Genomic DNA, 122,923 nt, shown 5'->3' with positions numbered 1-122,923 from the left:
TTGTGAAATAGATCACATTGAACACATTTCCAATCATTCTCATTTCACAACCCCAAATCCTTTTTCAGAAGTGAAAGAATATCAAATTCTTGTTACTTATAGAATATGCTAGATTCTAACATTCTATGCAACTTATCCTTTCGTAATGTCACTGCACCAAAGTCACAAAGACTATTGCCAATGATATTACAAAGTCTTTTATCGGAAATTGTTACAAGACAATTCCTTAGATATGATGTCTCTCACTCAAAGTACATTCCTTTGAACATCCTTTTGCATAAAAGTTTCTAATCTAGACATGGATCTTCCATATTCAATTCCCAATATGGACACGCTTCCATATTTTCCATATGACAACTCATTCTTAATAGAATCTTATCTATTCGTAATAATTTCGATATGGTCCATGCAATATGGAAACATTTCCATATTTTCCAATACTATACTTCCAACTACTCACAAGCGACCAATCCTCGTCGAACTTTGGATTGTCCTTTGATAGTTGTTTAATTATTTTAGTCAAAACCGATTCTAGTCCTTTTCCCTCTAAATGCGCTAGACATTTGGAAAATTTTAGAATGGTCAAAAATTAAAGCATTTGCAATCGATCCTATACCCGAAGCGTATGGGACACGACGCATAATGTTTTATTTGCTATGTTCTCAAAATTCCAATTGTGAAGAGGAATGCCGTAATCATAATCGAAATTTTAAGAACACACTATGTACCCTTGACTAAATTTATTAACATTTCTCAACCTAAACTTTTAGATTTGAAATGAAGCATAATATTCTCTCCCTTAATTATAGCAAAACAACTTTACAAACCTTACGACTTTGCAAGGTGTAACTCTTGTTTTCTATAATTAATATTGTCAACTTGCAATACGTGCCTTAATAATCATACAATCATAATATTTATGCTCCCACTATCATGATGATTATTATAAAACATAACACTTATGCTCCCACTAGCTTCGACATGTATTCATAAACATCTTAACTTTCAGAAAAACAATGCTTATTGAATTTCTTAAGTTCATGTTTCTAATACTTAGTGCTTTGATAATCTTTTATCAAGGCTTCTTGAACTTATACACCTTTGCCTTCGATAGTTCATATGTGTGTCTAAACACTTAAGACTAATTGCCAAACCTCACAATTCAAATTATGGAAAGGGATACCGTAACCATAATCGAATTCGAGAATGCAATTTTACAATCACTATCTTCTTAAAATCTTTCTTAGTGAAATCATTTCCTCACAATCATTTTCATGAAGGAGGAAATCTTATGACACTTAGATTTAAACGGTGTATGTGTTCCTATCCATGTGAATTTGTTAAAACCAAGGTTGACGACAAATTCAAACTTATATGGATCGAACTTTCTTAATCTTGATTTCTTGCCTTATGGTAACACAGCTTCCCACCATGTCTTCCAAGTAGTTAAGCAGCTCACATTTTCTTATCAATGTACCTTTCATTGATTAAGGTGCTTTGCCTTTTATGCATTCAAAATGAGAACTCATAGAACTCACATGCATAATTAACTCGATTGGATTGGCACAGAAACAAAATAATGTCATCACGATAGGTTGTAAACCTCAACTCGTGTGCTAGTGATGATCGATAAGGTTTATTTGATTTGTTTTTGAACCTTTTCAAACCATTAAAACTCCCACTGACTCCTTGACATATAAGATTCTCTTGTCAAAACATTTCTTGACAACCAAATATTCAAGAGTTAGTGTAGCTTTTATCAAAACACTTCATAAATTGGTCCTAGTTGGTCTTTGTCTTATCCAAGACATCACAACTTTCCACATTTGATGAATGTTATAAACCTTTCTTAATACTTTTCACTCAATGTCGCAATCTTAACTTTAAGACTTGTTTTGGAACTAAGTATGACAGACTTATTGATTTAACCATTTCTTCAATTCTTGATTCCTCTTCTTAGACATACAATTGTACTAAGACTCACTTAGAGGATCAATTGAGATATGGTTCTTAATCATTAAGACCCATCATAAAGCATAAAAGGTACTCTCCCTTCTTCTTAGAATGGAGAAACTTTTATCTTTCTGCCTACTTGATTCTTTTTATTCGTTCTACTATTGATTTAAACCTTTTTCAATCAATCTAGAATTACACTTAATCTTGTAAGTATAATCACATTTACTAAACCTTTAGTAAATCATGACGAATATCATTGTTACTCTTATGGTGGACTTGATTAACACGCAACTTTGTGTGCTCGATCTCCTAGTCCTTCACTTGACACTTTGTCAATGAATTAGTCTAATTTCCAAAATATGAAATTTCTCATTCATCGTGCAACCAAGTTGCATGATTCCAAGTTTCTGTCCAATTGAAACTTGGGTGATGAGAAACTCTCCCTATTTGGTAAATTCTCGACTTTCCATAAATAACATAATAAGAACCAAATCCATTATAGAAACATTTTAACATCAATTTTTCATACACGCCATTGCAAGGATAAATAAATAAAATTTAAAATCAAAATTTATTTTATTGCGGAAAAAATTTGTCCTTACAATGCAATTCATTGAAAAACTATGCTAGTACATCTTTCTTAGTAATCTAATTCTAACTCTAAGTAGTAGCTCTAGAATCTAATCTTCTAGAAATGCGATCGAAATCCATTCCTTCACGGTTAGATTTTGCTCACTTCTTCCCTTAAGCTTCCTTTCTTTTCTTCGATCCTACAAAACATCAATCGTAATCTTATCACATTATGTATTAAGAATCTAGGATAGAAGCTTAAAAGAGTTAGTTAATGGATTTTACCTATATTAGAGCCATACGTTTCGACTCTCCCATCTCTTAGATCTCTTAGGTAAATGGGGCAACTTCGTCTCTAATGCCCCTTCTATTGGCAATAAAAGCAAATTGACTCTATTGGAACAGGACATGGAACTACTTCAGACATCGCCTTTCTCTTATGATCAAACTTTTCGATCATTGCATGTCTTTCGTTGCCATTGTCTACATCCATAGAACTCTCGAAGGCAGATTCACCAATCAACATTGTTTTTCTATTGCGCCAAACCATTGCTGATTCAGCAGCAATAAGCATATAGGTGAGATCTATAAGAGTCACGTCGCGGTTCATCATATAGTACTCTCTTACGAACTCACTATATGAGTTAGGAAGTGACTGAAGAACCCAATCAACAGCTATTTCCTCACAGACAACGGATCCCAACATTCTTAACCTATCAATGTGTGACTTCATCCCCAGGACGTGTGCACACACCGGCTTTCCTTCTTTATGTTTACTTGCCAAAAGGGCTTGAGTGATCTTGAACTTTTCAAGCCTTTGAACTTGTGGGTTAGGGAGAATAATTGGAGGAGAAGGAGGAAGTGAAGCATGATTTCTTGTTCCTCGATCGAATCGTGGAATATCATCTTTATGTGGAATGCTTGTTCCACGGGATTTGGGAAGACCATAGTTGTCGAACTTTGACATCTACAAAATGGGAGAAAACAAATTCAAGTTAGTTGATTGATTGAGTCCTTAGTAAATCACCCAAATGAGATACTAAGGCTAGGACCCAAAACAATATTCTACAACTCGGGAGAGGGATGTCGTAACCCAAATTGCAGAACATTTGAAGGTAAGTGAATGACGATTCACTAATTTCCACCACGAAAAACAAAAAAGAAATTTAAGTTTTAAATCTATGAAAACTCCTAGATCCTTTGAGATTCATTGAACATTTCAATGGCATGTTTAAATCTCGATATGTCCCTCTTATTTGTGACTGGGATGCCGAGGATCACAAAGCGGGTGTGAATAACCATGCAAACTTACATGGTGCCCTCACATGTTACAGGCACCTATTCGATGTGCTGGTAAACCACACACGCTCCACCGAACTATGACAAACATTGAGTCACCCTTTGCTACCTTTGCTTAGAACCATTTAGTGTGCCGGTAAACCACACACGCTCCACTAACATCTTCGCAAGGGCACAAAGTGTAATTTCATGGAGTTGCATCAATTCACTTTGCCTAAGTAACTAAGATTGGGAATTTTTAAAACATTTAGTTACTTTTGTACTTTATTATACTTATAATGAAAGGTTTTGTCTTATCCTACCCGTTCGGCTAACGACCCTCCACTAGTCAAAAGTGCGGTGGGTAAGAGTGGATACCCATTCAATCGCCATTTTATAGGCAATTTCCTTAACACCCCTTATAGACCAGCTTCGTGAATGAGGCCTACTAACGGTAAGACTGACTTTTACTCATACATATATATAATGTTAGACTTTTAATGTTATATATAGTATAGGGTGTATTTTATACTTTCAAAATACTAGGTGGTCTAATTTAACAATTATACTTTTAATTCAATTAAATTGTAAACCTAAACTTTTATGGATCTATTAAACCTCTTTTAATTATACACCTTAATTAATTAATAAAACCATAAGGGTGTGATTTGAACGTTTCAAAACAATACTAGAGTTTTAGAATTTAACATTCCTAATTAAACTTTTAATCAACTTTTAAATTCCAAAACTTGAGGGCAAGTTTTGAAACATTTCAAAACATTAGGGTTTAGAATTTAAATATGCATCAACATTAAACTATTAATCAAAATTTAAATTCCAAAACTTGAGGGCAAGTTTTGAAACCTTTTTCAAAACATTAGGGTTTTAACTATTTAAATTTCAAAACAACAAAACTATTGGGTTCAAATTTAAACTATAAAACCTAAAGGGGAAAATATGAAACATTTCATAACACAAGGATCAAATAACAAATAATATAAAATTAACATTTAATCACATAATTATCCATATTTGATTTATTTAATGATTTCTTGAAAAAAAATTTATCAATTTAATCAAAATAATTAATCAATTATCACATAAGGAAACAATTATCTTATTAATTGATAAAAATCTTCCATTAGATCAAGAATATACTCATATATATCAAAAAATCGGATTTATATTGATCTAATGTGATAAGGTAACAATCCATAAGCAAAAACAGCAAGAAATCCCGAACATTGCTCCATCTGACGCTCGAACTCGCCGAGTACCCCCATGGACTCGCCGAGTACCCCCATGGACTCGCCAAGTAGGGGCAACTCACCGAGTCCACAGTGGGACTCGCCGAGTCCATCAAGCAGAACACCAAAAAACAAATTTTTTAAACATATCAAGCATCAATACAATAGAAACCAAACCAGGCTCTGATACCACTGATGGGTTTTGGTCCTAAGAACATTCTATGTGCTCATACAAACCCTAATGCTTGGATCTAGGTTTCTCTATTGTACATGCAAGTTATCCAAGACTATAAACCCTAATTCTAGCATTCAAATAATCATATTAACATGAGAATAAGTTTATAATGTTACCTTGATTGTTATGTAGCAATAACAATCCCAAATCTCCTTGTATTGACTTTGGAAGGCTTAGAGTCACAAGTGTCACTCCTCTAATGGTTCACAAACACCATAAGAAAGAGGATGAAGAGGAGAGAGGATGAAGGCTACCAAAAATTGTGTGAAACCCTAGCAAGAAGCTTGTCCACGTTTTTGGTCCTTAAGGGATCTATATATAGTGAGGCAATTAGGGTTATCTAACAAGGAAACCCTAATTTGGTAGCTTAAGCCCTAAGCAACCCATGGAGTCCTTTAATCAAGCCCCTGGACGATTTCCTTATGGGTTTTCCATTAGAATTCGTCCACCCCTTGATTCAAGACAATCCATGGCTCAAATTGGAATTATCTTATAATTACAATTCCAGTCCCTTAAGTTTAATTAATCTCTTTTAGTCACAAAACTAATTACCAATTAATTATTGACTAATATTAATTAAACAATATGATTTCTCCTTTAATATATTATTCCCATAATATATTAATAAATCATATTTAATCCTTTCTCTCCATAATTCATCCTATCAAGTTGCTTTGGTGAAGGCAACCCAAAAGGACCATGCACCATCGGGTCAAGTACATACAAAAATAGTTATGGACTTAGACACTAATCCAACAGGAACAAGAGCTGTGGAATCTCACTGTCCAAAATTCCGACATTGACGCATACATATCAAGGTTTAGCGAACTGTCTCTGTTGTGCCCTGGCATGATCACTTCGGAGGGAAAGAAAATCGAACGATTCATCTGGGGACTAACCTCCCCAATCCAAGGAAATATGATAGATGCAAATCCCGAAACCTTCGACAGTGCCAAGAGATTGGCCAAGAAACTGTACGACCACAACAACAAGAAGGGTGAGAAGCGGGTGGAGGCTGAAGGTAAGAAGGAAAGTGACAACAAGAAAGGAAAGAACAACAAGAGGAAGGGACGTCAAGGCTCGAAATCGTCCAAGAAGCAACAAACAGTGACAGTCAATGTTGCAACCACCCAAGTTCCATCCACACCACATGCTCCAGCCTCAGCTGCTCCAAGTGCTCCTAGGCAGTATTCTGGAACTCTTCCAAAGTGCAACAAGTGCAGTCTCCATCATAATGGAGAATGCAGAGAGATGTATTGCACTAGCTGCAATCGGAAGGGTCACACGGCAAGGTATTGCAGAACCTATCCTCTCCAGAATCAGCAACAAGGAAACAACAACAACAGCAACAATAACCGCAATAACAACAACAACAACAACAACAACAACAACAACAACAACACCAACAACAACGACAACAATGCAGGACTGAGCCACACCTGCTATGGATGTGGAAGGACTGGAAATTTCCGTCAAAAATGCCCTAACAACAACAACCCCGAGAATGGAGGAACAGGAAGAGTGCTGACCATGGGTCAGGGAGAAGCGGTTCAGGATACTGATGTTGTCACCGGTACGTTTCTCCTAAACCACACTTATGCATGCATCCTATTTGATACTGGAGCAGAACAAAGGTTTGTGAGCAATAAATTCAAGCACTTGTTAAAACTAGGGTTGTGCACTATTCGGATAAAACTAAATTATCCAATTGGACAATTTGGATTGGATTATTTGGTTCGGATTTTTGGATTGGTTTTCAACGAAACCGAATTATTATTTTGGATTTCGGATTGGTTTTGGTTTATAAAGTAAGAACCGAATAGTCCAAAAAAACCGAATAAACATTTGTTATTTATCTATTTATAATATATATCTATAATTATTTATTAATTTTGTAATTTATTTTTCAAATAGGTTCAAAACGTTTCACCCGATAAAAAAAACATTAATATGCATTTTCTCTCAAAAGTTTTGTATCTATAAAATATTTATCTTTAATATATCTTCTTATTAGTTTTTTATACATTTCAAATCACAACTAAATTATTTGTTTTTGCTTCTTGTGTAAAGTTGGGTAATATTATAAGTATATGTCGTTTTAAAATGTTTCGGTTTTTGAAAACCGAATTATAAAAACGATCCAACCGAATTGTAATTGGATCGGATCGGATCGGATCGGATTTGAATTTAGTTTGGACAATTCGGATCCATGTTTTGAAAACCGAAATCAATTTGGATTTACTTGATTGGATCGGATCAAACCGGTCCATCTAAACGAACACCCCTAGTTAAAACAACAACCCCAGAAGCTCAATGAAACCTTTACGGTGGAAATGGCCTGTGGGACAACAAAATCCTCTGGGGAAATCTATATCAGATGTACCCTAGCCCTAAACCAACACGTCTTTCGAATAGAATTAATGCCTATTTCCATTAGGAGTTTTGATGTGATTATCGGCATGGATTGGTTAAGCCCCCACCATGCTGAGATTATGTGCCACGAGAAGGCCGTTCGCCTTCACCTTCCAAATCACGAAACCCTAGTTATTTACGGAGACAAACCCAGCACGAACCTTCATCTTATCTCGTGCATCAAGGCACAAAAGTATCTGCTAAAGAAGGACTTGATGTTTCTGGCTCATATAGTGGATAAGTCTAAGGAAAAGGTCAACATTCAAGACATTCCAGTAGCTTGTGAGTCCCCCGATGTCTTTCCTGAAGATCTTTCGGGGATACCCCCAGAAAGACAAGTCGAGTTTCGAATTGACCTTGTGCCAGGAGATACTCCCATCGCCTACAGACTGGCTCCTGCGGAGATGCAGGAATTGTCAAGCCAACTTAGTGAACTTTTGGACAAAGGATTCATCCGAACCAGTTTCTCACCATGGGGAGCTCCAGTTCTCTTTGTTAAGAAGAAAGATGGATCTTTTAGGATGTGCATTGATTACAAGGAACTAAATAAGCTCACTGTCAAAAATCGCTATCCACTTCCACGAATCGACGATCTATTTGACCAGCTCCAAGGAGCTAGTTACTTATCAAAGATAGATCTGCGATCTGGATACCATCAACTCAAGGTCCGAGAAGAGGATATCCCCAAAACCGCTTTCCGAACTCGTTATAGACATTATGAATTTGTCGTAATGCCCTTCGGTCTAACGAATTCCCCTGCCGTATTCATGGACCTAATGCATCGAATCTGTCAACCATTCCTCGATAACTTTGTCACCGTTTTCATTGACGACACTCTAGTTTACTCTCGAAGCGAAGAAGAGCATGGCCAACATCTTCGACAAATCCTGGAAACCCTGCGAACCGAGAAGCTATACGTAAAGCTCTCTAAGTGTGAGTTCTGGCTTCGTAGTGTGAACTTTTTGGGTCATGTTGTTAGTCAAGAAGGGATACACGTGGATCCTTCTAAGGTCAAAGCCATCGAAGGATGGGCAGTCCCAACAACACCCACAGAAATTCGCCAATTTCTAGGTATCGTAGGTTATTACAGGAGGTTCATCCAGAACTTCTCTAAGACAGCCAAGCCACTCACCATGCTTACACAAAAGGGCGTACCCTTCGAATGGACGGACAAGCAAGAAGCTGCATTCCGAACTCTAAAGCAAGCACTCTGCAGTGCGTCGGTGCTATCACTACCAAAAGGAACAAAAGACTTTGTAGTTTACTGTGATGCGTCGAATCAGGGTTTAGGCTGCGTACTCATGCAGCGTGGAAAGGTGATAGCTTACGCGTCCCGGCAACTAAAGACGCATGAGGTAAATTACACCACTCATGATCTGGAACTGGGAGCAGTGGTCTTTGCCCTGAAGATTTGGAGGCACTACCTTTACGGTAACAAATGCACCATCTTCACCGACCACAAGAGTCTCCAACACATCTTGAATCAAAAAGAGCTAAACATGAGGCAACGAAGATGGTTTGAGCTGCTAAACGATTATGAGTGTGAAATCAAGTACTACCCAGGCAAGGCTAACATGGTAGCTGATGCCTTGAGTCGGAAAGAATACTCAAATCGGCGTGTGAAAACTCTCTCGATAACCATCCAATCCCACCTGACCTCGCAAATCAGAACAACCCAATCAGATGCCATGAAGGCGGAAAACAGAACAAGCGATGCGTTACGTGGAATGGAAAAGAATCTCGAAGTGAAAGAGGACGGGGCATATTACTTCATGAACCGCATATGGGTCCTTAAACTTGGGGGATTCAGAGATGTAGTCATGAACGAAGCCCACAAGACGCGATACTCCATCCATCCAGGTTCAGAAAAAATATACTTGGATGTTAAGCAACATTATTGGTGGCCTAACATGAAGGCAGAGATTGCCACTTACGTGAGCAAGTGCCTCACATGTGCTAAGGTAAAGGTGGAATTTCAAAAGTCCTCGGGATTATTACAGCAACCAATAATTCCCGAGTAGAAATGGGAAAGGATTACTATGGACTTTGTGACCAAATTACCCAAGTCAACTGATGGATTGGACACCATATGGGTAATAGTCGACAGGTTGACGAAATCCGCTCATTTCCTGCCAATAAAAGAATCTTACAAGATGGAGAGGTTGACAAGGATATACATCAGGGAAATTGTGAGACTCCACGGAGTGCCAGTGTCTATCATCTCAGATAGAGATAGTAGATTCACAACTCGTTTTTGGCAATCACTTCAAAAAGCCCTAGGAACACATCTCGACATGAGCACTGCTTATCATCCACAAACGGATGGTCAAAGCGAACGAACCATTCAGACACTTGAATACATGCGTCGCGCATGTGTGATAGACTTTGGGAAGTCGTGAGATACCCACTTACCCTTAGTCGAATTCTCGTACAGCAACAGTTACCACACGAGCATCAAAGTTGCTCCTTTCGAGGCGTTGTATGGACGTAAATGTATATCACCGTTGTGCTGGGCTGAGGTAGGCGACACCCAGCTAGCGAAGGAACTAACATCAGACAAGACGTTAACGGGAACGGAGATCATACGTGAAACAACGGAAAAGATAATTCAAATCAGAGCTCGACTACAAGCATCACGCGACCGACAGAAGAGCTACGCTGATAAACGGCAAAAGCCCTTGGAGTTTCAAGTCAGAGATCGGGTGTTGTTAAAAGTCTCTCCTTAGAAAAGGGTTATTCGTTTTGGAAAACAGGGAAAATTGAATCCACGATACATTGGACCTTTCGAAATTCTTGCCCGAATTGGTCCGGTGGCATATAGACTACAACTACCCGCTGAGCTCAGCAGTGTACACCCCGTTTTCCATGTTTCCAATCTAAAGAAATGCTTATCCGACGAAACCCTCGTCATTCCTTTAGAAGAAATCGAAATCAACGAGAATCTCATGTTCGTCGAAGAACCAGTCGAAATCATGGACAGGGAGGTGAAGCGTACTAAGCAAAGTCGCATTCCGATTGTGAAGGTACGGTGGAACGCGAAGCGTGGGCCAAAATTCACATGGGAACGCGAAGACCAGATGAAGCAGAAGTACCCTCACCTATTCTTGCATTCTCAAATCTAGCTTTCAAAAGAATTTCGGGACGAAATTCCCACTAACGGGGGGGTGATGTTACAACTAGAAATTTGAATGTTTGTAACAACAACAATTATATCAAATGTGAACCAAAAATGTGAAAGCATGTATGATGCTTATTCAATAACAACAAAACTTCCATCAAACACTTTATACAAGCACATCAAATAGTCAACAAAGGATTAGAAACCCTAGAAATTCCGGTATAACTCCATTTTGGACTAGGATTTCCTTATTGGGCCTAATGGAGCAATAAGCTTCCAATTTGACTACTTTGGGCTTAGAACTCTTATATGGGCTCTAATTTGGACCCATATGCTTGAAAACTTAATATTTTGGGCTTTATAAGCAATGTACTTGATGTGAACAATTCCAGCTATATATATTTATGAATGGTGATGTTTATGTTATGATTCATGTATATTCATTGTGATGATATTCAATTTAAGTCACACGAGCCCTCGAACATTTCCGCCGTTTGGTACGGGGGTGTGATAGGTTGGTGTCAGAGCTCTGTTTATAGTGAACTAGCATATCTAACCGCACATTGATATGCAACTATAAACCAAAGAGGGACAAAACAACTCTGAACAAAACAAAACAAATAAAACACAACGATAAAACACTCCTACTCGTAAGACACGGGAAAATTAACATAATACCAAAACAAACAAGATAATGCTAGCATCTCGGTTAAGCCGGGACAGTTCATAATTGTATCGAGGAGTGAATGTAGCCTGATCAACTACATTTCCTTCGAGGTACAACTATCACATGTCCCGAGGAAATCGTGATGGTAGGTAAACCTAAAAACATACCCTTTTATCACCAAGAAGAGAACATCAATTCAATCTATACAATAATTAAAGCGTCTTAGGAATAATACTAGCATGTTTATACGCCCTCGCAGACAGCATGGCTGATTTCCATCACCCCGGAGATCCTTATTTCCCTAATCAGGGAAATAATGGATGGTTGGAAGAATCCGAAGAGGAACCTGAAGAGGACCCCGAGGAGGAGTCTGAAGAGGAACCCGAGGAGGAATCCAAAGGGGAACCTGAGGCGGAAGCCGAAGGCGGACCTGCCGAGCCAGTGGTGGACCAGGAAGAAGAGGAAGTCGAAGGAGGTCTCGAGGAGGAACCCAGCAAAGAAGAAGATGGTGATTCGGACGCAGAGTCCGAACTCATCAAACCCCCTTATCCGGTTAGGGTGCCCGCTTATCGGGTGGGTCCCACCGGCGCTACACCCCCCCTGGGGTATCGACCTTTGGAGGTGGAGCAGGCAGCAGGGACAGCGACCCCCGTTAGGCATGTCATGCGAGTTGTATGACTTGAGGGAAGGAGGACTGGCTGATCGCGCGCTCCCGGTCATGGTGAGACGATTGCGGAACACTGGCGACCTAGCTCGGAGCACCGCCGATCATATGCACCAGATGCGGACTAGGGTCGAGCGTGCAGAGATGGAAATGCGAGAGGATATCCGAGAGTTCCACATGAGGCAGGCGAGGTGGGAGGATCGACTCTGAGATGCGGAACGACAGGTGGCTCGTGTTCAGGGAGCGTCCACTTCCTTAGCACCACCCGCTGGTGCATCCCACCATGACTAGGACTAGTCGTATCCGTCTTTAGTATTATGTTACTAGGATCTATGCTATGTACCACCGACTCTATGTTTAAGTAATTACACTACTCATAGAGTCGTTATGCTGCCGAACTTGCACCATTTATGTATGCTCTTTCGAGCAAATTTTCATGTATCAAAGTGCGAATAATATTAATGGAAATTTTTATGCGTTCTACTATGATGTTGTAATCTGCTATGTGTTATATATCCATGATTGTATGCTAATTTGTGAAATTGCTTAAGTTCGTGCCACACACCTAGTTTATAGGATCACAATCTCACAAAAATCATAGGCACTCAACATCTTTCCGTTCCATGACAGAAAGATGCCTCAACGACCAACTCGCGGAAACCCTGGGCCAACCCCACCTGAAGTCAACTCATCTGCATTCCAAGCGGATGTATTTGTTGCAGTCACCGCAGCAATGACACAAATTCACCAAGGGAACAATGGGGGAGTCAACGGACAAGGGGCTGGAAGTTCAAACAACGGGATAAATCAAGGACCTACCAAGACGTGCCCCTACAAAGATTTCACCAATGCCAAGCCATGAACCTTTAACGGCACTGGGGGAATGTTAACCCTGAAAAGATGGATTGAGAAGGTGGAATCGATGTTCAAGATATGCGAATGCCCTGAGGAGATGAAGGTGAAGTTTGCCGCATGCACTTTCGTTGACCAAGCTCTCACTTGGTTGAACGGACATGTAGAACCCATGACTCTTCCCGTATCCAACTCTATGCCATGGGCAGAGATGAAAGAAATGTTGATGGCCGAGTACTGCCCGCAAGGCAAAATCCAGAAGATGGAACAAGAGTTGTGGAATCTCACTGTCCAAAATTCCGACATTGACGCATACATATCAAGGTTTAGCGAATTATCTCTGTTGTGCCCTGGCATGATCACTTCGGAGGGAAAGAAAATCGAACGATTCATCTAGGGACTAACCTCCCTAATCCAAGGAAATATGATAGATGCAAATCCCGAAACCTTCGACAGTGCCAAGAGATTGGCCAAGAAACTGTACGACCACAACAACAAGAAGGGTGAGAAGCGGGTGGAGGCTGAAGGTAAAAAGGAAAGTGACAACAAGAAAGGAAAGAACAACAAGAGGAAGGGACGTCAAGGCTCGAAATCATCCAAGAAGCAACAAACAGTGACAGTCAATGTTGCAACCACCCAAGTTCCATCCACACCACATGCTCCAGCCTCAGCTGCTCCAAGTGCTCCTAGGCAGTATTCTGGAACTCTTCCAAAGTGCAACAAGTGCAGTCTCCATCATAATGGAGAATGCAGAGAGATGTATTGCACTAGCTGCAATCGGAAGGGTCACACGGCAAGGTATTGCAGAACCTATCCTCTCCAGAATCAGCAACAAGGAAACAACAACAACAGCAACAATAACCGCAATAACAACAACAACCACAACACCAACAACAACGACAACAATGCAGGACTGAGCCACACCTGCTATGGATGTGGAAGGACTGGGAATTTCCGTCAAAAATGCCCTAACAACAACAACCCCGAGAATGGAGGAACAGGAAGAGTGCTGACCATGGGTCAGGGAGAAGCGGTTCAGGATACTGATGTTGTCACCGGTACGTTTCTCCTAAACCACACTTATGCATGCATCCTATTTGATACTGGAGCAGAACAAAGGTTTGTGAGCAATAAATTCAAGCACTTGTTAAAACTAGGGTTGTGCACTATTCGGATAAAACTAAATTATCCAATTGGACAATTTGGATTGGATTATTTGGTTCGGATTTTTAGATTGGTTTTCAACGAAACCGAATTATTATTTTGGATTTCGGATTGGTTTTGGTTTATAAAGTAAGAACCGAATAGTCCAAAAAAACCGAATAAACATTTGTTATTTATCTATTTATAATATATATCTATAATTATTTATTAATTTTGTAATTTATTTTTCAAATAGGTTCAAAACGTTTCACCCGATAAAAAAAACATTAATATGCATTTTCTCTCAAAAGTTTTGTATCTATAAAATATTTATCTTTAATATATCTTCTTATTAGTTTTTTATACATTTCAAATCACAACTAAATTATTTGTTTTTGCTTCTTGTGTAAAGTTGGGTAATATTATAAGTATATGTCGTTTTAAAATGTTTCGGTTTTTGAAAACCGAATTATAAAAACGATCCAACCGAATTGTAATTGGATCGGATCGGATCGGATCGGATTTGAATTTAGTTTGGACAATTCGGATCCATGTTTTGAAAACTGAAATCAATTTGGATTTACTTGATTGGATCGGATCAAACCGGTCCATCTAAACGAACACCCCTAGTTAAAACAACAACCCCAGAAGCTCAATGAAACCTTTACGGTGGAAATGGCCTGTGGGACAACAAAATCCTCTGGGGAAATCTATATCAGATGTACCCTAGCCCTAAACCAACACGTCTTTCGAATAGAATTAATGCCTATTTCCATTAGGAGTTTTGATGTGATTATCGGCATGGATTGGTTAAGCCCCCACCATGCTGAGATTATGTGCCACGAGAAGGCCGTTCGCCTTCACCTTCCAAATCACGAAACCCTAGTTATTTACGGAGACAAACCCAGCACGAACCTTCATCTTATCTCGTGCATCAAGGCACAAAAGTATCTGCTAAAGAAGGACTTGATGTTTCTGGCTCATATAGTGGATAAGTCTAAGGAAAAGGTCAACATTCAAGACATTCCAGTAGCTTGTGAGTCCCCCGATGTCTTTCCTGAAGATCTTTCGGGGATACCCCCAGAAAGACAAGTCGAGTTTCGAATTGACCTTGTGCCAGGAGATACTCCCATCGCCTACAGACTGGCTCCTGCGGAGATGCAGGAATTGTCAAGCCAACTTAGTGAACTTTTGGACAAAGGATTCATCCGAACCAGTTTCTCACCATGGGGAGCTCCAGTTCTCTTTGTTAAGAAGAAAGATGGATCTTTTAGGATGTGCATTGATTACAAGGAACTAAATAAGCTCACTGTCAAAAATCGCTATCCACTTCCACGAATCGACGATCTATTTGACCAGCTCCAAGGAGCTAGTTACTTATCAAAGATAGATCTGCGATCTGGATACCATCAACTCAAGGTCCGAGAAGAGGATATCCCCAAAACCGCTTTCCGAACTCGTTATAGACATTATGAATTTGTCGTAATGCCCTTCGGTCTAACGAATTCCCCTGCCGTATTCATGGACCTAATGCATCGAATCTGTCAACCATTCCTCGATAACTTTGTCACCGTTTTCATTGACGACACTCTAGTTTACTCTCGAAGCGAAGAAGAGCATGGCCAACATCTTCGACAAATCCTGGAAACCCTGCGAACCGAGAAGCTATACGTAAAGCTCTCTAAGTGTGAGTTCTGGCTTCGTAGTGTGAACTTTTTGGGTCATGTTGTTAGTCAAGAAGGGATACACGTGGATCCTTCTAAGGTCAAAGCCATCGAAGGATGGGCAGTCCCAACAACACCCACAGAAATTCGCCAATTTCTAGGTATCGTAGGTTATTACAGGAGGTTCATCCAGAACTTCTCTAAGACAGCCAAGCCACTCACCATGCTTACACAAAACGGCGTACCCTTCGAATGGACGGACAAGCAAGAAGCTGCATTCCGAACTCTAAAGCAAGCACTCTGCAGTGCGTCGGTGCTATCACTACCAAAAGGAACAAAAGACTTTGTAGTTTACTGTGATGCGTCGAATCAGGGTTTAGGCTGCGTACTCATGCAGCGTGGAAAGGTGATAGCTTACGCGTCCCGGCAACTAAAGACGCATGAGGTAAATTACACCACTCATGATCTGGAACTGGGAGCAGTGGTCTTTGCCCTGAAGATTTGGAGGCACTACCTTTACGGTAACAAATGCACCATCTTCACCGACCACAAGAGTCTCCAACACATCTTGAATCAAAAAGAGCTAAACATGAGGCAACGAAGATGGTTTGAGCTGCTAAACGATTATGAGTGTGAAATCAAGTACTACCCAGGCAAGGCTAACATGGTAGCTGATGCCTTGAGTCGGAAAGAATACTCAAATCGGCGTGTGAAAACTCTCTCGATAACCATCCAATCCCACCTGACCTCGCAAATCAGAACAACCCAATCAGATGCCATGAAGGCGGAAAACAGAACAAGCGATGCGTTACGTGGAATGGAAAAGAATCTCGAAGTGAAAGAGGACGGGGCATATTACTTCATGAACCGCATATGGGTCCTTAAACTTGGGGGATTCAGAGATGTAGTCATGAACGAAGCCCACAAGACGCGATACTCCATCCATCCAGGTTCAGAAAAAATGTACTTGGATGTTAAGCAACATTATTGGTGGCCTAACATGAAGGCAGAGATTGCCACTTACGTGAGCAAGTGCCTCACATGTGCTAAGGTAAAGGTGGAATATCAGAAGTCCTCGGGATTATTACAGCAACCAGTAATTCCCGAGTAGAAATGGGAAAGGATTACTATGGACTTTGTGACCAAATTACCCAAGTCAACTGATGGATTGGACACCATATGGGTAATAGTCGACAGGTTGACGAAATCCGCTCATTTCCTGCCAATAAAAGAATCTTACAAGATGGAGAGGTTGACAAGGATATACATCAGGGAAATTGTGAGACTCCACGGAGTGCCAGTGTCTATCATCTCAGATAGAGATAGTAGATTCACAACTCGTTTTTGGCAATCACTTCAAAAAGCCCTAGGAACACATCTCGACATGAGCACTGCTTATCATCCACAAACGGATGGTCAAAGCGAACGAACCATTCAGACACTTGAATACATACATCGCGCATGTGTGATAGACTTTGGGAAGTCGTGGGATACCCACTTACCCTTAGTCGAATTCTCGTACAGCAACAGTTACCACACGAGCATCAAAGTTGCTCCTTTCGAGGCGTTGTATGGACGTAAATGTATATCACCGTTGTGCTGGGCTGAGGTAGGCGACACCCAGCTAGCGAAGGAACTAACATCAGACAAGACATTAACGGGAACGGAGATCATACGTGAAACAACGGAAAAGATAGTTCAAATCAGAGCTCGACTACAAGCATCACGCGACCGACAGAAGAGCTACGCTGATAAACGGCAAAAGCCCTTGGAGTTTCAAGTCAGAGATCGGGTGTTGTTAAAAGTCTCTCCTTAGAAAAGGGTTATTCGTTTTGGAAAACAGGGAAAATTGAATCCACGATACATTGGACCTTTCGAAATTCTTGCCCGAATTGGTCCGGTGGCATATAGACTACAACTACCCGCTGAGCTCAGCAGTGTACACCCCGTTTTCCATGTTTCCAATCTAAAGAAATGCTTATCCGACGAAACCCTCGTCATTCCTTTAGAAGAAATCGAAATCAACGAGAATCTCATGTTCGTCGAAGAACCAGTCGAAATCATGGACAGGGAGGTGAAGCGTACTAAGCAAAGTCGCATTCCGATTGTGAAGGTACGGTGGAACGCGAAGCGTGGGCCAAAATTCACATGGGAACGCGAAGACCAGATGAAGCAGAAGTACCCTCACCTATTCTTGCATTCTCAAATCTAGCTTTCAAAAGAATTTCGGGACGAAATTCCCACTAACGGGGGGGTGATGTTACAACTAGAAATTTGAATGTTTGTAACAACAACAATTATATCAAATGTGAACCAAAAATGTGAAAGCATGTATGATGCTTATTCAATAACAACAAAACTTCCATCAAACACTTTATACAAGCACATCAAATAGTCAACAAAGGATTAGAAACCCTAGAAATTCCGGTATAACTCCATTTTGGACTAGGATTTCCTTATTGGGCCTAATGGAGCAATAAGCTTCCAATTTGACTACTTTGGGCTTAGAACTCTTATATGGGCTCTAATTTGGACCCATATGCTTGAAAACTTAATATTTTGGGCTTTATAAGCAATGTACTTGATGTGAACAATTCCAGCTATATATATTTATGAATGGTGATGTTTATGTTATGATTCATGTATATTCATTGTGATGATATTCAATTTAAGTCACACGAGCCCTCGAACATTTCCGCCGTTTGGTACGGGGGTGTGATAGGTTGGTGTCAGAGCTCTGTTTATAGTGAACTAGCATATCTAACCGCACATTGATATGCAACTATAAACCAAAGAGGGACAAAACAACTCTGAACAAAACAAAACAAATAAAACACAACGATAAAACACTCCTACTCGTAAGACACGGGAAAATTAACATAATACCAAAACAAACAAGATAATGCTAGCATCTCGGTTAAGCCGGGACAGTTCATAATTGTATCGAGGAGTGAATGTAGCCTGATCAACTACATTTCCTTCGAGGTACAACTATCACATGTCCCGAGGAAATCGTGATGGTAGGTAAACCTAAAAACATACCCTTTTATCACCAAGAAGAGAACATCAATTCAATCTATACAATAATTAAAGCGTCTTAGGAATAATACTAGCATGTTTATACGCCCTCGCAGACAGCATGGCTGATTTCCATCACCCCGGAGATCCTTATTTCCCTAATCAGGGAAATAATGGATGGTTGGAAGAATCCGAAGAGGAACCTGAAGAGGACCCCGAGGAGGAGTCTGAAGAGGAACCCGAGGAGGAATCCAAAGGGGAACCTGAGGCGGAAGCCGAAGGCGGACCTGCCGAGCCAGTGGTGGACCAGGAAGAAGAGGAAGTCGAAGGAGGTCTCGAGGAGGAACCCAGCAAAGAAGAAGATGGTGATTCGGACGCAGAGTCCGAACTCATCAAACCCCCTTATCCGGTTAGGGTGCCCGCTTATCGGGTGGGTCCCACCGGCGCTACACCCCCCCTGGGGTATCGACCTTTGGAGGTGGAGCAGGCAGCAGGGACAGCGACCCCCGTTAGGCATGTCATGCGAGTTGTATGACTTGAGGAAAGGAGGACTGGCTGATCGCGCGCTCCCGGTCATGGTGAGACGATTGCGGAACACTGGCGACCTAGCTCGGAGCACCGCCGATCATATGCACCAGATGCGGACTAGGGTCGAGCGTGCAGAGCAGGAAATGCGAGAGGTTATCCGAGAGTTCCACATAAGGCAGGCGAGGTGGGAGGATCGACTCCGAGATGCAGAACGACAGGTGGCTCGTGTTCAGGGAGCGTCCACTTCCTTAGCACCACCCGCTGGTGCATCCCACCATGACTAGGACTAGTCGTATCCGTCTTTAGTATTATGTTACTAGGATCTATGCTATGTACCACCAACTCTATGTTTAAGTGATTACACTACTCATAGAGTCGTTATGCTGCCGAACTTGCACCATTTATGTATGCTCTTTCAAGCAAATTTTCATGTATCAAAGTGCGGATAATATTAATGGAAATTTTTATGCGTTCTACTATGATGTTGTAATCTGCTATGTGTTATATATCCATGATTGTATGCTAATTTGTGAAATTGCTTAAGTTCGTGCCACACACCTAGTTTATAGGATCACAATCTCACAAAAATCATAGGCACTCAACATCTTTCCGTTCCATGACAGAAAGATGCCTCAACGACCAACTCGCGGAAACCCTGGGCCAACCCCACCTGAAGTCAACTCATCTGCATTCCAAGCGGATGTATTTGTTGCGGTCACCGCAACAATGGCACAAATTCACCAAGGGAACAATGGGGGAGTCAACGGACAAGGGGCTGGAAGTTCAAACAACGGGATAAATCAAGGACCTACCAAGACGTGCCCCTACAAAGATTTCACCAATGCCAAGCCATGAACCTTTAACGGCACTGGGGGAATGTTAACCCTGAAAAGATGGATTGAGAAGGTGGAATCGGTGTTCAAGATATGCGAATGCCCTGAGGAGATGAAGGTGAAGTTTGCCGCATGCACTTTCGTTGACCAAGCTCTCACTTGGTTGAACGGACATGTAGAACCCATGACTCTTCCCGTATCCAACTCTATGCCATGGGCAGAGATGAAAGAAATGTTGATGGCCGAGTACTGCCCGCGAGGCAAAATCCAGAAGATGGAACAAGAATTGTGGAATCTCACTGTCCAAAATTCCGACATTGACGCATACATATCAAGGTTTAGCGAATTATCTCTGTTGTGCCCTGGCATGATCACTTCGGAGGGAAAGAAAATCGAATGATTCATCTGGGGACTAACCTCCCTAATCCAAGGAAATATGATAGATGCAAATCCCGAAACCTTCGACAGTGCCAAGAGATTGGCCAAGAAACTGTACGACCACAACAACAAGAAGGGTGAGAAGCGGGTGGAGGTTGAAGGTAAGAAGGAAAGTGACAACAAGAAAGGAAAGAACAACAAGAGGAAGGGACGTCAAGGCTCGAAATCGTCCAAGAAGCAACAAACAGTGACAGTCAATGTTGCAACCACCCAAGTTCCATCCACACCACATGCTCCAGCCTCAGCTGCTCCAAGTGCTCCTAGGCAGTATTCTGGAACTCTTCCAAAGTGCAACAAGTGCAGTCTCCATCATAATGGAGAATGCAGAGAGATGCATTGCACTAGCTGCAATCGGAAGGGTCACACGGCAAGGTATTGCAGAACCTATCCTCTCCAGAATCAGCAACAATAACCGCAATAACAACAACAACCACAACACCAACAACAACAACAACAATGCAGGACTGAGCCACACCTGCTATGGATGTGGAAGGACTGGGAATTTCCGTCTAAAATGCCCTAACAACAACAACCCCGAGAATGGAGGAACAGGAAGAGTGCTGACCATGGGTCAGGGAGAAGCGGTTCAGGATACTGATGTTGTCACCGGTACGTTTCTCCTAAACCACACTTATGCATGTATCCTATTTGATACTGGAGCAGAACAAAGGTGTATGAGCAATAAATTCAAGCACTTGTTAAAACTAGGGTTGTGCACTATTCGGATAAAACTAAATTATCCAATTGGACAATTTGGATTGGATTATTTGGTTCGGATTTTTGGATTGGTTTTCAACGAAACCGAATTATTATTTTGGATTTCGGATTGGTTTTGGTTTATAAAGTAAGAACCGAATAGTCCAAAAAAACCGAATAAACATTTGTTATTTATCTATTTATAATATATATATCTATAATTATTTTTTAATTTTGTAATTTATTTTTCAAATAGGTTCAAAACGTTTCACCCGATAAAAAAAACATTAATATGCATTTTCTCTCAAAAGTTTTGTATTTATAAAATATTTATCTTTAATATATCTTCTTATTAGTTTTTTATACATTTCAAATCACAACTAAATTATTTGTTTTTGCTTCTTGTGTAAAGTTGGGTAATATTATAAGTATATGTCGTTTTAAAATGTTTCGGTTTTTGAAAACTTTAGGAATTACATTAATCGTTCTATCACCCCGCCAATCAAATGTGTACATTCAGATGTACCGTACTTCTCTAGACGTACTGCTATTTTATCAGACGTATTCTAAAGGCAAGATACCTCTCTTATGATATCTTCCGATAGGTATCCTTCACTATCGTAAGCAATCTCATTTCCTCTATTTTCTCAGTCTATCTTGGTTCGCATCACTTTCTGAACTTCTGCCATTGTGATAGGTTCGGGTGCAGGCGCAACGACCGATGCATGACCCATCACATTCTTAGGCTCAGGTTGTCATCTTCCTCGGATATTTCCTAGTCTGTCTTCACCATGACGTTTTGTACACCCAAGCAGACATTCGGTGTACCGAGGCAAGAATTTTAAGATAGGAAAGATTTTATTTACGATAGACGTATATATCTCCTTGTCACACCGAAAAGTTATATGTCAGTTCTAATACCGTAATCATAAGTTTAGAAATCTAAACACATAAAATTTCCAGATCCGGTCGGCAACAGACCATAGATCCGAACAAATAATAGCATATAAGGCATCTTTATAACTATAACATAAAACATTTAGCACATAAAACATTTTAGGAATCTTTCCTAAAATAAACTAGTGATTGTGTCTAAAATATAGCAGACACTCATCTCACAATCATCGCTTAGCATTCTAAGTTTAAGTCTAGAAATTTCCTACAAATTCCTAGTTCGCTTAAACTAATGCTCTAATACCAACTGTGACATCCCCATTTTCACGGCCAGAAAAAGATCGATTTTGTTTATGCTTTATAAAAATCAGAGTATCTCTTTTAATCAAAATGTTGCAGAATTTGTTCCCAGTAAAACATGATAAATACGTTATCAAAGCATTTCCGAAGAAAAGTATTTTTATTCGTTTTAAAACATTTGGGATGTCATTGTCAATACATAAACATAAGCATAAACATAACTTACATTCATTATCACTAGTGATATATATCTCGTTAATCTTTCAGTGTAACGTGACTTCATATCAACACCTGTGATATAAATAAACTGAGTGGGTCAGGTTGGGAAACCTGGTGAGTACATAGGGTTTTCAACCCACAATAATATAATTATTATGTTTAAACAATCAAACAATCAACCCAATTACTCATCCCCATTATATTCCTTACTCTTAAGAGTCTACCCTAAGAGTCATCTATCCTGCATTCTTTCATTCTGAAGTCCTTCGCTTCCAGGGTTATAGGGCTGGCACTAAGTCTATAGTTGCCAATGCTCATTCGTAAAGCACTAATTCCATAGCTGCTAAAGTTCATTCATCAGGTACTAAATACATAGCTACCAGTGTCTAGGTACTAAGTCCATTGCTACCAACGTTTATCTATCAGGTACTAAGTCCATAGCTACCAACATTTATTCAATAGGCATTAAGTCCATAGCTGCCAATGATCATTCATATCATCTTTTATCTCTCATCATTCATCTACCCATGTTATACCCAACTTATTTGTAGATATAAAATACGTATATAGTTTAAATAATTTAAAACTTGTATAAAATCGTTCATCCAACATAGATAGCAAGTATACAGATAATATGCACACATAGCACGTAGTTTATATAAAATACTTCATATCTATGTGTAAGATGAAAGTAACTATGCACTCACCTGATAAGGTGATGACTTGGTACTTGGACAACACTTTGCTACTGTTAAAACAATTTCCCTCGGACAAAACCTAGTATTATTACCACTAGAGTTTAGTCTAACGTTAATCGCGACTAATTAATAGTCTAGATATTATTACTATTATATAATCGTTAAGAAACACTCTTATATAACTCATAATAATATCCAAAGTACTTATTATAAGTTCCTAATAACGTTACTATATTAAAACATAAGTTATACTAAAGATAGGGTAGGTATAGCTCACTTACAGCGGGTCTTTCTCAAAACCGGGATCCGCTGGAGCAACGTTCTCGAGCCGAAAGGCTCTTCTTCTTGGAGTCGTCGGGCGCTCCGGGGCTTCCGCCTCATGCTAGGGAGTTACCCTAGGCTTTGGGGGGGGGGGGGGGGGGGGGGGTTGGGGCTTAGAGAGATGTTCTAGAGAGAGAAAGAAGTGGGTAAAGATGTGAGGAAAAGAGGAAGCCTTGAGCCTCTATTTATAGGCTTCCAGGAGCGTCATCATGTCGTGGTGGCCCTCACCACGTCGTGGTGTTGCGTAGGCTCCAAGTTTTCACCTGGTGCTGACACGTGGCATCGCATACAGGGTGGAATTAGCCGATTTTCAAAAATTAATAACTTTTGCATACGAACTCCGTTTTCGACGTTATTTATATCCACGCGTAGGTAAAAATAATATCTACAACTCTCATTTAGACTCTTTCGGCTAATTCTTGACCGATCTTAAATTTAACAGTAGGAGGAGATTATATTGTTAAATGTCCGTGTAAAATTCATAACTTCTACATACGGACTCCGTTTTCGTCTATATTTTTACCGTTGAGTTCCTATTAATGAGATCTTCAACTCTCATTAAGGTTGCATAAGCCAAAAATCGCTCGAACTAAAATTCGAGTTTCGGGCTGTACACTGCTAAGTCGAATCTTAGAAAAATCATAACTTCCTCATACGAAGTCAGATTTGGGCGTTCTTTTTATGGATGTTCTCGGTTTAATTTATACTACAACTTTGGTTTAGATCACTAAGGCTAAAAAGTCCTCCATCGTAAATTCACTATTTACGTCTCCCGGTGTTGTGCCGGTTTTGCCGTAAAACTTTGACGGGCCATAACTTCTTTGTTATAAGTCGGATTTTGGCGTTCTTTATATGTACGGAACCCTTGAGAAATATTATACAACTTGGTTAAGATTATTTATTCTAAATAATCTTTTGTCGAAAAGTCATTTTTGACCCCTATTATCTCTAAATTAACTAGCCCGGATCTACGGACGTTACAATTTTGTTGTTGCTATATGTATTATGTGTTGTTTCTTTAGGGGAAAGCTTACTAAGAGTTGGCTTACAATTTTGGGTTATGTTTCAGGTACCTCTGATGATCGCGAGAAGGCGAAGGCGTGATCGTGCACATCCTCGTGTTTTGATTTATGATTTTGGGGAAAAACTTTGATATTAAACATGTTTTGAAAACTAAATTATAAACAATGATGAGTTGTTGATTGGTTTTAAAAGTTTAAATTTTTCATGAATTTTGTAGATGTTGCATGTGGGGTGGGTGGTATGAGAGGCCTCACATCAAATTTAGACTAAACTCATAAACAAATGCCAGAAAAGCAAAAATATAGGATATGTTTTATGGGTTTTTTAGGTTACAAAAAAAAAGCACAATGAATTTTACACATAAACTCTTATGGGTACATGCAACCTGGAACATACTATGACATTTTCACTATTATAACAACATACTTTATGAACCAACATTTAAGATACTAAATCCAAAAATTGCAAGGATTAGAATCATACCTTTAGCAAAATTCCAGAAGATGCACCAAGGAATGGAGATCAGTTTAAAACCTAGATCTACAAAAGATGAACCATAAATGTGAGAACTTTAAGACTTAAAAAAGTCCATAAGATGCACAAAGGAATGGATATGAGTTTGCTAGCTGATCATTGGCTTAACAAAGCCTTCCTTCAACCTTCAATTGACCAAAACACCATCAAAGAGCTTGAAGGACAAGAGAAGAGGCTAGGGTTCGAAATAGGAGAATGGATGCTGGAGAGGGTGCCCTAATCTTGGAGTTAATGTCTTTAAATATGGAAGAAACCCTAAAAATCGTGGGTTTGGGATGCAGCAGCCACCACGTCCTGGCCTCCCTCTTTCCACATCGTGGTGTTTACCAAAACACATGATCTATAAATGTAATGCAATGTCGTGGTCTTCCATACACCACGTCATGGCATAAGGTATTCCATAAAAACCTTATCCTTGACCCCTTTAAGTATTTAACTGATCCGTTATGGAAAACGGATGTTACACATCAGGTGGAGCCACTTTATTTAAATTGTTTTTTTAATTAAGAACAATACATAAATAATAACAAAAAACTTTAAAAAAATATAGATAAGGGCAATTTTCAAATCAAGAAAAAACTGAAAGCATAACAAAATCAAATCATAAAGATGGTCCGAGTGAAAAAATAAACGATTGTGAATAAACATGCAATTTTACTCTAATAAATTATTATAAATTGTAGTTATGTAATAGATAAATGACAAAACTACAAAAATGGCCCCTATAGTATACATTTTTTTCGAAGTTTAGTCCAAACCTCGACTTTTTTGGCTTCATGATCATTTTGAGGCAGTTTGTTTGTGGTTTTGGTCCCTCGGCAAACTGAAATGACTATAATACCCTTATGATTTTTTATGTTTTTTCTATTTAATTTAAGTGAAAAAGAAAGTAATTAATTAATTTGGGTCCACATCTCTCTCTCTCTCCTTTGCAAACTCACCAGCAATCCAAACATCGTTCATAATCCATTTCAATATCAGATTCTAACAACGTGGATTAACCTACAAAAAACTTAAAGATCTTCACCCACTTTCACTATGAACACCCATACACACACTAGATCAAGGTGAAGAAGACCCATTTCAATGACTATCAAGAAGTCCCTCTCCATTCCCTCTGCTGGTGACCCTCCTCCTTTTCCAAAATCAATTTCAGCACTTTAACTGAAAGGAAAAATTTAAAGCTGAATATCAAAACCCGATTTAAGAGTTTAGTTCCTAATATCCCCGACAGAAATCTCCTTTAAATAAAACTTTTCCAGGAAGGATTATTAGAAATGATTGGGCTAGCGGAGGACTTTTAGGGTGCGATGGATATGGAATGCGAGTAATGGTATTCTGGTTCAGTCTTCCAACAACAATCCTCATCAGTAATCCCTTATCTGTTGATTTAAATTCCAAGCCGCTATGAGGGCATCCAAGACTTTCTTCTCAACGTTCAAAGATCTGATTCCTCACCACCACCTCCAACAAACTGAAAAAGGTAAGGGTTTCTATCAAGATGGCTCTAGTTGGTTGCTTTCTATGTCCAATTTCACCTGGGTTTTCATTGATTTCATCTGGGTTACATTGAGTTTAGTGGTAGATGGGTTATATCAAGCTTTTTGATTTCGTGTGTATAGCGATAGAGGTGGGTGACGGTGGTGGTGGATGGTGTGATTTTTGGATATTGTGATTTTTGGATCAAAACAAACCAGGAACGAAGCATCACAAAAATTAAAGTAGTATAATCATCCATTGATTGAAACATCAATCGATCATCCTTCATCTTCTTTCTAATCTCATTCAGCCAAACCGAACTTCACCGATGGATTGATCATCACTAAGTTGAATCAGAGTTGAATCGGATGCAGATCCCCCTCCATCTCTGGTTGTATAAATGAAGGTGATGATGGAGGAGTGGGGAGGTGCTGAATGTTGCCGAATTTTTATGTGTAGGGGTTTCCGCCGAGATGAGGGATGAGAAGAACGTATTTCTGATTGGAGGCCAAATTTCTTTTGGATGTGGAGGTGGAAGATGAATTTAGAGAGAGAGAGAGAGGGGGGGGGGATGCGTTTTTTTAATTATTTTAATAGATAAAGAACGAAAGAAAAATTAAAAAAATAAATATATAAGGGTATTATAGTAATTTAAGTTTTCGAATGGACTAAAACCACAAATAAACATGGTCAAAAGGACCATAAAACCAAAAAAGTCAAAGTTTAGACTAAACCTCAGAAAAAATACATACCACAGGAACCTTTTTTGCAAATTTGTCTAGATAAATAGATATAAGTTAATATTTTTCGGTATTTAGCCCATTAACTCCATTGTCTGTCTAGGCCCATCAAATCATGAACGCAATCGATCCGTTTTAGCAAGGTCGCCATGGCCATGAATCATGATGCCTGATTACTCCATTAAAATTAAACCCAACTCTTTCATGCCTCCTCAGTCTGCTCCTCCTTCTCCCACTTCTCCTTGTCTCCAAGCTTACACCACGTTGAGTTAGAGGGTGTTTGGCTAAGCTTAAAAGGTAAGTTTTTAACTTATTACTATGGGTGTTTATGGGGTAGTTCGGTTTGAACTGTGAACACGGGGCGGATACCTCATGTGCACTAACCAAAACCGAACCAAATTGGCTAAAAAAAACCAAACCGAATCGAATCAAATCGTTTGAAGGCGGGTAACCACAGTTCGCTTCACGGATACCCACTAAATAAAAAAAAAATCAAATTCAATCAAAACTATCAATTCAATTTCGATAATTTCTCTAAATCAGTAAGTCACGGAGTCAAATATATATATATATATATATATATATATATATATATATATATATATATATATATATATATATATATATATATATATATATATATATATAACATGAAAACTAATAAATGTAAAATTTTGTTGGGGCAATGAAGATGTATCATGCCTATGGATCATTTCAAAACAATGCCGATGAATAATACTTTCGGTTTGAATATCTGCGGATACCTATATATACAAACCATAACCGACTCGTAGATAGTCGGTTTTTTCAGTTTTAGTTTTTTTGTTTCAGTTTAATTTGGTTTTGGTTTTTTCGGTTTCAAATTGGTTGGATGGGATCGGTTATTCGGTTTTGTGGTTTTTTTGAACACCCATATTTATTACAAATTTCATACCGATAAAAGTTAAAAAAAAACACGTGTATAAACATTTTTTTAAAAAACAAAATTATAATAAATGACTTTTATAAGTTAGATATCCATAAAATAAATAAATAAATAAATAAAATTTAAAAAAATAAATAATAAATAATAATAATAACTCCTTATTTCACCGTTTGAACCTAAGGTCATCTCCAATGGGAGGTTTAAAGGGGAGTTTAATCTCATTAAACCCAAAATCTCCATTGTAGAAAAATGACTAGGATTCAATGGAATGGGGAGTTCAATCCCCATTGAACTCTATATTCTCTCTCCTCTCTCTCTCTCTCTCTCAAACACACACACACACACACACACATATATATATATATATATATATATATTTTTATTTTTTATTTTAAATTAATGTTAATTTTAATTGTAGTTTTAAAATTTTAATTTCATGATAATTAATTTTTTTATTTAAATAACAATAAATAAAAAGAAAATGATAAATGATGTGACAATCCATTAAATTGTATAGAGTTTAATGGAGTGTAGAGTTTAATGAGTAAAATTATATAGTGAGTGGAATGTATATGTGTCAATCCATTGAACTCATATGAGTTCAATGCATTGGAGATGGTCTAATAACCTTGTACATACATACAAAATTACAAATCACAGACGTCTCCATCTGTCGATCATTTCTCCAAGCGAGACCTCACCTGTGAAGCCACCCGCCGGAGACCGTCGCATCCCCACAACATCAGTGGAGACCATCGACCCCACCCCTAGGTTCGTTTTTGTTCAAATTTTCCTGCTATCTTCGTTTTTTTCCTGCTGTCATTAGCATACTTTGTTGGTTCACTGAATCTATCAATTGATTCATAAGAATTGTAAACTAGAAACATCCACTCTATGTGGTTTTTTTTCTGCTGTCTGATGTGGATTTTTTTTCTTAGCTTTATTCTTCAATTCTATTAATAATCGATGCATAAGAGTTGTGACAGTTGTTTATCTTCCAATTATGTTATATGATCTGTTAAATCAAAATGTTAAACCATAAGAACAAGAAACAAGACTAATTACCAAACTGTTTGTCAATGTTAAATCTATAACCTATATGTTATATTCATAGGATGTTGATATGATAATAAGCTATAAGTTAATAAGTTAAAAGCTATTTTAATAAGCTTTGCCAAACAGGCTCAATAATGGCTTCGTCACGAGAACTATAAAAAGAGTTGGAGGGAAAAGCAAATGATCTCAGCAAAATCCAAAAGGGCAAGTCATGACTCTATCATCAACATAACATAACATCTATTACTATTACTATTACTATTATTATTATTTTTACTGAAATGAAATAAATCATAAATTAATATTTTGATTTTTGACATTGTACATACAGACATATCCAAGAACCACCAAGTTAGAAAGAAGTACACCATCCAACTTGGTGAAAATGAACTTGTCCTTAAGGTTTCCTTCTTTAATGTTTTCAAATTTGGGTTTCGTTTTTTCTTTTAGCAATTAATGCTTCTCTTTTTTGTTTACAGGAATTGGATTTGTTGAATGAGGATGCAAATGTGTACAAATTAATAGGACCAGTGCTTGTAAAGCAAGATCTAGCTGAGGCAAATGCAAATGTTCGCAAGAGAATTGAATATATTTCAACTGAGTTGTAAGTTTAAATTATCATATTTATGGGTGCATGTTTTCACAACTCATTATTCGTTTTTTGTGCACAAAATCTCTAATTTCTTTAATTTATATGTTTGTGATCTTATGGAACAATGTTATGTTAAAACAGATGTAGAGGGGACTTTGATTATGATGGATCCAAGTTTATTTTTTAATTTTTGGTTTGTTAATATTAGTTTTGTACAAGAGGAAACGTCTGGATTCAACTCTTCAGGATATGGAGGAAAAGCAAAATAGCAAGAAAGAAGCGGTTAGTGTCGCCTTTTCTCTCTCTTCATCATGAGTTTTTATAATCTAGATGATGCTCATAAATGATATGACAATAGTTATCTAAGAATTGACAAAAAAAAATTACTTTTTAAAGATTTATAAGTTACATCAAAGGATTCAATCTCTTCAAGCTGGAAAAGGCAAGGCTTAATTTGCATTATGACAAGTTCATGTAAAATTTGACAATGTTTGCATGTAGTTTGAGATTCATAGAGTTTTTGCATGATTATATTTTGGAATTGTGGTTTTCGCTACAATTTCCATTTTCTAACTGATTTTGTAATTTTGTTGTTTGGAAAATAATAGAATTATTTTCAGTTTAGAACTACATTTTAAAGACTAAAAAGTCTACAAAATGGTAATTCGGTGTATTTTTTCTGTATTTAATCATTTTCCAAAATCAGGTAACTAGGAATATTGGTTTTTGTGAAATGTGAAAGATTTATGAAGGTTTAAGTTATGTTTGGCAAGGTGAAAAGCTAACTGATTATTGAAAACTGTAATTTTTAGTTGAAAAACTAGTTCCTAGCGTGTACAAGCCAAAAAAAACTAGCAAATTGTTGAAAAAACTATATGTTATCTGAAAAACTTATAAACTAGTTGATAAAAATAACAAATAGCATTTGGTAAAACTAACTGAAAGATATAAAACGAAATAAGTTGACATTTAGAAGTATATGTTTTTTATAATTAATTAATGATATATGTGAGAAAAAAATTTAAAAAGAAATAAAACTTTTGAAAAACTAATCTAAATAGTTTTTTAAAAGGGGTAATTACAAATCTAGTCTTTTTTCTTAATTAGTTATAAAAAAATAGTCAAAAAATACCACTTAGCCAAAAATAGCCCATAAAATAATAGTCAACTTATGGTTGACTACAGTCAACGCCGTTGACTACTGTCTTAGGCCAAAAAGTACTCTTTCGTGCTAATGGTCTACTGTTTCACGGGCCCGTTTACTTTTTCGTGGCCCATTAGCCCATAATATATAATAAAAAAAATTTCAGATTAGTCATTTTTCCTATTATTTTCTTTGGTTTGACTACTTTTTTCTCTCAATGGAGCACCCGAAGAACAACCCGGTTTGTCTAATTTTCATCAAAATTTTACCGTGTGTTGTGATTATGAGTAGGTTTTATATATGAGGTTAAATTTTTTTTTTTGAATAAAATTATATATATATATATATATATATATATATATATATATATATATATATATATATATATATATATATATATATATATATATATATATATATAACCGTAGGTTTCATACGAAACCTACGGTGTACAAATGCCCAATGCACAGTTTGTGCAGTGTCGACTTGTACATCTTATAAAAAAAATTAAAAATTTTAAAAAAAAAAATTAAAACCGTAGGTTTTTTTCACAAAACAGTAGACGAAACCCCAAAAATAGTAGATTTAAATATTAAAAAAAAAAAAAAAAAAAAAAAAAAAAAAAACGTATTTTTCCCCCAAAACCGTAGGCTACGGTTTGGGATACCGTAGCTAAACCGAGAGGAAACCGTAGGTTTCCCAAAACCTACGGTTTTGTAGCTTACAAACGAAAAAAAAATTATACAAAACACGAAACAGTAGACGATTTTAGAAACCTACGGTTTAGTGGGCTATATTTGGACATTTACTAATTTTTGGCTAAAAACTGATAATCACTTCCTTAATTTAGCTAAATTAGTAATTACCCCTTTTTAAAAAGCTACTTTATAAACTACTAGGTGTAAGACTCATGTATTATATGAGTTCATTTTAAAGAAAAAATATGAAATTCTAAACATTTGAGAAGTTTGAATTTATAAGAAAAAATAGAAAAATATTGAATTATTAAAATTAAATTGTTTGTTTTTCTTTTAAATTAAACAAATAATTTATAAATAAACAAATGAAACTAATGAAACTTTAATTTATAAATTTTGAAATTAGAAGGAAGTCAATTAATGAAATTGATATGCATTTATTATTACATTTATTGCAATTATTATATTTAAATATTATGTGGAAATTAATAAAATGAAAAAAACCATAAAATGTCATGTAGAAAAAAATTAATTAAAAATAACCACAAAATGACATGTGGCCAAATCAATGAAAATGTAACATGTGGCAAAAAAATTTCTTTATTTATTAGGGAGGATTTTTTTGTATTGTAAAACATGACAACTATTTTTTGTATTGTAAAACATGACAACTTAAAAAAAATAAAAAAATAAAAAAAACTATTTTATCACATACCTATGGTAAAGTAAATCAATAAAATGATAAAAATACATCATACTTTTCTATAATTTTTCCAAAAATAAAACAACATTTTTAATGCAACATAAATTGAATAATCCATCTACACATTCTACTTAGATTTAATTGCACTTTTCTATAATTTTTCCAAAAATAAAACAACATTTTTAATGCAACATAAATTGAATAATCCATCTACACATTCTACTTAGATTTAATTGCATTCAGCAACCTTTACTTCCAACTATTGCAAAATATTCAACAGATGAGCTGATTAATTTTTTTTATAAATCAGCAGTGTAGACTTTTTGTTCCTCATATAACTTGGCATTTTCCACAATGTGTCTCAATGCAAAAGTAGTATGTTGCTAATGGACGAATATAAAAATTAATTTTTTTTTTTAATTTCTTTGTTTTCCAAGGCGGCATGAAAGCTCTTCAGCCAAGGCTTGAGCAGGTCCATCATCATCTGTAGCGAATATAATTCGAGATGCCTACAATAAAAACATAAAAGTTCTTGTTTTTTATTTTTTAGCAGCATTGACTTTGATTTGACTAACATAAATAAAAATAAATAAATTACACACCTTATCCTGATCCATACAGATGATTTAGTAACACACAATTTAATATATAACTAAGTGGTCGTTTTATATGCTTATAAAAAAAATTGGGTTAAATCCAATAAATAACAATATTCATATGTTTATTACAGCATCATACTTCATAACATACAGATCTTACAACTAATATAAATAAATAAAATAAAAAAGTAAAAATATCATCTCACATGTTTAATTTTTGACCAACTAGGTAAATAATAATATTCGTGTTCACCACCACACAAAATTAAATTTCACAAAGATATCTTAGAAAAAAATATTTTTAAAATTATAGCATTTTAATTTTCTAATAAGTTTTCATTCTAATTTTTTTTAACTTGTTAGCAATAATAAGTTTTTATTTATAATCTAATTTTTAAAGACATAACTGCAAAATTTGTCCCTGTGGTTATGCAAAAAGTGTGGATAGAATCCAAAAAGTTTCTGACTTGCATGGAATGTCCAAAATCAGGAATTTTCCGTGGTTTTGCTCCCTGGATGAATTGCAAGGACAATTTTGCCCTTTTAATTCCTTTTTTTCCATTTTCTTATATTGATTAATTAAGTTTTATAATTCACAAAATAAAATAAAATAAAAACGGGCCCACCTTACACCCATTATACCAGATAGTAACCTCTCCTTCTACTTTCGACTCTCTCTCACGTCCTCCTTCTAACCCACCTGTTATGAAAATCAAAGAAATGCAAGCACCATGTTGAGTTTACTCTATGATCAAACAAAAACAGGGATTCCAAGGTCTGATTTTAGAGTAGATGAATATGAAAGCAGGTCAGGTGGAACCCCCCTCTCGCAAATCCCTCTTTGATAGTCGATCAACCGCTAACCCACATATGTACTTCAACATTTTGCTCTCAACTCCCTGTCGGCCGCCACCTCTAGTTCTCCCTTATCTCAACCGGAAATTTTTGATGGTTTAGTTTTGTACAATCCATATGATCAATCTCAATTGCCATCGTCCTTCTGTTTCCTGTTAATCGGAGGGGAGGGTTCCATTTCTGTTTTGGGTAATATATGTCGGAGCTGTGGCAAATAAAAAGGGGTTTATGAAAATGAAACAGGTAGTGTCACCTCCTCAGTTGACGATTCCTTCATGATAATATATGGAAAAGAGGTTGCATTTTGTGAGGGAATAGCTGGTTATTGTGATAAATTTAATCATAGGTTTTAGGAATGTCAGTTCTGCTCTGGTAATCAGATTTCAATGATTGATGGAATGATACTAGTTTTCGATTTGAAGGTCTCCAACGGTTTCGATGGAGATGCTCTCAGAAAGTTTCGATCTTGAAAGATTTTGATCGTATTTGATTTCATGAAGTACATCCAACGATGGGGGTAATGATGGTTTAAGTTAATTGATTATCGATGTAATATTGCTTTTACCGGTTAACAAAATCAAATAAGAATCGGGGATATTTCAAAACTGTTGGTGATTTGTTATCATCGATGTTATTTAAGTGTAATAGGGATTACTTTGTTGACTAAAAATGATCTTGATAAACATTAAACAAGTAAGGAAGGTGTGGAGTACACACTTGTTTAAGTTTGATCAAGTATTAAAGTATACTGTCATTTAGGGGCGAAGCCCCTGAACGAACGGGGGTCCGGGGGCAGCGCCCCTAGGAGCGGGGTCCAAGGGGCCGCAGCCCCTGGCGGGGTCCAAGGGGCAGAGCCCCTGGCTGGGGTCGAGCTATTTGGGTTGTATTGCTGTATTAAAAATGCATCAGAAAATCCAAATTTTGAATATTTGACCCGGTTTTGACTTTGAATTAATCTTTATACAAAACCCGGATTTATGACAGTTTTTACTGTTGAGAAAACTGTTATATGATAGTTTTGACAGTTTTTCGGATAAGGCAGGTTTATAACCAATTTTAGTCACGTTTCTGGTACTCACGGAATTACACCATTTCAATCTCTCTTTCTTTTCTCTCTGATTTTATCTGAGTCTTATCCAATTGAGGATTTGGGAGTATCACCCAAATACTTCGATTTGAAAGTGATTATCACGATTCTCATATTTCCAAGTGCTACTAAACCATATTTCTAACAAAAACTTATGTCGACAACTGAGAAATATTTTACTGGGTGGGGAGGAGCCATAATCGACGAATTTGTCGGTGATGTTTCAGTTTGTGTTTGAGTTATATGTGTGCGTGTGTTTTTTCTGTTAAATTACAGTTGTGCGTGTGTGTGTTTGACTTACAGGGGAAGGGGAAAAAGACGATGGACGGGAAATGGGTTTTAAAGGTTTTTGTATGTGTGTGTGAGAGAGAGAGAAAGAGAGAGAGAGAGAGAGAGAGAGAGAGAGAGGGGGGGGGGGGAGGGTACCATTGTGGTGGGTGGGCCGTTATTTTGTTTTTCTTTTATTATTAAATGAGCAATTTATTAAAATAAATATAAAAATGCAAAAAAGAAACATAGAAGGACAAAATTGTCATTTCAACTTTACTAGGGACCAAAACCACGAAAAATACTTGATTTTGGACCTTTTATGCAAGTCAGAAACTTTTTGGACTCTATCAACAGTTTTTGCATAACCACAGGGACCAATTTTGCAGTTTTGTCATTTTTAAATCACTTTTTATTATGTTATTATTATATAATCACATATTTTTTTTATTAATGATACGAAATTAAACATTACAAAAGACAAATTTACCGGTAAGATTCTCAATTTTTTGTAGTGATAAACCGCATACATAATATTTGTTTTATTCAATAGGATGTAATTATAATGGTGGTGGTTATGTCATTAAAATTATAACTTTAATAAAGAAAAATATGTAAAAATTTAATAATAAAAAACTAAGAACTAAAGTGGTAAAGATATGTTGTGTTCTTTTATAATTTGTAAAAGCCAACTTTATGTTAAATAAAACAGAAAGTAATAAAACATTGACAAATTGCGCCTGTAGCTCAGTGGATAGAGCGTCTGTTTCCTAAGCAGAAAGTCGTAGGTTCGACCCCTACCTGGCGCGAATTCTTTTTTTTTGAGAAAAAAGCAATTATTATATTATTTTTGATCTTATCACTCCCAACCTATTTTATTACTACCGCTTTGTTCAATTTTCATCTTTATATTTTTTAAATGTTGAACCTTAACTTCAAATTTTATAAAATATCATTTTAAGATATGCGCGGTGGACGACCAGACCTGTGTCGTAAAGGAGTCTAATCTTTATATACAACTCATTATAGTATACTAATAATTCATGCTTGAAAACAAAATTGATTTATATGTATTATCGTGAACTATGATTCTCGTCAATCTAAGTCAGAACACGTTATATCACTCTTTCTCTTGAACATACTAGGTCATGAGGGTGTGTGTGTGTTTGATTATTGATTAATTGATTGTTTCAAAATCAATGAACCATCCGATTTAGAAATCAAAATTGTAAGTTTCAAAATCCAATAAGATCACTCAATTTCATAATCGCTTTTGGCATTCAATTTCATATTATTGATTAATTGATTGTTTTAATTTTAAAAATCAAAATCGAATTTTTGAGAAATCTAATGATCAGCTCTTGTTTCTCAATTTTAGAATTGATTGACTTCTATTGTGGCTTGTGTGCTTAATTGTTTCATTTTCAAACGATTACTTCTTTTAAATAAGATTTGAACAATACAATAACTATGAAAAGAATCTTGGTTTTTTTGCAAAAAATAGAGTTTGATGACAAATATCTTAAGTTGTGTTGTAGTCGTCTTGAAGTCACACTTAAGTACGATGAACGATCAGATATTGCGCCAATAAACTTTATTTGGAGTTAAATATGGTTGACAAGTTCTTACCAAATGAAACTACTTACTCTATCAATGTTTTAAAATACATGAAAAAATCGGTTGTTTTCCTAATGTATATAAAGTCTTGGTGATTATTCTAGTAACTGTTGCATTTGTAGAAACATTTTTCTCAAAATTGAAGTCATGAATGTCCTACATATAGTCCACAATGTCATAAGACAGTTATGACCCATCAACTTTGTAAAATGTCAAGTTGACTCATTCGGCTTTGAACTTTGTAAAATATCATTTTGACAATCTCAACTTTCTAAACTGCCATATGTTTCGTACTAATGAGTTAGGTCACATATAATATATTTTCATTCGACGGTATAAATTAGAGTTACTAAGGGATACCGACCTAATATATTTATCTATCAACAAATTCAATAGTGTTTAACTTTATCAATACAATCATCAAAATTAACTTAAATCTATTTTTTGCCTCGTACCTTTAACTAAAAAAAACTAAAACTTGAATAAATCTTAATTTACCTCACATAACAAAATATATATATATATATATATATATATATATATATATATATATATATATATATATATATATATATATATATATATATATATTCACAAACGAGTATTAAAAACACATACATAAATTACCAACATCACAATGTATAATGATGATAAAAATACAAAATAAATAGCATTAAACTTGTATAAAAATGAAATAATTTCAACTTCAAACGCTAAAAATAATAATCTAGTATCTATACGTAATTTCTAAGACTTTGACCAACATTTTAGAATAATATTAACTTCAAACTATTTTGTTTTTGTTTTTATAGCCAAAAGAACAACCTTCCAATCATTTTCGATTAAACGGAAATAACACTTTTCATTTCTAATTTACACAAGTAAACAAACCGACTGACATGAATCTTTAAAATTCGGTCGAACATAATCTTCGTGTTATTTTCAAATTAAATCAGCTTCTTTATTCTTAAATATTTATTCCAAATTTTGTAACAAATAAATAATCATAGATTAAAAAAAACTCAACTAACATGATCAACCAACCTCCTTTCCACATAAATTGTAACCACCACTCTATTTATACCAAAACTCTTCACTTCCTCACCACCACCACCACCATGGAACCCACCATCATAGTAACCTCCGATTTCATTAAAGCCTACTCCGATGGTACCATTGAGCGTTTCATACCGGAAACATCTCCGGCCTCTCTTGACTTGTACGATGGCTACAAGTGCAAAGATGTAACCATAGATCCATCAAAACCAATAACTGCAAGACTTTTCATCCCCACCGCCGCCGTCATGCCACCATCACTACCAATCGTGGTATACTTCCACGGCGGCGGTTTTGCAATCGGCTCCACCACATGGCTAGGCTACCATCACTTCCTAGGAGACCTTTCCGCCGCCACTAAATCAATCGTTCTTTCCGTCGACTACCGCCTCGCACCGGAAAATAGGCTTCCGATTGCATACGAAGACTCTTATGCATCCCTCGTTTGGTTATACAAACAAAAACCGTCCGATTCCTGGCTCCAAGACGCCGATCTTTCTAGAGTTTTCCTCTCGGGAGATAGTGCCGGAGGAAACATAGCTCACCAAGTAGCCATTAGAGCGATTCGGGATACGCAGTGTCCGGTTAGGGTTTCTGGAATACTCTCCATTCACCCGTACTTCGGTAGTGAGAAGCGAACCGAGTTAGAGACGAAAGTCGAGTCAGCTGATGATGTGAAGTCGAACGATATGTTTTGGAGCCTAAGTGTGCCTAAGGGCTCGAACCGTGACTATGACGGGTGCAACCTTGAAAAGATGGTGGTCTCGATGTCAGAATGGAATCGGTTTCCGGACGTTCTTGTTTTTGTGGCGGAATTTGATTTCTTGAAGGAACGGGGAGTGGAGTATGCCGAATTTTTGAAGGGAAAAGGCGTAAAAGTGGAACTAATTGAGACAAAAGACGAAAAACATGTTTTTCACGTTTTCCGGCCCGATTCCGAGGAGACTAAGTTGTTACAAAGTCAGATGAATGAGTTCATACATAGTTTTTGAACTCTTTGTACTCGTTAAAGAATAAAACACATAAAATTTGAATAATAAATATAAAATATAAGACTTATTTACATGATTTATGTTATGGTGGAGCATTTTGTATACCTACGGATGAATCTAATGATCAAATCCGCTCATGAAACCGCCTACAAAGCCGGCTCCATTACAACCTCCGCATAGCATTTCTTTCCTGCCTCTGCAAGAAGAAAGACATGAAAAATAGCATCAAATAAGTCATAAAATAACAACATACTTTTCAATTTGTCTCACTAGGATACTCTTCTTTTTTCCATACATACCAAGTCACTTTATTTATCAAAAAATCTCACTTAAGTCGGTTGGTAACTTGTTTCATGGTTGTTTACATGTATTCTATTTATGTTTTGTCATTCATATTTTGTTCATGTACGATGCATGACATTTTGGGTTGTTTTCATGTATTTTATTCATGTCATAATCATTACATCAATATTAAAACCAAATTTTATTAACACCCAACATTTTTTATTGTTTTCATGTATTCCTAATATAAGTAATGTGTCACCAAACTTAGTAAGTGATAAGTTGGACATTTTTTTAGAGCACATTGATTATGTACATGTTCAAAAAAAAGAAGTAAGGAAGTCATCAATGTATCAAATAAGTAAAAACAATTCTGAAAAAATGAGGAAGGAAAATAATTAGTACCCACAAAGCCAACACGAGTCCCCAGCTTTAAATTGCCCGTTAAAGAAATCTTCAGGGTTAATACCAACACCTTTGCATTGCGAACATTGAACTGCACCTTCAATTCTCATAAAATTTAGTGATGAAAGTGAAAATTTTTGCTACGTTTTTTTCCCATAAGTGTTATTCGTATAAACTGTTGTCTGGATAAATAATATTTAAGGAATATCTGACAAACTAACAACAAACTCGAGAAAATGGAAGAACAAAAAATGAAGGGTTGGATCAAATTAATAAGATTTGGATTATCAAGTAATATGGAGATAAGTGTAAAACAGTAAATTCCCCACACTATCCCTAGCTTTAAGTAATTTTGGGTATATTTGATTCTTAGCGTAATCCCTATCAAAACACACATTCAAACACCTCCTAAGTGGCAAACAAATACAAATTTCTATTATGTCAAGAAATACTAATAAGCATAAATTTTGAGTTTAAACAATCGAATTCATCAAATTTAGTAATATATGAAAGGGAGTTTTTCTACTTTTCTTGAAAAATACATATAAAAGCGATTTACTTACCATTTCCATCACAATCCGTACATATGACACTCTTTACTTTTGGCTTCGTTTCCTTGTCTCCTGTAGCCTGCATATTTGCCAATAGTACGCAATTCGTATATCAATAACTCATAGTCTCCATACCCGAAAAGCCCTAATTGTGAAAGTAAGATTGCGATAATAAAAAAGAAGTTTAGAACATTTGATTGAATGCAAGAAAAGAATGGACCTTAGGTTTCAAAGAGTCAAACTTGACTGTTCTATGAAGCTTTCGATTGCTTTGATTGGCGATAAGAACACCTATGATTGAAAACCCAGAAGCCAAATTGAAGCAGAATCTGGTAGAGTTAGATTAAACAGCATGAAAGTGTAGATTTTTGGTGGGTGGGTGTGAAAACTTGCAGTGGGAAGAAGACAATTTACCTGGGTTCTGAAGAGGTATGAATTGTATGGCTAAAAAACATGAAGATAAAGCCATTGTATTATTCGGAAGTAGGAAGTGAGTTGAGCGATTTTACTTATTTTCTGGTTCGTTAATGATGATATAGGCCACACTTCCCATCGTTCAGTTCTAGAAATCAAATCTGAATTGCCCACAAATATTTGTAACTACTTACGTATTTATGTAGCTGTTAAATTTTCATAAAAACTCAGTGCGTTTTTGTGGGATAAAATGAGAAAAATGTTTTTCGTTTCTTGAAAAAAAACAAAGGTTTTAAGTATAAATTTTAAAAGACGTATTTAGGTAAAAAAAAAAATTGAGTTTTATTATTATTATTATTATTGGAAAACTAGTTGTGAGACTCATGTATTATATGGGTTAATTAGAAAAAAAATAAAAAAATAACTTAAAAGGGTAAGAAATTTTCAAAAATGTACAAAAAAGACTATTATTCCCTTTTTAGTGTAAAAAATACATTTAAATTGAAAATTTTGTACTAAAAACACCAACAAAGTACAGATAGGGGCTTGTGGTAACCGGTTACATCAGGTAAAATAATGGTTTGGTTATTTAATGGATATTTACTCCTTCAATAACCAAATTAGGGTTCTTCATCTTCATCAACACCCCTCCCTCCTGCAACGGCTCCTATGACATCTTGATCTTCATCAACATTTCCCAAATCAAATTCACGCATTTCCAAGAGCACGAGTACAATTGATTATGCTAACCCTTGTCACTGTGAGAAGCCTTCCGTAATTTGGACCATAACTACAAGGGATAATTCGGGTAAAAAGTTTGTGTAACTCAATGGTAAATGAATCTCATATATTTGTCATCTACTTCTCTTACATTGTTGATTTCAGATGTAAATTTTATTATGTATGAGCTGCATGCTAGGACTGCCTAGTCCTCAGTAGGATGGCCTGGTTAGGTAATGCTTGATATGGTTACTCGATGCACAAATGTTGCTTGCTTTGTGCTATAGGGGTCATGGCTAACTTTAACTAACTAGTGAGCGGATATGTAACAGTATATGCAAGCTAGTTAGGGGAGGATGGTAGGGACTCCTGGTGCAGCTGATGGCGGAGAGTAGGTCGGAGAGTGCCCTAGGAAAGCCTATGATGAGAATAGTTGGAAAGGGATATTGGTTAAGGGACTTGGTGAAGTCGAAGCAATCCTTGAGGAACGTACAGATAGATGTGGAAGGTAGTATGGGCCCGTATTACTGAAAGCAGAGGATCCGTACTCGAGTCAAGGAGGGCCGAGATGGAACCAGGAATCTGGGATAATGTGTGAGACCTCTTGGGGTATGTTTGATTCTGACGTTTACGTGTTTATTTTCAGTATGGTGACCACACGACATGGAGCAGGAGGCTCAGGATCTGGGTCAGGATCGGGATCTTTTTTTTTTGGGTTTTTGGCCCTACTCGTCGAGTAGCAACGGGTTGGATCGCGAATTAAGTGGCCTACTCGGCGAGTCCTTTGTTGGACTCGGCGAGTAGGAGCTGGAGAGTGAAACCCTAAGTTCCAGGGTTTGCACCTCTATTTAAAGAAGCTCAAGCCTCTTTCAGTTCTTTTGCAGCCCCCTTTGCATCTCTAACTTGTGTGTGTGTGCCCTTTGTGTGTTGAAGTTGAGAGAGGATTTTTGGTGGAAAAGTTTGGTGAATCAAGTGATTTTGGCAAGGAGCTGGGAAGGGATCCGATTTCTTCTTCTGTGGACATCTCTTGGGAAGGTGGTGGAGTCGGTGACAAGTGATCCGATAGTTGGAGTTACCTTTCGAGTCGACATCTGCAAGGTGAGTTATCCTCACTATATCGATAGGGTCTACGGCACCAAGGCCGACCCTTTAGTTGTTATTGCTATGGTATGCTACATGTGATATGATCGGTTTGATCGGAATCAGGGTAGGTAGTATGTTATGCTTTTATGATCCGTAGGGATTGGTATGTCAGTGACCTGTTAAGTCAGCGCTCTAGTTACGAGAGAAGTCTATGATTGATGATCAGTGAGATAGATATGCTTGATGTTTGTATATGCTAGTATAAGATAGTATGCCCACATGGTTACTTGCTTGTTGGTTGGGTTGAGGCGGTCCTGCTTTGTGCTGAAGGCCAACATACCCTATGAGCGGTCCGGGGAGACTATAGGCCCACGTGGCGAACCAGTCATGCCGAAGGCTCAGGATAGATTCAGATAGACTGTAGGCCCAGAAGGGCGGACCAGTCAGGCCGATGGCCCAGTATGCATGTTGAATGATTGAATGTCATTGATATGATTTCTGTCTGTATGGTATTGGTATTTTGGGGGTAGCTCACTAAGCCCTCGGGCTTACAGTTTTCAGTTTATTGTTTCAGGTACTTCAGGTGATCGAGGGAAGGCGAAGGCGTGACCGTACCGCTCCTCATCCTTATGATCTATTTTGGGACACTCTTATGATAAATGAATTGGAAATGTTTTGTAAAAACAATTACTATTTGTTTCTTTTGTCAATGTTAAAAGTTTAAATTTGGCGTAAATTTTATGGATGTTACACCAAGTGAGGTAGAGTTGATGATCCAGGGCGAGAGGCCACAACGAGGACCAGCTTTATGTTCAGCAGCGAGAGCTAGGCGCTACCTTCAGCAGGGTTGCGCAGGATTTGTCGCCTATGTTACGGATACCCGGGAGGCGGGTAAGGCGACGGTGGGCGATGTGCCCGTGGTACGAGAGTTTGCGGATGTGTTCCCCGAGGAGTTGTCCGGGATACCTTCGGATAGGCAGGTGGAGTTCAGGATCGACCTCGTCCCTGGTGCGGCTCCGATAGCCAAGGCACCGTATCGATTGGCTCCTCCTGATATGTAGGAGTTGTCTACACAAGTGCATGATCTGTTAGACAAGGGATTCATCAGACTGAGCAGTTCACCCTGGGGAGCCCCGATTCTATTTGTGAAGAAGAATTACGGGTCGCATCGGATGTGTATAGATTATCGGGAGCTGAATAAGGTAACTGTGAAGAATCGTCACCCACTTCCGAGGATCGATGACCTCTTTGACCAACTACAGGGAGTATCTTGGTTCTCCAAGATTGATTTACGTTCAGGGTATCATCACATGAGGGTCAGAGATGAAGATGTGCAGAAGACTGCTTTTCGGACGCGTTATGGCCACTATGAGTTCGTGGTGATGCCCTTCGGGCTCACCAATGCTCCTGCCGCGTTCATGGATCTCATGAACCGCATGTGCAGACCGATGTTGGATCAGTCTGTGATAGTTTTCATTGATGACATCTTGGTTTATTCCAAGACGCGAGAGCAGTATGAGGAGCATTTGCGGGAGGTTTTGGATACTTTGGGGATGGAGAACTTGTATGCTAAGTTCTCCAAGTGTGAGTTCTGGTTGCGCGAGGTGCAGTTTCTTGGGCACCTTGTTAATCAGGATGGGATTTTGGTGGATCCAGCCAAGGTAGAGGCCGTGATGAGGTGGGAGGTTCTGAGGTCTCCATATGAGATTCGGAGTTTCCCGGGGCTGGTTGGCTACTATCGGAGATTCATTCAGGACTTCTCCAAAATAGTCGTACCTCTGACCAGGCTGAAAAGGAAAGTCGTGGTCTTTCGCTGGGGGCCTGAACAACAGGCTGCATTTGAGACATTGAGACAGAGATTGTGTGAGGCGCCAATTTTAGCCCTGCCGGAGGGCATGGAGGATTTTATGGTGTACTGCGATGCGTCCATCTCGGGTTTGGGCGCGGTATTGATGCAGCGAGGGCATGTTATTGCTTACGCTTCGAGGCAATTGAAACCTCATGAGGCGAATTATCCGGCACATGATTTGGAGCTGGGGGTTGTTGTTTTTGCCCTCAAGATTTGGCGACATTACCTCTATGGGGTTCGTTGTACCATTTACACAGACCACAAGAGCCTGAGGTATCTCATGGACCAGCCGAATCTGAACATGAGGCAGCGTTGGTGGTTAAATGTGGTGAAGGATTATGAATGTGAGATCCTTTACCACCCGGGAAAGGCCAATGTGGTGGCCAATGCGCTTAGCTGCAAGGCAGCGTCGATCAAAGATATCTGCATGCGGATGACCATGGTGACTCCGCTGTTGGAGCAGATTCGAGAGGCCCAATAGGAGGCTATGAAGGAGGAACATCAGAAGAGAGAGCGTATTGTGGGTCAGGTTTCCTCCTTCGACTATGATAGACGAGGGTTGTTGACCCTCCACCGTAGGTGTGGGTTCCCTATCATGGAGGTGTGCGTCAGACATTGATGGAGGAGGCGCACAAATCCATGTTTTCTATCCATCTCGGGGCGACAAAGATGTATAGGGATCATTGTCATGCCTATTGGTGGCCCTGCATGAAGCGAGATGTAGCATGGTATGTGGAGCGGTGCTTGACCTGCTGGAAGGTCAAGGCCGAGCATCAGAGGCCTCATGGAAAGATGCAGTTGTTGGATATTCCCATGTGGAAGTGGGAAGATATTACCATGGACTTCATCACCAAACTTCCCAGGATCGCGCGGGTAGTGGATTACATATGGGTCATCGTGGATCGGTTGACCAAGAGTGCCCATTTTATACCGATCCAGGAGAGTATATCGGCCGAGGAGCTGGCCGACATCTACATTCGAGAGGTGGTGGCGCGGCACGGGGTGCCAATGTCAGTGATTTCAGACAGGGATGTGCGGTTTACCTCCAGGTTCTGGAAGAATTTCCACGATGAGTTGGGTACTCGTCTCCGCTTTAGCACCGCTTTTCATCTGCAAATGGATGGTCAGAGCAAGCGGACCATCCAGACTCTGGAGGATATACTGCGGGCATGTGTGCTAGACTTCGGTGGTAGCTAGGATACTTACCTCCCATTGGCTGAATTCTCCTATAACAACAGCTACCACACGAGTATCGATCATCCTCCCTTTGAGATGTTGTACGGGAGGAAGTGTAGGACCCCGATATGTTAGGGTGAGGTTGCCCAGAGGGTCATGGGGAGCACCGAAGTGATGCTCAAGATGACAGAGAGGATTCAGCAGGACAGGAGTAGGCTCCAGACTACACAGAGTCGGCAGAAAAGCTATGCCGACAAGCGTCGTTCAGACCTGGAATTCCATGTCGGGGATATGGTTCTCCTGAAGGTGTCGCCTTGGAAAGGTTGTTGGATTAGTGTCTAAGGCTGTAACTATGTTTGGTAAGTACTTGACCCGATTGTGCATGGTCCTTTTGGGTTGCCTTCACCATAGCAACTTGACAGGATGATTTATATAGAGAGTAGAGATATTATTATTGTTAATGTATTATAAGAGTAATATGTTAAAGGAATAATAATATTATTTTATTAATATAAGTCATAAATTAATTGGAAATTAATTTGGTTACTTAAAGAGATTAATTGAATAAAGGGGCATAAACTGTCAAATGTGTGATAGTTGTATTTTGGGCTAAGAATCCTTATGGATATAGGGGTGGACGATTTTAGGGATAAGGATATCCTAGAAATCATCCAAGGCCTTATCTAGAAGGATTATTGGATTGCTTTGAGGCTAAGTTATCCAATTAGGGTTTAAGGCGAAACCTTAGCAGCTCACAGTATAAATAGGCCCTTAGGGTTGGAGAAATCGGCCACTTGTTGTTGGAGGAAACCCTAGAGCCGATTTCTCTCCTCCTTCCCTCTTTCAAATCATTTTCTTGCTAGTAGGTGTTTGTAAGCCATTAGAGGAGTGACAATTGTGACTCTAAGCTCCAAGAAGAAGAAGTTTTCAAGCAATTAACTCAAGGTATTCTTCTAGGTCTGGTTTTATATGTTTTGATTGTTTGCTTACATTAGATCTAGCCATGAAAGTCTTGGATATATTGCATGTTCAATTAGAGAAACCTAGATCCAAGCTTTAGGGTTTGCGTGTGCACATAGGAAAGTTCTTATGGCTCAAACCCTTCAAGGTTATTGCATGGGTGGGCAAGGTGGCATATCGGCTGGATTTGCCAATCGAACTCAGTCAGATCCACAACACCTTCCACGTCTCCTAATTGCGAAAGTGTCTGGTGGATGACTTGGCGGTGGTGCCCCTAGAGGATATTTAGGTTGATGACAGCCTAAACTACATTGAGCGACATGTGGCGATCCTCGATCGGAAGTCGAAGGATTTGAGGAACAAGAAGGTCGAGCTAGTGAAGGTGTAATGGTAGCACCGGAGGGGCTCGGAGTGGACGTGGGAGCCGGTGTACAAGATGATGGAGCATTATCCAGAGCTTTTCCAGGGTCGAGCAGCAGACTTCGAGGACGAAGTCTAAGATAAGTGGGGGAGATTTGTAGCACCCGGTTCCTGGTATGTATTTCATTCAAATATTTTTCGCAACTTGGTTTGGGACTCGGCGAGTTGATGGCCCAACTCATCGAGTAGTAGTGACCTGGACCCGAAGAATAAGTGGCGGACTCGTCGAGTCGGCAACAAGTCTCAACGAGTAGACCTTGTTTGGACAAAACCCTAATAAAAGGGTTTTCACCCTATTTAACCTTATACAGCCTCCATCGCCCCTTTACACTCCTAGAGTACTCCATACATAACCCTAATCATGTTGTGAAGATCTAAAGGCCTTTTGGTGATTCTTAGTGGTTTGTGGTGGCAAGAAGGAAGGAAAAGCTTGAGGAACCAAGAGGAGACCAGAGGAGTCAAGCTTGTGCATCATCTACAGTTCTTAGAAGGTATAAAGTCTAAACCTTGCTCCTTCTTGTATTAGATCCCTTTTTGGGGAGATTTAGGGCTTGTATAAGCCATTCTTGGTGACTAACCGTGATTGCAAGCATGGTTGGGGGTTAAGGTTTCAAATCCAGACTCGTTAAGGGGTTAGAAGGCAGAAAGAGACCGCCTTAGCACCAATAGAAAGTCCCATGCAACTTAAGAGCTTCTTTTAGGGTCTTTTTAGCTTATTATCCCATGCATACACGTAAAGTTTGTAACTTTACATGCTAGATCGAGAAATGAGACTTGGACAACCTCGACTCGGCGAGTCTGAGGCTTGAATCCCCTTTTCTGTTGGGGTTCAAATGTAACGCCTTGTTCCGAATTGACTTCTAGTCTAAGGACGTGGCCTGAAGATCGGTCATCATAAGGATTACGAATTTTGAAAAGGTAGGATCTAGGCCACTTGGGTGCGGGTGATGTATTATAAGTGATTCGGGTGTCCGATTCGTGTTTTGGAGCCGCTGGTATATCGGTAAAGTGGCAGTTCAAGCTCTTTATGAAATTTGGATTTTTTGTTCAGAAGGTTTTGAGGTGAGGATAAGTTTATGGATGCGCACCTTTTCGTGGATATAGAGTTCGTTAGAAACGGACTTAGAACGAAGAAGTTATAGTACTTTGAAGATATTGTAGTTATTGGTCCCTTAATGGAAAAGTTGGCAAATTAGGACCATGCATGCAAAGAAAGGGACGCGTGGGTACGCCCAGCGTGAGCTGGGTTACGCCCAACGTATAAAGGGAAAGGATCACGGGTGCTTGGAGGCGTACGCCCAGCGTACGAGGAGTACGCCCAACGTACACTCAACATTCTAAAACCCTAATTTTTTAGGGTGAGCCTCTATATAAAGAACATAACACCCTGGTTACCAGCCTCCCTCTCATCTTCACTCAGCCACCACGAAACCCTAAACCCTCTAGAGTGTTCTTGGAGATTGTAAGGCCATTTTGAGTGCATTTTGGTGTTCTTGGAGTGAAGTGACCATCTTGAAGTCTCATTGATCAAGGAAGAGCCTTTGGATCCAAGTTCTATAACTCATTTGCAAGCCCCTGAAGGTATAAAGTTTCTAACTTTCCTCATAGAAGCTTAGATCTATATTTAGGGAGCTTTGGGATCTTTTTAGGTCGAAAGATTGGACATTTATGATGTAACTTCGTCTTTAAGCTTGGGATTGCCACCCTTAGAGCTAAAAGTGCCCCATATGTAGTAAAGTCTCGATATTTATGGTCCCAATGAGCTCATGCATGAGATCTAGCCCTTGTCATGGAAGTGTATTGTCACATTTTGAGTTTGGGTGTATTTGGTGGATTGCAAGTCACCAAGTTAGTGACTTTATGGATTAAGACATCAGTAAGGACCTAGATCTGAGTTGGTGGTCTCTGGAGTGGAGTATTAAGCACTTAATGGAAAAATGTCTTAATAGGAGGATTAAGTCGAGCGTACGTACAAGTACGCCCAACATACTTATTAGCAGGCCAGTATGCTTAGCGTACATTGGAGTACGCCCAACGTACTCAGCAGAGTTGGGCTTTGCGTATATTGAGCCTCGGTGTGGGTTGTGTTTTGGATTTTGGGCCTTTGGGCCATAGTGGGCCATCAGGTGTCAGTTAATATGGGCCAAGGAATATATAATTGGGCTTAGGGTAGGGCCCATTAAGGGATTGGGCCCAATGTAGCAAATTGGGCCATTAGTGGGCTTGGGAAGCTTACCTAGTATTGGACCTTAAATATGTATCAAGTTGGAATAGGAGGGGTAGAATGGTCATTCTAACCTATGAAGGATTATTGTTTTGGGCTAAGTATTATTCTGGTATTGATAGTTCGGGGAGCTAGAGGAGCGACAATGCGGGGATTGTTAGATAGCAGCCAGAAGCGTACCAGTAGGGCTTCAACAGTGTGAGGTGAGTTACCTTCCAGTAGTGGTGGGTCTACGGCCACAATGCCGGTCCACCAATAGGAGTTGTATGTTAGATGATTGTCTTTTTGATATTCATCTAGGTTTGCTACTACCTAATATGTTATATGTTGGCATGATATGTTATATGTGATAGAGGTAGTAGGGGGAGAATAGTCCCTAAGTTCGGTTGTTAGGACCGAAGGGTAGTTCGGACACCCCAGATATGTCTGAAAGTATGATATGATATGTTTATATGTTGACATGATATGTTATATGTGATAGTGGTAGTAGGAGGGGAATAGTCCCAAAGTTCGGTTGTTAGGACTGAAGGGTAGGTCGGACACCCCAAATATGTCTGATAGTATGTTTGAATATGTTTATATGCTGGCACAATATGTTATATGTGATAGTGGTAGTATGAGGGGAATAGTCCCCAAGTTCGGTTGTTAGGACCGAAGGGTAGTTCGGACACCCCAGATATGTCTGATAGTATGTTTTTGTTATGATATATGTGATAGTAGCAGTAGGGGTGGAATAATCCTCGGGGGTTGGTTGTTAGGACCGACAAGTAGGTCAGCACCCCATAATGGCTTGACACAGGTAGGTCAGCACCCCATAATGGCTTGACACGGGTAGGTCAGCACTCTATAATGGTCATACGGGTAGGTCGGCACCCCAGAATGGTCGTAACGGGTAGGTCGGGCACCCCAGAATTGCCCGACAGTATGTATGCTATGTGATTGTATGGTATGTGTTATGATGGGGGAACTCACTAAGCTTTGTGCTTACGGTTTTCAGTTTTGGTTTCAGGTACTTTGTTTTCAAAGGAAAGGAGCCAACTCGATCGCAGCGCATCACACTATGTTTTCCGCACATGATATCTTTGGGGATTACGCTCTGATATGGTTTTATGATACTATGTTTGGATTACTGTCACTTAGGTTTTGACATCAGACTTTATTATGAATGTTTTTATACTTATGGTTTTATGTAATAACATAATTAAAATGAAATTTTTGGCCTGTATTTTTGGGATGTTACATCAAAGGAACCCAGTGAGTGTTAGAATGGTCTTAGAAGGGTCCGGGGGAGTGACTCAACGCATTGGACTTAGCCATAGATCTGGAAATCATAGGACTCGGCGAGTGCATGAGCAGACTCGGCGTGTCCAAGGCAATCTCCCAACTTTTGAAGATGAACTCGATGAGTTGTTCATACAACTCGACAAGTCAAGGACATGATTTGTTTGAAGGACGAGGATGAACTCGACGAGTTGTTCATACAACTCGGCGAGTCGGATGAAGGTTCATTCGAGGATGTTTTAGAAAGAGAACTCGTTGAGTCGTTGCTAAACTCGACGAGTAGAAGCATGAAGAAGGACAGATGAAATGATAGGGACTCGACGAGTTGGCGGCCCAACTCGGCGAGTCAGGTCAACTGGAAGTTGGATTTGACTTTGACTTTGATTTGGTCAGGGGTAAAATAGTCACTTTACCCTAAGAGTAGTTATCAGTGTCTGACTAAGTGTTTTATGGGAATTATAGCCGGAGGATCACCGGAACAGCAGTCAGACATCTGCCAATCAAGTTTTCAGCAGTCAGCCTTGCAAGGTGAGTTACCTTCCAGTAGGGGTGGGTCTAAGGCACCAATGCTGTCCCACCAGTAGGTGATTATGGTTGAGATGGTTATCTTTGTGGCAATTGTCTGGTTGCTATATCTGTGCTGAGTATGTGCTAGTAGTAGTAGTAGGGCGCACTAGCCCCTGGTTACCGGTTGAAAGATACCGAAGACGATTACTGGTTGAAAGATACCGAAGGGGTGGACAAAACCCACGCATGCATAGTAGTATGATTGTATGTGACTCAGTATGCTTATGTTATGTTAGTATGAAACTAATATGTTTATGATATGCAATATGTGATAGGGGTAGGGGTGAAATAGTCCCCAGATATCGGTTGAAAAATACCGAAGGGGATGTTAGTTCCCGGATACCGATTGAAAGATACCGAAGGGGAGAGTAGCTCCTGGTTACCGGTTGAAAGATACCGCAGGAGAGGATAGTTCCCGGTTATCGGTTGAAATATACCAAAGGGGAGGATAATTCCCAGTTACCGGTTGAAAGATACCGAAAGGGGAGGGTAGCTCCCGGTTATCGGTTGAAAGACACCGATGATTATGTGTTATGGGTATGATGGGGGAACTCACTAAGCTTCGTGCTTACAGTTTCAGTTTTGGTTTCAGGTGCCTCTTGTCTAAGGGGAAGGAGTCGGCGGTGTAGCAGCGCATCACACACACATGTTTTCCGCATGGAGTTTCTTGGGGATGTACTCTGATTTATTTTACTTTTGACAATATGGTTATCAGACACATTGTTATGTTTCTTTTACAAATGATATGACATGGGAAATGATTTAGTAAATTTTGTTGTGATTTACTTAATTAAAAATGAAATTTTTGGCCTCGGAAATTGGGATGTTACATCGTCTCTCTCTCTCTCTCTCTCTCTCTCTCTCATTTTTCTCTTTTCTTGGCCAAACACCACATACACATACACTATGATTAAATTTGGGTTAAGACTTAATTAGTTGAGTTTTAGCGGCTAGGAAGGGTCAATTAATGCCCGTACATGGGTTCGGACATAAGGGGAAAAATCTGTAGAATCCTGATGCATAAAATCCAAAAATTACATAAAAGGTGCCTACATTTCCTCGCAATTAATTAGTTAGACCTTCTATTAAAAGTCTTACATTCTAAGTTTTTTTAGTCCCTCCAAACTATTATCTTTTCATCATATGTTTTTGTTTTGACAAATTTCAACCCCTCGTCTTTATTTTAAATAAAACACAGGAATTAAAATAATTAAATTTGAAAATATTAATATAGAGAAACACGAGATGTTATAGAAAATGAAGACCCTAATGTATTATAAAATAAAAATATAAAATTACAAATATAAATTATGAAATGAAATTAAATGAGGATACATACAATAACAACAATCAATCTGAATACCATCATTTTGTATAAATGGAATAAAAAAAAGATAAAATAATCAACGCTCTTTAAAATATGATAAAAAGATAAAATACAAATAATTAAAATACATACACACCGAAATGATACGTGCATAATAATATCCATGTTGACATGAAGTAAATACAACTTTATTATATAGTTGTAAAGTTGTAATGTAACGACCAGTTTGAAAAATATTTTTGAATTGGTAGTCAATTTACTATAAAACTAGTGTTGGAGGGTTGAAATAAAAATATATGTATCCACTTGCCAAACCCTATCTCCCCCGTTCCTCAAATAGGTCGCCCTACCTCCTCTATCGGTGCTTCTTGCTCATTTTCCGAATTTTGCTAACATTTTTCTCTGCAGACGATTCAAACCCTAAACCCTACCTCCATCACAGATCCAAGGTCAGAACAACCCTACTGCTTGAAATTATTTCTTTGTTGTTGTATATGTAATTGTATCTGATTTGGTTTGCTTCAATTGTGAAACCCTAATATTTGAATTATCTCGATCTGTTTGAAATTCCAATAGAAATGGGCGAAACAGAGATGAAGGATACTGACGCTTACGAGGAGGAGCTTCTCGACTACGAAGAGGAGGACGAGAAGGCCCCTGATTCAGCCGGTGTTAAAGTCAACGGCGAAGCCGTTAAGAAGTAAGTTCCGTTAGGATATTATGCTTGTAGTATAATTTTATGATAAAATCCGACATAATTATAATTAATAATTCGTGGATCTGCTATATGTTTAAGCTGTGGAGCTCTTTTTGTGAAGTGTTTGGGAGGATAGAAGTTAATATTTGGGCTTTGAGTGTTTTTTCTTGATTGGTTTGAAAGTTGAACTTATTATATCTCCAGTTTCGATTCTTAACCATGTTTTTGGAGTTTAAATCACACCCTGGGTGGTTGGATTGCTTGAAGTTTTGGTTTTTTACTATTTCATCAACTGTTTTTGTTCCTCACTTCAGACATCTGTAAAAAAGAATATATTTGTGTATGGATGAGGAGAAGATACTAATTTTAAGATAATCTATTGACATGGAGTTGAAACTTTTTGTAGAGGTTTATTTGGAGTAGGGATCTGAGCTATCTTGGTTACAAACTATTTCCCTGATTAGTACAAGATAACAATTTAACTCTAGATATTGTTACAGTTAAACAAACTAAGTTCTCTTTAACTTACACAAAAGTGAATAAATTTTTGATGAACAATATGTAAATTTCCACATGAATATATGGTTATATTCATATCAGAACGAAAAAAGACTATTGTCAAACATTTACTTGGTAGTAGCTCAACTGGTTTACTCTTTCAGAGGGTTGATTTGTCATGTGGTGCTTATTGAATTTCAAGAGCATATTTGAACAAGTAATTTCATGTTACATTAGGGATTGATTGCAGCCATACATGCATAATCAAACCTTTTTATTGCGACTGATCCATTTTTTTTCAATTAATTTTAATTTCAGGGGCTATGTAGGAATTCACAGTTCCGGATTTAGAGATTTTCTTTTGAAGCCAGAGCTACTTCGTGCTATTGTGGATTCAGGATTTGAACATCCTTCCGAAGGCAAGCTTTTTTCAAAACCATTTAAAAGACACTTCACATATACACTTTCATCTTTCTTTAAATGGGAAACTACTTGCTTTTTTTCGAGAATCTTTAATGACATTTGGTGTCTGTTTGCAGGTAAATAACAACTATCACCCCTATCATTTGGAGAAGTGGTCAGATTTGGTAAATTTTTTTTAATTGAGGATTCAATTTCTTTGGTCTTCATCAGTGCAACACGAATGCATCCCTCAAGCTATTTTGGGCATGGATGTCATTTGCCAAGCAAAATCTGGTATGGGAAAAACTGCTGTTTTTGTCCTTTCAACCCTGCAACAAATTGAGCCTGTAGCTGGTCAAGTAGCTGCCCTTGTTTTATGTCACACAAGAGAATTAGCTTATCAGGCATGTGTATTATATATTTATTTATATCCACAGCTTCTACAACTATTTCTCTCCAATTAATTACTGTTTACCTCACAGATCTGCCATGAGTTTGAAAGATTCAGCACTTATTTAACTGATATCAAGGTAGCTGTCTTTTATGGTGGTGTCAACATCAAGATTCACAAGGAGCTTCTCAAAAATGAATGCCCTCATATTGTTGTTGGGACACCTGGAAGGATTCTTGCACTTGCTAGGGACAAAGATCTTGCTTTGAAGAGTGTGAGGCATTTTATACTTGATGAATGTGACAAGATGCTTGAGTCACTCGGTATGCTTTCATATACTTATTCATTTCAATTTCAATTATTGTTTCAAGATTTGAACTTTGTGTTTGTTTATACTTAATATTGATCTGTTGATAGACATGAGGAGAGATGTGCAAGAAATTTTCAAGATGACACCACATGACAAACAAGTAATGATGTTTTCAGCAACTTTAAGCAAGGAGATTCGACCAGTCTGCAAAAAGTTCATGCAAGATGTAATGTCCCATGGCCAGCTCCTCTACTTCAACCTTTTCATAATGTCAACATCTTTTCACATATTAATTGAGGGATTGGAGAGAGGGTGTGAAAGTAGTGTTTTTTTTTTTTTTTTGGGGTGGGGGGTGTTTGTTAAATATGTTTGATAGTAGATTTAGCATAATGGTGATGGAGTCTCTGATTGAAAAGCATCTGGAAAAGGACCAATGGGGATCTTGATTCAGAGGATGTTGATGGTTGTTTTGGTTAGCTTCTGAAGGGTTTCTCTCTCCTAATACGCTTTTACTATGATATTTGTTCCTTTCAGCCAATGGAAATTTATGTGGATGATGAAGCCAAGTTGACTCTTCATGGTCTTGTACAGGTAATCAATCAATCCTTCTTTCCAATTCCAATGGAATTAACCATTCCATTCCATTCCTTTTCTTGATTCCACTAACTATTGCTGCAGCACTACATCAAATTGAGTGAGCTGGAGAAGAATCGAAAGCTGAATGATCTGCTGGATGCGTTAGATTTCAATCAGGTTGTGATATTTGTGAAAAGTGTAAGCAGAGCAGCTGAGCTCAACAAGTTGCTTGTGGAATGTAACTTTCCATCAATCTGCATCCACTCTGGCATGTCTCAGGAAGAAAGGTAGCTTCATCTTTCTTTTTCTTTTTCTTTTTAAAATTTTGTATTGATAATATTAATTTGGTCAAACTTTTGAAGGTTGACTCGTTACAAGGGCTTCAAGGAAGGACACAAGAGAATCTTGGTGGCAACTGATTTAGTTGGAAGGGGTATTGATATTGAACGTGTAAACATTGTCATAAACTATGACATGCCAGATTCTGCTGACACTTATCTCCACCGTGTATGTTCTCTCTCTTCAATTCATTTTCATCTCTTTTTTTTTTTTTAAAAAAAAACCTGAGGGAGGGGTATTTTGGTCGTTTGACAGGTGGGTAGAGCTGGAAGGTTCGGAACAAAAGGTCTTGCCATCACTTTTGTGTCATCTGCAGCCGACTCTGATGTTCTTAACCAGGTCTGTATCTGCTTGTATAACCAGAATAATTCACAATACCAATTATTAGTTGCTGATGATTATTTCTTGATTTTTTGTGGGTTTAGGTTCAGGAGAGATTTGAGGTTGATATCAAAGAGCTTCCTGAGCAGATTGATACGTCAACATATAGTAAGATCCTTTTTTTTTTTAGAATTTGTAAAATGTCAGAAATGTAATCAGGGAGACATCATTTTTCTAATTTTATCTCGATAAGAAACACTTATTTATATTATCAATAGCAAAAGACGAAAACACCCTTGTAGATGGATGAGGGTATTTTCGTCTTTTGTAATGTGATGGTATTTATACTGACTTGCAATGATTTGGTTGCAGTGCCATCGTAGAGCAAAGAAGCAAACCATGGGATGGGATGGGATGGGATGATGTCAAGTGTGCTCAACAGTGATGATGACCATTTTGAAGAAGAAGATGAATGATGATATTGCTCCTTATGTCTTTATTATAAAACAATTAGAAACATTGTTGTTGGGAGTGTCAAGGGGATATCTTATATCACAAAGATTGTTGAGTTTTGTAACATCTATGAACTTGTTTTCCTAGTTCTTATGTAGCTTAAGTAGGGAGAGTTGTTTGTTGTTGACCTATTTTTATTTGCTGAATGGTGCAACTTATGATGCGTGAAGTACAAGTTGCTGTAGCATTAAAAATATTTTTCTTGTTTGATTAGTCGTAAAAAATTTCATGATTGTAAGTTATTTGGTCATATGATGAGATCATAAGAGAAACTTGGGTAAACTATGAGATAATGTTAGTGTTGGAAGCTAAATTATAAGAAAAAGGTGATGATTAGAGTTGCCACGACTATTATAAGAACAAATTATAAGTTGTTCATGCATGTGAGGTCGTGCACAAGGACAATTCACATTCTTAATACTCCTTGGAGAAATATAAACAAAAAAAGTATGGACTTTCTACACCAAAATGAGGGAAATAAAGAACTACAATTCATTTTAGAATCAAAAGGAATTGGTGATGCGACACTATTTATGAATTTCATACAACGTGATTTTTTTACCTAAGTATTCAACAATATTTTCCTTCTTTTACAAATTTATACAGCCATGTTTCATCTTTTTATCAACTTGTGTGCCCGGTCTTTCACTTTTTATTTACCAAATTATGCAAGGATGTTTCACCTAATGTACAAATTCATGCGCTAGTGTTTCATTTTTTTTTTTACCAATTGATGTAAATGATTTTTTTTTTTTTTTTTTTTTTTTTTTTTTTTTTTTTTTTTTTTTTTTCTGAATTTACACAATGTTTCATTTTTCTTGAGAACCACAAAAGATTAAGTATCGTAAGAACCCCATTTTATAAGTAAATATACACACAATATTTATTAAACATGTTAAAATCCGTTTTTTTTTGGTATTTTTGGTACGAAAAGAGTAAAAATTATAAGTTTTGCAGTCTAATATTTTAATTCATACATCGATTCATTTTGTTATATATATATATATATATATATATATATATATATATATATATATATATATATATATATATATATATATATATATATATATATATATATATATATATATATATATATATATATATATATATATTTCAAAACAACCATAACAAGTTCAATTGTCATCGTACAATGAGTGAGATGACAAATGGGCAACAAGCTGTGCCGCTAAACCTTTTTGAATGGAAAAACTAATTCTTTTAAAGACTACATCCGAAGATCTAGGGGGTATAACATTACTATGCATGATTCGTTGTACTCTTTTAAGAAGTTCTACCGCATCTGGTGCGAGGAAACCAAACGTATCAAATGCAAATGGTATGAACCCGTGTTGATTTTCCATGCACGATCTCTCATGTTTGGTGACTTTGCTTGTGGCTGCTTTTAAAGCAGCATGTCCCGCTGTGAAACCCCCAACCCTCAGGAGTCAGGCCCACGAGAGGGGATTCCCCTGTAAGATCGACACATGCGTGTTTCCCTCCGACCCATCCAAAAATCAAAATGTCAGCCGGTCTGAGGGTTGACCTTCCTTCTGTCGGATCAGTCAAAAAATTAACAGGTGCCTCTTTCTTAGCAGAAACCCTGGCACGCTTAAATATGTCAAACAAAACATCCCTAACCATATCGTGCCTGTATTTGAACCCCGAGAGTTCTTTACAGTGAACTGCATGCTCTCCAAAAGAGTCCAAACATGCCTTGCGACACACAGGACATATCTCGTCAGCTGGAAAAATGGGAATCATGAGTCGATATTTGAGAATAATACGATACTCCACGGGAGACATGTGTTGGCCAAGCCCATCTATAGGGATAGCCAGAAGAAAATCTTGAGCATGTGGTGCACGTAAGCACTGAAAAACTGCTTTCTGCCGAGCCGTCATGTCGAAATGCATTTCCATATCTTGGACAATTTTACAAAAAAGGGCACTCGCCAGTGTATTCTGGGATTTAGGGGGGGCGGTGTCTTTAGTAGTAAAATTGTTAAGGTCAAAATCTGGAAGCTTGTTGCGAAGGGATGCCAAGGCACAATCATAATCAGAATCCATACCATGTATACCGCTATCCCGTAAGATATGGTCTTGCAATACCCAAGATTGGGCCTGTGAGGCAACAAAAGCATAGGAGGTAGCCTCTACTGCCGAGTATAAACCCAAACCCCCAAACCTAATGGGTAAGGAAGCAATTCGCCATTGTATGTCACCAAAGAAAGGGCCCCCACAAACCACAATGTCCTCAATTGCCCCGCGCAATCCATTGTCAAAGAATATTGCCGCCTCTTCCATGTGAACGGGTTGACACGTCCTCAGCCCAAAGAAAAGCTTAGCAATACCCATACAAGACCGAAGAAGAAGGAGCTCACTCTGGGGGTCAGACAATTGTGGAAGAAGGCGCATCAAATTCACAGCGTTTTCGGCTCTCTTTATGGCTAGACTGCGAATGAAACTAGCATATCTACTAACAGCTCCCCCAAGAAGTTTCACCCCCAAAGGCGGCCTCCTAATGTCTGCCGGAAATAGCCCCTCCCGTAACTTCCTACCATCACACGAGGGCCAAAAGAGCTCGGTGTTCTTGATATTCAGCTGAAGGCCCAATTTTGGGCCAGTCACCATAATGGTGTCCAATGCTTTGGCCACCTCCTCCAAATCTCCGATAAGTGTGCCATCATCCAAGTACCAGGCATGGAGAAGAAGCTTGCAATTGTCTCTAATCTTATGCAAAAGCGGGTGCAACACAATGGCAAAGAGAAGTGGTCCCAAGGGGTCTCCTTGTTGAACCCCAGTAGAAGACCTGATATGTGTGTTGCCTAGACATAACCTTGCTGCTTGACCATATAGGAAGTCGACCCACAAAGAAATAGATGGACACCTCAATCTGACCTCATGAAGTAATGCGGATCTGTCTACCAGGTTAAAGGCATTAGAGAAGTCTATAGTAAGCATGGAGAGAGATTTGTCATCGTGGCGCTCATTCAACAACCTATTGGCGCTATGTAAAATGGCCTCAGCGCCACCCGACACCCCGACTCCGAACTGAAAATCATTGAGATATTTGGCCATTTCTTTACCAACCCCTTTCATGTCCAACTTGGAAACCAAACGTCTCCATATAGTACCTACTGCAATAGGTCGTATTCCCTTGTCAGGTTTTAAGAGCGGCGTGAGAGGAGCAGAGGCAACAAATTATGCCAAGCTCGAAGGGCATCTCCCTCCTAGCCATAGATTAACCACAGAAGTAATAGCACGCTGGAGGTCTTTGGCTATAGCTGAACCTTCTCCACAAAGGGCATCTAAAATGTGTTGAGCTCTTAACCTGTCCCTCCCACACGAGGTGCCTTTAGGGAAGGATTTAATTCCCCCAAGGACATTGTCAACATCCACTACCAGGGGAGGTTCTGAAAATATGGTGTTGGGCATGGAAGGCGGTTGCTTGTATGGATGCTTATCCTCCAATGCCTTCGTGGTATCACCCCCATATGGAGCAACTCCCGAAGAACATAAAACTTTCACTGCTGCTGTAAAATGTCCATCGGCAACCTTACGAAGACATTGTCTGACATTGGTGCTGCCCGATGTTCTTTTCTCCCGAATGTACTCTTCTTTTTTATCTTGTTGCTCCAGTCTTGCATTGTCAACTAAGTTTTTAACTAGCTTGGCGATACCGCCTTCAGTCCCCCAAGTAGCTAAAGCCCTCAAGATATTACGATGTTGCAAAATTTAATATAATTAATTCATAGTTTAGTATATAAAATTCACAATTTAATACAATCATAATATCACTAATTCACTAATTTAGGAAAGTCAAACCAAACCCTACCGCTACCAACTACCATATATCAACACTATCCATCTATGTCAACGTCGTAACCATCATTCCTTTCAAACCAAATCCGTATATAAAATCATACATTGTTAGCTTAATATTATATTCATAGTTTAATAAACATATTAATTCACTAATTTAGAGTTTAATGCAACAATTATAAAAACTTATACATTCCTATATATTTACTTCACAAAAAAACACTCACAAGAAAATTAATACAAATGTTTATATTTTAACATAAAATTCATAAAAAAATCACAATTTAATACAATCAATTCACAGCTTAATATATTAAATTTACAGTTTAATACATAAAAACTATATATTTACATCCATATTCTGTACTTAGTAGTTATATTTATACCTTCAGATAGGTGGGCTAGTTTTTCTTTCAAAATTTATATTTATATAATATTCACTGTAACAGCCCTGATTCCCAGGTATTGGTTATTTGTATTCTATTTGGTGTTTTGTGAGGAGACTCGGCGAGTTGGAGCCTAAACTCGCCGAGTAAGATCGCGGTTATGGACGCGGTTTCGCGTCCGGACTCGACGAGTCCATGCTGTTTAATGAAACCCTAATTTCCAGGGTTTGAGACCTATTTAAAGGGGCTTATGGCCGTCATTTGCGGCCACCAACCCCAAAGTGAACCCTAAAGAGTCCTTGAGCGTTTTGTGAGAGAGAAGAGGAAGATCATTGATTATTTGTGGGTGTTTTGCTCATAGAAGAGGACCAAGGCAAGAGGAGACCAAAGGAGGTGCTAATCCAATGACTTCTAAGCTCGGAGACTTCATTTGAGGTAACCATTCGTTCCTTCTCAGTCTTTGGTGTAAATCTTGGAGATAAGGGTTTCTTTGAGACCTTTTTGGAGTGATTCATGGAATAAGTGGCCTCCTCTCCTGTTGATGCTTTAGATCTGGACCCAAAGAGATCCAGAGACCCGTTTCCCTCAAGATTTATGAGTGTTAATGGAGGCCATGAGCTTAGAATAGCATTCTAGAGACCATATCTTCAATTAAGGCCTTTGAACCCTTGCATGAGCATCAAGATAGTAACTTTACGTGATAAATGAACTTGGAAGGACTGGATCTATGATTCTTTGGAACGGATCTGACCTCAGAAGCGAGTTTGAGTTGTTGCATGGCATGGACTCGCCGAGTCTGAAGAACAGACTCGGCGAGTAGCATGAAGATTGCCCAGAACCACTCAACGAGTGGTCTTGCCGAGTTAAGGGATTGACCCAGTGAGTCAGGGAGAGTTAGAGCGAGTTGACAGGTGGACTGAGTCAAGTTGGAACTCGCTGAGTTGTCCTTGAGACTCAGCGAGTTGAGTCGTGGTGGCCCCATAACTCATGCCAGGTGGAACTCGTCGAGTTAGGAGAGTACTCAACGTGTCGAGAGAGGATCCAAGGGAGTCCGTGGACACACATAGACTCGCCGAGTCACTCGAGTGCACTCGCCGAGTCCAGTCAAAGATTGACTGTTGACCATTGACCAGTGTTGACCTATGTTGACTTGATAGAGTTAGTCAACCTTAGTTGTGAAAGTGTTAATTAGAGATATATTGTGTTATAGGAGGACTATAGCTCGGGAGAGTGATTTCAGGGATTTGCGAATTACCGAGATACGCGAGGTGAGTCTTCTCACTATACTTTACCTTGAGTAGGTAACTAGAGTTATGTGCTAGAGTATTTGTATGCTATGTATGTTATGTGTTGCACTGCATTATTTCTATGTGATTTATGCTATGCATGTTATCAGAGTTAGAACCTGAGGGTTCACAGAGTTTGGGTGCACGGACCCACAGAGTTATAGCCTCGAGTGGCTACTATGTGTTATGTGTGTGGTATTTTGGGAAACTCACTAAGCTTTGTGCTTATAGTGTTTGGTGTTATTTGTTTCAGGTACTAGTGATGATCGTGGGAAGGCGCCGACTTGATCAGTACACACACAGGAGTTTTATGCTATGAGATCTTAGGATTATTATATGTCATGTATTTGAGTTTCAAACACTGATGATTTTATGAAAATTAAATGAATTATGCTTTTATGAATTGCGAAAAAAAAATTGTTTTGAAATTCACGGTGTTACAATTTGGTATCAGAGCCTTGGTTTGAGGGATTCGAGTACACCTTCGGGCATATTTGAACTCAAACTGAGGATTTGAGAAATATTTTCAAAAAGAAAAGGGTAAAAGATTTTTGAAAACACAGAGCAGAGTTGTGTGTACGATCAGCCAGCGCCCGAACGGTGATTTCCCAGAATACCCTCATGATAAGTGATTATCAGAAATGTTATGTTATGCTATATGATGAGTACGATATGCATGCTAGAGCAGACTAGGTATTCTCATTAGGATTAGGGTGGCCTGATATGTGATGCTTTAGTCTAGGGGTTTTGCTGCTAGGGATGCTAAAGAGTGTTAGGGATAGCAGTGAGATGCTTATGAGGGATTTGCTAGTGAGTAGCACATGATAGAGAGAGTAGAGTACTTGGGATTTGGGGCTCAAGGAGGAGGACTTGGAATGAATGCCGATGCGGTATTGACGGTAGTATTGGGCCCGTACTACTGGAGATACCGGATTGGTGTACGGACCAAGTAAGAATCCTTAGGGCACTAAGGAGTAAGTAGGGTGGAGTTATCGAGTATGGACATACTCGAGGAGGTCTCTAATGTATCGTATGTTGTTTTTCAGAGGGAGATCATGGTGAGGACACGCCAAGCGCCAGAGAGCAGTGGGACCAGTGATGAGGAGATCCGCTAGATCATCCATGAGGAGGTGGCTGCGGCCATCAGGGCAGAGATACCGGAGATGTTTGGGTCTATTAAGACCACGCTGATTGAGATTTTTGACGAGCGTTACGCCGCTCTTTCTGAGGCTGCTGTTGCAGCAGCCACCGCAGCTATTGCTGCCACAAGGCCGCAGGGTGGTGATTCGCTGTTGTTTAGGGAGTTCAGCAACACGAAGCCACCAGAGTTTGATGGGATGCAGGACCCGGTGGCGGCTATGAGATGGATTTCAGACATAGAGGAGTGTTTCTTCACTTGCTCATCTCCTGAGCATTTGAGAGTCCGGTTTGCGCTGAACCAGCTTCGCTTGGGAGCGAAGGACTGGTGGAAGTTTGTGACGGCGCACTTTACGCCTGCTGAGCTTGTGGCAGTGACCTGTGAGAGGTTCACTGCCATGTTCCGAGATGAGTATGTTCCCCAGGTGGAGAGGGAGCGTTTGGCCTAGGAGTTTCTGACCCTCAAGCAAGGTACTGAGTCTGTTACGGTGATTACCAGGATGTTCCACGAGAGGGCGATGTTCTGCCCTGAGCACGTATCTTCTGAGCAGGCACGTATGAGCCGATATTTGAGTATCTTGAGACGAGACATCCGGAGTTCGTGGCGAACTCCTCGTACCGGACATTTGCCGAGCTTCAGGAAAATGCTCGGAAGAGGGAGATTGAGCTAGAGACTCAGGCTAGGGAGGAGGCGGAGTCTCAGGGGAGGGGTCGGCGACTGACACAGTCTCAGCCGGCAGCCAAGTGGGCCAAGCCCGCTGATCCCAAATCAGGGAGCCAGAAGGGCCGCACTTGTGGGAAGTGCGACAAGGGTCATGATGGAGTTGTAGAGCGGGATCTTGCTACAAGTGTGGCAAGGAGGGGCATATGGCCAACGACTGCCCCAAGGGGTTTGCGGTGTGTTTCCACTACAACCAGACCGGACACTGGAAGGCAGAGTGTCCGAAATTGCGGGGATCATCTCAGGGAGCACCTAAAGGATCTGCCCTTGCCGCCATCAGAGCTACTGAGAGTCGGCCAGTGAAGGCCGAGGCGCCGAGAGCACGAGGGAGAGCCTTTCAGTTGACCGCGGAGGAGGTCCGCGCAGCGCCCGATGTCGTGGCTGGTATGTATTCTTTCGTGTATTTATTTTGATGTTGAGATATCATGCTTATATTATGTTATGTGTAGGTACTTTTCTTGTGAATTCTGTACCTACCTTGGTGTTATTTGACTCGGGTGCGAGTCAGTCTTTTGTGTCTTTAGCTTTTAGTCAGCATATCAGTCTTAGTCGTGAGGCGTTGAGTCGGCCTCTGAGAGTTTCCATAGCTGACGAGAGGGTGATATATGCCACGGAGGTAATCCGCGGGTGCGTATTCGAGATCTTCGGGGTCGAGTTCCCGATTGATCTGGTTCCTATCGCGATGGGCAACATTTGTGTCATTGTGGGCATGGACTGGTTGAGCAGATTTGGTGCGGTTATCGACTGCGAACGACAGCTGGTGACCATACGAGACCCTAGTGGGGGAGTTCTTACAGTGTACGGCGAGGGTACCCATTCTGGGTCAACATTTTGTTCGGCCGCTAGGGCGAGACAGTGTCTACAGCAGGGTTGTAAGGGCTTTGTGACGTATGTGATGGATTCGAGGGTTGATTCAGAGAGGCCGAGGTTAGTGGATGAGGTTCCGATAGTACATGAGTTTCCGGATGTATTCCCCGAGGAGTTGCCGGGTGTGCCTCCTGTGAGGCAAGTGGAGTTCAGTATCGATTTGGTTCTGGGAGCCGCGCCTATCGCCAAGGTGCCTTATCGCCTTGCACCTCCAGAGATGCAAGAGTTATCCTCGCAGTTTCAGGAGCTGTTGGGAAAGGGGTTTATTCGGCCGAGCAGCTCGCCATGGGGAGCGCCTATCCTTTTTGTCAAGAAGAAGGATGGTTCACACTGGATGTGCATTGATTACCGGGAGTTGAACAAGCTGACGGTCAAGAACCGTTACCCATTGCCAAGGATTAATGATATGTTCGATCAGTTGCAGGGAGCATCTTGGTTCTCCAAGATTGATTTGAGGTCAGGATATCATCAGGTGAGGGTTCGAGATGAGGACGTCCAGAAGACAGCTTTCAGGACGCGTTATGGGCATTATGAGTTTGTGGTGATGCCTTTCGGGCTCACCAATGCCCCTGCAGTGTTCATGGATCTCATGAACCAAGTGTGCAGGCCGATGTTGGATCGGTCGGTGATTATATTCATCGACGATATTTTGGTATATTCGAAATACTAAAGAGCAGCATAAGGAGCATTTGCGGGAGATCCTCGGAGTTCTGAGACCGGAGAGGCTTTATGCCAAATTCTCCAAGTGTGATTTCTGGTTGCGAGAGGTCCAGTTCCTAGGACATCTCGTTAACCAGAAAGGGATATTGGTCGACCCGGCCAAAGTCGAGGCAGTGATGAGTTGGGAAGTGCCGAGGTCACCTTCTGAAATCAGGAGTTTCTTAGGGTTGGCGGGTTATTATCGGAGGTTTATCATAGAGTTCTCCAAGATCGCGGTGCCACTCACCAGGTTGACCCAGAAGGGTGTCACTTTTTCATGGGGCCCCGAGCAGCAGGCCTCCTTTGAGACGCTTCGTCAAAGGTTATGTGAAGCCCCGGTGTTATCCCTCCCGGAAAGGATGGAGGACTTTGTTGTCTTCTGTGATGCATCGATTATGGGGTTGGGGGCGGTGCTAATGCAGAGAGGGCATGTGATAGCATATGCATCGAGGCAGTTGAAGCCTCATGAGACGAGATATCCCACCCATGATCTAGAGCTGGGAGCAGTGGTGTTCGCCTTCAAGATTTGGTGTCATTATCTGTATGGGGTTCGGTGTACGATATACACGGACCATAAGAGTTTGAAGTATTTGATGGATCAGCCCAACCTAAACATGCGCCAGAGGAGATTGTTGGATGTGGTCAAGGATTATGATTGTGAGATCCTGTACCACCCAGGCAAGGCTAATGTTGTTGCTGATGCACTGAGCCGCAGGGCGGAGAGCACCCCGCTGCGGGATGTATGTTTGAGATTGACCGTGATAGCTCCAGTGTTGGACGTCATTCGTGGGGCACAGGCCGAGGCTGTGCAGCCCGAGATGCAGAAGAAAGAGCAAGTTGTTGGACTTATTTCGGAGTTTGTTACTGATGGTCGGGGACTTATGACATTCCAGGGGCGTGTCTGGGTGCCATTTGTGGGAGGGACACGTACTATTTTGATGGAAGAGGCTCATCAGTCGAAATTCTCGATTCATCCTGGAGCCACTAAGTTGTATTTGGACCTGAGGAAAGAGTATTGGTGGCCCTGTATGAAGAGGGATGTTGCGTGGTTTGTTGAGAGGTGCTTGACCTGCCGTAGGGTTAAGGCCGAGCACCAGAGACCGCATGGTAAGTTGCAGCCGTTGGAGGTTCCCGAGTGGAAGTGGGAACAGATCACCATGGATTTTATCACCAAATTGCCAAGGACTGCCAGGGAAGTCGATGCAATTTGGGTGATTGTAGACCGATTGACGAAGAGCGCTCACTTCCTTGCTATCAGCGAGAGTTCTTCAGCAGAGAAATTGGCAGAGGTATATGTGAGGGAAATGGTGTCATGACACGGAGTGCCGATCTCGATCGTTTCAGACCGTGATGTGCGTTTCACTTCCAGATTCTGGAAGAAGTTTCACGAGGATTTGGGTACTAGACTGCATTTTAGTACCGCATATCACCCCCAGACAGACGAACAGAGTGAGCGGACGATTCAGACGCTCGAGGACATGCTTCGGGCATGTGTGTTGGATTTCGGGGGAAGTTGGGATACGTACTTGCCCTTGGCAGAGTTTTCCTACAACAACAGCCATCATTCGAGCATTGGTATGCCACCCTTTGAGTTGTTGTATGGGAGGAGGTGTCGGACCCCCATTTGCTGGGGAGAGGTTGGACAGCGTGTGATGGGCAGTACAAAGATCGTGCTTCAGACGACAGAGCAGATCCAGCAGGTCAGACAGAGGTTGTTGACCGCTCAGAGTCGTCAGAAGAGTTATGCAGACAGACGTCGGTCCGAGCTTGAGTTTCAGGTCGGCGACCTTGTGCTCCTGAAGGTCTCACCTTGGAAATGAGTGATTCGATTCAGGAAGAGGGGCAAGTTGTGGCCCCGATATATTGGTCCATTCGGGGTGGTCGCGAGGGTAGGCAGGGTAGCCTATCGTTTGGATTTGCCAGCAGAGTTGGGTCAGATTCACGACATTTTCCACGTGTCGCAATTGCGGAAGTGTATAGCCGATGAGTCGGCAGTGGTTCCATTAGAGGATATTCAGGTGGATGCGAGCCTGAATTATGCTGAGAGACCAGTGGCAATCAAAGATCGGAAGGTCAAGGTTTTGAGGAGCAAGGAGGTACCCTTGGTTTTGGTTCAGTGGCAACATCGGAAGGGGTCCGAGATGACTTGGGAACTGGAGCTTGAGATGCAAGAGCAGCATCCGGAGTTATTTGCAGAGCGAGACTTCGAGGGCGAAGTCTAGTTCTAGTGGGGGAGAATTGTAACAGCCCGGATTCCCAGGTATTGGTTATTTGTATTCTATTTGGTGTTTTGTGAGGAGACTCGGCGAGTTAGAGCCTAAAATCGCCGAGTAGGATCGCGGTTATGGACGCGGGTTCGCGTACGGACTCGACGAGTCCAAGAGTGGACTCTGCGAGTCCACGCTGTTTAATGAAACCCTAATTTCCAGGGTTTGAGACCTATTTAAAGGGGCTTATGGCCGTCATTTGCGGCCACCAACCCCAAAGTGAACCCTAAAGAGTCCTTGAGCGTTTTGTGAGAGAGAAGAGGAAGATCCTTGATTATTTGTGGGTGTTTTGCTAATAGAAGAGGACCAAGGCAAGAGGAGACCAAAGGAGGTGCTAATCTAGTGACTTCTAAGCTCAGAGACTTCATTTGAGGTAACCATTCGTTCCTTCTCAGTCTTTGGTGTAAATCTTGGAGATAAGGGTTTCTTTGAGACCTTTTTGGAGTGATTCATGGAATAAGTGGCCTCCTCTCCTGTTGATACTTTAGATCTGGACCCAAAGAGGTCCAGAGACCCGTTTCCCTCAAGCTTTATGAGTGTTAATGGAGGCCATGAGCTTAGAATAGCATTCTAGAGACCATATATTCAATTAAGGCCTTTGAACCCTTGCATGAGCATCAAGATAGTAACTTTACGTGATAAATGAACTTGGAAGGACTGGATCTATGATTCTTTGGAACAGATCTGACCTCAGAAGCGAGTTTGAGTTTTGCATGGCATGGACTCACCGAGTCTGAAGAACAAACTCGGCGAGTAGCATGAAGATTGCCCAGAACCACTCAACGAGTGGTCTTGCCGAGTTAAGGGATTGACCCAGTGAGTCAGGGAGAGTTAGAGCGGGTTGACAGGTGGACTGAGTCAAGTTGGAACTCGCTGAGTTGTCCTCGAGACTCGGCGAGTTGAGTCGTGGTGGCCCCACAACTCATGCCAGGTGGAACTCGTCGAGTTAGGAGAGTACTCGACGTGTCGAGAGAGGATCCAAGGGAGTCCGTGGACACGCATAGACTCGCCGAGTCACTCGAGTGCACTCGCCGAGTCCAGTCAAAGATTGACCGTTGACCATTGACCAATGTTGACCTATGTTGACTTGATAGAGTTAGTCAACCTTAGTTGTGAAAGTGTTAATTAGAGATATATTGTGTTATAGGAGGACTATAGCTCGGGAGAGTGATTTCAGGGATTTGCGAATTACCGAGATACGCGAGGTGAGTCTTCTCACTATACTTTACCTTGAGTAGGTAACTAGAGTTATGTGCTAGAGTATTTGTATGCTATGTATGTTATGTGTTGCACTGCATTATTTCTATGTGATTTGTGATATGTATGTTATCAGAGTTAGAACCTGAGGGTTCACAAAGTTTGGGTGCACGGACCCACAAAGTTATAGCCTCGAGTGGCTACTATGTGTTATGTGTGTGGTATTTTGGGAAACTCACTAAGCTTTGTGCTTACAGTGTTTGGTGTTATTTGTTTCAGGTACTAGTGATGACCGTGGGAAGGCGCCGGCTTGATCAATACACACACGAAATTTTTATGCTATGAGATCTTGAGATTATTATATGTCATGTATTTGAGTTTCAAACACTGATGCTTTTATGAAAATTAAATGAATTATGCTTTTATGAATTGCGAAAAAAAATTTGTTTTGAAATTCACGGTGTTACATTCACAACTTAGGGGCTGTTTGGCAGGATCTGAATTTTTAAGATCTGAATTTTTAAGAGGTCTGAATTTCTAAGAGGGTCTGAAATTTTAAGAGCTGAATGTTTAACATGCTGTTTGGTTGGGACCTCTGAATTGTTCTGCTGAATTATTAAAATGACCATTTTACCCTTCTGTTTTATTTTTTTAATTAAATTCATCTGTTTATTTAGAAAGTAACCTAATAAAAATTCTTAATTATGTATTAAAAAATATATAAACACCATATAAAATTCAAATTTAGCATAAATCAAAATTAAACACAAATCCAAATCAAACATAAATATTTTTAAATCCACAATATCATACTACAATCCAAATAAAATCCTACAAATCTAATTTCATCCCAATTGATTCGCAATCTGGTCACGTAAATTATCCATGTATTCATTTCCTTGTGAACCCCATTCCATATCGTGTACGTTTTCGACATCATTTTGTCCCCCTTGTGGTTGAGCATTGTTCTCCTCGAACGCCATAAATAACTCATCATGAATATCGCATTTCCTTATGAAATTGTGGACTGCAAAACAAGCAACGACTATATCTCTTTGCACTGAAAAAGGAAAAGGAGCCATTCGCTTTAGAATTGGGAATCTCGCCTTCAAAACACCGTAAGCACGTTCAATAACATTTCTGAGTTGCGCATGTGCATGATTGAATTTTTCTTCCTTAGTTAACGGACGTCGCCGTCGATAGTCGGCTAACCAATACCTCGTGTTGCGATAAGGAGTCATAAATCCACGAGTGTTGGTGTATGCAGCATCGCAAAGGTAATATTTATCTGTACACATCAGTAAAGGAAGTATTATATATAGAAATTTAATATCGTATTTTAGAATAATCTTAAAAAGAATTAAAAACCTGGAAGAGGGAACGGAAAGCCTGAAGTCGGGTTACATGCAACTTCTTTCAAAACTCGCGAATCATGTGTTATACCCTCCCAACCGGCCCATACGAATGTGAACATCATATCAAAATCACAAATTCCTAAAACATTTTGAAAGCATTCACCTTTTCCTCTTCCCCTATAGCGAGTTTGTTGATCAGCAGGCACGACTGCATGTACAAGAGTTCCATCTAGCGCACCTATTGCTCCAGGAAAGATTTCTTTTAGCTTACGATGCCTCTCTGAGGAATTCACAGTTGCATTAGAATTCGTTGGCACTATAACTTCTTTTGCAAAAACACCAAGTAATCCAAAACATCAAGTAATCCAAAACATCAAGTAATCCAAAACACCAAGTAATCCAAAACATCAAGTAATCCAAAACATCAAGTCATTAATGTCAAGTAATCCAAAAAAAACCATCTAGTTCAAACCAAACATCAAGTAATCCAAAAAAAAAAGCCATCTAGTTCAAACCAAACATCTAGTTATCCAAAAAAAACCATCAAAACATTCAAAAAATCTACTTAGCGAAACATTCCGTAATGTGCTCCAACAGTCTTGACCCAATTCTCACAAATAGCTGGATCAATGGTTAACCACACGTGCCTCTTATCCGCACTTTCACCAAAAAGAGCAACAGCAGTAGTGTATCTTGGATCAAATATTCCCCATCCTAACTTCTCCAATTTTTCCATACACGCATCCAAATTTGAAGAAGAATGCTTTTCCACAAATATTTTAGCAACTGTGGCAATATCTTCCCCGATTTCAAGCAATCTTGAATTGGATGCATCTTTACCCTTATCTTTGCCTTTATCTTTACTTTTATTTTGACTCTTTGTCGTATCCGTATTCTTTCTTTTTTTTGATTGAGCGGATGACTCGTCACTGAGACCTACAGTTTCTTGTTGAGTGCAATCAATGTCATCAAAGTCATGCAAACTATACTGACTTGACTCTTGAGTAGGACGGGGAAGGGTAGAAGTTGGCCCCCAACTATGAATGCCTGTCGCAGTCGCGCCTTCAAACAACTGTGTGCAAAGGTCGGGGTACGGTAGTGGCGTGCGTCTCAAAGAATCCACATGTTTGTTTGACTGTTTGGAACAAATATTTTATTATTTAAAGATGATAATATATTTTTTATAACTAAATAAAATACCTTCGATTCTAGTTCCCATTCTTCTTTGGAAAGATTGAACGTGTTGGTTGTTGAATTGTACACATTGCCGGTTTTGTTTTTTAACTTCAAAAAAGCACCAAATTTTGACTTTAGGTAGTCATAGCGGTTCTTCATTTGTTTTTGGTCGACAATGAAGTTATGTTCAATTTTTAATGTTTCAGCAACATTCCTCCAAGATAATGCTTTCAAACTACTCCCTTCCCTTCCATTAATCGTAACTTCACGTAAACAAGCTTCTAGAAACGTTTTTTCTACACCTTCAACCTTCCAACTAATCCTATCCTTCTTTTCTCCCATTGCTTTTATCAATTCAACAAAAAAAATGTATGTTTTAACAAGTTCAACATTGCAAATACACATTTTCAACAACAATTTAAACAATATAAAGGCACATTATCAATAATTACTTCAACAAAACGAATGCACAATAGCAAAAGTAATGGATATTTCATGAACATCAAAGAGAAGTAATAATTCAGCAACAAAATTTCAGCATAATTATCATGAAAACATTAAACATAACATCAAAATAACACTAAAATTCGGCTTATAACATCAAAACTCATCATATAACATCAAAATTCTGCATATAACATCTAAATTCAGCATATAACATCAAAATTCTGCATATAACATCTAAATTCAGCATCAACATTCAGCATCAACATTGAATCAAACATAACATCAAATTTCAGCATCAATATTTGATCATACTCATTGAACACATTCAAATTGAAACATATAACATCACTACCCAACATATAACAACATAATGAAGCATATAACATAATAATGGAGTAAACATCAAGTATTAATTTTGATTTAAGAAATCAGAAATATATAGCATAATAAATTCGATTTTTTACTTTCAATCTTGAAGGGAAAGAAGGAACAGTCGCAGGCGGAAGGAAGAAGGGAAGAATCGGTGTACCGCGGCGGAAGGAAGAAGGAGCAGTCGCTGGCGGCGTTGCTGGCTGCGTCTGTACCGTCGTCGCTGGCTTCGTCGGTCGGAGCAATCGGTGGGAGCGAGCGCAAGGCGTCGGAGCTGTAGGGAGACGGTATAGGAAGGAAAGAAAGAGGCGATGTCGCTGTGGCGCAGCTATCGGAGAAGACGCCGGAAACAGAGCTGGAGGCGGAGAGGACGTCGGCGACTACGTGCGGGGTGGAGGTTTGCTATGTGCGGCGATGAGAAAGAAAATTGGAGATGTGATTTTGAGAAGAAAGAAAAGAGCGAGACCTACGAGGGCAGCGTCCGTCTTTTTATTTTTTCAGATGTGGATTGAACTCTTAATTTTTAAGAGGCATTTATCAAATTCAGAGGGGTTTAATAAGAGGGCACCAAACAAGCCACATCTGAATTTTTAAGAGCTTACCTCTTAATTTTTCAATTAAGAGGTAAACAAACAGGGCCTTAATACATTTAGTTCACAGTTTAATAAAATATATTTACAACTTAAAAATAACATCTGATGATGTTTGGAGTTTGGAGGTTATATTAGATTATAGTCAACACATTCATCACAATTCACAACTTAAAAAACTTAAATTCACATTATTTGAGAAAACATTAATATAATAAAAACACGTTTAAATTTACATTAAAACTTATAAAAAATCATACATATACTGCTTAAACCTTAAAAAAAATTCATTTAATCGCAGCTGAAACTTACGAAAAAAAATCATACATTCACAAAGTAATACTTACAAAATATCATGTATTTACAACTTAAGACTTATAAAAAATTATGCATTGACACCTTAATTTTTTTTCCTAATTGATACAATCAAATATGTATAAAATCCATGCATTAACTTAATAATTATATAAAAAAAATGTTTGTTCATAGCTTAAGAAACTAGTTCAGAAACTTATTCATATTATTTAATGTTTAAAAACATACATTGTTTTTTGTGAAACATTTCATCAAACACGTTCAATGCATCTTATATCCAGGTCTGAGATTGTTCCTTTGCTTCAGATCCATGAACATTGATGGTAGGCAGCAACAACGGTGGTGCGGCGTCGGTTGTTGTAGAGGTGGAGTCACATTGACGATGGTAACATCAGATCTGAATGTCAGATCTGTTGGCAGTGATTTCCGTCAGATATATTGTTCCGGCGAAGCAAATCGGAGAACTTTTCTTGTATTCCATCAGATGTGGAGACGAACTAGATCTGGACTTCAGAGCAAAGTGCGACGTTTTTTGGTGTTCCAACGAAGCACAATAGCTGATGTTAGGTGGTGGTCGGTGGTGATAAGGTCGACTATCAGATCTAACCAAATTGCACCAGATCTAATATTTTTTGTGTTTTAGAGAGAGAAAGTGAAGCTGAAACAACTTCTTGACTTCAGATCTGAAACCAAATAGCGATCGACAGTGATGGAGGAAGGTGGTGGTTATCACCGCTCGCTGGTGTTCATAATCCGGAGGAGAAAATCGAAGATTTGAAGTCGAAAATAGTAGATCTGAAGACGAAAATTATAGATCTGAAGAGAAATCATAGATATAAAGCTGAAATTGTAGATCTCAAGAGGAAAATCGTAGATCTGAAGCTGAAATTGTAGATCTGGAGCAAACCGAAACTTGTGGATCTGATGGCGGTGGTTTGTCGGCGGTTCGCTGACGGTAGGAGGTGGTGGCAATCAATGGTGGTGGCTGGTGGCTAACCGGTGGTAATGTTTGTGTGTTCTTTAAATTTGAGATGAGAGCGAAAATAATCATGTAAGAATGTATTTAGTCTGTTTAGATCTGGTTATAAAATGGGGTTCTTATCGTTTTTAATTTTTAATGGCAAACCTCTATATATATATATATATATATATATATATATATATATATATATATATATATATATATATATATATATATATATATATATATATATATATATATATATATATATATATTACCAATTTAAGCAAGAATATTCTAAAAAAAATTCGCCATATGATTATGCAATACAATGTTTACCTTTTCACCATTTTATATAGCAATGTTTCACATTTTTACCGATTCACGAATAATGTTTCACCTTTTCGCATATTTATGCAAAATGTTTCATTTTTTTTTATTTATTTATTAATCTATGCAACAATATCCGTTTTTAGTATGTAATCCTTTTCTTGTTTTACCAATTGCAACAGTAATCCAAAAAATTTCGTCATATGATTTATGCAATAGTAAAAGAAATATAATTCAACCAACACTTGGTCTACTTTTAAATAATCCAATCAATAGGAGCACAATCAAATCTTTATTTTATTCAAGTTTTAGTTCAAAATTTATCTTTATAAACTATAGTTTGCCTACGTATAGAATTTATCTAAAACTTTTCCTTCATTAAAAAAAATACAACAGAAAACGATAATCCTATTTAATCATTGTTTTGTTAAGTAATAGTACCAAATCAGATTACATTCTTTAGTGTAAATTCCGAGCTAAAACATCTAATTACCAATTCAAACCCATTGTTCTTGATCACTATAAAACAAAAATATAACTAATCTATCAAATATTACAACCACACATTCAACAAAGCACAATCACAGTGTGTGCTACTCAGCCACCAAAGGGTATTTATGTCATTTCCTTCATGGAGAAAAAAAAATAACACAATTTATAAAGATTCTGGACTTGTGGAAGGTCTGATTCTCGATGGCATCCGCATTCTTTGATTATCTTGGTTTCCAAACATGAAGGTATTGTTTCGGGGCGTAATGGACATTTTACTCAAATTCATATCAAAATCATCATCATCATCATCATCTTCATAGCTCATGGGCCCTCTTCCATTAGAGACCCCATCATTGGCTTCATCATCATCACTAACACCTTCCTCATCATCATCATCATCTTCATCATCATAAGTTGTTCTCACCATTGACCAGTATATGAAATTTGGTCGGATGAAACTGTAGGTTTAATTTAAAATTATTATAAAATATTTCTATTCATCAAAAAAAAAAAAAAAAAAAAAACTAACCTGTCAGACTTTTTCAACAAATAAGGATCAAAAGGGAAGAACAAATCAAGCCTTTCAAATCCACCAAAAGCTCGAGATAATTCGGATTCAAGCAAATCATGAAAGACAAAAGTACCCTCAACATGAAACAAGCCAGCTGCTTTAGCTTGACTCAAGAACTCCTCTACTATAGATGGTAAGCACACCTACATATTTAAGAAAATTGATCAAGGGGTTGAATTTGTAGTTTGATGATAATTAAAGGGTTGAATTTGTAGTTTGATGATATTTTCTTTTACCTCTAACGGGTTCAATGCATGCTTCAAAATTCTCTCTAATGGCATGTTACAAAGCTGAGATTTTAGCCTTGGGAAAGCCAGAATTGATCTCATACGAAAGCAAAGCACATACATAATCGCCTGTGTATTATATAAAGATATTGCAATCACATTAACAAGAAATAGCAATGTACTTTCATTTCTTCCTTAAGAAGAAAAAAGAAATACATAAATATATATAAAAGTATGTTGCTATTTCTTGAATTTAGCCTATTATAATACCTGGCATCCAGCATAAAAAACTCGATGAACTTTTGGATTTATTTCACCACTGCTCAGGTTTTCACAATATTTAGAACACCAATCCACCATACTGAAACAACAAACAATATACAAAATTTGTTTGTTAATATACTTAATACAAAAAATATAAATGATAAAAGTTAAAAAAATAAAAATAAAATAAAATAACCTTTCCAATACGATTGTGACATAAGAAGCAGACAAGAACTTTGCACGCGACAGGTAACTTGCAAGATAAGCAACAGCACTCATTCTGCAATGCAAAAAACAACATATTATAATTTTTATTGTTAGCTAAATGCCACATCAGCACCTTTGACCAAGTCAAAAGCTTCAATGACATATGACTTGCAATCAAAAGTTTAGTACAAAATATAAAATTTTCATTGCCATTTCATGACATTAAGCCATATATTAAATATGATCATAAAATTTGTGAACTCTTTGATTATGACATTTGTGAATTAACTGACACAATTTTCACATAAATTGCTTTAATAAAAATTTGTAGGATTACAAACCTCCAATCTTGAGGATAAATGGTGCTTTTAAAGATTTCAACAAGTCTGCTCACGAATAGGGTCCCACAATCTTCAGGGTCAAGTGAACAAGCATAGAACATTACAAACTACAATTTTAAAAAACATAAAATTTAATTATAAAAGGATGGATTAAAAAAAAAACAAGAAACAATCAGAAAAAAAAAAAGGATTAGTTTGTTACTTGAGCAAACTTTGACTTGTATGCATTCAACACAGTGCTCTGAAATGACTGAAGAAGCACCTCAAATACCTAATTCAAAATTCAAGTTATAGATATAATAGAATATATAAATAGTTTAAGTAATGTAACAATTTTTTTTATCTTGTTGAAAAGTTGTAATTTGAATTATAACACTCTACTTTCACCCTTTTTCTTATTTTTCAAAGTAGAATGTTGTAAACATGAAGGTAGAATGCTATAATCAGTAAAATAATGAAGCATACATTGTTGTTTCTTTCATTAAAATATAAATTGTAAAATAAGTGGTTGCATAAACAGAAAAAATGAAGTACCTGAACCAATCTGCCATTTTTGAAACATGATTGAAGGTGATCAAAGGTAAGAACCATTAAAGTATCCAACTTTTGAGCAACTACATTTCCCCAAAGAACTTTTCTTCCAGAATATTCTCTCTGAGGCTGAAGAAAAGTCAATGATATATAAGTCAAAAGAACTCAAGAATATTGTAATCAAACACTAAAAACTAATACTTATCCAATAAACAATTCAATTATTTGGATTCTTGAAAGTTAATATTTAAATTACCTCATCCATTTCAATCTCAGTTTCATCTACAGGTCTAGCCATATCTTCAAGCTCCATTTCAAAGATGCCTTTACTTGGATCATCAAGCAAAATTTCATCCCATCCTATCTCCACCTAAATCAAATTCATTCAATCCCATTACTTTTATAATCAATAAACAGTTTTTAAAATCAACTACTGAAATATATATATAAAAAAAAAGACTCACATCTAGGTCTATAAGCCTATTCACCAATTCAAAAAGCATAGCATTTCCAACAAGCTCTCCCATATCACCACTCTCCAACATTAACATGTTCTCAACATACACAACCATTTGCTGCAAAAACAATAAAGTTTATAAACATTCCCACCATATCACATTATCAATAAAAAAAGGAAACTTTTAACTTGTAGAATTGATAACAAGTGTTGATATTTGATTTCCTTTCGAGTTTTGGCTTATGTGGCATTCAGACAACGATGATGTGGTGTGTAGATCAAATGTAAGTATGGGTAGAAAAGGGTTGGAAATTGATCTATCTATAAATAGAAATATGTATATTAGACTCACAGCTTCTTTGGAGAAGACATTTGGAACCCTTTCTCTGACAATTTGTTCCAATCTTGAAGGTGCTAATGGCACTAAATCAGCAATCCCTTTGAGTGCAGAATGTACACGAGTAAGAACTTGATCTTTTTTTGCTAATCCACGTGGCTGCTTCAATATCTCCAAGAAATTGTAAGGTGGAATGAAGTTGCTTACAAGCATATCCAAACACAAATCAACATATTTTCCACTTGAGGAAGCCTAATTTAAAGTGTAACATTAAAAAGTTAGAATTTTGAACAAGAAAATGTTTGTTTTAGAAAAATATGAGATAGTAATTAGTAAATGTACCAATGCTACTACTAATTCGACCAATGCATCCATCACATCTGGCCCATAGTTCCAAAAGCTCATTCCACATATCTATAAAAAGTACAATTTATTAGTATTATTGTTATCCACAAAAAAAGATAGAGATGAGAAGTTATAAATATAGAAAATTTCATCTTACAGAAGAAAGAAGAGAACGGTGGTGCACAACATCAATGTAGGAAACTGCTCCAGCTAAGGCCCGTAAAATTGTCTGTTGAGATTTAAAGAAAAAAGATAATTATTTAAAATGTTGAAAATAATTTGTTTTTTTAACTTGATTTATTAATGAAAGAAAGCTTACCACAAGCATGGCAACTTCATCTGGGACTAGGCGCACATTGTGATGCATATTCCCAATGATTTGATCATATTCATCGGTATCACCCTGAAACATGTTATAAGTTATAAGTATAACACATTCAAAAATTAAAAATCAAATGGATTCTTGTACAAATTCAACACCAATACTTGTTCATTGATATTGTCATAGATTTTAATGTAGTTTAAAATTTCTCTAGTCCTTGAGGATTTTAAACCTGTTGATGGTTAGTTTGTAACAAGATTACAAGTTTGATGATTAGGATCCCTAATTGGCTATAAATTTGATGAGGTTTAACTTTCAAACCCGGTAAATTACAGTTTCTATTTCGATTCCAAATCTTAATTATCCCCTTTCGTTTTGGGTAAAACTGAACACAACTTTTTTTTTTATTTAGAACACAATCGGAAAAAACGATGCTTGTTATTCGAAATTTTGACTGAAATATGTGAAAAGAGAGGTTGAGAAGAAGGTGTATCATAAACTAGGTTCAAATAATATTTAATCAAATCACAAAACATAACAAGAATGATGGCTTACCAATAGAACAGATTTTAGGGCTTCCCGAACATGATGAGACAGCTCATAATCACTAACATCCCCCATCTCAGCATGCCCATCTGCTACTCCTCCCATCGCGGAAACCCGAATGTAAATTCGACAAATTTAACCTATTAAAAATTGGCGAAAAAGAAGGAGCTTGACAACGCTTCGGATTGGAAAATTCAAAGAAAGCATAAAAAAAGGAAGAAAGAAAGCAGAAAATAATGAAGAAAATTGGAACCTGGGGTCGGTGCGATGGAGTTGTGGCTATCAAAGGTCTCCGGCCGGTGGCTTCACAGGGGATGCAACGGCGAGCAGGGAAGAGTTGACGTGAGGAACAGATAGCGAGAGGCGATGCTGTAATCGTAAAAGAAACCCTAGATTGAAGGTAAGAAGGGTCTGTGCTCAGATTTTTGTAGCTGAGTATGTGTTTTGCCGCCAGACCAACCATCAAACGAAGGATGTTGAGTTGTTTTAAACCCTAATGCATAACCCTTCGCAACAGGGGTAGAATGGTAAATAAATGGTTACCTAAGGATACTATGGAGATTTCCTATATATTAAAGGGTTCAAGTGTTGATATTGCATAATTGAGAGAGGAAGACAGCATATCAAGTCGACGAATATGAGTATCATTCTGTTTTACTTTCTTACTTTTACGACGGATAATTTGTTTTAACGATTTTTTTTTTATTAGCGGCGAACTATTTTTTTGGGTGATTAGTTATCTTTATGAAGCATTTTATATTTTAAAAAACATATAATGTATTTGTAAATATCACTTAGGGTTAAAATATATCCATAATTTAGATATATATTTGTATAATATAATTGGTGGTTATAATGATAAAATTAGGATAGATTATATTTGAATGATGCGTTAGAATAATCTTATGGTGATTAGATGGATGATTATATGAATGGTTTTGGATAATTTGGATAGACGCTCTGTTATTTAGAAATAGAACAACTATTTCAATAGGGGAATAACTTTTAGATCAACTCAAGTCTTAAAACACTCAAACTTATCTTATTTATTCCATATGCGCAAATGCTCTATTTATAGGTTCAAAGAGAGCCGGTTATATGATTGATTTGTAATCGTATGATTGCAATACGACAAACATATTTACAATATAGCCCCCTAAACTATTGAATGTTACACACTTTATCTCACATCTTACAAACGCTACGTCCTATTCTAGATATCACTTACAAACTATACGTCATGTTCGATAGATGACATATACCTTATCGACACATGACACTTGTTCTATCGATAACAACAAATAAGATTGTGGGTGGGAAGAAGGGGGGGGGGGGGGGTGTTTGAGTTTTCAGTGTGGTGACGAGGCATAGATTTTGGAGTAAGGGATCTTCTGTGACAACCTGAAATTTCCATTATATACAAACAATATCACTTCAATAGAAGTTATAACAGTCACAGTTAATTTTCAGACCTTTTCGTGTAAGTTTGAGTAAATCAGGGTTTACACTTCAGGAAATATCAGGAGAGTGGATGCACTAGGGTTTTGTGCAACATTGTTATTCCAACACTCTGTTATATTATAAATCATTTCAGGAATAAAAATATTTTCTGCCAAAAATATCTCAGGACTATAAATAGAATTCTGAACCAAATTCATTAATTATTCGCATTTCCAACTAGAGAAAAGCCATTTTCTCTCTCACGGATCTTCGGGTTTTTATACCAAAACGTGAGTAACTCTCTCTAGTAGTGTTAGAAAGCTTATTATGTGTTTATAACATGATTTAGATAGCTAAATAACTAGATTTAGGAATTTACTCCCCAAGGTGTTCTTGGGCGGTAAACTCCCGAAACAATGCCTAGACCTTCCCTCGTGTTATGCTACTACCTTAGACACATATATAAGTGTATTTGGGACAAGAAAACAACCATGAAACACAAAAGCATGGGTGTTCACGGCCCAAGATGATCTTGGACCGTGAACTCCAAAAACTTGGATCAAAGGGTGCTTTTAAGGCACCTAAAGCCTTAGACATTTACTTGGAATTGTTCCCACTTAAATCAAGGACTAAAGCACATCAAAAACACATCTTTTTGGGAGATTACGGCCCTAATAAAGCTCTTGGGCCGTAAACATGAATGAAGGGCACCAAAGTGTGCCTAAGGCCTTCATATGCTTGGGATAAAAGTCTAAGACCTATACTACATGTGCAAGAGACTTGAAAGCATCAAAAACACCATTCCAAGTGAGTTTACGGTAGTAAACTCCAAAGGAATTGGCCCTGGGGCCGTAAACTCCTCAAAGGAGTGAAATTATGCCCTAAACACTTCCAAGAATTAACCCACAAAGTTGGAATGCTTCTAGGGATTTTTTAACACCGTAAAACAACCAAAGACATTAAGCCTTGGAGTTTACGGCCGTAAACTCAAGAGTTTACGGCCGTAAACTCAAGAGTTTACAACCGTAAACTCCATGTGTGAGGTTATATGGAGAGTAAACTCAAGTATAGGGTCCTTTGGAACCCTAAACCCAAGTGCCTTGTCCCACAATAGCTTAGATGCAATCCTTGGGGCTTATAACACTTATATAAAGTGTTTATTATGTTCTAGGATGTCTTAACATTATCAATTAGTAATTTAAGACTAATTGAGTGCATATATGTGTGATTATATGTTCATTAGGATCGTAATGTGTGTACAAGTCCTCACGTGACACCTAACAATCCTACACCGTTCAGTTCATCCAAACCACCATCTACAGGTGAGTTCATACCCCTAATCAATGTTTTAAATGATTTTAAATGCTTTAATGAGGGGGGGGGGGGGGGGTAATACAAGTAGAAAACAACATGTTATTAAATCATGTATATGTATTTTATAACTGTGTTTTCATTCAACAGATTTCACATACTACAAAATGTGATGCATGAAATGGTTTTAAATCTTAAAAATACTTTGTTATCAAATTGTATTACTTTTGAAATGCTTATTAAAATGACATCAAGTCATTGTTAATTATTGTTCAAAACTCTTAGATGTATTACAAAACCATTTTTACCTTCTTGAACTAAACTATACTTATACACCTATATTCTTATATATGTATTGATGTTATAGTTTTCATCTTTCATTTAGTTTCCCACACCCTTGTGTAGTAAGTGTGTATAAACCTACTTGAACAACCAATTACCTTTCAGTAAATTATCATAGGGATAATTTGAAGATATCAAACATCATTCCTATTACAAGGAATCACACAAGAGTCAGTTCATTCATGAGTCTACACCAGTACATTACCTGATACATGAGTACATATACATATACTTACCTGATACATGAATACGTTTACATATGCTTACATGATACATGAACACGCTTACATGAATACCATACATGAGTATTGTTACATAGATGCATTATCATGTATTCACTTACCTGGATACTTGTATCTCGACTTGCGAGGATGATTTATTAGTATTTTCTGTGTAAATTATCTTTCCTATCCCAGTTCAACGGGATATCTAGGCGGGACTAACCATTCCGAATCCCAACTGATTAGAACCAGTGGTTGATGACCATCTACGGAGGTCTAAGGTTAATACTTATATTAGGTAGATCGATTTTGGGACTAACCATTCCTGCCCCCTGCTGTTGCTACAGAGGATAAGTGGACAATCTTCGGATGTTCATTAGGTTATACCTTTCGCTTATTGCGATGTTGTGTTAGTCCTAGTACCCAGTGACAACACTTACATTAGTACATTTTCCTGTTTACTTTAATTTGTGACACTTTCACATAAACGATGAGTTAGACTAAGTACTTTAGTATTAGTCAATAGAAGGAAAAACTATCATTTTACTTACAAAACATTCGGGTCTTGTTTGAAGACTACATTTCATAATAATAGAAAATAAGGGATTTTCTAGGGCTTTTCATACTTATATCAACATTTTCATTTAAAGGTTTACATGACTTTTAAAACAGCTTTTCAAAGCAAGACAATGACACTTAAATACTTATGAATTCACCAGCTTTAAAGCTGATACTCTCTTTCAAAATAACTTGTATTCTCAGGTCATCAGTAGACAGGTACGGTGGCCAGGTTTTGAGAAGACGGAGCAGACAAGTCTCGTCTTTTATTTTGATTATATATTTTTGGTGTCTTATTACAATGAAAGAACACATGTATTAAAACATTACTTATAATGCAATGGATGATGTTGTTGCTTGTTTACTATTTTACACTGTTGTGATACTGTACATGACGTCCTCCACCCCTGAACGTTTACTCCCCAAGGTGTTCTTGGGCGGTAAACTCCCGAAACAATGCCTAGACCTTCCCTCGTGTTATGCTACTACCTTAGACACATATATAAGTGTATTTGGGACAAGAAAACAACCATGAAACACAAAAGCATGGGTGTTCACGACCCAAGTTGATCTTGGACCGTGAACTCCAAAAACTTGGATCAAAGGGTGCTTTTAAGGCACCTAAAGCCTTAGACATTTACTTGGAATTGTTCCCACTTAAATCAAGGACTAAAGCACATCAAAAACACATCTTTTTGGGAGATTACGGCCCTAATAAAGCTCTTGGGCCGTAAACATGAATGAAGGGCACCAAAGTGTGCCTAAGGCCTTCATATGCTTGGGATAAAAGTCTAAGACCTATACTACATGTGCAAGAGACTTGAAAGCATCAAAAACACCATTCCAAGTGAGTTTACGGTAGTAAACTCCAAAGGAATTGGCCCTGGGGCCGTAAACTCCTCAAAGGAGTGAAATTATGCCCTAAACACTTCCAAGAATTAACCCACAAAGTTGGAATGCTTCTAGGGATTTTTTAACACCTTAAAACAACCAAAGACATTAAGCCTTGGAGTTTACGGCCGTAAACTCAAGAGTTTACGGCCGTAAACTCAAGAGTTTACAACCGTAAACTCCGTGTGTGAGGTTATATGGAGAGTAAACTCAAGTATAGGGTCCTTTGGAACCCTAAACCCAAGTGCCTTGTCCTACAATAGCTTAGATGCAATCCTTGGGGGTTATAACACTTATATAAAGTGTTTATTATGTTCTAGGATGTCTTAACATTATCAATTAGTAATTTAAGACTAATTGAGTGCATATATGTGTGATTATATGTTCATTAGGATCGTAATGTGTGTACAAGTCCTCACGTGACACCTAACAATCCTACACCGTTCAGTTCATCCAAACCACCATCTACAGGTGAGTTCATACCCCTAATCAATGTTTTAAATGATTTTAAATGCTTTAATGAGGGGGGGGGTAATACAAGTAGAAAACAACATGTTATTAAATCATGTATATGTATTTTATAACTGTGTTTTCATTCAACAAATTTCACATACTACAAAATGTGATGCATGAAATGGTTTTAAATCTTAAAAATACTTTGTTATCAAATTGTATTACTTTTGAAATGCTTATTAAAATGACATCAAGTCATTGTTAATTATTGTTCAAAACTCTTAGATGTATTACAAAACCATTTTTACCTTCTTGAACTAAACTATACTTATACACCTATATTCTTATATATGTATTGATGTTATAGTTTTCATCTTTCATTTAGTTTCCCACACCCTTGTGTAGTAAGGGTGTATAAACCTACTTGAACAACCAATTACCTTTCAGTAAATTATCATAGGGATAATTTGAAGATATCAAACATCATTCCTATTACAAGGAATCACACAAGAGTCAGTTCATTCATAAGTCTACACCAGTACATTACCTGATACATGAGTACATATACATATACTTACCTGATACATGAATACGTTTACATATGCTTACATGATACATGAACACGCTTACATGAATACCATACATGAGTACTGTTACATAGATGCATTATCATGTATTCACTTACCTGGATACTTGTATCTCGACTTGCGAGGATGATTTATTAGTATTTTCTGTGTAAATTATCTTTCCTATCCCAGTTCAACGGGATATCTAGGCAGGACTAACCATTCCGAATCCCAACTGATTAGAACCAGTGGTTGATGACCATCTACGGAGGTCTAAGGTTAATACTTATATTAGGTAGATCGATTTTGGGACTAACCATTCCTGCCCCCTGCTGTTGCTACAGAGGATAAGTGGACAATCTTCAGATGTTCATTAGGTTATACCTTTCGCTTATTGCGATGTTGTGTTAGTCCTAGTACCCAGTGACAACACTTACATTAGTACATTTTCCTGTTTACTTTAATTTGTGACACTTTCACATAAACGATGAGTTAGACTAAGTACTTTAGTATTAGTCAATAGAAGGAAAAACTATCATTTTACTTACAAAACATTCGAGTCTTGTTTGAAGACTACATTTCATAATAATAGAAAATAAGGGATTTTCTAGGGCTTTTCATACTTATATCAACATTTTCATTTAAAGGTTTACATGACTTTTAAAACAGCTTTTCAAAGCAAGACAATGACACTTAAATACTTATGAATTCACCAGCTTTAAAGCTGATACTCTCTTTCAAAATAACTTGTATTCTCAGGTCATCAGTAGACAGGTACAGTGGCCAGGTTTTGAGAAGACGGAGCAGACAAGTCTCGTCTTTTATTTTGATTATATATTTTTGGTGTCTTATTACAATGAAAGAACACATGTATTAAAACATTACTTATAATGCAATGGATGATGTTGTTGCTTGTTTACTATTTTACACTGTTGTGATACTGTACATGACGTCCTCCACCCCTGAACGTTTACTCCCCAAGGTGTTCTTGGGCGGTAAACTCCCGAAACAATGCCTAGACCTTCCCTCGTGTTATGCTACTACCTTAGACACATATATAAGTGTATTTGGGACAAGAAAACAACCATGAAACACAAAAGCATGGGTGTTCACGACCCAAGATGATCTTGGACCGTGAACTCCAAAAACTTGGATCAAAGGGTGTTTTTAAGGCACCTAAAGCCTTAGACATTTACTTGGAATTGTTCCCACTTAAATCAAGGACTAAAGCACATCAAAAACACATCTTTTTGGGAGATTACGGCCCTAATAAAGCTCTTGGGCCGTAAACATGAATGAAGGGCACCAAAGTGTGCCTAAGGCCTTCATATGCTTGGGATAAAAGTCTAAGACCTATACTACATGTGCAAGAGACTTGAAAGCATCAAAAACACCATTCCAAGTGAGTTTACGGTAGTAAACTCCAAAGGAATTGGCCCTGGGGCCGTAAACTCCTCAAAGGAGTGAAATTATGCCCTAAACACTTCCAAGAATTAACCCACAAAGTTGGAATGCTTCTAGGGATTTTTTAACACCTTAAAACAACCAAAGACATTAAGCCTTGGAGTTTACGGCCGTAAAATCAAGAGTTTACGGCCGTAAACTCAAGATTTTACAACCATAAACTCCATGTGTGAGGTTATATGGAGAGTAAACTCAAGTATAGGGTCCTTTGGAACCCTAAACCCAAGTGCCTTGTCCCACAATAGCTTAGATGTTATCCTTAGGGCTTATAACACTTATATAAAGTGTTTATTATGTTCTAGGATGTCTTAACATTATCAATTAGTAATTTAAGACTAATTGAGTGCATATATGTGTGATTATATGTTCATTAGGATCGTAGTGTGTGTATAAGTCCTCACGTGACACCTAACAATCCTACACCGTTCAGTTCATCCAAACCACCATCTACAGGTGAGTTCATACCCCTAATCAATGTTTTAAATGATTTTAAATGCTTTAATGGGGGGGGGGGAATACAAGTAGAAAACTGTTGGATTAGTGTCTAAGTCCATAACTATTTTGGTATGCACTTGACCCGATGGTGCATGGTCCTTTGGGTTGCCTTCACCAAAGCAACTTGATAGGATGAATTATGGAGAGAAAGGATTAAATATGATTTATTAATATATTATGAGAATAATATATTAAAGGAGAAATCATATTGTTTAATTAATATTAGTCAATAATTAATTGGTAATTAGTTTTGTGACTAAAAGAGATTAATTAAACTTAAGGGACTGGAATTGTAGTTATAAGATAATTGCAATTTGGGCTATGGATTGTCTTAAATTAAGGAGTGGATGAATTCTATGGGGAAACCCATAAGGAAATCGTCCAAGGCCCTAATTAAAGGAGTCCATGGGTTGCTTAGGGCTTAAGCATCAAAATTAGGGTTTCCTTGTTAGATAACCCTAATAGCCTCACTATATATAGAACCCTTAAGGCTAAAAAACGTGTGGAACTTCTCTTCTAGGGTTAGAACACGTTTTTGGCAGCCTCCATCCTCTCTCCTCTTCATCCTCTTGCTTATGGTGTTTGTGAACCATTAGAGGAGTGACAATTGTGACTCTATGCTTTCTAAAGTCAATACAAGGAGATTTGAGATTGTTATTGCTACATAACAATCAAGGTAACATCTTAAACCTATTCTCATGTTAATATGATTACTTGAATGCTAGAATTAGGGTTTATAGTCTTGGATAAGTTGCATGTACAATAGAGAAACCTAGATCCAAGCATTAGGGTTTGTATGAGCACATAGGATGTTCTTAGGACCAAAACCCATCAAAAACAACATGTTATTAAATCATGTATATGTATTTTATAACTGTGTTTTCATTCAACAGATTTCACATACTACAAAATGTGATGCATGAAATGGTTTTAAATCTTAAAAATACTTTGTTATCAAATTGTATTACTTTTGAAATGCTTATTAAAATGACATCAAGTCATTGTTAATTATTGTTCAAAACTCTTAGATGTCTTACAAAACCATTTTTACCTTCTTGAACTAAACTATACTTATACACCTATATTCTTATATATGTATTGATGTTATAGTTTTCATCTTTCATTTAGTTTCCCACACCCTTGTGTAGTAAGGGTGTATAAACCTACTTGAACAACCAATTACCTTTCAGTAAATTATCATAGGGATAATTTGAAGATATCAAACATCATTCCTATTACAAGGAATCACACAAGAGTCAGTTCATTCATGAGTCTACACCAGTACATTACCTGATACATGAGTACATATACATATACTTACCTGATACATGAATACGTTTACATATGCTTACATGATACATGAACACGCTTACATGAATACCATACATGAGTACTGTTACATAGATGCATTATCCTGTATTCACTTACCTGGATACTTGTATCTCGACTTGCGAGGATGATTTATTAGTATTTTCTGTGTAAATTATCTTTCCTATCCCAGTTCAACGGGATATCTAGGCGGGACTAACCATTCTGAATCCCAACTGATTAGCACCAGTGGTTGATGACCATCTACGGAGGTCTAAGGTTAATAATTATATTAGGTAGATCGATTTCGGGACTAACCATTCCTGCCCCCTGCTGCTGCTACAGAGGATAAGTGGACAATCTTCGGATGTTCATTAGGTTATACCTTTCGCTTATTGCGATGTTGTGTTACTCCTAGTACCCAGTGATAACACTTACATTAATAATTTTTCTGGACAATCTTCGGATGTTCATTAGGTTATACCTTTCGCTTATTGCGATGTTGTGTTACTCCTAGTACCTAGTGATAACACTTACATTAATACTTTTTCTGGACAATCTTCGGATGTTCATTAGGGTATACCTTTCGCTTATTGCGATGTTGTGTTACTCCTAGTACCCAATGATAACACTTACATTAATACTTTTTCTGGACAATCTTCGGATGTTCATTAGGTTATACTTTTCGCTTATTGCGATGTTGTGTTAGTCCTAGTACCCAGTGACAACACTTACATTAGTACATTTTCCTGTTTACTTTAATTTGTGACACTTTCACATAAACGATGAGTTAGACTAAGTACTTTAGTATTAGTCAATAGAAGGAAAAACTATCATTTTACTTACAAAACATTCGGGTCTTGTTTGAAGACTACATTTCATAATAATAGAAAATAAGGGATTTTCTAGGGCTTTTCATACTTATATCAACATTTTCATTTAAAGGTTTACATGACTTTTAAAACAGCTTTTCAAAGCAAGACAATGACACTTAAATACTTATGAATTCACCAGCTTTAAAGCTGATACTCTCTTTCAAAATAACTTGTATTCTCAGGTCATCAGTAGACAGGTACGGTGGCCAGGTTTTGAGAAGACGGAGCAGACAAGTCTCGTCTTTTATTTTGATTATATATTTTTGGTGTCTTATTACAATGAAAGAACACATGTATTAAAACATTACTTATAATGCAATGGATGATGTTGTTGCTTGTTTACTATTTTACACTGTTGTGATACTGTACATGACGTCCTCCACCCCTGAACGTTTCCGCCGTTCGTGGTTTTGGGGTGTGACACCTTCTTTTTGATGTATTGTCATTTGAGAGGTGGTTGCATGTGCTTTCATCTAGTGGATAAATAAAAGAGTAAATTATTGAAATACTCTCTATGGTTTGGTTAAAATTGCATGTTTGGTCATTAACTTTTTTTTGCATTCGGATCGTCCATATGGTTTGATTTTGTTGCGTTTTTTGTCCCTATGGTTTGGTCAAAATTGCACGTTTGGTCCCTAACTTTATGTATATAAGAGACGAAAAACGCAACAAAATCAAACCACATGGACGATCCGAGTGTTAAAAAAAAGTTAGGGACCAAACGTGTAAGTTTGACCAAACCATAGAGACGATTTCAGTTAAATAAAATTGATTATTTTGTAAATTTATTATTAAATTCTAATATTTTAGGATCGATGCATTATCGTTTTATTAAAAATCAAGTGATAATGAGAGACAGCAACAATGAAAGGTTTTCAACAAAAGAGTTGGAACAAAAAAAGCATAGCTAAAATTTTAAATTTTTATTACCTTGAGCAAAGAGATACATTAAAAAATATATAATGATGCACAAAATGGTATCTCTCAACCAAGTCAAATAATCATATTTTTTTTAAACATTGCCTCCTTTACTAACCAATAAATACAAATAAAACCAATACATATCAAATATGCTCTATTATAGTAATTTTTTCAAAGGTGCTGTTAAATATAGTATTTTTTATACATCTCAATTAAAAAAACAAATAATAAATTAAATTGGAATATGTTTTTTTTAACGGCGAATTATTATTTAATAAAAGGATCCCAGCAAAGATGCTAGAAGATCCATGGATTAAATACATTTTACAAATGTCTGCAAGGCTAATTATGTAACTCGAAAATTAGAGAAAATTGCCAAAAGTTCGGGTATAAATGCAGATTTTTACTCCTATTCTTGATCAAAAAATATGAATTCGCCAAACTCTCATCAAAGACTTGTGTTGGGAAGATGGTTTATTATTGAAAATATGATCATTTCTTTCAAGCCAAATTAACCAAATATTGGTTAGAAAGATCACATGAATCAACTTCTTGCACTTTGATGAATTTCCCTCGGATTGTGCATTAACTAAAAAAGTTCATTTGTATTTGTCACCTGAGCATAATCCATTTGACACCAACAAAATACTTTCTCACATATCTCGCATGCAAAAGAACATTTCAGGTGATCTCCTGTTTCATCAACTTCTCCACCCCTCGCACATAATGTGGAGATAACTCCCATGCCCTTTCTAGCCAACGTCGATTTTTGATAGAATTATGTTCAGCGCAACTCTCCACCCGAAGAAATTGACCTTCAATGGTATCCAATTATTCTAGTAATGTATGTATCGGTCTTGAGAACAACTGATTAGTTCTCGAATTTCCTCCTTGGTTCTTGGCATTCTATTCTAGTTCCAGTAGCAAGATATTGTTGATTCCCCCTTTATACATCTATCGGTCAGTGAACACATTTTATTGGCTTCTAGTTTGTATAATAATTGATATCTCACAGAAAGAGTACCCTCCTCTGTCCAACACTCGTACCAAAATGAAGTTTTGTCTCCATGTCCTAACACATTTTTAAGGAGCTCATGTATGCTTATGTTTAAAGAAGTGAAGTCTCAAACAATTGTCATCATATTTTTCCCAACTCCACCAATTTCCGCTTTTAACGGAAGGAGCTTCCAACTTCTATTACTTTTATGAATCGCCAATATTACATTCGCCCACATAGCATTATTATCTACATTTAGTTTCCATTTCCATTTTATGATCAAGGTGATATTGAAAGCTCTTAGACTTCCTAAACCCAATCCACCAAAAGATTTTGGATCCATCATCTTTCCCTAAGTAATCCAACATATCTTCTTATGCAATTCATTTCCTCCTAGATAAATTTCCATCTTATCTTTTCTAACGTATCAATAACATCTAATGGAGCTTTGAAAATGGAGAAATAATAAATGGTTAGACTATTGAGTACCAACTTGATTAATGTAATTTTACCTCCAAATGATAAGCTTTTTTCTTTCCACAGTGATAGTTTATCCTGAAATTTATCAATTACCGACTGTCGGTTCCGAGTGAGAGCCATGTTGGCCTTGACAAGACGGCCAATGTATTTGAATGGAAGGGATGTTGCTTAACAATGTAAAATACTAGCCATGTTAACCATGCATTGAGCGACCAGTAGCTATCCTTGACATGAAGTCGAAGGACCTGAGCAACAAGCGGGTGGAGTTGGTAAAGGTGCAATGGCAGCACCGCAAGGGCTCAGAATGGACTTGGGAGCCGGAGGACGAGATGAGATAACACTACCCCGAGGTTTTTTCTGGATGCAACAGTAGACTTCGAGGATGAAGTCTAAAATAAGTGGGGGTGAGTTGTAACACCCGGTTCCCGGTACGTATTTAAATTTAATTAATTGAATGTTTTTGCACTAGGACTCGGCGAGTTAGAGGCCCAACTCATCGAGTAGACTAGACTCATAGACATGGGTTTTAAGCAACCTACTCGACGAGTCGGAGAGCCCGAATCGACGATTAGGACTGTATGGAGGAAACCCAAATATATAGGGGTTGCACCATATTTAAACACCTTATCTTGTCCTAACCCAGCCTCCATCGTCCCTCCCAGACCAAAAAAGCCCTAAGTCGAAACCCTAATCATCTATTGAGTGTTCTTGAGCTTTTTGGTGCCATTTATGTGTATTTGAAGTTTGAGAAGGAGAAGGAAGCTTGAGAGATCAAGAGGGAGCAAGAAAATCCAGAGGTTTTGGCACATTTCTAGCTTATTTGAGGTATAAAGTTGAAACCTTGACCATTTATCTCTTATATCTCTAGTTAGGGTTCATTTATACCTTTTCTAAGCCTTGGAAGTGCCATATTTGGGATTTTGTTGTTATAAAGGAGTATGACGTCAGATCCGGAACCATTGAGGGTTCCTATGGCATAAAGGTGCCAACTTTATTGCCATAAGAGCCCCATGCATCTTGTAGACTCCATTTTAGGGCCATTTCAGCCAAAAATTCCATGCATGAATATCAAGTTTGTAACTTTACGTGTATTATGGACCCTAGGAAGCTAGATCTATGTTTTGGATGTGTTAAACCCGACTGAAATCAACTGTATGGACATGGACTTTGGGGGACTCGGCGAATCATTCATTGGACTCGGCGAGTCGGGGTATGGCTCCCCAACCCTTTTCTGCTTTGATCGAATTGGTTAAGTCTAGAAGATGACTCAACATGATAGATGTGAAACTGGACCTAGAAATCATATAACTCAGTGAGTTCAAGAGCGAAACTCGAACAATCCAGGGCAATATCCCAACCATATGAAGATGAACTCGACGAGTTCAAGGATGAACTCAGTAAGTCATGGACGAAACACCTTAAGTCGGATGAAGATGAACTCGATGAGTTCAAGGATGAACTCAGCGAGTCAGTTGTAGAAGGTCCCGACTTGGTTTAAAGGAGAACTCGACGAGCTCTTGTAAGGGTCGATGAGTAGGGCCAAAAGTCTTGGCATTTTCATGATTCCGGGACTCGACGAGTTGTGGGGCCAACTCGGCGAGTTGAGTCAACTGGATGTTGACTTTGACTTAGCATTGAATTTGACTAAGGTGTTAACCTTGACTTTGACTTTGACCTGAGCTGACCAGGAAATGGCAATTAAGAAAGATTATTGTGTGTAGGACCTGAGAGGGGTTGATTCCGACAGCAAGGACAATTCAGATACTTTACGACATTGAGGTGAGTTACCTTCCAGTAGAAGTGGGTCTAAGACACCAATGTCGACCCACTAATAGTTGATTATAGTTGAGATGATTGTCTTTGTGATAATTGTCTGGTTTGCTACTACCTGATATGTTTATGTGCTAGCATGATACGTTATATGTGATAGTGGTAGTTGTGACATCCCCATTTTCTCGGCCAGAAAAAACCGATTTTGTTTATGCTTTATAAAAATCAGAGTACCTCTTTTAATAAAAATGTTGCGGAATTTGTTCGTAGTAAAACATGATAAATACGTTATCAAAGCACTTCCGAAGAAAAGTATTTTTATTCATTTTAAAACATTTGGGATGTCATCGTCAATACAGAAATATAAGCATAAACAGAACTTACATTCATTATGTAGCACCTGGTTCCTGATACGCAATCCTTGTAATTAATATTTCTTAATTATGCATTTTGCCTTGGACTCAGCGAGTTGAAGGACCAACTCGCCGAGTAGAAGCGGGATGAGACGCGAGGTCTAAGCTTTGGACTCGACGAGTCGGTTCTCGGACTCGGCGAGTAGGCCCTGTTTGGGCAAAAACCCTAACCCGGGTGTTTGCACCCTATTTAAACACTCTAACTCGGCCTCCCTTGTCCCTGACACTTCCAGAAGAGCTGTAGAGCGAAACCCTAGCCCCCATATTGTTCTTGTGAGTGATTTTGGATTTATGAAGGAAGTTTGGAGCTTAGAAGAAGAAGGAGGAGGTTGAAGAGTGCAAGGAGGGGAGGTAGATCCGGAATCTACACTGTGAGAAGCTTCCATCCAGGTAGAAAAGCTCTTACCTTGATCACTAGTTCATTAGATCCCCTTTTTGTCCCAAATTAGTGGTTTTCAAGCCCCAAAACCTCAAACTCCCTGTTTTTATGCTCTATGTTCTGAAAGGACTTAAGATTTGGACCTTATGGAAATCTTAGAAGTGTAAAGTCTCTGTGGTTGGAGTTATTGAGGTCCCTATTAAGTGTATAACCTCTTAAAGAGCTTGGATTTGCCTTCTTGAGCTTATAGGGCCATGCATGCACATAAAGTTTGCAACTTTACGTGATAAGCATGCCCTAGGAACATAGATCTATGGTTTGGAAGCATTGAATGTCTCAGATTTGGTCTGTATGGGAAATGGGTCGAAGGGACTCGGCGAGTCCCAAAGTGGAACTCAGCGAGTTCTATAAAGATGGCCTTAGACTCGGCGAGTTGGATGAACAACTCGGCGAGTCCTATGAAGATTGCCTAGAACTCGACGAGTTGTTCTTCAAACTCGGTGAGTCATATGAACTGTTACAGAATAAGAGGGGTTTGAGTGTTGAAGGTCCAACCCTTCGTATCTGCACACAAAATTAGCAATTTAACGTGTAGCAATAGTCCTAGAAACCCAAATCCTCATAAAGGATGCTCTAGTGAGGATTTGGAAGCTAGTAAGAGATCTGCTCGTGGGGACTCGACGAGTTGTTCTTGGACTTGGCAAGTCGGATCGCAAATCGGTTCAATCGTCCCAAGTAGTGAGTTAAGGGTGACTCAATGAGTGGGAAGAGGGACTTGGCGAGTAGGACCGGGTTAGTAGGGGAAGGACTCGTCGAGTCTGTGCCATGACTCGGCGAGTCCAGTCAACTGGAAGTTGACTTTGACCAAGGAGTTGACTTTGGACCAAGGGTGGGTCAGTCATTTGACCTAAGGGTATTTATGAGTGGCTAACCTATGTTTATGGATTTATAGCCGGAGGATTACCGGGGCAGTAGCCAGACGTCTAGCTATCAGACTTTCGGTAGCTACTTTTCGAGGCGAGTTTCCTTCCAGTAGCAACGGGTCTAAGGCACCAAGGCCGGCCCGTACAAAAGATTTGTTAGTGTCGGAGTGTGGGCAGAGCCCGTATCTCATAGTTGAGTTTGATTATGATATATGCCAGTATGATAGAATCGTTTATACTCGTTGTCTGTGTGATACTTGTATGTTATGGGTTAGTAGTTGAATGTGGGCGAGACCCGTATCTCTCTGATAATGGAGTGTGGGCGAGGCCCGTATCTCTCTGATAGTGGAGTGTGGGCGAGGCCCGTATCTCTCATATTGTAGAGTGTGGGCGAGGCTCGTATCTCTCAGATAGCAGAGTGTGGGCAAGGCCCGTATCTCCCAGCTGGCAGAGTGTGGGTGAGGCCCGTATCTCCATGAGTGTGGGTGAGGCCCGTACCTCCTAGCTGATCATTGTATGTTTGCATGGTATGAGGTATTATGGGGGAACTCACTAAGCTTCGTGCTTACAGTTTATAGTTTTGGTTTCAGGTACCTCTTCGGCGAAAGGGAAGGAGCTAGCACTGTAGCGGCATATCATACACACATCTCGTTTTCCGCACTATGAGATTATTCTGGGAATTGTACTCTGACACTATGGTTGATTTCATGTTTTGGTTTTCAGACACGTAATATGTTTTAAGAAATGATATGATCGAATGGTGTTTATTTTCAAACGTTTCGCAAGGTGTTTAAATAAAAAATGAAATTTTTGGACTTGAAAAATTGGGTCGTTACACATTATCACTAGTGATTTATATCTCCTTAATCTCTCAGTGTAATGTGACTTCATATCAACACCTGTGATATAAATAAACTGAGTGGGTCAGGTTGGGAAACCTAGTGAGTACATAGGGATTTCAATCTGACAATGTTATACCATATATATAGTTTAAAACTCACAAAATATACAATTTCACCATATATATAAACAACTCTTATCCCACCCCGTCGATCCTCACAACGAGACTATCCATACTCTCGGACCTAAGATTAGCCGTTTTACCTAATCCATACTCCCGGATCATAAATGAACGACTTTACCTAATCCATACTCTCGGACTAGGGACAAATGACTAATCCATACTCTCAGATTAATGATGAATGATTATGCCTAATCCATACTCTCGGACTAGGGACAATGACTATGTCTAATCCATACTCCCGGATCAATGACATATACTAAGGTTTTTATTCTCCAAGTATAATTCACTCGTACTCGTAAGAAAACAATACCCAATATTCCTCATAATTAATTTAGGTTTACTCTTTATTCTAAATCAGCATATATAATCCGGTATGTTCTTTAACAAGTATCTCAGGCAACATCAAATAATTCGCACATAAACATATATTTAATACTTCAATCGATACTTATATTAAAATCATGTTCATGAAAGGGACTATGCACTCACTTGAAAAGGTGGTGATTCCGAACTCAGACAGTGCTTTGCTTCTTAAAAATAATTTCCTTCGACGAAGGGCTTTACTCAAACTCCCGGAGTTGACTATGATGTAACCTTCTCACCAGTTGCGGAAATTAAGTATATTAGGGTGATGCTAGCCATTGCTGCATTTCATGACTATGAGATATGGCAAATGGATGTCAAAACCGCTTTCCTTAATGGGAAGTTGGCTGAGGATGTTTACATGGCTCAGCCAGAGGGTTTTGTCGATGCGAAGCATCCCAATAGAGTGTGCAAGCTTGAAAAGTCCATTTATGGGCTTAAGCAAGCATCTCGCAGATGGAATCTTTGCTTTGATGAGAAAGTCAAAGAGTCTGGATTTGTACGAAGCGAAGATGAGTCATGTGTATATGTCAAGGCCAGTGGGAGTATAGTTAGCTTCCTCGTTTTGTATGTCGATGACATACTGCTCATAGGAAACAACATCTCGACTCTGCAGGAAGTTAAGTCCTGGCTCGGGAAGTGCTTCGCTATGAAGGACCTCGGAGAGGCTTCTTATATTTTGGGAATAAGGATAGTGAGAGAAAGAAGTAAGAGACTAATAGGACTTAGTCAGAATACTTACTTAGATAAAGTACTAAAACGTTTTAGTATGGAAAAATCGAAGATGGGAGAACTACCGATACAAAGTAATGCCAAGTTGAGTAAGACTCAAAGTCCGAGTACCGAAGCCGAGATAGCAGAGATGAGCTGAGTACCTTACGCTTCCGCGGTTGGCTCAATCATGTATGCTATGACTTGTACTCGCCCTGATGTAGCTTTTACTTTGAGCATGGTCAGTAGATATCAAGGGAACCCTGGCAAAGCGCAATGGATTGCGGTCAAGAACATCCTTAAGTACCTTCGGTGAACCAAGGAGTGGTTTCTGGTCCTCGGAGGGAGTGATGACTTAAAGGTGCGAGGGTATAGTGACGCTAGTTTCCAGACCGACAGAGACAACTACCGTTCGCAGTCGGGCTGGGTCTTTACCCTTAATGGAGGAGCAGTAACTTGGAAAAGTTCCAAGCAGGAAACTGTAGCTGTTCAACGTGCGAATCAGAGTACATTGCAGCGAGCGAAGCGTCGAAGGAGGCGATATGGTTGAAGAACTTCATTGGTGACCTTGGAGTTGTGCCTGCCATAAAGGAGCCCATGGAAATTTTCTGTGGTAATGAAGGAGCGGTTGCCTTGACCAAGGAACCAAGGGATCATGGTAGACCTTGGCATATCGACAGAAAATATCACTTAATTAGACATCGAGTAGAAGAAGGACACCTCGTGGTTAAGAGGATATCATCAGAAGATAACTCAGCAGATCCGCTTACGAAGGGACTGAGTAGGGTTAAGCATTTGCAGCATGCTAGGAGTATTGGGCTGAAGGATGATATTAGTTTGGATTAGATAGTTTTAGAAACTTGTAATAGATAAATGTAATTGACATTTGATGATTAAATAAAGGAGTATTATTTATAAGTAAGGTTACTGTCTTATGTTAATTGTTTAACTATTGTTTCACTTTGCATGTTTTGACTTCCATAATAATTGAGTTTATTAAGAATAATCGAATTATTCAAACGGTCCACAATCGTTCATATGTTGGAAGTAGGTATGAATGAAGATTGTCATGAATTGGTGTGTAGATTGTCTAAATGGTGTTAGACATAGCAAAAGGTTTGCTGCAATGTTCATGAGTGCTTATGAATAAGTTTTAAGCATTGGAATAAACCCGCGCTTGCTGGAATCACCTTATGGAATGTGACAAAAGGGTGATCGCAAGATGATAATATCATGTGGTCTTAAAACCTAGATATATGGTTTATTATTTACTAATTGGTTGTGCATTGATAATGCGAAACCGGATCAGTAAATTGATGTCATAAAACGCATTGTTGTGTATAGTTGATTAGTGAATAAGTAAATGCATATAAGTCGAAGTTTATTTGTTACTTTTATCCTAAGAGGGTAAAATATATCACGGCCGCTCGATGATTTGATTTGACTTATGTGTTGGGCCCGGTTAGGACTGAATTGATGTGTTCAATTAAGTTCTATGTCAAATAAATCTGAGATCGAGAAACCAAATGCTAGACAAGAAGTTCCATAGAACTGTACGATCCCTTATCTGAAGGACAGGATACTGATGAGATTAGAGTTGACAGCGTCTTTGAGAGCTACGATTGCTAATCGGATTGTGTTTGCATCTATAGTTACTAGACTTATCCAAGTGGGAGACTGTTGGATTAATGTCTAAGGCTATAACTATATTTGGTAAGTATTTGACCCGATTGTGCATGATCCTTTTGGGTTGCCTTCACCATAGCAACTTGACAGGGTAATTTATATAGAAAGGAGATTATTATTATTAATATATTATAAGAATAATATATTAAAGAAATAATAATATTATTTGATTAATATAAGTCATAAATTAATTGGGAATTAATTTGGTGACTTAAAGAGATTAATTGAATAAAGGGGTATAAACTATCAAATGTGTGATAGTTGTATTTTGAGCTAAGAATCCTTATGGATAAAGGGTTGGATGATTTTAGGGATATGGATCACCTAGAAATCGTCCAAGGGTTTATCAAGGAGGGATATTGGATTGCTTTGAAGCTAAGTTATCCAATTAGGGTTTTAGGGTGAAACCCTAGGAGCTCACAAGTATAAATAGACCCATGGGGTTGTGGAAATCGGCACTCTTGCAAGGCAAAGAACCCTAGGGCCGATTTCTCATCCTCATCATTCTCTCTCAAGTCACCCTCTTTCTAGTTGGTGTTTGTAAGCCATTAGAGGAGTGACATTTGTGACTCTAAGCTCCAAGAAGAAGAAGATTTCAAGAAAGTAATTCAAGGTATTCTTCTAGATCTATTCTTACATGTTTTGATTGTTTATTTACGTTAGATCTAGCCATGAAAGTCTTGGATATAATGCATGTTCAATTAGAGAAACCTAGATCCAAGATTTAGGGTTTGTATGTGCACATAGGAAAGTTCTTATGTCTAAAACCCATCAGTGGTATCAGAGCCTTGATTGGTTTCAATTAAATATGATGCTTAACTGTTTTGCTTGCTGAAAATCATTTTTCTTCACCTCTGTCCGACCCAACTCGGCGAGTCAGTGTCTGGACTCAGCGAGTTGGCCCTACTCGGCGAGTCCAGAGCTGACTCGGCGAGTCCGAGCGTCAGACAGAGGATAACTCGGGATTTTGTTGCTGTTTTTGTCTTGGATTGATACCTAAATCGTTTTATTATGTCAAAATCCGAATTTTAACCTAATATAATGATTATCCTTGACATAACAATAGATAATTACAAATCTTTTGGATATTGGTTATTTATATGATAAATATGGATTATTTAAGGTTGTTTGGTAATTATCTAATGATTAAAATAAGATTAGGTCAAATATAGATAATTATGGAATTAATTGTTTAATTTGAATTATTTGTTATTTGATCCTTTTATTTTTGAAAAGTTCAAATTTATCCCGAAGTTTTGAAATTTGAATTTTGTGATTAAAAGTTTAATTTAGAAGAATTTAAATTTCAACCCTTAGAGTTTTACATGTTTAAAATTCAACCCTATACTATTATATTATTAAAAGCTTAATAAATATATATGTATAATGAAATGCTAGTATTACCACTAGTAGGCCTCATTCACGAAGCCGGTCTATAAGGTGGGTATAAGGTTGCGGCCTATAAAATGGCGTTTAATGGGTGTACACTCACACCCACCGCTTGCTTGATTGGTGGAGGGTCGTTTGCCGAACGGGTAGGATAGGGCAACTCTCTCTCCTCATTAAAAGTATAATGTAAATATATAAAGTAACTACACGTTTTCATAAAATTCCCAATCCTAGTTACTTTAGGAAAAGTGAATTGATGCAATCCCATGAAATTACACTTTTCACCCTTGCCTAGAAGTTAGTGGAGCGTGTGTGGTTCACCAGCACACTAATTGGTTCTATGCAAAGGTGGCAAAGGGTGATTCATTGTTTATCATAGTTTGATGGAGCGTGTGTGGTTTACCGGCACATCGAATAGGTGATTGTAACAATGAAGGCACCATGTAGATTTGCATGGTTATTCACACCCACTTTGTGATCCTCGGCATCCCAATCACAAACGAGAGGGGCATATCGAGATTTAAACATGCCATTGAAATGTTCAATGAATCTCAAAGAAAATCTAGGAATTCTCAATGCATTTAAAACTTAAGGTTATGTTTTCGATGGTGAAGAATTAGTGAATCGTCATTCACTTACCTCCAAATTATTTGCGTGTTGGATTACGGCATCCCTTTTCTAATATGTAAATAATGTTGTTGGGTCCTAGCCCTAATTTTTCATTTTGGGTGTTTAATTAGGGATTCAATTCTAATCAACTTTTTCCTTTCTATTTGTAGATGTCGAACGCAAACAACGTTGTTGCTAACTCATTCACGTTAATGAGTCTTTGCCAAAAGGTGACTTTCGATGGTACGAACTTTAGCGAGTGGATAAGATACATTCGCACCATTGCACGCTACGAGGACAAAGAGTATATCCTCGACGAAAAGCTCGAGAAAGTCAACCCGGAAATCGCTACTCCCGAAGAGATGGCTGTCTTTGACACACATGAGCGTGATGCAACGAAAGTCCATTGCATCATGATAGCCACTATGAACCAAGAGTTCCAAAAGTCCTATAAGGACATGTATCCCTACGAAATGCACCAAGACTTAATGGAGAAGTACCACCAAAGCGCGAGGCAATATCGCTATGAGATCATCACCAACATGATCACCGCCAAGATGGGAAGTGGAGAATCGTTAACCGTGCACTTGCAAAAGATGCAAAGATATGTTGATCGTCTTCGCAAGTTAAATGTTAACTTTGGGGAGGATTTGGCTATCGACATTGTTCTTCACTCCTTGCCTCATGCTAAAATCAATTTAGGATGACCTACCACATGAACAAGGAAGAGGTCACCCTAAGCAAACTCCAAGGACTCCTAAGGACCGCTGAGAGCAACCTCAAGGAGAAGTTTGTTGCACCAACTCCTGCACCAACCGCTGCTCTTGTTTTGGCAATAGGGCAAGGAAGGGGCTAGAAGAGGAAGGCTCCGTCAAATAGCCACCGTAAGGGAAAGTCCCAAGATGGTTCCTCTTCTAGTGGGACCAAGGTTGATCCCGCTAAGCCTAACCCTAACCCGAAGGAGGCAGAGTGCCATCATTGCCACAAAATAGGGCATTGGAAGAGAAGTTGCCCGGAATATCTACAAGCCATCATGGATAGAAAGATCAAGCCATCTTACGCAGGTATATACACAATTAAATCTAATGATTCATCTCATGCTATTTCTTGGGTTCTTGATATAGGATGTGTTTACCACATTTGTTCTGATTTGCAGGGACTAAGAAGAAATAGGGATGTGGAGCATGGAAGAATAAATCTAATCATGGGAAACAGAAGATCGTCTCCTGTCACCAAGATTGGAGTGTATTCTTTAGTGCTTAGTAAAGGATTAGGTTTAGATTTAAATAATTGTTGCTACTCGCCAGATATGGCAATAAACATCATTTCATTTCATGGTTTATTTAGACAAGGATTTAGATATTCGTTTAATAATATGAATGGTTCTATTTATGCTTATCTAAATGGTGTCTTATACTTTGAAGCAATGCCTTGTAATGGAATTTACGAAACTATTATGGTTGTAGATAACCTAGGAAATGATGTGTTCTGTATGGATTCTTCCAATAGTATGGATAAAGCATCTTTGTGGCATTATCATCTTGGACATGTTAACAAGAAACGCATAGCCCAACTCCAAAAGGATGGAGTGTTGGAGTCATTTGAACTTAGGGAAGATGACACATGCGAATCTTGTTTGCTTGGAAAGATGACCAAGTCACCCTTCACTGCTACTTGTGAGAGGGGTGAGGGTTTATTGGATATTATACATACCGATGTATGTGGACCCTTTAGATCCACCACAAAGGATGGAAACCGCTTCTATGTGACTTTCACCGATGATTATAGTAGATACTTAATCAAGCACAAGTCTGAAACATTTGAAAAGTTCAAAGAGTTCAAGCATGAAGTGGAGAATCAATTAGGCAGGAAAATCAAGATGCTTCGATCCGATCGAGGAGGAGAGTACCTAAGTCTTGAGTTCCACGACTATCCCAAGGAATGCGGAATAGTTTCGCAATTGACGCCACCTAGGACACCACAGTTGAATGGTGTGGCAGAAAGGAGTAATCGAACCTTGTTGGACATGGTTCGTTCTATGATGAGTCGTGCTTCACTACCTATCTCATTTTGGGGGTATGCCTTAGAGACTGCCGCCCATATCCTTAACAGAGTCCCTACAAAGAAGGTTGCCAAAACACCTCACGAAATGTGGACAGGGAAAGCTCCCTCGTTGGCACATATCAAGGTTTGGGGTTGTGAGGTTTTCGTAAGACGAGAAACTCATGACAAGCTCGAACCTCGTAGTGAGCGATGTATTTTCATCGGCTACCCGCAAAGATCCTTTGGATATCTCTTCTATAGACCGAGTGACAATGTTGTCTTCGTTGCGAGGAGAGGGGTTTTCTGAGAGAGAGAAATCATAATCCAAGGAGACAGTGGGAGGCAAATCGATCTTGAAGAGATTCAAGAATCGAGTGATGAAGGAACCTCTACCGCTGGCGCTCAACCCAAGGAGGAAACTCCGGTTGAACCGATTGACAAGTCCTTACCTTTTAGACGTTCCGAAAGAGTTACAGTTCAACCCCAGTTTTATGGTTTTCATATTACTACCGAAGGGGACGCGAATATTAGTGATGGTACACTAATAAATCTAGATGAACCTAATAGCTATAAGGAAGCCATGATAGGCCCAGAGCCTGGGAAATGGAAAGAGGCGATAGACAGCGAGATTCAGTCCATGTATGACAACCAAGTTTGGAATTTGGTTGACAATGTACTTGGAAGTAAGACGGTTGGGTGCAAATGGATATTCAAGAAGAAGACCGATGTGGATGGGAATGTACACACTTATAAGGCACGATTGGTGGCGAAGGGCTTTACTCAAACTCCCGGAGTTGACTATGATGAGACCTTCTCACCAGTTGCGAAAATTAAGTCAATTAGGGTGATGCTAGCCATTGCTGCATTTCATGACTACGAGATATGGAAAATGGATGTCAAAACCGCTTTCCTTAATGGGAAGTTGGCTGAGGATGTTTACATGGCTCAGCCAGAGGGTTTTGTCGATGCAAAGCATACCAATAGAGTGTGCAAGCTTGAAAAGTCCATTTATGGGCTTAAGCAAGCATCTCGCAGATGGAATCTTTGCTTTGATGAGAAAGTCAAAGAGTTTGGATTTGTACGAAGCGAAGATGAGTCATGTGTATATGTCAAGTCCAGTGGGAGTATAGTTAGCTTCCTCGTTTTGTATGTCGATGACATACTGCTCATAGGAAACGACATCCCGACTCTGCAGGAAGTTAAGTCCTGGCTCGGGAAGTGCTTCGCTATGAAGGACCTCGGAGAGGCTTCTTATATTTTGGGAATAAGGATAGTGAGAGAAAGAAGTAAGAGACTAATAGGACTTAGTCAGAATACTTACTTAGAAAAAGTACTAAAACGTTTTAGTATGGAAAACTCGAAGAAGGGAGAACTACCGATACAAAGTAATGCCAAGTTGAGTAAGACTCAAAGTCCGAGTACCGAAGCCGAGATAGTAGAGACGAGCCGAGTACCTTACACTTCCGTAGTTGGCTCAATCATGTATGCTATGACTTGTACTCGCCCTGATGTAGCTTTTGCTTTGAGCATGGTCAGTAGATATCAAGGGAACCCTGGCAAAGCGCATTGGATTGCAGTCAAGAACATCCTTAAGTACCTCCGGAGAACCAAGGAATGGTTTCTGGTCCTCGGAGGGAGTGATGACTTAAAGGTGCGAGGGTATAGTGACGCTAGTTTCCAGACCGACAGAGACAACTACCATTCGCAGTCGGGCTGGGTCGTTACCCTTAATGGAGGAGCAGTAACTTGGAAAAGTTCCAAGCAGGAAAAGTTCCGTCGGCTAATTATTAACCGATCTTAAATTTAACAGTACGGGGAGATTATACTGTTAAATGTCCGCGTAAAATTCATAACTTCTACATACGGACTCTGTTTTCGTCTGTCTTTTTACCATTGAGTTCCTATTAATGAGATATTCAATTCTCATTTAGGTCGCGTAGGCCAAAAACCGCTCGAACTAAAATTCGAGTTTCGGGTCGTGCACTGCTATACCAAAGATTATAAAATTCATAACTTCCTCATATGAAGTCAGATTTGGGCGTTCTTTTTTTGTATGTTCTCGGTTTAACATATACTACAACTTTTATTTGGATCGACAAGGCTAAAAAGTCCTTTATCAAAAATTCACTATTTACGTCTCCCGGTGCCATGCTGGTTTTGCCGTAAAACTTCGACGGGCCATAACTTCTTCCTTATAACTCAGATTTCGGTGTTCTTTATATGTACGGAACCCTTGAGACATATTATAAAGATTGGTTAAGATTATTTATTCTAAATAATCTTTTGTAAAAAAGTCGTTTTCGACCCTTATTATCTCTAAATTGACTAGCCCGGATCTACGGACGTTACAGTAGTAGGAGGGGAGTAGTCCCCAAGTTCGGTTGTTAGGACCAAAGGGTAGGTCGGACACCCCAGATATGCCTGACAGTATGTTTATGCTATGTTTTGTGTGGTAGTAGTATGAGGTGAAATAGTCCCCAGAGCCGGTTGGTATAAACCGGAGGGTAGGTCAACACCCTAGAACTGCTTGACATGGGTAGGTCAGCACCCCAAAACAGCTTGACATGGGTAGGTCGGGAACCCCAGAATCGCCTGGCATGGTTGGTCAGCACCCCAAAACTGCTTGACATGGGCAGATCGGGCACCCCAGAATTGCCTGGTAGTATGTTGTTGTATGTTATGTGGTATGTGGGGGAACTCACTAAGCTTTGTGCTTACGGTTTTCAGTTTTGGTTTATGGTAGCTCTTCGTCGAGGGGGAAGGAGCCGACACGGTAGCAGCGCATCGCACACACATGATTCCGCATTTTGAGATCCATGGGATTGTACTCTGACATTATTACTATTGATGATATGATTTTTGAGACTTGTGATTATTGTTTATGGATTGATATGATATCGATGTTGTTTTTAAGTAAACTGTTTTATGAATAACATAATTAAAAAAAAATTGGTCTCTAAAATTGGGATGTTACAGTATACCTTACTTTTGGCAAAATTTACTTTGAGCCCCAAAGCAAGGTGAAAATTGATGGATTTTACATGCAATAATGCGGATAAATCCTTATACTCTTAAGGGTATATGCAACCTATCAGATTTAGTCATAAATCTATTGAAATAACATTCTATTGAACAACAAGAACCCTACATCCAAGGTTCTAAATGGCGTGAGGCGTGGCGTGGCAGCAAGGCCAAACCTTAAGCTTAATGAGCCATGACGTTTTTCAAGGCGTGATGTAAGGCGCCAATTTTGTATTAATTTATAATTATATTACCACATAAATATAAATTTATATTAAATATAACTACTTTTTAGAAGTGTTATATTAATAACTAATAACAAAAAGTTAACAAATAACACAATACTTGTATCCCTGATTAGAATAAACATAACAAAGAGCTAAAAAAGTGTCTCAAATGAAAAAACACGCGCCATAACACGCCATATCATGACTTGTCATGCGTCACTCCTAACATCAATGTTATGAGGCTTTTCGTTACGGCGTAGCCTTGCCTCACACCATGGTACGCCTTGGCGCGCGCCATGGCGCGCCTTTTAGAACACTGCTTACATCCCTAGTTAATTTCGAAAGTTATAGAGGAAAACATACCTCTTGATCGTTATAGTAAACAATCAACCAATCCTTCTAGTAATTACTTGGAAACCAGCACCATTAATCTCATGCCTCTGATGGTTTACACCAAACACTAGCAACTAGGAGACTTGAATAGAAAGGAGAGAGCAGATCAAAATTTCGGCCTTGGCTCTTAGAAAAGGAGTGGCCGAAAATTGTAGCTCATAGGGTCTTTTTTACTTGAATTAGGAAACCCTAGATAACCCTAATTTAAATAAACTAATATTAATTCAAATGGGTAATTATCTAACTAATAATTAGGAAACTCTAGATAGCCCTAATTCAATGGCAATCCAAAAGGACTTTGCTAATAATTCAAGTATATACTAATTCAGTTATTGGCTTAGACAATTTATAATCCAATTCATGACATTCTTAATTCACTACTTACTTCTCAAAGTATGAGTGACTGTGGAATTTGAATAATTAAATTATTCGAGAAGTAAAACATGCAAAACAAAACACAAGAATAAATAATTGATAAAGGCAGTAACAAACTTATAAATAATCTCTATTATCTAATCACCAAAAATCAATTACATTTATTTTGTTACAAGTTTCAAACTAATTATCTAACTACTAAAACTAATATCACCTCTTAACCCAATGCTCCTAGCCTGCTGATTATGTTTAATCCTACTCAGAGCCTCTGTGAGAGGATCTGCAGGATTATCTTCTGATAAAAGTCTATTCACTATGAAATGAACTTCTTCATTTATATATCTGATATAATGATACTTTCTATCGATATGTCTTGATTTGCCATGGTCTCTCGGTTCTTTAGTCAAAGCAACTACTCCTTCATTATCGCAGAAAAAGTTTCATTGGTTCCTGAATGGTTGGAACTACTCCAAGATCTCTGATGAAGTTCCTCAACCAAGATTCTTCCTTTGATGCTTCACTTGCTGCTATGTAATATGATTCGCAAGTAGAATTAGCCATTGTATCTTGCTTGGAACTTTTCCAAGTAACCGCTCCACTATTTAATATGAACACCCAACCATATTAAGAACGAAAGTTGTCTCAATTTGTTTGAAAGTTGGCATCACTATACCCAGTCACTCTCAACGTATCACCGCCTCCAAAAAAATAGAATCATATCCTTTTTCATAAATACTTAAGAATGTTCTTTACTGATGTCCAGTGAGCTCTGCCATGATTTCCATGATAGCGATTGACCATGCTTAAACCAAAGGACAAATCAGGGCGACTACATGTCATAGCATACATGATCGAACCTACAGCCGAAACATAAGGGACTCAACTCATATTAGCTATCTCTTCATCCGTACTTGGGATTTGAGTCTTACCCAACTTGGCATTGCTTTGAATAGGTAGCTCTCCTTTCTTGGAATTTTCCATACTAAACCGTTTTAGTACCTTGTCTAAGTATGTACTTTGACCAAGTCCAATTAGTCTTTTCTTTCTATCTCTTAAAATTCTTATCCCGAGAATATAGGCAGCTACTCCTAGAACCTTCACAGTGAAACACTTCCAAGCCAAGATTTAACTTCTTGCAAGGTTGGAACGTCGTTTCCTATAATTAGTATGTCATCAACATACAATACTAGAAAAGTTACTATATTCCCACTAGCTGTGACATACAAATAGGACTCATCTTCACTTCTAGATAAACCGAATTCTTTGAATTTCTCATGGAAGCAAAGATTCCAGCTGCAAGATGCTTGTTTTAATCCATAGATGGATTTCTCAAGCTTACACACTATATTAGGAAACTTTGCATCAACGAAACCCTCTGGCTGACTCATGTAAACATCTTCAGCCAACTTCCCATTAAGGAAAGCGGTTTTGACATCCATCTACCAAATTTCATAATCATGAAAGACAACTATAGCGAGCATTATCCTAATAGATCTTGTCTTAGCAACTGGTGAGAAGGTCTCATCATAGTCAATCATTGGGATTCAAGTAAATCCCTTCGCAACCAGTCGTGCCTTGAATGTGTGCATATTCCCATCCATTTTCGCCTTCTTCTTGAAGATCCATTTGTAACCAACCGTCTTTCGACTAGGTTCTTGATCAGCCAAAATCCAAAGTTTGTTGTCATACATGGACTTGATCCCGCTGTCCATTGCCTCTTTCCATTTAGCAGCCTCAGAGCTTGCCATTGTTTCCTTATAGTTAGTTGGTTCTTACAAATTCACCAATGTACGATCACTAATAAACATATCACCTTTTGTAGTTATATGGAAACCATAAAACTGAGGTGGCATGCTAACTCTACTGAAACGAAGAAGAGGAAATGAAGTGTCAACTAGCTCAACTGGAATTTCTTCCTTTGGTTGAACGCTGGTGCCTTCAAAGGTTCCTTCATTGGTTGACTCTTGAATCTCTTAATCGTGCTCCCACTATCCTCTTTGTGTACGAGCTCTGTCACGAAAGACTCCTCTCCATGCTACAAAGAACACATTTTCAATAGGTTTGTGGAAAAAATATCCAAAGGACTTTTGTGGGTAGAAAATGAAAATACATCTCTCAAATCTGGCTTCTAGCTTGTCATGAGTCTCTCGTCTAACAAAAGTTTCACAACCCCAGACTTTGATATGTGCTAACGAGGGAACTTTCCCTTTCCACATCTTGTGAGTTGTTTTGGCAACCTTTTTAGTTAAGACAAGATTTAGGATACGAGCGACTATCTCTAAGGCATACCCCCATAGGGAAATGGGAAGAGTGGATCGACTCATATGGAACAAACCATGTCCAACAAGGTCTGATTACGTCTCTCAGCCACACCATTAAGCTATGGTGTTCTAGGAGGAGTCAGTTGTGAAACTATTCCACATTCCTTAAGGTAGTCATGGAACTTGATACTAAGATATTTTCATCCTCTATCAGATCAGAGCATCTTTATCTTACTTCCTAATTGATTCTCGACTTCATTTTTAAACTCTTTAAACTTTTCAAAGGTTTCTGATTTTGTGTTTGATCAAATAGATATAACCATATCTACTATAATCATCCGTAAATGTTACATAAAATCGATTAACATCCCTTGTGGTGGATCTGAAGGGTCCACACACATCTGTCTGTATGAGATCCATTAAACCTTCCCCTCTTTCACAAGATCCACTGAAAGGTGATTTTATCATCTTGCCCAAAAGACATGATTCACATTCATCGTTTAGCCTTAGGTCACATGATTCCAAGACTCTATCATTTTGGAGTTGGGCGATGTTTTCTTGTTAATGTGCCCAAAACGACAATGCCACAAGCATGCCTTGTCCAAACGATTAGACAGATCATTGTGAAATACATTATTGCCTAAGTTATCAACACAAATCACAATTTCATACACACCATTACAAGGTAAAGCTTCAAATATAAAACACCATTTTTATAAACTAGAATTGAACCATTCAAATCATTAAAAGAGTAATGAAACCTTGTCTGAACAATGCATGGAATGAAATAATGTTTCGCGTCATTTATGAGGAATATCAACAATCTATAAAATCTAAACTAACTTCACTACTAAGCATAGGATGATAAGTCCCAATCTTGGTAACATGAGAAGATCATCGATTTCCCATGATCAGATTCATTCTCCCATGCTCGACCTCTTCACTTTCTTTTAGTCCCTGCTGTAACGCCTGTGTTTCGGGCTTGCCATTTGTAGCAATGTAATAGTCTAGGTTAACCTTTGTAACCCGTTTTGAAATAATAAAAGTGTATTATTTGAGTATTGTGTGTTTTGTGCTTAATTGCTTAATTATGTGGTTTGATTAATTAAGAATAAAAATAAGCGTCAAAATTTAAGTGTAAAATAAACTTAATATATTTGGTTAATGTTGTAGTAGTTGAAACGAGGTTTCCGAATATATATAGAACGCCCAAATCTGACTTCGTATGAGGAAGTTATGATTTATCGAAGTTCCGGCTTAGCGATATACAGCCTGTTTTACTCGATTTGAGATCGAGCGGTTGTTAGCCGAAGCAATCTAAATGAGAATCGAAGATCTCATTGTTGGTATTGAAACGATAAAAAGTTAGGCGAGAACGGACGTCAAACGAAGAAGTTATGAATTTATAACGAAAGTTTCTGTCCCGGCCTATTAAAAATAATTAATAAAAATAAAGTCAAAATTAGCCGACGGAGTCTAAACAAAAGTCGTAGAGCATGGTCTCACCTTCGCGTGGATATAAAGAACGTCGAAAACGGAGTTCGTATGAAGAAGTTATGAATTTCCGAAGTTTATTAATCATTTTATATTTATTTTTAATTCAAAATCGGAAGCATTATCCGAAGCCGAGTCACCGGTGTGATCCGGAGTACGCCCCGCGTACGAGGTTACGCTACCGCGTACTCAGCATAGTGTCGACACTTCGGATGACGCATGCAATGACGATTTCGGACGCGTACGCGCTGCGTACGCCTGTACGCCCCGCGTACTCCGAGGCTCCAGCCTCTATATAAAGGATCCGAAGACAGCCTTCTTTGTTGTTCAATTTCTTCTCTTCTCTCTAGTATTTTGCATCGTTTTTCGTGCCGAAGCTACCCCGAAGTCCCGGTATCATACTCTAGCCCCGAGGCAAGTCCCGAGATCCCGAAGATCCCGAAAAGTGCGGTTCCCGAGTCGAAGCTCTGCCCGCGAGAAGTTCGATTTTCGAGGAGATCTTCCAGATCTGCTGAGGAATACTACTTTTATAAGCCGTAGTGCTGTCCGATCATCTTCTGATCAAGTGAGCGTGTAGTTATTTCTTCTAATACAATAATACGAAGTATTTTATATAAAAATACGTGCTATGTGTATATATTTGGTTGTGTTATGTGTGAATGAGTATTCACTCTCTTCTATCTTATAGATCTGCTTATTTCTTTATGAGATATGTGTTATGTGTGTGTGTGCCTCATCTGTTATGTGATATATGTGTTGATTAAAGCATGCTATACAGGTTTTCTTTAAACTATGTATACAAATGTATAATTTTTATCTACTAATATGTTGGGTAGAACATGGGTAGACAATTGGTGTGTAATAAACAGATGAGAGGCCTCGTTGTTGTTTGATTGAGTCATCTAGCGGAGTTTAGATGACGACCACTGGCTATTCTAGACAGTCTTGTGGAAACATTAGCAGGTTCGCCACCTGTAGGTGTTAATGAACTTGGGTGTTCATTCGCTGTACTCCATCCCCCTCATGGTTGCCTTATTTGACTTATATTGCTGAGGTACCCCCGAAGCATGTGTTGTCGCCCCGATGAAATATTCTTAGACTAGGTCCCTTATGTTAGTTGTTTTAGGGACATTAAAGTGAGAATAACGGGAATGGGTAATTGGGTTATTGTTGGTTGGTGAAAATTAAATATGATATTTATTGTGGGTTGAAAACCCTATATGCTCACCAGGCTCCCAAGCCTGACCCACTCAGTTTTAAATTGTATTACAGGTAGTGGCGGAAGGGCATGAGATGGATGAACCATCAAGTTGTTTTGTTTACAAGTCTGCATATGTTTATATTTGTTATATGACTTGTAATGTATTCGTTTATGCTTATCGGTCTGTATCGGAACATGACACCCCGAGTTTTGATTATAATGAAAATACATTTCTTTTATGAAATGCTTCGGTAAACAATGTTTTATCATGTTTTGTTTTTGGGAACAAATTCCGCAACTCTTTCAAATCAAAAGGATTTACTCTGAAAATATTTAAAAGCATAAATGAAAATCGGTCTTTTCTGGCCGAGATTTTGGGGATGTCACAGTTGGTATCAGAGCATTAGTTTAAGCGAACTAGGAATTTGTAGGATTTCTAGACTTAAACTTAGAATGCTAAGTGAAGTTTTGAGATGTGTGTCTGTTGTGATTTAGACACGAGCACTAGTTTATTTTAGGAAAGTTGCCTAAAATGCTTTTATGTGCTAAATGTTATATGTCGCCATATATGATATTATTTGTTTGGATCTATGGTCTGTTGCCGACCGGATCTAGAAACCTTATGTGTGTAGGATTCTAAGCGTACGTCTACGATATTAGAACTAGCATATAAACGTTTCGGAGTGATAAGGATGATTTGAATATCTATCATGATTGAGGATCTAATTTCACCTTATTCGGTGTAGATCAAAATGGTGAGAACAAGAAGTGGAGTTGGAAATGCTGACGAAAACAGGAATCAACCACCAATGATTGAGCCAATACCTGTCGTAGCAGCAGCACCTGAGCCAATAACCATGGCTGGTGTGCAATTGATGATTCAGACGATGTTGGATCGTCAGATGGATGAAACTAGACGGTTGCTTCAACAAAATCGTGAAGAACTGTCGATTCGTGTGGAAGAGCCTGAACTGAATGAAGGGCACTCGGAAGGTGGAAACTTCAGTGGGTCTGTTGGTCCAGCCAACCCACCGATAGTTAGGCAAGATAACCATGATGGAAGGAATGATGGAATGGGATGCAAGTACAAGGACTTTTTGACTTGCAAACCATCGACCTTCAATGGAAAGGAGGATCCGATTGGGGTTATGGATTGGATCTCCGAAATGGAGTTAGCCTTTATGACATGTGGCTGTAGAGGCAAGTTGCAGACTATCTATGCCGTGCGACAATTCCGAGGTGGAGCCGTTCGTTGGTGGAACACTCTAGGGAAGACCTTAAGCCCTAGCGAGCCACTGCAATTGTCATGGGCAGAGTTCTTGGTGCAGTTCAAGCGCAAGTTCTGCTCGGCTCAAAATCTGTTGGAGTTGGAGAACAAGTTTTTGACATTGACGAAGGGTAGCATGTCAGTGGATGAGTACACCAATAACTTCACCGATAAGATGGAGTTTGCCTTGCGTATCGTTCCAGACGAGCTGACAAAGGTGGATCGGTATGCGAAGGGACTTCCATGGGAGTACGAGGTGCCAGTACGTCAGGCACTTACTCTAGAGGCAGCTATCTGGGCTGCCAAGTCTGTGGAGAACATGATCAAGGGGAGAACCACCGTCAAAGTTGAGGTTGGTGAGAAAAGGAAGTTTGAGGGAACATCTGGTTCCGGTAAGAAAGGAAAATTTTCGAAATCTGATTCGAAAAAGTTTGGAGGAAAAGGAGGCGAAGCGAAGTGGTGTGATAAGTGTAGGAAAAAGCACTTTGGGAAATGTAGCGAGGATGTGACCTGCTACAAGTGTGGAAAGGTTGGACATTTTGCCAATGAATGTCCGAACAACAAAAGGATGTGTTTTGGGTGTAATGAAGAGGGGCATATTTTGAAAGACTGTCCGAAGAAGAAGGAGGCAGCTAGGCCCAACATTCCACCAAAGCCGAAGGCGAGAGCCTTCCAGATGACACTTGAGGCTGCGAAAGATGAAGCTGATGTCGCTTCAGGTACCTTTCTCGTAAACGAATTACCTGCTCATATATTGTTTGATTCTGGAGCCAACTACTCCTTTATTTCGCATGAGTTTGGTATAAAGCTAGCTTTGCCTGTTGATAGACTAAATAATGCTTTATTAGTCGAAGTAGCTAGTGGCAAGTTTGTACCTGTTAGCCATCGTATGAAAAACGTCTTGATCGACCTTAATGGGAATAAGTTTCTCGAGGAATTATTGCCTATCGACCTAAATGGTTTCGACATCGTCTTGGGAATGGATTGGCTTAGCGCCAATGATGCCGAAATTTTGTGCAAGAAGAAGATAGTTAAAGTAAACCCGCCTGGGAAAGATTCGTTTATGGTGTATGGGGACAAACGCAGAGTGAATTCTGGGATCATTTCTCTAATGAAAGCCAGAAAGTGTTTGACCAAGGGATGTACATCATATTTAGCATTCGTGATTGATGCTAAGAAGGAAAAGAAGGTGATGCAGAGCATTCCAGTGGTGTGTGATTATCCGGAAGTATTTCCCGAAGATCTTCCTGGATTACCACCTGATAGACAAGTGGATTTCAGAATAGACTTGTTACCAGGAACCACGCCAATAGCAAAAGCACCTTATCGATTAGCACCGACGGAGATGAAGGAGCTAATGATGCAACTTCAGGAGTTGTTGGACATAGGTTTCATTCGACCTAGTTCATCGCCCTGGGGAGCTCCGGTGTTATTTGTAAAGAAGAAAGATGGAAGTATGAGAATGTGCATCGATTACAGAGAGCTGAACAAGGCAACAATAAAGAATAGATATCCGTTGCCGAGGATTGATGACATGTTTGATCAATTGCAAGGTTCGAGCTATTTCTCGAAGATCGATCTTAGGTCAGGATATCATCAGCTGAAAGTAAGAGAGCAAGATATCGAGAAGACTGCATTCAGAACTAGATATGGACACTACGAGTTCTTGGTTATGTCGTTTGGACTAACCAATGCTCCAGCAGCGTTCATGGATTTGATGAATAGGGTTTGTAACCCATTCCTTGATAAATCCGTGATAGTGTTCATAGACGACATTCTGGTCTACTCGAAAAGCCAGGAGGAGCATGGCAGACACTTGCGAGAAGTGTTAGAAGTTTTGAAGAAGGAGAAGCTTTATGCAAAGTTCTCCAAATGTGATTTTTGGATTCGTGAGGTCCAATTCTTGGGTCACGTGGTCAACCAAGAAGGGATAATGGTTGATCCAGCGAAGATCGAAGCTGTGACGAAGTGGGAACAACCGAAAAGTCCCACGGAGATTCGAAGCTTTTTAGGATTAGCCGGATATTACCGAAGGTTTATCCAAGGTTTTTCTTCGATTGCTACTCCATTAACAGCTTTGACCCACAAAGGAGCTACTTATGCTTGGAGTGAGAGGCATAAAGAAGCATTCGAGAAGTTAAAGAAGAAGCTATGCGAGGCACCGATACTTTCTCTACCCGATGGAGTTGAAGACTTCGCTGTTTATAGCGATGCGTCTGGTGTTGGATTGGGTTGTGTTTTGACCCAAAGAGAAAAGGTGATAGCATATGCGTCTCGACAGTTGAAAGAGCATGAAAAGAATTACCCGACTCATGATTTGGAGTTGGCAGCGGTAGTTTTCGCTCTGAAAATATGGAGGCATTACCTCTATGGCACGAAGTGCAAACTTTTCACTGATCATAAGAGTCTCCAATACCTCTTTAATCAGAAAGAATTGAATATGAGGCAACGACGCTGGCTAGAATTACTTAAAGACTACGACTGCGAGATACTTTACCACCCCGGTAAAGCTAATGTTGTTGCTGATGCTCTCAGTCGGAAGGTCAATCTTGAAAGGAAGAGGCCAAGAGCGTTGAGAATTGAAGTTGTCTCGACTATTGTGGAAAGTATAAAGAAAGCTCAAGAGGAAGCTTCTGAGAAAAATGACCGAAAGGAGGAACGTTTGGGTAAAACGTTGGTGTTTGGTACTAATGGTCATGGACTGAAGGTATTCCAAGATCGTATTTGGGTACCTAAGTCAGGAGGAATTAGGGATCTTCTGATGGAAGAAGCTCACAAGACCATGTACTCGATTCATCCGGGTAGCACTAAAATGTATAGGGACCTAAAACCCTACTACTGGTGGCCGACGATGAAGCTTGATGTTGCAAAGTATGTGGCCGAGTGTGTGACTTGTGCGAGAGTCAAGACACAACATCAGAAACCTTACGGGAGTTTAGAACCTTTGCCTGTGCCTATGGGTAAGTGGGAAGACATTGCTATGGACTTTGTCACTAAACTGCCCAGAACAAAGAATGGTCACGACATGATTTGGGTGGTCGTTGATCGATTCACTAAGAGTGCGCATTTCATAGCGGCCAGGGAGAAATGGTCTATGGAGAAGCTTGCGAATTCTTACGTGAAGGAAATTGTGAGGCTTCATGGTGTTCCGTTAACGATTGTATCGGATCGTGATAGCCGTTTCACCTCAAGGTTTTGGAAAAGTCTACAAGAGGAAATGGGTACCAAGTTATGTTTAAGCACAGCTTACCATCCGCAGACTGATGGTCAGAGTGAAAGAACAATACAAACACTTGAAGATATGCTGAGAGCATGTACCTTGGAATTCCTAGGTAATTGGGATGAACATTTACCTTTGGTAGAATTTTCCTATAATAATAGTTTTCACTCGAGCATTAAGATGGCACCTTATGAAGCTTTGTATGGACAGAAGTGTCGTACGCCGTCTTGTTGGCTTGAGGCTGGGGAAAAGCAGTTTATGGGACCGGAGTTGGTTCATCAAACTGCTGAAAAGTTGAAAATAATTAGGGAAAGAATGTTAGCAGCTCAAGATCGTCAAAAGAGCTATGCTGACAAGAAGCGAAGACCGATGACTTTTGAGGTTGGAGATTCGGTTTTGCTTAAAGTCTCGCCGTGGAAGGGACTTATAAGATTTGGTAAAAGGGGAAAGTTGAGTCCAAGGTTTATTGGACCGTTTAAAGTCCTTCAGAGGATTGGGAACCAAGCTTACAAGCTCGAATTACCCGAAGAGCTGAATGGAATTCACAACACCTTTCATGTGTGTTATTTGAGGAAGTTCACGGGAGAAGTTCCTGATATAATTCCAATTTCTGAATTGAGAATTGATGAGAACAAAAGGTTGATTGAAGAACCAGAGGCAATTGTTGACCGAAAGACTAAGAAGTTGCGACGCAAAATGGTTGGGTTAGTGCTTGTCCGATGGAAACACACGAATGGGCCGAATCTCACCTGGGAGACGGAGAGTGACATGTTGAGTCGCTACCCGCATTTGTTTGTTGATGTGTGATTCCGGGGACGGAATCATTCTAAGGTGGAGAGAATTGTAACGCCTGTGTTTCGGGCTTGCCATTTGTAGCAATGTAATAGTCTAGGTTAACCTTTGTAACCCGTTTTGAAATAATAAAAGTGTATTATTTGAGTATTGTGTGTTTTGTGCTTAATTGCTTAATTATGTGGTTTGATTAATTAAGAATAAAAATAAGCGTCAAAATTTAAGTGTAAAATAAACTTAATATATTTGGTTAATGTTGTAGTAGTTGAAACGAGGTTTCCGAATATATATAGAACGCCCAAATCTGACTTCGTATGAGGAAGTTATGATTTATCGAAGTTCCGGCTTAGCGATATACAGCCTGTTTTACTCGATTTGAGATCGAGCGGTTGTTAGCCGAAGCAATCTAAATGAGAATCGAAGATCTCATTGTTGGTATTGAAACGATAAAAAGTTAGGCGAGAACGGACGTCAAACGAAGAAGTTATGAATTTATAACGAAAGTTTCTGTCCCGGCCTATTAAAAATAATTAATAAAAATAAAGTCAAAATTAGCCGACGGAGTCTAAACAAAAGTCGTAGAGCATGGTCTCACCTTCGCGTGGATATAAAGAACGTCGAAAACGGAGTTCGTATGAAGAAGTTATGAATTTCCGAAGTTTATTAATCATTTTATATTTATTTTTAATTCAAAATCGGAAGCATTATCCGAAGCCGAGTCACCGGTGTGATCCGGAGTACGCCCCGCGTACGAGGTTACGCTACCGCGTACTCAGCATAGTGTCGACACTTCGGATGACGCATGCAATGACGATTTCGGACGCGTACGCGCTGCGTACGCCTGTACGCCCCGCGTACTCCGAGGCTCCAGCCTCTATATAAAGGATCCGAAGACAGCCTTCTTTGTTGTTCAATTTCTTCTCTTCTCTCTAGTCTTTTGCATCGTTTTTCGTGCCGAAGCTACCCCGAAGTCCCGGTATCATACTCTAGCCCCGAGGCAAGTCCCGAGATCCCGAAGATCCCGAAAAGTGCGGTTCCCGAGTCGAAGCTCTGCCCGCGAGAAGTTCGATTTTCGAGGAGATCTTCCAGATCTGCTGAGGAATACTACTTTTATAAGCCGTAGTGCTGTCCGATCATCTTCTGATCAAGTGAGTGTGTAGTTATTTCTTCTAATACAATAATACGAAGTATTTTATATAAAAATACGTGCTATGTGTATATATTTGGTTGTGTTATGTGTGAATGAGTATTCACTCTCTTCTATCTTATAGATCTGCTTATTTCTTTATGAGATATGTGTTATGTGTGTGTGTGCCTCATCTGTTATGTGATATATGTGTTGATTAAAGCATGCTATACAGGTTTTCTTTAAACTATGTATACAAATGTATAATTTTTATCTACTAATATGTTGGGTAGAACATGGGTAGACAATTGGTGTGTAATAAACAGATGAGAGGCCTCGTTGTTGTTTGATTGAGTCATCTAGCGGAGTTTAGATGACGACCACTGGCTATTCTAGACAGTCTTGTGGAAACATTAGCAGGTTCGCCACCTGTAGGTGTTAATGAACTTGGGTGTTCATTCGCTGTACTCCATCCCCCTCATGGTTGCCTTATTTGACTTATATTGCTGAGGTACCCCCGAAGCATGTGTTGTCGCCCCGATGAAATATTCTTAGACTAGGTCCCTTATGTTAGTTGTTTTAGGGACATTAAAGTGAGAATAACGGGAATGGGTAATTGGGTTATTGTTGGTTGGTGAAAATTAAATATGATATTTATTGTGGGTTGAAAACCCTATATGCTCACCAGGCTCCCAAGCCTGACCCACTCAGTTTTAAATTGTATTACAGGTAGTGGCGGAAGGGCATGAGATGGATGAACCATCAAGTTGTTTTGTTTACAAGTCTGCATATGTTTATATTTGTTATATGACTTGTAATGTATTCGTTTATGCTTATCGGTCTGTATCGGAACATGACACCCCGAGTTTTGATTATAATGAAAATACATTTCTTTTATGAAATGCTTCGGTAAACAATGTTTTATCATGTTTTGTTTTTGGGAACAAATTCCGCAACTCTTTCAAATCAAAAGGATTTACTCTGAAAATATTTAAAAGCATAAATGAAAATCGGTCTTTTCTGGCCGAGATTTTGGGGATGTCACACCTGCAAATCAAAACAAATATGAAAACCACATCTTGTATCAAGGACCTAAGAAAGAGTAGATTGTGAGTTATTAGTTTGAATAGTGTATATACCTGATGATGATGGCTTCACTTTGCCATCCTTGATGTCTTGCAGGTAAGTGGGGAAGCTCATCTTTCAATGACCCTTGTCATTACAATATTAACAAGTGGCCTCGTTGGGGCCGCTAACATGTAACATCTGGATAGTGAGGTATTTTTATTTTAAACCCTAAGTATGAGAATTTATTTGATTTTAGACATTGGATGTGAATTGATTGAAAAATTGGACCCAAATGGCAATTTCGAAAATTTTGGGAGTTAGGCACGAACATTGTAATTGGCCAGAGTGCAAACCCTAATTTTTAAGGTTTGGTGTAACACCGTAAATTTTCAAACAAATTTTTTTCATTTAAAAATCACATTAATCTCATTAACACAATCACAAAATCCCCAAAATATCAAATTATCAAAACACATGTCCATAATAATAATATATATTCTGGATATTTTAACCTTGTGTATAAAGCTACCACTCCTAACACCTTTGTGGGTATATGCGTGGTGTATAAATGTGTGGTCCTTTTGTGTAATCAAATATTGATGACTTTTGTGCTTTATGTGTGTGTATTGTGAAAACATATGACTTTTCCTTTATACAATCAACATTCATATATATTGTAGTATTGTAAAAATCTTATTACAAGTATTCCTATATATTGAGTTGTAAAGTTCTCTTATAAACGAATAAGTCACAGGTCTAGGGGTTTTCATGTCATTTTAGTCTTGTACTGTTGCAAAGATTATGGATAGACCAGAAGTTAGTGAGAAGGGGTTTTTTGATTGTTTTGGGAAACCATTTCCTTCTGGAAGAGCCTGTCCTCTTTGATGACATAATCATCCAGCTAATATTGAATCTAATGTGTCGTTATTTATAAGTATCATATCTAGAGCATAACAATTTGTCGATGCCCTTTTGGTGAATTATTACTATGTAATTGTGTATTGGATATTGGAATTAACCAAACTGGTTTCTAAGAATGGACAACAACCACAGTAGAGTCGAAGGATCACAACGAATCCAACTCAGATTGAAGACTAGAGCAAATAGACAAATTTAGCAATGAACAATTATAAGCATGAACTTTTAATTTAACCTCTGAACAATTTAAAGGAAATCAAAGAAAGAAAAATTGATACTCATGATAATTAAAGAAACATGCACCGATAACATTTAAGTTACATATTGCATACTATAAACATGCATACACATACGCATTATACTACTGGTCAAATAGAAAAGAAATTTTAAGAATATTGGAATATGGGAAGGGTAATAGAGAATTAAAAAATTACGAACGACGGAGGAAACTAACAGAGAGAAAGACGCTGGTGCTGTGACAGAGCGCCTTTGCCAATCGCCAATCAATGTATAGTTGCCTGATCGTAAGTATTAGATAGAGTCTTTAGGCGTATAATGGTTGCTGAACAAAGAGGGAATATAAACTAGGATCGGGTGCCGCTGTTGTGTAATTTGGGGGAAAATAGGGTATAAGTCATTAAATTAAGTAAATTAAGTTAAGAAAAAATAAATTTAATTAAATTCAATGGAAGGAATTGTGTTTAGGTAAAATTAAACTCAAGTTATATAAAATTTATAGGATGAAAACTCAATTAAATTAAATTAAGTAAAATAAATAGAGGGAAATAAAAATAATGGAGAGAATTAAAATTATTTAAAGTTCAATATTTAATTAGTTGTAATTTTAAATTAATTTGATATATAATGAATTTTAACTTGTATCAATTAGTCATTTATAATTATAAATATTATATATAAGATTAAACTTTATTAAATTTATAATTTAAAATTTAAAATTTAATCACTTCAAATAATTAATATGTATATATTAATCGATATATATATATATATATATATATATATATATATATATATATATATATATATTATTGCAATTACTATATGTTTTAATATAAATTTAATATATTAATGATATTCGTATATAAATATATAGTTAATCTCTTTTAATAATATAGTTTAGTAATTTAGTTCTAAATGTTTTTATGTAAAAAATATGTGAATATAACACTTTTAATTAAGTGTTGAATTTTCATTGAGAAAACAACATTTTTAGATAAGTGTTGGTTTTAAATGTTAATAATTGCAACACTTTTTTTAAATGTTGGTATTGTAAATAAAAAATCCAACACTTTAAAATAAGTGTTGTATTAGATTGTATAATCCAACACTTATTTTGGAAACGTTGGTTTAGAACCAAAATCAACACAATTTTTAAGTGTTGCTTACGAAATGTTGCATTAGACTCATTTTGTAGTAGTGCATCATAGATTTATGGCTCATGTCTCCAAAATTGGTTTCATTCACAACCGCACATAACCTTCTCTCTTTATATAACGCTTCGCTGAGCACACTACTTATCTTTTTCTTTATGTTGATTACATCATTCTTACCAGATCTTCCACAACTGTTATACAACAAATCATATCTGTTATGAGAAAAGAGTTTTCCATGATAGATCCCGGCCACTAAATGATTTTCTTGGGATCTCGGCCACTCATGACACTCATGACCTGCTTCTTTCTCAAGAAAATTATGCCATTGGCATTCTTCAACGTGCAAACATGCTGAAATGCAATCCCTGTCGTACGACTGTTGAAACCATTCACAAGCTGAATGCCGATGGGAAACCAATTGCAGATCCATCCCTCTATCGTAGTCTAGCTAGTGCAATGCAGTACCTTACCTTTACTAAACCATATATCTCCTTCGCTATTTAGAAAATCTATCTCTAGATACATGATTGTAGAGAGCATCACCTAAATGCTCACAAACGCATACATCGATATATTCGTAGCACCATCGACTATGGTATTCATATTCACGTTTCTTCCTAGTCATCTCTCATAACATATTCAACTGCGGACTGGGGTGGATGCTCAGCCACTAGGAGATGTACTTCTAGCTATTGTGTGTTCCTTGGTGACAACCTTGTTTCATGGTCCTCTAAAATACAAGGTATCATCTATTGATCTCGCATCGATGCAGAATACTGTTGGGTTGTGAATGTCGTTGCAGAGACTTGTTGGCTTCGTAATCTTCTCAGTGAGCTTCATCACCCCCACTAAAGCCACAAATGTCTATTGTGACAGTATCATCGTTGCTTATATATCGTCAGTGCAACATCAACACACCAAACACATAGAGATCGATATTCATTTTTGTGCATGATAAGGTTACAACTAGTGCCATCAGAGTCCTCCATGTTTTATCTTCATCCCAATATGTTGGCACACTAAGGGCCTTCCATCCACATTGTTCCATGAATCCCAATCGAGTTTAAACGTTTGTCCCTCTCCTATTCAAACTGTGTGGGGATGTTAGCGGATTGCGTTCTCCTATGTATATGTTTTGTAATATGACCCATGTGGCCTTTTGTTGTACTCGTCCATATATATTGTTGTATTGTATATTATTCAAATCAATGAGAATGATACTCACTTTCAACCACCTCCCAAATAAGCAATGTTCATACCGTTAAAACCTTCCTTATAACACAATTTGTAAAGATTTTCAATGCACTTAATATCCAATACCTTTCCAATAATAATTGTTAAAGAATAAGGGATCAACAACAAGTCTTAATGCGCTTAATGATTTTCAATGCACCTAAAACGAACCGTGTGTATGTAAAAGTATAATTCTTTGAATCAAGTTTAATTTTTGATCATTCATAAAATCAGAATATCTAGATATGATAAGAGACTAAGGGGCTGTTTGGTAGTCTCTTAATTGAAAAATTAAGAGGCAATCTCTTAAAA

The 122,923-nt window shown here is 38.4% G+C and overlaps 6 protein-coding genes, 1 non-coding gene and 1 pseudogene across 8 annotated transcripts; 4 read left to right on the top strand and 4 right to left on the bottom strand.

The window, feature by feature from the left end:
• The first annotated feature begins 29,642 nt into the window (after positions 1 to 29,642).
• On the top strand, positions 29,643 to 30,553 carry LOC111898407 (prefoldin subunit 6-like; annotated as a pseudogene).
• A 5,636-nt stretch (positions 30,554 to 36,189) lies between these two features.
• On the top strand, positions 36,190 to 36,262 carry TRNAR-CCU (transfer RNA arginine (anticodon CCU)). Its single transcript has one exon. It is a non-coding gene; the product is annotated as a tRNA-Arg (tRNA).
• A 1,733-nt stretch (positions 36,263 to 37,995) lies between these two features.
• LOC111898376 (probable carboxylesterase 6) lies at positions 37,996 to 39,118 on the top strand. The gene has a single exon (XM_023894295.3). It carries the CDS (start codon positions 38,102 to 38,104, stop codon positions 39,116 to 39,118), a length of 1,017 nt encoding a protein of 338 aa, XP_023750063.1. The 5' UTR covers positions 37,996 to 38,101.
• On the bottom strand, positions 39,015 to 40,938 carry LOC111898377 (protein BUNDLE SHEATH DEFECTIVE 2, chloroplastic). 2 transcript variants are annotated; one of them, XM_023894297.2, is made up of 5 exons: positions 40,771 to 40,938; positions 40,577 to 40,647; positions 40,369 to 40,435; positions 39,806 to 39,896; positions 39,015 to 39,314 (listed from the first exon to the last, which is right to left on the bottom strand). In XM_023894297.2, the coding sequence occupies exons 1-5, from the start codon at positions 40,823 to 40,825 to the stop codon at positions 39,236 to 39,238; spliced, it is 363 nt and encodes a 120-aa protein (XP_023750065.1). In that variant the 5' UTR covers positions 40,826 to 40,938; the 3' UTR covers positions 39,015 to 39,235. The 2 variants fall into 2 exon arrangements, with proteins under 2 accessions (XP_023750065.1, XP_023750064.1); XM_023894296.3 differs by having other exon boundaries at positions 39,806 to 39,902; positions 40,771 to 40,930.
• Positions 40,939 to 52,667: 11,729 nt separating this feature from the next.
• On the top strand, positions 52,668 to 56,599 carry LOC111898378 (DEAD-box ATP-dependent RNA helicase 15). Its single transcript, XM_023894298.3, has 12 exons — positions 52,668 to 52,826; positions 52,954 to 53,077; positions 53,891 to 53,991; positions 54,206 to 54,378; positions 54,457 to 54,688; positions 54,783 to 54,901; positions 55,210 to 55,266; positions 55,354 to 55,538; positions 55,614 to 55,758; positions 55,846 to 55,929; positions 56,016 to 56,079; positions 56,284 to 56,599. The coding sequence occupies exons 2-12, from the start codon at positions 52,956 to 52,958 to the stop codon at positions 56,292 to 56,294; spliced, it is 1,293 nt and encodes a 430-aa protein (XP_023750066.1). The 5' UTR covers positions 52,668 to 52,826; positions 52,954 to 52,955; the 3' UTR covers positions 56,295 to 56,599.
• A 1,416-nt stretch (positions 56,600 to 58,015) lies between these two features.
• Positions 58,016 to 59,502, bottom strand: LOC128134140 (uncharacterized). The gene is made up of 2 exons (XM_052771589.1): positions 58,141 to 59,502; positions 58,016 to 58,027 (listed from the first exon to the last, which is right to left on the bottom strand). The coding sequence occupies exons 1-2, from the start codon at positions 59,500 to 59,502 to the stop codon at positions 58,016 to 58,018; spliced, it is 1,374 nt and encodes a 457-aa protein (XP_052627549.1).
• A 10,031-nt stretch (positions 59,503 to 69,533) lies between these two features.
• On the bottom strand, positions 69,534 to 72,788 carry LOC122198004 (L10-interacting MYB domain-containing protein-like). The gene is made up of 3 exons (XM_042902220.2): positions 71,362 to 72,788; positions 70,175 to 71,296; positions 69,534 to 70,094 (listed from the first exon to the last, which is right to left on the bottom strand). Exons 1-2 carry the CDS (start codon positions 71,740 to 71,742, stop codon positions 70,727 to 70,729), a joined length of 951 nt encoding a protein of 316 aa, XP_042758154.2. The 5' UTR covers positions 71,743 to 72,788; the 3' UTR covers positions 69,534 to 70,094; positions 70,175 to 70,726.
• A 1,949-nt stretch (positions 72,789 to 74,737) lies between these two features.
• On the bottom strand, positions 74,738 to 79,477 carry LOC111898379 (RNA polymerase I-specific transcription initiation factor rrn3). The gene is made up of 16 exons (XM_023894300.3): positions 79,243 to 79,477; positions 78,999 to 79,129; positions 78,441 to 78,524; positions 78,279 to 78,350; positions 78,119 to 78,190; positions 77,792 to 78,028; positions 77,447 to 77,557; positions 77,239 to 77,352; positions 76,986 to 77,111; positions 76,654 to 76,722; positions 76,452 to 76,558; positions 76,100 to 76,183; positions 75,910 to 76,000; positions 75,649 to 75,768; positions 75,371 to 75,555; positions 74,738 to 75,299 (listed from the first exon to the last, which is right to left on the bottom strand). The coding sequence occupies exons 2-16, from the start codon at positions 79,092 to 79,094 to the stop codon at positions 75,005 to 75,007; spliced, it is 1,863 nt and encodes a 620-aa protein (XP_023750068.1). The 5' UTR covers positions 79,095 to 79,129; positions 79,243 to 79,477; the 3' UTR covers positions 74,738 to 75,004.
• Positions 79,478 to 122,923: the final 43,446 nt, after the last annotated feature.

Source organism: Lactuca sativa, chromosome 5 (genome assembly GCF_002870075.4).
Source record: "Lactuca sativa cultivar Salinas chromosome 5, Lsat_Salinas_v11, whole genome shotgun sequence".
Lineage (NCBI taxonomy): Eukaryota > Viridiplantae > Streptophyta > Magnoliopsida > Asterales > Asteraceae > Lactuca > Lactuca sativa.
Note: the sequence above shows the minus strand (reverse complement) of the source record. Positions and strands in the feature narration are given on the sequence as shown.

Excerpts from the sequence above, each read along its gene's own strand:
- LOC111898376 (XM_023894295.3), top strand. The coding sequence starts at position 38,102 with ATGATCAACCAACCTCCTTTCCACATAAATTGTAACCACCACTCTATT.
- LOC111898379 (XM_023894300.3), bottom strand. The coding sequence starts at position 79,094 with ATGGGAGGAGTAGCAGATGGGCATGCTGAGATGGGGGATGTTAGTGAT. Across the intron at positions 77,558-77,791 it reads ATGTCTTCTCCAAAGAAGCT|CAAATGGTTGTGTATGTTGA; the intron begins GTGAGTCTAATA and ends TTGTTTTTGCAG. Across the intron at positions 76,723-76,985 it reads AAAATGGCAGATTGGTTCAG|GTATTTGAGGTGCTTCTTCA; the intron begins GTACTTCATTTT and ends ATTTTGAATTAG.
- LOC128134140 (XM_052771589.1), bottom strand. The coding sequence starts at position 59,502 with ATGGCCAAATATCTCAATGATTTTCAGTTCGGAGTCGGGGTGTCGGGT.
- LOC111898378 (XM_023894298.3), top strand. The coding sequence starts at position 52,956 with ATGGGCGAAACAGAGATGAAGGATACTGACGCTTACGAGGAGGAGCTT. Across the intron at positions 53,078-53,890 it reads AACGGCGAAGCCGTTAAGAA|GGGCTATGTAGGAATTCACA; the intron begins GTAAGTTCCGTT and ends TTTTAATTTCAG. Across the intron at positions 55,930-56,015 it reads ACTCTGATGTTCTTAACCAG|GTTCAGGAGAGATTTGAGGT; the intron begins GTCTGTATCTGC and ends TTGTGGGTTTAG.
- LOC111898377 (XM_023894296.3), bottom strand. The coding sequence starts at position 40,825 with ATGGCTTTATCTTCATGTTTTTTAGCCATACAATTCATACCTCTTCAG. Across the intron at positions 40,436-40,576 it reads TTGACTCTTTGAAACCTAAG|GCTACAGGAGACAAGGAAAC; the intron begins GTCCATTCTTTT and ends GCAAATATGCAG. Across the intron at positions 39,315-39,805 it reads GACTCGTGTTGGCTTTGTGG|AGGCAGGAAAGAAATGCTAT; the intron begins GTACTAATTATT and ends TTCTTCTTGCAG.
- LOC122198004 (XM_042902220.2), bottom strand. The coding sequence starts at position 71,742 with ATGTGTATTTGCAATGTTGAACTTGTTAAAACATACATTTTTTTTGTT. Across the intron at positions 71,297-71,361 it reads AATGGGAACTAGAATCGAAG|TCAAACAAACATGTGGATTC; the intron begins GTATTTTATTTA and ends TGTTCCAAACAG.